Source organism: Schistocerca americana, chromosome 3, assembly GCF_021461395.2.
Source record: "Schistocerca americana isolate TAMUIC-IGC-003095 chromosome 3, iqSchAmer2.1, whole genome shotgun sequence".
Lineage (NCBI taxonomy): Eukaryota > Metazoa > Arthropoda > Insecta > Orthoptera > Acrididae > Schistocerca > Schistocerca americana.
The window spans coordinates 652,278,556-652,422,734 of record NC_060121.1 but is presented as its reverse complement, the minus strand read 5'-3'; the positions used below and the strand labels follow the sequence as shown (position 1 = coordinate 652,422,734).

General features: G+C 39.2%; 2 protein-coding genes across 2 annotated transcripts; one reads left to right on the top strand and one right to left on the bottom strand.

Annotated features, from left to right (window-relative positions):
* Positions 1-37,567: 37,567 nt before the first annotated feature.
* LOC124605299 (MAPK regulated corepressor interacting protein 2-like) lies at positions 37,568-89,077 on the bottom strand. The gene is made up of 6 exons (XM_047136879.1): positions 88,753-89,077; positions 74,153-74,323; positions 71,273-71,385; positions 71,128-71,190; positions 70,995-71,048; positions 37,568-39,312 (listed from the first exon to the last, which is right to left on the bottom strand). Exons 1-6 carry the CDS (start codon positions 88,755-88,757, stop codon positions 39,233-39,235), a joined length of 486 nt encoding a protein of 161 aa, XP_046992835.1. The 5' UTR covers positions 88,758-89,077; the 3' UTR covers positions 37,568-39,232.
* Positions 89,078-89,159: 82 nt separating this feature from the next.
* Positions 89,160-129,227, top strand: LOC124605300. Its single transcript, XM_047136880.1, has 3 exons — positions 89,160-89,309; positions 113,396-113,548; positions 129,104-129,227. The coding sequence occupies exons 1-3, from the start codon at positions 89,279-89,281 to the stop codon at positions 129,148-129,150; spliced, it is 231 nt and encodes a 76-aa protein (XP_046992836.1). The 5' UTR covers positions 89,160-89,278; the 3' UTR covers positions 129,151-129,227.
* The last annotated feature ends 14,952 nt before the right edge of the window (positions 129,228-144,179 follow it).

Below are 144,179 nucleotides of genomic sequence, written 5' to 3'. Positions count from 1 at the left end.
TTCCCTCACAGTTTTACTCGGCACGTACCTGTCTAAAACGCATTTTAGGATTGCCTTGAACTTTTTCCATAAACACTCAACATTGTCAGTGTCGGAACAGAAATTTTCGTTTTGATCTGTTAGGTAGTCTGAAATCTGCCTTCTATTACTCTTGCTAAACAGATAAACCTTCCTCCCTTTTCTTATATTCCTATTAACTTCCATATTCAGGGATGCTGCAACGGCCTTATGATCACTGATTCCCTGTTCTGCACATACAGAGTCGAAAAGTTCGGGTCTGTTTGTTATCAGTAGGTCCAAGATGTAATCTCCACAAGTCGGTTCTCTGTTTAATTGCTCGAGGTAGTTTTCGGATAGTGCACTCAGTATAATGTCACTCAATGCTCTGTCCCTACCACCCATCCTAAACATCTGAGTGTCCCAGCCTATACCTGGTAAATTGAAATCTCCACCTAAGACTATAACATGCTGAGAAAATTTATGTGAAATGTATTCCAAATTTTCTCTCAGTTGTTCTGCCACTAATGCTGCTGAGTTGGGAGGTCGGTAACAGGAGCCAATTATTAACCTAGCTCGGTTTTTGAGTGTAACCTCCACCCATAATAATTCACAGGAACTATCCACTTCTACTTCACTACAGGATAAACTACTACTAACAGCGACGAACACTCCACCACCGGTTGCATGCAATCTATCCTTTCTAAACACCGTCTGTACCTTTGTAAAAATTTTGGCGGAATTTATCTCTGGCTTCAGCCAGCTTTCTGTACCTATAACGATTTCAGCTTTGGTGCTTTCTATCAGCACTTGAAGTTCCGGCACTTTACCAACGCAGCTTCGACAGTTTACAATTACAATACCGATTGCTGCTTGGTCCCCGCATGTCATGACTTCGCCCCGCACCCGTTGAGGCTGTTGCCCTTTCTGTACTTGCCCAAGGCCATCTAACCTAAAAAACCGCCCAGCCCACGCCACACAACCCCTGCTACCCATGTAGCCGTTTGTTGCGTGTAGTGGACTCCTGACCTATCCAGCGGAACGCGAAACCCCACCACCCTATGGCGCAAGTGGAGGAATCTGCAGCCCACATGGTCGCAGAACTGCCTCAGCCTCTGATTCAGACCCTCCACTCGGCTCTGTACCAAAGGTCCGCAGTCAGTCCTGTCGACGATGCTGCAGATGGTGAGATCTGCTTTCATCCCACTAGCGAGACTGGCAGTCTTCACCAAATCAGATAGCCGCCGGAAGCCGGAGAGGATTTCCTCCGATCCATAGCGACACACATCATTGGTGCCAACATGAGCGACCACCTGCAGATGGGTGCACCTCGTACCCTTCATGGCATCCAGAAGGACCCTTTCCACATCTGGAATGACTCCCCCCGGTATGCACGTGGAGTGCACATTGGTTTTCTTCCCCTCTCTTGCTGCCATATCCCTAAGGGGCCCCATTATGTGCCTGACGTTGGAGCTCCCAACTACCAGTAAGCCCACCCTCTGCGACCGCCCGGATCTTGCAGACTGAGGGGCAACCTCTGGAACAGGACAAGCAGTCATGTCAGGCCGAATATCAGTATCAGCCTGAGACAGAGCCTGAAACCGGTTCGTCAGACAAACTGGAGAGGCCTTCCGTTCAGCCCTCCGGAATGTCTTGCGCCCCCTGCCACACCTTGAGACGACCTCCCACTCTACCACAGGTGAGGGATCAGCCTCAATGTGGGCAGTATCCCGGGCAACCACAGTCGTAGTCTGATCGGGGAATGCGTGGGACGAGCTCGCCGTCCCCGACAAACCCCCATCCGGACCCCCACAGTGATGCCCATTGGCAATAACCTCAAGCTGTGTGACCGAAGCCAACACTGCCTGAAGCTGGGAACGAAGGGATGCCAACTCAGACTGCATCCAAACACAGCAGTTGCAGTCCCTATCCATGCTCAAAACTGTTGTGCAAAGAACGTCTGAACTAATCTACAGAGAGTGCAAACAAATTGACACAAAATTTAAATGGTTATTAAAATACAGGATTGCCTAGTAAATGTAGTAATGCTGCTACTTGCACACTGTTGACACACTGCTCGGCGACGGAAGGAGACTACGCAATTTTACACTGTTCAGGTACTAAAACGCGATGCTACAACTCTCAAATACTATAATACGCCCGAAATTTCTGAATTAAACAATGCAAGTACCAAAAACACGCAAAGAAATTAAGAATTAAACTATTTAACAAATGAGTGAGCTAGGAGTATACGACTTGCTGCTGCAGCTGCTTATCCAACGGTGGCAGGGAGCACACTGACTGTGACCAACCGACACTAGCCATTCAAAACAAAAACAGAAGACAGACGACTACGCGAATTTACACTATTCAGGTACTAAAACGCGATGCTACAACTCTCAAATACTATAATATGCCCGAAATTTATGAATTAAACAATGCAAGTACCAAAAACACGCAAAGAAATTAAGAATTAAACTATGTAACAAATGAGTGAGCTAGGAGTATACGACTTGCTGCTGCAGCTGCTTATCGAATGGCGGCAGGGAGCACGCTGACTGTGACCAACCGACACTGGCCGTTCAAAACAAAAACAGAAGACAGACGACTACGCGAATTTACACTATTCAGGTACTAAAACGCGATGCTACAACTCTCAAATACTATAATACGCCTGAAATTTATGAATTAAACAATGCAAGTACCAAAAACATGCAAAGAAATTAAGAATTAAACTATGTAACAAATGAGTGAGCTAGGAGTATACGACTTGCTGCTGCAGCTGCTTATCCAACGGCGGCAGGGAGCACACTGACTGTGACCAACTGACACTGGCCGTTCAAAACAAAATCAGAAGACAGACGACTACGCGAATTTACACTATTCAAGTACTAAAACGCGATGCTACAACTCTCAAATACTATAATATGCCCGAAATTCATGAATTAAACAATGCAAGTACCAAAAACACGAAAAGAAATTAAGAATTAAACTATGTAACAAATGAGTGAGCTAGGAGTATACGACTTGCTGATGCAGCTGCTTATCCAACGGCGGCAGGGACCACATCTCTGCAATGCCGCATGAGGAACCCGTTTGGGCACTAAGGAAGACTGACGTCAGGAGGACCCAGGATAACCAACCAGTACGTTTCCACTGCGGACGACCGGGACATGTGACGTGCTATTGTCGAGAAAGTTGGTGAATATCTGATGATGCCCATGCCAGAAGACAGCAGACTGATCTTAGCCACCAACTCTGGGATGATGAAGATGAACAAGATGATGTGGGTGCAGGACAACATAGGTCACCATCGCCGTAAGCTAGCCGGTGGAGAGGATGCTCCCCCACATACCGATCAAGGTCTCCATCACCGTTTAGAAGCTCCAGCCGATCACCCAGCCACCACAACCTGGAAAACTAATGGGTTCAACCTTCCTTGGAGGTGAGCCTGCCAAAGAGAAAAATCCTCTGCCAATGATCACAACAAAGATGATAGGAAACTACGTCGATATCCTCATAGGCGGCCGACCAGCACAAGCTCTTGTGGCCTCTGGAGCATCTTATTCTGTCATTTCAGAGAAGTACCATTGCCAGTTGCAGAAAACCGTATTTGTCGACAGCAAAACATCTCTGCTGAAGGTGGCTAATGGGAAATATGTAAAACCTACAGGAAGCTGTGTCATTTGTATGGGTATAAGTGGCCATACACAGCCCTTAGAATTCATTGTCTTACAAAAGTGTAGTCATGACTTCATTCTTGGGTGGGACTTTTTGAAAGCTTCTCAATCAATTATAGACTGTGTTCACTCGAAGATTATGCCGGATGAGATGAGATACTGTGGACAGGAAGATGTGCATCTAAGTGTGTGGAGACTGTGTGTGCTGGATGAAGTTATCATTCCTGCAGTCAGCACTAGAAAGGTAGCTGTCATGTGTCATGCCATGCATCAACCCATGGATCTTGTGGTGGAATGTAAGAGAAGCATACCACTCAAGAATAATTTGGTCATCCTAGCCTGTGTCGTCTTGTCTAAGAACAGATTCAGTGAATTGTGGATAGTTAACTGTCACCAAGATGCATGTGCATAGCAAACGCTGAGCTGTTACTTGCAGAACAGCTGAGCATCATAGAAACCTCCCATGCCGAGTCTGTGGACAACATTAGTGCTATGACTATGAGACAAGATCTTCTAGCTCGACTATCACTAGATCTCACCCAGGAACAACTGAAGAAGCTACTTGCCATTCTTCAAGAGTTCTCTGAATGCTTCAATCCACAGGTGAAGAGCAAATTAGACAAATCGACGGTGAAGCACTGAATTAGCACTGGAGACCATCAACCAATAAGCCAGAGAGCATACTGTGTGTCAGCAACAGAACGTCGAATAATTCGTGACAAGGTAGAGAAAATGATAAAGAATGACATCAATCAGCCTTCACAGAGCGCATGGTCGTCACCAGTGGTTCTCATCAGGAAGAAGGATGGCAGTTGCTGCTTTTGTGTTGATTGCAGGAAGCTTAAAAAGACAACTAAAAAGGATGTTTACCCTCTTCAACAAATTGGCGATACACTACATTGTCTGAAGGGGGCTAAGTTTTTTCTCAACCATGGACATGTACTTGGGATACTGGCAAATTGAAGTAGATGAGGTTGATCATGAGAAAACTTTATTCATTACCCCTGATGGCCTGTATGAGTTTAAGATAATGCCGTTTGGTTTGTGTAATGCACCAGAAACCTTTGAATGAATGATGGATAATCTTCTAAGTCACCTGAAGTGGACAATGTGTCTTTGTTATTTAGATGACATTATAGTGTTCTCAGAGACATTTGATGAACACAGAAAAAGACTGAGGGCCATTCGTGTCTCCAAGAAGGCAGACTGAAACTTAATCCAAGAAAGTGTCTCTTTGGAGCAAAAGAAATCAAAATACTTGAACACCTTACTCTTTGTCTCAAATGAAGGTGTGCTGCCAGACACAGAAAAGGTGAGATCTATAATGGAATTTCCTATTCCTAAAAGTATTAGAGATGTGAGAAGCTTCCTCGGATTATGTTCTTATTACCATCGTTTTATCAAAGACTTTTGTATCAAAGCCAGGCCAATCCAAGAGTTGTTAAAAGCCGATGCTAAATTTATCTTTCCATGTGCTGTGAAAAGATCTGACGACTGACCCTGTACTTGGTCTGTATGATGAGAGAGCACTTACAGAAGAACACACAGATGCCAGTGGGTATCAGATCGGTGCTGTTCTGGTCCAGATTTTGGATGGAAAAGCCTATGCTTCTAGAACACTTACAAAAGCCGAGAGAAACTACTCAACTACAGAAAGAGGGTGTCTTGCTGTGATCTGGGCCAATTGCAAATTTCAACAGTATCTCTATGGAAGACCATTCACAGTTGTTACAGACCATCTTCACTTTCTTGGTTGATCCAACAGGATGACTCGCCAAGTGGGCACTACGCCTTCAAGAGTATGACAGTACCATAGTGTACAAAAGTGGAAGAAAACACCAAGATGCCAACTGTCTCTCATGAAACCCTGTGCAAGACCATCAAGACTTTGATGAAGATAGTGAATGTCTTGCTGCACTTCAGGATCTCTCTGCTGAGCAGAAGAACGATGCCAAGATATCTCAAATTATGCTTGCCTTAAATTGGTCAGAGGATGTGAAAGGACAATTTAAGGTAGTTAATGGATTACTTTGCAAGAAAAACTTTAATGCGTTTGAAAAGAGGTGGCTACCAGTGATTCCTAAACACATGTGTTTAGATGTCCTAATTCCACTACACACCTGAGGCTAAGACATACAACAGGATCCACAAGAGATTTTTCTGGCCAGGTTTATTTAGGAGTGTCCGTCACTATGTGTCACACTCTCAAGAGTGCCAGAGGAGAAAGGCAGTTCCTCAGAAACCAACCAGACAACTCATACAATTTCCACCAGCCGAAACTCCTTTCCAGTACGTTAGGATTGACCTCCTCAAATGATTTCCAACATCTGCTAGTGGCAATAGATGGATTATTATTTGCACTGTTTATCTGACACACTATGCCATTACAAAAGCCGTGAAAATAGCCGAAGTATTAAAGGTAGCCAAATTCATCATAGAAGACATTGTATTAAAACACGGTGCCCCAAGGTCATTAATTACAGATCGAGGGAAAGTTTTTCAATTGAATCTTGTGATGGAGATAAACCGTCGGTGCAACATTACTCATCACGTGACAACTGCCTACCATCTGCAAACTAACGGGCTTACTGAACACCTTAATAAGACCTTGGTTGACATGCTATCAACGTTCGTCAATGTGCAGCAGAGCAACTGGGATGAGGTGCTACCTTTCATGACGTTTGCCTACAACACCCCCAAACAAGACACCACAGGATTTACACCTTTTTTTCCTGGTGCATGGGTGTGAGGCAACGACGGCAATGGACACTGTGTTTCTGTTACATCCGGATGACGTGGATGGCGACTGCATAGGCCAGGTGTTAACCAGGGCTAAGGAAGCTCGGCAGTTAGCTCGACTCCGCACGCTGCGGGCTCAAGAAAACGATCGCCGAAGGTATGACGCGAGCCACCGCCCTCTTGTCTACCAGCCTGGTGACCTTGTCTGGATCTTCACCCTGTTCGGAAGGTTGGTCTCTCTGACAAGCTCCTCCAGCGCTACTTTGGACCTTATAAGGTTGTAAGACAGTTGTCTGATGTTACTTATGAAGTTGAAGATTTCAACCCCAACACAATACAATGAAAGATCAGAGATACGGTCCACGTCCTTGAAATGAAGCCCTATAAGGATCCTGCAACCCAGGGTAAATTTGAAGCTCCAGCAACAGGGAACAAGCGGAAAGGTGACGAAGAGTGTAGCAGTAAGGGAAGTTCTAAGAAGATCACCATCAGGGTGAACATCAACCATCAGAAGTTGGAATATGCAGGACCAATGACTCTTTCCCGAACTAGGATGACATAACACCAAGACGTTGTTCTCTTAACGAGGGAGCAATGTCGCAGAAGAAGCTGAATAGCACAGTCACTGTAGTGTAGTGGTTATGATATTAGGCTGTTGTTTGGAGGGTCGTGAGTTCAAAACTCACCTGAACTGTAAAATTTTAATTTCTATATTCAGTATGAGTACATTCTAGAAGTATCCACAAATGTCAAGAATCATTGTACTGGAATGTTCTGTAACTGTATATATACCATACATGTTCTGGCCGGAGGCAGTTTGCTCCACATTCTTGTATGTGTAAGTACTGAATAAACCTTCATTAAGTGAAGATGGTGTTCGTCATTCATCTAATAACACCTTCTTCTACATGACAATAACAAGCCACACAGCAGTCAGTTTAAGTCTAATGCCATATAGGCTGAACTGCTCTGACCCATGTTGAAACTGCATAACAGGGTATCATCACACCCAGCCACAACACCGGCCTGTGTGATACACTCCACTGCTCTCCTAGCCAGCAACAATGCACTGAGTGCTACCACCACCTCAAGGTCACAAAATTGTTGGTATCCTGTCCAGTTTGGCCATACCGCATGTGAATGCCAGCCTCCCTACAGCTACTCAAATTCAAATCGTAGACGGCAGTAGGCACACTGACTCATACCAAGATATCAAGCTGCCAACAATTACACACTGTCACTCTTTCGTATGAAGCAGCTGCACAACAATTAGAATTCATGATATCCAGTTTTATGGCACTATGTGATAAGTTTGTTGATTTGAAAAAGTGTATGGGGCCTGAAGATGGCAAAATGAATTGCCTAAACTGGTTGCTTTTAGAATAAAATAAAATATCTTAAAGTGTACTGCTGTTGGTAAAGTATATTGACATTGAAACTTAGGTACCAGCTGATGTCCCCTGGCCATAATGGACCAATGGAGATTCCCACTATTGGCTGGAAGGCTCCAGATATTTGATCAAAGCAAGCGTAAATATTTACTCACCAGTATGAGCTCAGACATCAGTACGATACTGAAGGACACAAATGCAATACTATCTGACATGACATCCTTACAGCTTCATATCACTAATTACTCCCTTATCACCATGCATGGAACCACAAACTGTACCTTGGAACTAAGTTCAGATCAACAGTTTCTATGCACCTTCTTCATTATAGACGTAAATGAACCAGTGGTAGGAATTAACTTTCTTCAGCACTTTCATCTTTCACCAGATTTGAAAACTGCTGTACTTCTACATCATGACACTGGATGACTCTCCTGGGGCTCTTTGCACCAATGCCTCCTCATCCATTGGAAATTACCTTATGCCCTGCTGTGGATCAGCACAATGATGACACATACTGTAATGGACTAAAGGAGTGCATTGTGACACTGTAGAACCTAATGACAACACACCAGCTTTATAGGCACTCTGCACCAACAACGCAGCACTACATCAATGCACACATGACACATCCACTGCACAAGTGAACACATGCAAGCAATGCAAGAGCCTTTATATTCTCTCTCTCTCTCTCTCTCTCTCTCTCTCTCTCTCTCTCTCTCTCTCTCTCTCTCTCTCTTCTTCGGTATCAAAGTGTTTTGATTTTACTGTAAGATGTGGTCAGGATTGTTTGGAAAAAGGTTAAGATATTTAACACACTGTTAGCATTGCGCATATTCTGCATGCTCATAAATACTGCTTAGATATAAGCCAATGATAATCGAAGTTGCTACACAGGCACAAATATTAGTAAAAATGGGTGCAGTTTTGCTTGTAATGGTTTAATTACGTTATCCAAACTTGTGACTGGCTCAAAGATAATCTGAAGTAGCATTAAACTATTACTGTTACTGCCCCATAAATCAATTGTTGTGAAGAGAGAGACAAATAATCACCAACATAGCATAAGGATTTGTACTCACGATAAATAATTTCATGTATCTCAAACTGGCTTCAGTTAGGTTAACCATTTACATGACAGACATAAATTTAACTGCAAACTCAAAGATATCCTGAAGCAAACCTAATCCTTGTTGCCTACTGCAGTTAAACTTATCTATGCAGTTCCATAAAAATTCTGATAAAATGAACTTTGCAGATATCAATGCTTGAAAATTATCATCAGTATTCAAAATATTTGTTATGTTAACTTGAGAGCGAAGCTCAATATTTAATATTTTAATTAAATGCCACATAATGGCCACCTGTGCACCATTATGACAAAAGAAAGCCAGATGAGCAATCTTCTACAAAACTCACTCTAAATAATTGTTTTTGCTTAAATATTTTTCCATGAAGGGAGAAGTTTTGAATAAGAACAGGAGAAATTCACTTTTTACCATATATTGTGTGTCACAACCGCTAAGCATCTTAATTCTTCAATACCAGAGACAAAAGTAGGGTTAGATCTTTGAGCCAAATCTTTTTAACATTAATGAGATAGGATTTCCACAGTTACAAAGAATGTCTTTACATTGTATAGTTATTCTTTGATACCAAAATACATATTTTATTAATATTTTAATACAAAAAATATCATATTAATGAGTTGTAGGTTTTATAATTATCTGTCATATTAGCTATGGTTTTTATCAACAGAAATACAGTCGATTTTGTATTTTCTTTACACTTCACATTTACACATCTAGTATAGGTTTGGTTTAATTTTTATAGGGATTTTAGCTTTCCAGAAGATGCCGCAATACCCCCTGGAAAGTTTAAAGCACACTTGTTTGCAAGATCTGCTTGGAACTTTCCACAAAACATTTGTGTTACACAGTATTTTGCAGATACGGTAAGTTGTTATTGTAATATTCACACTAGGGCTGAAAGCCATTTAAAATTATTGAGGGATTATTGTGTCACCACATTTGTCACTTAAGTACTGTGGCCAACACAGTCAGTCCTGATTTAAATAACGATTTGCCAGGGATAATTAACTCTCTTCCCCATTCAGTGTACTCCCAGGGAAACCACAGCTGAAAACCCAGGCAGAAGCCTTTGAACTAGCTGTGTCTGACTCGCAGTGCAACCGTTAACATTCAGTCAGATAAGAAAGAAAAAATACAGAAAAAAATATGGCATTGCATTACAAGTTTACATCAAATAAAAAATCATTTCATTAATAATGCAATAAATGTTCAAGTTACTGTGTGCTTCATGGCACATTTCTACATGGATAAACAAATCAAATGATATTCATTCAGTCATTTCTCAAAAGTTCAGTGCTCTTTAGCAAAAGAAATAAAGATGGTTCATCATTACTTCATTGCGTATTAAAATAAAGTATAGTTTGATTGAACCTGGATGCACATTGAAAGTTCAAGTTTTCAAGTCGATAGATCACTTTGTACACAAAAATGTTGGGTGCACATCGACACAAATTAATGTATAAGAGGTACCATACATATCAGTCATTTTGTAAGTTCATCATATACCGAGACCTACGAGAAAGACAGGTTGCTCGCTCACTCAACTCAGCAGGCAAACTATGTTTCTACACCTGTTAACTCGTAACTAGGTGCGTATATACAAATGAGAATGGCGTCTTTTACTCAAATTCACTATTATGGAGTCTTACTGTTATTAGTCCTACAATGATTAGAAGCCCATAGGCCTACTCATTATTTATTATGGCTCTACTGGAGTAGAATAAAGTTAAAATCATGCCAAAATGATTATCACTTGCATAAGGAACCACTCTTGTCTGAAATGACGACTGTTAAGCAGAAGAGAGTAAAGGCTGTAAACAAGCCATTATATCATTTATATCGAGTATTGATCTTAAATTAAATTTTGTTGTAGTATTGCCAATCAGTAAGACTTCATAATAGCGGATTCCAGTAGAAGATGCAATTCTTGTTAGTATGTACATGCCCCGCTGTGCGTTCACAGGTTTAAAAATGAATTTTATCTGCTGAGCTGAGCGGGCGAGCAAGTTCAGGCCTACCTTCATGACGTACACACTGCGGCCTGTCTCTCTCATGGGCCTTGCCATATACACATTTATAAACTGATAACAATTGGAATATCGACATTGTCATGTCAGTAGCAGGCAGCATGAATGACCAGAATGCGGTCATTGGTGTGTGATATTGACGACTGGTATGTGGTTGACATCGGGGGGCCACCACCAGTGATTGAGCTGTAGTCCATTGGGCAGCAAACTCACCATAGGCAGCCGATGATGACGGTGGTGACTGTGCGGGATCAGGAACGCAGCCTCCAGACTAGATGCAGGAACTTTCCACTGCTTCCTGGAGTCCTTGGCAGCAATTAGACCGGGATCATGAACATAAAAATTTTCCAAAACAGCATCAGAATTTATTCATAAGTTAATGTCCACTGAAAAGATCTCATAACTTAGTATATTGTCGCGCAGAAGATGTTTGGAACATATGCCTGTGAAGTTTTTCATGTTGTATGTTAAGTCTTTATAGAAATATTGCCAGTTTATCCAGTTCATGAAGTCTCTTACATAATCACATTAGTTCACTGATCTGAACACACTTAAATTTTATTTCGCAGTTTCCACTGTCTTGGGTAAATTAAACATATTAACACCTTATAGAGGCTGCAAGTATTTTCATAGTTTTGTTTGCCACAGAACTGTTTATTTCAATTTAAAACATTTGCATATTTATTAACAGCATGATCAAAACTGTTATTTAGCAGTTTATGGAGTGCAGCTACACTTTCAGTGTAACAGTCCTCCTCCCAGGTCTTGACTCATTCGTTGCACTGCAGTTCTCAATGCATTGTACTCAACAGGTGATTTCACTATCAATGTCATGCTGTTGATTAACATCACTGACATAGCACTGTTCGTTCACTGTTTATTGAACATACAGTTTGTCTCACATCATTTGACACATTTTCACAGTCAGTTAAGGTTTACACTATGTGCGCACATTCTTCATCTGTACGTTATTGTTTGACGAATTAATAATACAGACACATATATAGTCCTTTTTGGTTAAATCAGCTGATGTATGTACCTCTCCACTCCTTGGGTTATAATCAATGGACCATCTGGATTCTTCTTAAACAAAGCTATGGCTTGACTTTTACAAAGCAAATGCCAATGTGTTGTTCTTCATTATCTTTAAGTGCGATTATACGTAGAGAACATCAGTATGTGTCTTCCTACAATCATGGATGCAAGTTACTGGTGTCTAAATGTGAAATAATGTTGTCGAGAGGACAGCGTTACAACACAAAAACTAACTGGCAAATCTGTAATTCAGATTTGGTAAGTACAGACCCTATCTCAAGTTCAAAAGAAATTCAGACCTTGGTATACCATGGTGCATCTTGCAGTGTTAATCAAGGCACACAATGACATCTAAATTAGTCATGAATCACATTTCATGTGGTCTGAGACAATCAAACTTATGCTAAAAACTTTAAATTCTACCATTAAAAAAACATTAAAGGATTATTATGCTTATTTAAACCTTAAGAAAAATTAAACTGAATTGAAATATGGATTAATCGTCAGCAATCTTCATTTTTAAGCAAATAGCACTGAATACATTTCTGTTCCTATGTACAATACTATATAAAATACAATGAAAGGCAACAGATAATATCTGTCTGGACTAAGTACTTCTTGAGCTGCCCCGAGGAGTAATTTCTTGCCCAGAGGGGTAATTTCTATAATTTTGTAGGGACCAGCATACAAAAGTTGCCACTTATTATTCTGCCTTTTAAAGCTTCAAGACTTAGGATATGTTTGGAGAAGCAACAGTTTCTGATTTCATAGCTTCTCACATCTTTTACATTTTCGTTGTACTTTTTCTTGCATTTCTGCACTTCTCGGGTTAGCTAAATCAAAGTATGCCTAATTTTAGTTTTTTGGGTTACTTTACTTCTGACTAGCTTTGGAATAGGCATTGTCCACTCATTCTCTTCTTTAGTTGCTAGCATAACCTTTGCTGGGGTGTATCCAGTGGAAGAGTGGGGCAAATCATTTTATATTTGTTGGAATTCGCCTATATAGTCCACCCTTCATGTGTGTTGTCTCAAGCTGTAGGATCTCATAAATCTATTGAATTATTTAAAAACACATTCAACCAGACTACTTTCAGGGCAAAACCGTGATATTAACACTTGTTTAGTGACTTAGCAGTAAGGAAGTAGTTGCATTGTTGGACAGCAAGGCTATGGGCTTCCTTACATTTGGCAAATAAACACTCAGTAATTTCCTAATGATAGGAGCTGTGGTAGTTGTTCTCGTGGAATACAGTTTCAAATACTTAGAGAACACATCATATACTGCTACAAAATATTTCACTCCACCACGAGCAGTTGGGTGTAGACCACTGACATCGATTGATATAAGCTCAGGAGGTTTTATTGGTATTATGGGGTGAAGATTGGTTTTACTAGAAGCATTCATATGTTTAACCTTTTGACAGATTTTACCATTTCTTATAAGCTGGTGGACTAGTTATTTTCAGTTTGGAAAATAGTAGTAACCAGAAATCTTCCTAGTGCACTTTTTCTATGTCAAAATGACCCCATACTCAATGAGTATACCAAATTAAGTCTTCAACTGATTTGAACGAGATACAGACACACCGTTTATCTTTGTCATTTTCTTTACACCGAAAGAGAATGTCCTCTGCCAGTCAGTATTGTTGAGTGAATTTGGTCTATGGATTATTCTGCAATTCCTCTATGATGTGCCCCCACTTCTCATCTTCCCTTTGAAGATGGCTCATATTCCTACACATATGTCAGTATTGGCACACATTTAACAGAGTATTCATTAAGAGTACTTTGTATTTGGAAGCTTGTTCCACTAGTTCACAATTGCAGCAGACCCTGTGGCAGAAGTGACAACGCGTCACCTACTACCTTGACCCAGCATCTGACGTGCTTTATTTCAAGGTATTTGTAGAAATGGGGTCCATAGAGCTAATCTTGCATGTATCAACTTACATGTGAGGAGGAAGCTCAGTGACTGATGGTTACAGAAAACCATTATTCTTTTGCCATGGATGTAGTAATCAAACTTTTTGAGAGCCCATACCCCAGATAACGAATCGATTTCTGTGTCAGAATATGTCCTCTCGTACTGCAAAAGCACATGACTGGCACATCTTATTACTTTCACTTCTCTTTTCCCTTCTTTCTCCTCAACCTCGAATAGGCAAGTCCCTAACCCACAAAACATACCACCCATAACTAGACAAAATCTTTCATCATGTCAGGGAATGGATTAGAGCCTCCTTGAATTATCATATGCTGACTGGCATTGTACCATCCATATCCACAGAGTGTTTTTCTTCAAAAATTTTAGCAATGTTTCATTGTTCATAAAAAAAGCCAGGCCAAGGAATGCCTTAAATTGTTTCCTTGAACGTGTGGGAAAATTTCGTATTGCATCCAACTTCTTAGGATCCTGAACTATTCCTTCATCTGACACTACATGCCCTAAAAATTTGATGTGGGTTCTACCAAACATTGATTTTGTTAGGTTTGCAGTGACACCCACCTCCACAAATTTTACTAACACTTCTTCCACCAGTTTCAGATGTACCTCCCAGTTTTTTTATAGTGATTACAAGATCGTCTTGTACAGTGTAACATTGTCTCAGGTTTCTATGCCTAGCACAGTATCTAGTGTGTTGACAAATACCCCTGCACTAACATTAAGTCCAAAGGGTAGCACCTTAAACTGGTAACTCCTACTAGCAAACAAGAAAGCAGTGAGCAGTGTACTTTCTGATGTGCTTGACATTGCTCTCTACCAATACAATGGGAGCATGTCAATACTTGTTAAATATTTCATCCCATAGAACTTTTGGAGCTGTTCTTCTACATTTTCTGGCCTGGCAGGTACTGGTACGATTATCCTACTAATATCTCTCACATCCAGAACCAGCCTCACGCTACCATCTGCCTTTGCTATGGTCAATAGTGGACTACTATAGGGAAAATAGGATGGCTCTATTATATCCCATTTGATTATCTTCCTAATTTCCTTTGTTACTGCTTCCTCATTTGTCCAAGGCATGCAATATGTAGTGTGACAGTATGTTTCATGTGGATACGCCTTCATGTTGTATATGTAACCCTTTGCAGTTTCTGGTTTTTCATAAAATACTTCTGTATACAGTCGAAGTAAACCTATTAACTGTGTCTGTTGCAGCATATCTAGGCACTATGATTCAAGTACCTTTTGCCAAATCAGCTCTTTTGAGTCAATTATCTCATCACTTTGACTAAGGCATGAAGTAATACCCCTGTGTAGTGAGATTACTGTCTAGAAATAATATTCGAGGTCTAGCATATTCAATGTGTATACAATGGCAATAGTTTTCATGTATTTCCTCCATGGCTACCAGTGCCAACACAACTCTTTTTCCTACAGTGTCCACAGTACTGGTTCCATATGAAAGGTCGATCATTCCTCCCTCTGATGAAATCCAACCCAGGATACATAAACTTTTTAATCACAGAGAATGTGCACTTAAAGGCTCCATTTCCTGTTAAAAGGTCAATGAGTACCCGTGTTTTGACCACCTGCGACTTGGCACCACAATTTGGTATCTTGTATACCCAACATAATTCTCTGCATTAATCAGAACTCATAATGCTTGTCATCGCTCCTGTGTCCGAGATTATAGACAACGGTACACTGCCTATTTTTGTGTGCACTGCAGGTTGCACTACAGATTTACCAGTCTTGTTGCAAGTTTTTTGGCTCAGTGCATAGTTCATTGTGCACATTCTGGCCATCATTGTTACGCAACATGCTTACGGAGTTTACAGAGGTACCTTCACTGTTCTCTTTGACGACTCTACCGGAAGGCATGGGGTGGTTGACTTTAGTTTAAAGGCCAGGTTGGCTTTGTCCACAACCTCTACTATCCTAACTTGTTCGTCCTGGTGCTGCTGTATCACACGACTGCTTTGTTCCTGCACATTACTGTGCTCGGAATTACTTCTGTATTGAATGTTTCCATCAGGTGGCCCCCAATTTCGACTTGGCTGATCCGCCTGTTGTTATCCCACCTATCGGTATTAGATTAACTGTTGTGGGACTGTTGTGTCCTATGACATCTCCATGTCTCTTCCTATTATTTTCTTGCTGATTACTGACATACCCATTCCCATTTGAGTTCATGTACGCCACATCGTGTTGTGGTTGCTTGTAACCACCGATATTATGGTCACTGTTGTTATGGTAATATTTCCTTTTTCTGTTTTTATTACCATTGCCATTTCATTTATTATTATTATTATTATTATTATTATTATTATTATTATTATTATTTCCACCATTCTAAGGAGGATAACTACCATTACCCTAGATAACCTTTCTTCTATTTTTGTGGATCAAATCTAGTGAATACACAATAGCTAGAAACCTTTCAAAGTCATGTTCAAAGAAGTTAACTAACTCCTCTCTGAGTGGACAGGTAATTTCGGTTTTAATATTCTTAACACCTCTCTTGTTGTCATCTGTTCATCCCAATAATGAGTTTTACTAATATAACACTGTATGTATTTTCTCATGCTACCTAACTTTGAGTTGTACATGGTAGGATTGAACATGTCTTGTCTAAGATGTTCTTGGGTCAAAGTTCTCCAGAATTTTGCTAAGAAAGTTTTCTTGAATTTTTGGAGTGTTTGACAGCTGTCCACTGTCTATTGTCCGCAGTGCACCTTCACCTATAATATGTGAAGTCACAAACTGTATGTTTTGTATCACTCCATCCAAACCTTGTGCAGAACATATCTAAAAGTTTAATGAAAATGATCAGATGCATGGTCATTTTCTCTGCAGAAAATGTTTGAAAGAGCCTTTGTTTTATTAGGCTTTCTTGCAGTTTTGTTCATCAACTGCTACTGGTATCCTGCCTGGAGCAAGGTTGTAAACATTTTGTTCAGGGAAAGTTGTTGATTGCTGACGACTTTTGTTTCCATAAAGCCTACAATTTTGAATCATATTTCGCTTGGTATCTTGCACACTAGACTCACTACGTTCCAGCAGTGCAATTCTGTCCTTTATTTCTCTTTGCCATTGTGGAAGTTCCTCTGCTACGGTGTGCTGTATCTGGCTTAGTTTGTTTTGCAATTCATTTGCGGATTCACCACTATCTAATGCAGCTTCATTTGTGACTTCTTGTACCACATTTTGTAACTCAGTGCACATGTTCCTTAATCTCTACATCCTTTTGCTCCAACCACTGAGTTATTTCAGTTTCAATCTTTTCCAAATGAGCCTTGAAGGACTCTTTGACCTGATCAGTTAATTCTAAAGAGAGTTGGTCTAATTTGTTTGTCACTTCTGTTACTTTAGTGTCCAGGGGGCATTTTGTGCATCCCAGCACTTCTTAACATCATTAATAACCTTAGATACTGCTTCAAGTAAGCCTCTATATATTTCCCTCACAGCGGTGATTTCGGTTTTAATAGACCCTAGCTGCTCGTCTAGATTTGTTGACAGAGCTTTGTCATGCTTTGTTAAAATTTCATTTAACTGACAGGTGATGTTCTCATCCCATACTTTCTCTGTGCTTCTTGCCTCTCTTAAAGTTCTAGTCTCTCCTCCCGTTCTTTCTCTTTGAGAGCTACCTGTTCTTCATGTTATCTTTCTTTTCGAGCTAACTGTTACTCGCATTCTCTTTCGTTGGTCTCAAGTACTTCATTAAACTGTTTGAGCATACCTTTATCTCTTTCTTTCTCTTTTTCTTGTAATTTCCCAAAGAAAATTGTAAAAAAAAAATAATCACCAGGCGTTCCTGTCAGTGATAGTTTCATTACTGTAGCATTTGACCTTGCATCTGCAGAGGTCGATGTTGCCGATTTATTACCATCAACCATGATATTCACATTGGATTCACTGTGTATCAGCCACTCTGATTCTGACCCTATCATAGTTTATTATGATGGGGGTTCAGTTAACTCACTACTTTCACCTGGTAGTTCTTGTATTATATTATCCAGAGATTCAGAACTGGAGTATTCTGATTCCTTTCTCGATTGCTGTCTAGTTCTAGCACAATGGTTGGTTGGTTGGTTGGTTTGTGAGATTGAAGGGACCAGATTGCGATGATCATCGGTCCCTTTTTCCAGAACTGCAAACACCCACACTGAATAAAAATGAAGAATGGAGGTGACAACAGACGACACATGACAAGAAAGACGCAGACATAGATCAGACAAAACGAATTAAAATCACACAGAGTGTGACAGTGGTTGGCCAACCATACAGACACACACTAAAACTCAGTCTAAAATTGTAGGCCGAAGGTCAGACTAAAAAAAAACAACAACTCAGATTAAGTGATAAAAAAACCCTGTCCGAGTAAAACACAAAACTAAGCCTGCCATAGCAGTCTCATCTTTTAAAAGGACAGGGAGCATATCAGGCAGCGCAAACGTTTGCCTGAGCACAGTTAAAAGTGGACAGACCAACAAAATGAGGACCACCGTCAAAGCCGACCCGCAGCAACAGAGGCATGTCAAACACAGTCTTTTTCTTGCTAGGTATGGCTGGCAACTCAACAGCCAACTGTTGTGTCAGCTGTTATTTCAGCTGAGAGTATTACATGCTACTAAATGTAGTAAAATCTTAACTAAATCTTCACACAAATACAGCCTCTTGCTGTAATATACACAATACATATACAAAATTACCTAACTCACAATAAGAAAATGTATCATGGGGTATCAAAGTACTTTCCTGATCTATCAGCACAGAAAACCAAAGGAAGCACATTATGTAACCTTATCCAGGAATATAATTCCTTGTTGTTACAATTTTCTCTCAATGCAAGGAAGATTTTGGGATTTTAATTATTCAGTTAATCACAAGTGATCAACATGTGGAAAGAAACATTCATCAATTAATTACAAATACAATAAAAATGGAAATCAATACAATAAAATAATGGTTTCTATTAAATTTTGTATTTTGCTTAGAACTGAGCCCCTATAACAGCAGGCACTGCTTGTATTCTCTCTCTCCCTCTCTCTTCTTTGGTATTAGAGTGTTTTGATTTTAATTTCAGATGTGGTTCGGATTGTTTGGAAAAAGGTAAAAATATTTAATACACTGTTGGCGTCGCGTATATTCTGTGCGCTTGTACATGTGGCTTACATATATGCCAACAATAATCAAAGTTGCCATGCAGGCAAAAAAAATTAGTAAAACGGGTACAGTTTTGCCTGTAATGTTTTAATTACATTGTCCAAACTCATGGCTACTCCAAATATAGTCAGAAGTAGTATTAAACTATTACTGTTATTGCCCGATAAATTAATTTCTACAAAGAGAGAGATGATGTAACCGCCTACGTAGTGTAAGGATTTGTACTCATGACAAATAATTTCATTTATCTCACACTGGTTTCAGTTTGGTTAGGCATTTACTTGACAGAAATAAATTTAATTGCAAACGCACAGATATTGCAAGGCAAACCTAAGCCTTGTTGATATTGCAGTTAAATTTATCTATGCAATTCTGTAAAAATTCTGATAAAATGAGCTTTGCAAATATTAATGTTTGAACATTATCATCAATATTCAAAATATTTGTTATGTTAACTTGAGAGTGAAGCTCAATATTTAATATTTTAATTACATGCCACATAATGGCCGGCTGTGCACCATTATGACAAAAGAAAGCCAGATGAGCAATCTTCGACAAAACTCACTCTAAATAATTATTTTCGCTTAAATATTTCCGTAGGGATGGAGAGGTTTTGAATAAGAACAGGAAAAATTCACTTTTCACCATATATTGCAACAGAAAATACTTAGTGTGTCACAACAACCAAGTGACTTAATTCTTCAACAACAGAGACAAAAGTAGGGTTAGATATTTGAACAATCTTTTTAACATTAATGAGATACAAATTCAATGGTTACAAAAAATGTCTTTACATTGTATACTTATTTTTTGATACGAAAATATATATTTTATTAAAATTTTTAACAGAAAAATATCGTATTAACAAGTTGTAGGTTTTACAATGATCTGTTGTATTAGCTATGGTTTTTATTGACAGAAATACACTCAATTTTGTAATTTCTTTACAATTCACATCATTTCACTAATGTAGTTATGATAGGAAAGGAACTAGAAGCTATAGGGAGATACTCTCATGTATGTTTTTAGACAACACTGAAATCCAGTTTTAATTGTAAAATGAATGCTTTGTTGTATAAAATTGGTGAGAAATTGTAAATTGTTTACTTGATTTAATTGTCCCATTCATTACCAACATAACATGACTGTATGAGACATTCTCACATGATAATAAAAGAAATTTAATTTTTTTTCCTTGTGTATTAGTCCCCCAACTCATTTTCAACCTTCTGCTCTGTTTTTATGCTAACATGATTCACTGAAATGGATCAACTCGGCACCAGTGGATGACCAGTTTACAGTCCATCTGAGGAGAAAATAATGGGCATATTACACAGCTTCATGGAGAATGATATGTATAAATGTTTTGAGCAGTGGAAGAAATGAATGTAGACACATTTAGACTCAAAATACATCGTACTTTGTAGGTGAGCACCTCTAATCGAACATATTTGGTATGTTCACAATTTTGCAGCATAATTCTTGTTTCTTTTACATAACATTTTTCTGGCAGGACATATGACATTTCTGTAGTAAATAGCTCATTTTCTGACAGCATGCTGATCACTTTTGATGAAACTTTCCACAACACAAGGACACAGTTTAAGGCTGAAAATCATTGTCACAGCAGACAGAGCTTTAGTAATGCAAGTAGTCTTAATTCTTTTGTATGGAGGTAATACATGGTATTTGTTTATAGTATAACTTTCTCAACATAATAGTGATGAAAAATGCTGCAGCAAAACAATATGACTTACAGGTCTGATGAGCAAATATGTAGAACAAGATGGTTCTCATATTTCAAGTTTGATTTTTTTCCCATGTGCTACCTCTTTCAAGAAACCTCTTGAGTGCAAGGTCACAAAAGGCCAATGACGTTATGGAATTTGATGTCCCACGTACTGTCCATGATACAACCACAATATTGGCTGCTAATGGCAACAGGGGGCAGGACTGAAGACACCCAATAGTGAGCACAGCATGAAGCTATGGAGCATAGTTTAACTGCTTATTTGACGAGTAACTCCCAACAATGCTACAGTGCCAGTGGCGCTCATACAAAGCAGAGCAACGGCAATCATAAACGAAGCAAACATTGCAGTATATCTGTAGCAACAGTTGCCAAAGATGACATTTCGTCAGGAGAGAACCCTGCACAGTTTGCAACTCCCAAGGAGTTCATCTTCGTCTTGATGGTGTGAACCTTTGTGCTCACTGTATCATGCCATATTTTCATTCAGTGTTCATGGTACAAGCTAATGGTTTGTTTTAAACATTTCTTGACTGTCAACCATGTCCATTTTGTGAAGTGTAATATATACATCTGATAGAAGGTTGATCTCTCCACCTCCTGGACATTCATTTACTGTCACACTCCTAATGCACATGGTGAGTCATTAGCAGCTAATATTTTCCCTGTCATAATAATTAACACAACACTTTAAAATGAGCCGTATTGTAACAGTTGTGTCACTAAATGTAACACTTCTGCTACTAAATGTAACTGAGTTTTCTCTTTTTATGCTAGTCAGTTGACAGGATGAGCATTACTGCAATGGGCATTTAATTCTAAAGCATTATGTCAGGGTGAAAATCCTAAAATTACTTTTTCTCTCTTAACAACATGTAGGCAGGGTGGGTTCTTCCTTGGCTCGGGTATGAGGTAGAATGAAACAGCATTTTTACATAAGATAACTTTTATTGAAGATTTGTACAACTGTTTCCTTACTCGATGTTCTGGCTCGGAGAGCGGCAGCTGTGTCGTTTGCGAAGCCTTCTGCTGTGGCAGCGACAGCGTCTGATTACGCATGGCAGTGTGTATCTCGTGTCACCGTCTCGCCCAGCTGCTGGAGACGCGCAGCGCGAGGTGGCCCGTTTAATTATTGCGAGCGAAGTCGTGCATCGGATGGTGATACCTTAGATGTGGCGTCCCAGTGTTTCTCTTCTCTAAGTGGCCGCATGCGTTGTGCGTCGGCCAGCGGAGCGGTGCGGCGGGGGAAGGCCAGTGTCCCGGACTCGAACAATGGACTCCCGCTTGCCAGTCTTCGGCTGTCAGATCTTCATCTCAGCTCACAGGTGACTGCTGATGTGAGGCCGTCTCCTTCCCGTCCTCACGAGTCACCCAGGTGCGTAAAAATCATACTTCAAATACCTTTTAACATCTGTCTTCTGGCGCCGAGGCTGTTGCTTGCTATTCCATTACAGCAGCGGACTTGGTGCGTCTGTGTATGATGTAGTCTCTTCTTGCATGACGGTCTTCAGCACCGAAACTGACTGAAAACAACTGCTACTCTTCTCTTCTTCCTTCGTCTCTCGGGCCCACTGCATCTTGCGTATTTATTCACTTCAGTTTACTGGTGGAGGTGAACAACTTCATGGTCATTGCCTCTTCTGTCACGTTGAAAAGCTTCTCGAAGAATCTACTTAACGTCGGTCATTGGCTCTTGGAATGTAGGCGAGGGCCTTTGCTCAGATGTGACAACTAAGAAACACGTGAGCCAGTCGGGCGATGCCCTGACGGTAGAATCGACAGCGTCCGCTTATGTGGAACTTGTTGACTTCATGGTCATTGTCTCTTCTGCTCTGCTGTTCTGCCCGCTGTTTGCCAGTGTGTAATTCTAAACTAAACTAAGTTTTTCATTTATAATCTAATTTCTACTTCACTTTGATTTCACTAATTTATTTACTTAAGTACCACTCAACATTCCTCCACCCTTCGGAGAAATTCACCCTCGAATTTACCACTCAACATTCCTCCACTCTTCACATGGCAAAAGCACTAACACAAGCAATGAAAACTCTCGACTTAGACGATTACACGCGCTTCATATTAAGTATGTTGAAAATACTTTATCACTTTACTAAAGCACTGTACGCTCATGAATCACATAGTTCACACATAAATGGTTATAATAAGTGTAACAAATCTTGATGACAATGAATAAACAAAAATAGATTTTTCACTTAGAAAATTACATAGCAACACCTGTTTAACCTACCCTATATTAATGCAAGAACATCTATTCTACAGTATTGTTTATTGTAACATGAGACTGTTTAATAAGGACTGAAGTACATAAACAAAATTAATACACTATTGCTCAAAAGTAACCACTGAAGGACACCAGTTAAGAGTGTGGTATCCAGGTAACAGGGATGGCTTATTTTTTCGTCTTAAATAAAAGAAAACTGTACAAAGCAAAAACACCAACACAAAGGTTCCAGATATACCTGTTCCTAGCATTATAATTTCAGTTTTGTGTTCACGTTTTAATTTTAAGACATGTTGCATCATAACATTGGCATCAATTTTGCCTTGCTGCGAGTTTATGAACATATCTAATGACTTCAGAAGGGCACTGCCAAGGGAGTCATTGAGGTAGGATAGGTTTTGTGTAGGAAATACTTGCACGGCGTTTTCTGAAAAGAGCAAACAACATGGTTATGAACCTACCAACCTAGTAAAAACAAAAACAAAGAAAAGAAGGAATACATCGTTAACTACAAGATCTACCTGTTTCTATGTTCACTTGTTTTCTTAAAAAAATAAACCATTATCATTTACTAATTATTTACATTTGTATATTATCCACAGTCTATTAAGATTCAACTAGGACATTCGCACTCTTGGTCGAAGATTGTATGGTGCCATGTCTGTATGTTGTGCTGGCGTGGCCACTCTTTTTCCTTTTCAGGTACTTCCTCCACCCTTCGGAAAAGCAGACACTATTGTTGAAGGAATTACATCTGGAGCCCCCTTAAAAGGTTTTAAATGACTGGCATGGACAATAGTAGTTCGGGTGGGCAGTTGCAGTTTAACGTTGACTGGTGACGTGATCTCAATAATTTGATAAGGACCTCTGTAGTTTGTTACAAATTTCTTCATTTTTCCTTTTGCAATGTATGGGCTTGACAGCATCACCCACTGACCGATTTTGTAATTTGGATATTTAGCTTGGGCATTACCTTACCTTTCCTGTCATTCCAAAGCCTTTGTATTAGATTTTTGAACCTTTTTCCATACATCCTTCATCATTCGACTGAAATCTCTTACTGTTTCTCCGACTTTTCCGTTTTTCTGCCTGATTACATCAAAAGGGGGCGGCATTTTTCTCCCATAGACCACTTCGTAAGGTGACATGCCAGTTGCTTCATACGTTTTGGCGTTGTATACCAACACGATTATTGGTAAATACGTATCCCAATTAGAATGTTGTTCGTTAATATAATAACTAAGCATCTTGCCAATTGTCCGATAGACTCTTTCTGTGCGCCCGTTGCACTGAGGGTGTAACGGAGTTGTGGGTAATTTACATATTTTTAGTAAGTGGCATAGCTGTTTCATTAATTCAGACATAAAATTAGATCCCTGATCTGTGATAATAGCTTCAGGTACGCCAAATTTAAGTATCCAGTTGTTAACTAAAGCTTGGGAAACTGTATTTGCTTGCTGATCTGGGAGACTCACCATAGCTAGATAGCTTGAAAAGTGATCTATAATCGTAAGAACATACTTATTACCAGCAGGTGTTTTATGAAATTGCCCGTAGAGATCCAGTCCACAGATTTGAAATGGACATGAAGCCTCGGGGAGCCTCTGTAAGGGTATTTTTAAACGAGAAAGTTCAGCTCGTTGTGCGCACGCAATGCAATTACAAACGTACTGCACAACATCCTGCTTTCTGGTTTGCCACCAAAACCGCTCTGCTACGCGTCTTTCCGTTGTCCGCTGTCCACCGTGTCCTGCAATGATATGATCGTGGGCCTCTGCCATTATTTCTTGTCTAAGGTGTTGGGGAACAACAATTCGTGGTCCAAGTTTTGTTTTATGGCATAATACACCATCTTCAAAGCAAAATTGTTTTTGAGTTGCGTATTTTTTGCATTCTGTATCCTCATCTTGTGCCTTTCTCCAGTCCTCAGTATCTCGGCCTGTTGCTTCCAAAAGTGCCATTTTCTGACTTAGACAATCTGCATTCGTGTGTTTTTTGCCTATGGATAACTTCGAAATCCATTTCGGAAAGACATAGGGCCCAACGGGTGAGACGACTAGATGGATCCTTTAACCCAAGCAACCATTTTAAAGCTGCGTGGTCTGTAATAACCTCGAATTTTCTACCATACAAGTAGCATTTAAAGTATTTGATGCCATAAATAACACTTAACAATTCTTTCTCCGTTGTGGAATAATTTCTTTCTGACGCTGTTAGTTGTCTCGAAGCGTGAGCTATGGGGTGTTACGCGCCATTAATATTCTGACTCAAAACAACTCCTACTGAATGACCACTTGCGTCACAGGATAAAATAAATTCTTTATTATAATCTGGGTAGGCTAATACTGGACTGTGTGTTAACTTATCTTTAAGGGTTTGAAATGCTGATTCACAATCTTCAGACCAATGAAATTTTGCACCCTTTTTCAATAATTGGGTTAAGGGTCAGGCAATTTCAGCAAAATTTTGAACATATTTTCGGTAATATGATGTGAGACCAATGAAACTTGGTACCTCTTTAACGCGTTGTGGTGTTGGGAAGTCCTTAACTGCCGAAATTAATCGAGGATCTGTTTTAATTCCTTTTTCACTAATGACGTGCCCTAGGTATGTAACCTCTGTCAATGCAAAACTACATTTTTCCACATTTAATGTTAATTTAGCTTTTCTAAGTCTCTGAAAAACATTACTCAGATGCACAGCATGTTCATTAATGTCTTTGGAGAATACAATAATATCGTCTAGATATACACAACATTGCTGAGTTTTGAGTCCTCGCAATACTCTGTCGAGTAGTGTTTGAAAAGTTGCTGGTGCATTTTTCAAACCGAAAGGCATTCTTTTAAATTGCCAGTGGCCTCCAGGCGTAGAAAATGCTGTTTTATGCCTATCTTCAGGTGCAACTTCCAATTGACGATATCCGCTACGTAAATCGATTGTTGAAAAGTATTTACTGTTACCCAAACTGTCAATGATATCTGTAATGTTTGGAAAAGGATAAACATCTGAGATAGTTTGTTAAGGTGTCTGTAGTCACAACAGAATCTATATCGTTTCGTACCGTCGGGAGACTTCTTTGGAATAATTACAATATTTGAATTATAAGGCGAATCAGAATATTCTATAATTCCACCTTTTAGATGCTGTTCTAAAAATTCATCCAGTACTGGCTGTAAGTTATGTGGAACTCTATAAGGCTTCCTATAAACTGGGGGGCTATTTCCTGTTGGGATCCTATGCTGTGTGATATCTGTTGCTGGCAGTGGACCTTCTGCATTAAATAAATCTTGGAACTCAACTAAAACTGCTTCTATCATGTCCCTATCATTTCCTTTCAAATGCTCAATCTTCTGGCGTAATGCGGTTTTATAGGCATCTGATCTCTGACCATCATCAATATCTGACCAAATGAAATCTTCTTCTTCAAACGTACTGACTGTAGCTACTAATATTCCCTTATGCAACTCTTTGTCTTCCACTCCGAAGTTGTCAATATGTACTGGTACTTTTCTTTCTCCTTCAAAGTCTTGAACCCGTACAACACTTCTACATACAAAACAATGTGATACGTCTAATTCCTCATTTTCCTCTAGGGGCTCTATTAGACACACTGTATCTGTAGGTACTTCGGGGTCAACGGTCATCCAGAAAAGTTTTCCTGAGCCAAATGGTATCTTATCCCGCGAATCAACCTTCAAGGACATTGCACGCAGTGTAGTTGATTTCGCCTTCCGGTTAGGGAAATCTTGCAGCAGCGGGCCCTTTCAGCGATGTCACCTAGCTGAAACACTACTCCGCTAAGTTCTACAATTTGTTGTCTGAGGTCGATTTTAGCGTGATGTTTATTCAGGAAATCCAATCCTAGGATCGCGTCGTACCCATCAGTTACCTTTGTTACCACTACTACATCTCCTTGAAATTGTACACCATGAATATAGAAAATCAATGATGTTCATCCTAATGACTTCACTCTACCTCCTCCTACTCCACTCAAACTATACCTTGGAGGGTCATATTTCTTTTCTCCAATACATTCATTACTCGCTATTGATACGTTTGCGCCTGTATCCACCAGTATCCTTGCCTCTTTATCCTGTATGGTAGCAGATAACCAGCATTCCGCCTTCACATTCGCCTTAATGGCACGAAATTTTATTGGGAATGCCTGGCGGCGGCTCCGACATTCCCGTTTGAGTTTAACTGATTTCTATTTCCAAAAACTTTCTTAGACCTGCATTCCTCGAATGTATGACCTATTCTTTGACAATTAGTGCATCGAGGTTGTCTGCAGTTTTTTGCTATATGTCCCTGTCGATCGCACCTAAAACATCGTACTCCTGCTGAAAATACATTTCGCTTTTCCTTGTATCTGGTGGCAATGTCTATTTCTTCGAAAGCCGTCGCCACAGATACAGCATCCGCTAAATTTTTAGGAAACTCTGCCCTGACACGACGGGACTTTTCAGGAGGTAACCCACGTAAAAATGTATCCAGAGCTCTATTTTCTGCCTCTTGTAAAATAACTTGATTTGCTTCATCACTAGTTGTCAACTGATAGGTGTTAATATTAACTTTTCTAATCCTATCTACAAAACTTTCTAACAACTCGTTTTGCCTCTGAGTGATAGTGTTTAACTGTTCCCTATGAAATCTACAGCTGTTCTGTTTTTGAAAACGTTTTAAGTAATCCTTTCTTCAATTCCTCAAATGTTGTAGCATTCCGTAATTTTTCATGATATAATACGTGTGCTTTAGCCTCTCCTAGCAATCTTAACTTTGTCATTTGTAAGAGCTGTTCATCTGACCATGATCCTAACTTTGCAGCTGCTACTAAATCATCAAAAAAGGCTGTTATGTCTTCTCCAGGTTTACCTGAAAAAGGAGTTACCAAGGCTGCTGCTGAGGAATCTAGAGTGGGAGGGATTGAACTGGTTTGCCTAACCTCACTCAACTGTTTAAATAATGCATTATTATCCCTTCTAAGCAGAGCTATCTGCTTAACTAAGCTCTGAATAGCTTCCTCAGTAGAAACCGCTTGTGGTGCTGACTCTGACTTTGTACGATTTCATGTCATCAATTTACAAACTGTTAGTTACACAATCTTACTACACTGAATGAAAAAGATGTTTAAATATTTTCGACAAACTCTTAAAATCATGAGAGAAAATACACTTCTAAATAAAGAAAATATTACGACTGCTATGCAAACCTCTATCCTTTCACACATTAAACAATACTAACTGTGGACCTCTGGTGACTGTCATTCACACCTCACATTGAGCCAAGGGTTCTTTCTCTGCCACCAAATGTAACAATTCTGATACTAATTGTAACTGAGTTTTCTCTTTTTATGCTAGTCAGTTGACAGGATGAGCATTACTGCAATGGGCATTTAATTCTAAAGCATTATGTCAGGGTGAAAATCCTAAAATTACTTTTTCTCTCTTAACAACATGTGGGCAGGGTGGGTTCTTCCTTGACTCGGGTATGAGGTAGAATGAAACAGCATTTTTACATAAGATAACTTTTATTGAAGATTTGTACAACTGTTTCCTTACTCGATGTTCTGGTTCGGAGAGCGGCAGCTGTGTCGTTTGCGAAGCCTTCTGCTGCGGCAGCGGCGGCGTCTGATTACGCGTGGCAGTGTGTATCTCGTGTCACCGTCTCGCCCACCTGACTGGAGACGCGCAGCGCGAGGTGGCCCGTTTAATTATTGCGAGCGAAGTCGTGCATTGGATGGTGATACCTTAGATGTGGCGTCCCAGTGTTTCTCTTCTCTAAGTGGCCGCATGCGTTGTGCGTCGGCCAGCGGAGCGGTGCGGCGGGGGAAGGCCAGTGTCCCGGACTCGAACAATGGACTCCCGCTTGCCAGTCTTCGGCTGTCAGATCTTCATCTCAGCTCACAGGTGACTGCTGATGTGAGGCCATCTCCTTCCCATCCTCACGAGTCACGCGGATATGTAAAAATCATACTTCAAATACCTTTTAACATCTGTCTTCTGGCGCCGAGGCTGTTGCTTGCTATTCCATTACAGCGGCGGATTTGGTGCGTCTGTGTATGATGTAGTCTCTTCTTGCATGACGGTCTTCAGCACCGAAACTGACTGAAAACAACTGCTACTCTTCTCTTCTTCCTTCGTCTCTCGGGCCCACTGCATCTTGTGTATTTATTCACTTCAGTTTACTGGAGGTGAACGACTTCACGGTCATTGCCTCTTCTGTCACGTTGAAAAGCTTCTCGAAGAATCTTCTTAACGTCGGTCATTGGCTCTTGGAATGAAGCGAGGGCCTTTGCTCACATGTGACAACTAAAAAACATGTGAGCCGGTCGGGCGATGCCCTGACGGCTGAATCGACAGCGTCCACTTATGTAGAACTTGCTGACTTCATGGTCATTGTCCCTTCTGCTCTGCTGTTCTGCCCACTGTTTGCCAGTGTGTAATTCTTCTAAACTAAACTAAGTTTTTCATTTATATTCTAATTTCTATTTCACTTTGATTTCACTAATTTATTTACTTAAGTACCACTCAACAGTATTAAAGATCAAACTTAAGACTTCAAACTCTATGGATTTCTTGTTAGTTTGGTTCCACTGAACAAAAAAACTATTTGTAAGTATATTTGCTCCATGGGGAAGGGGGAGGGGCTACCCTAGGCCCTTACACTTGAAACAGAAATGAAAAATCACAGTAAAATCTTACTCAACTTTTAAAAAAAATTCTAAACCTACTGCTTAGAATTAGTTGATTACCCAGTAACTTTATGACTTTAAATTTAATAATAAAAGTTACTGTTTTAACAATACAATCAACAAAGCTACAATGTACAATATTACGAAAAGGATAGACTGCTACTCACCGTATTTTATATATGAGATGCTGAGTCACAGACAGGCGCAATGAAAAGACTTATAACATTTTTGTGTTTGGGCAAAAGGCTGGCTACCTTCACTGGTAGGTTGATTTTGGGGGAGGGGGCCGAACAGTGAGGTTATCGGTCCCATTGGATTAGGGAAGGATAGTGAAGGAAGTCGGCCATGCCCTTTTGAAGGAACCATCCCTGCATTTGCATGAGGTGATTTAGGGAAAAACACACACACACACACACACACACACACACACACACACACACACACACACACACACCTGGTCACTGTCTCTGGCCACTGTGGGCAGACAGGGCCATAACTGCACCTGATGGGAGTAGCAGTCTGGTGGTGGGGTTAAGGAGGTGGCATGGGGCAGGTAGGGGATAGCAGGGTAGCATGGGGTAAGGTTAGTGCTTCTTGTGGGAGCATGCAGTGATGTGGTGGGGACGAGGTAGGACTGCTAGGAGCTGTTGGAAGGTTTCACAGGGGCGGGGCGTAGGAGCTGAAAGAGTGAGAAGTGCAGAAGGGAAAGAGGACTAGTGGGTGCTTTGGTGGAATAGAAGGCTGTGTTGTGCAGGAGTGGGAGCAGGCAAGGAGATAGATAAGTGGAGGACAGAGACTAGTAAAGACTGAGGTGGGGGGTGGGGGTGGGAATGTAAGATATACTGCAGGGAGAGTTTCCAGCTGTGCAATTCAGAAAAACTGGTGTTAGTAGGCAGGATCCTGATGGTTCAAGTTGTGAAGCAGTCACTGCAGTGAAGCAATTGTTTTTAGTAGCAAGTTCAGCAACTGTGTGATCCAGCTGCTTCTTGGTCAGAGTTTGCCACTGCCCATTCATGAGACAAGAGAGATCGTTACCCCACGTCGAAAGCAGCTCAGTGGGCAAAGATTACTCTGTAGATCACAACTGATGTCACAGGTAGCCCTGCCTTTGAAAGAATAGGAGATGTCAGTAACTGGAATGGAGTACGTGGTGGTGGGAGGACGTATGGAACAGGTCTTGCATCTAGGTCTACTGCAGAGATACAAGTGTGAGGTTTGGGGGCATGGGTGGAGTAGGGATGAACAAGGATATTGCATGGGTTTGTTGGGTGGTGGAATACCAACATGGGAGGGTTGGGAAGAGTATTTTCTTTCTGAGTCATCAGTCTTCCCACTGGTTTGATGTGTCGACCTTTCCATCTGAGAGTAGCACAAATTACATCCTTAGTTATTTGCTGGACATATTCAAATCCCTGTTTTTATCCTCTCTTGCTTCCTCTAGTGCAGGATGTCTTAACAGATGTCCTACCATCCTGTCCCTTCTTCTTGTCAATGTATTCCATATATTCCTTTCCTCACAGAGTTCCAGAGAACCTCCTCATTCTTTACCTTGTAAGACCACCTAATTTTCAACATTCTTCTGTAGCGCCACACCTCAAATCCTTTGATTTTCTTCTTTTCTGGTTTTCCCACAGTCTGTGCTTACTATCATGTAATGTTGTGCTCCAAATATAAATTCTCAGAAATTTCTCCCTCAAATTAATGCCTATGTTTGATACTAATAGACATCTCTTGGCCAGGAATGCACTTTTTGCCAATGCTAGTCTGCTTTTTATGTCCTCCTTGCTAAATCCTTCATGGGAGTTTTTTGCTGCTTAGGTACGAAAATTCCTTAATTTTGTCTATTTCAGATCTTCAAACCTGATGTTAGGTGTGAGATCCCGCCCACTCATCTCTTATGGGCTGCCTAGGAAGCTGTTTTCTCAGACAGCTAGACAACATACACGCAAATCATATTAATGGATTTTATTATAGTAATTGAATTGACAAAACTTAACTTGTGTTTCTACAATGAAGTGTCAGAAGCAATTGTCGACATGTAATAATCAATGTCCTTTGTTATATAAAATTTCCATTCAAGCAATTAATATAAGGCACAAGTCGAAGCTAAACAGTTAGGATGATGGCTCATCTTCTAGTGCAGCTTTTCTAGTGTGCCATGGGTATGCAGCATGTCACTTTTCTTCTGTGCACGTAGGGGCCACTCCTGCTGTGGTGACGCCATAGTCAGTATGATATTGGGTGACGTCTCACGGCCCTCTCTGCTGTATCGTTCTTGATCTTCGTGCCTGCACTTGTCGTTACACTGGAACATTAGGTTTTTCACTGTTCTCATTTCTGCTACTACTCAGTACTTTCACCTTTCTTCAGTTTACTCTCAATCCATATCCTGAACTAATTAGACTGTTCATTCCACTCACCAGATCCTGTAATTCTTTCCAGTTTCACTGAGGATACCAATGCCATCAGTGAATTTATGATTGATATCCTTTCACCTTAAATTTTAATTCCATTCTTGAACCTTTCTTTTATTCTACCACTGCCTGTTCGATGTATAGATTAAACATTAGGTGCAAAAGATTACATCCCTAAAGTGCATCCTTTTTAATACAAGCACTTTTAATACAAGAACAAGCACTGTTCTTGGTCTTCCACTCACATTGCTCCCTCTTGGTTTTTGTACTTATTGTATATTACTCATCTTTCCCTAAGCTTAACACTATTTTTCTCAGAATTTTGAACATTTTGCCCCATTTCGCATTGTCGAACACTTTTTAGTCTTGCTTCCATTATCAACCACAATGTCGGAATTGCCTCTCTAGTGCCTCTACTTTTCCTAATTTCAAACTGATTATCATCTAACACGTTCCCAATTTTGTTTTCCATTCTTCTGTACATTATTCTTGACAGAAACTTGGATGCATAAACTATTAAACTGATCGTGTGATAATTCTTGCACTTGTCAGTTATTGCAAACTTCAGGCTTGTGTGAATGATGTTTTTCCAAAAGTCAGATGGTATTCTATATTCCAACATGAATAGTCATTTTGTTGCCACTTTCCCCAATGCTTTTAGAAATTCTGATGGAATGTTATCTCTCGCCGGCCAAAGTGGCCGTGCGGTTAAAGGCGCTGCAGTCTGGAACCGCAAGACCGCTGCGGTCGCTGGTTCGAATCCTGCCTCGGGCATGGATGTTTGTGATGTCCTTAGGTTAGTTAGGTTTAACTAGTTCTAAGTTCTAGGGGACTAATGACCTCAGCAGTTGAGTCCCATAGCGCTCAGAGCCATTTGAACCATTTTGTTATCTCTCTCATGTTTCTTCTTCTATAATGTCACCAGACAGGTCTCCCCATAATAGAGGCCTTCAATGTACTCTTTCCACTTATCCACTCTCACCTAAGCATTTAACAGTGGAATCCCGCTGTACTCTTAATTTCACCCAAGGTTTTTGACTTTTCTGTATACTGAGTCAGTCTTTCTCACAATAATTTCTTTTTCAGTTTCTTAACATTTTTCCTGCAGCCATTTTTCCTTAGCTTCCTTGGACTTCCTATTTATTTTATTCCTAAGTCACTTGTATTTCTATATTCCTGAATTTCCTAAGTCCTCAATATTTGTTGGCCTGTTGTCGTGCACTTTTGATTTCTGAATCCCCCCCTCCCCCCCAAAAAATTCACAAGCCAATAAATCAGGTGAACAGGATGGTCAGTGGGAAACAATATACTCTGGAACCACAACAACTTACCGATCTGACGTTATAGTGGCAGTCGGTCTTAATCATTCTCAAGAAGGTACGGCCCAATAACACTTCATGTGTCACTCCATGCAGCAACTTTTGAGCTATGATGTGGTCTTTTACACATTAGATGAGGACTGGTCAGCATCTAATACAAATTTTGTTTGTTTATATAGCCCGACAAAAGGAAATGGGCCTTGTCAGATGTCATGAAATTGTTAAGAAGATTTGGTTGACTGTTGATCATCTTCAGACACTGTATACAGAATGTGGGACATTTATTTTTATTTATCGCACACAGCTAGTTCCGCAGGGCCAAATTGAATAGCGAAACCTCCAAAGTCATGGAATATGTCAGTACATGAAATAACAACATAAAAGTAACAACAGATAAAATACAATGTTTATGAACCCAAAAAAAGACAAGCTATAAGTTTATGTAAATCCAAATCAATCAACAATATAACAGAGGAATCAGCTTAATCTTCCAAGGAACCTCTCTACAGAATAGGAGTGACCCATGAGAAAACATTAGTTTTGATATGAAAGCACATTGATTACTGCTAAGATCTTTGAATTCTTGTGGTAGCTTATTGGAAATGGATGCAGTAGTATACTGCACACCTTTCTGCATGAGAGTCAAGGAGGTGTGATCCAAATCCAGATTGGATTTTTGCCTCGTATTAAGTGAGTCAAAACTGCTAATTCTTGGGAATAAGCTGTTATTGTTAACATGGACTTTCCATGACAGCTTACTATCGATCTGAACACCTAGAAATTTGAACAGTTCAGTTTCACTAGACATATGCTCACTCTGTGAAATTAAAACATCAGGTTCTGTTGAATTGTGTGTTAAAAACTAAAAACTCAGTCTTACTGTGATTAGCATTAGTTTATTCTCTACAAGCGATGAACTTATGTCATGAACTGCACAGTTTGAAGCAGTGCCAGTGTTGCACACAACCTTTACTACCAACCTAGTATCATCAGCAAACAGAAATATTTTAGAATCACCTATAATACTAAGAGGGCCTGTCATTTATATAAGTAAGGAACAGGAGTGGCCCCAGCACTGATCCCTGGGACACCCCCCATTTGACTGTGCCCCACATCATAGCCATTTTCAACACCTTTTGCTGTCTGCTGTTAAAGTAAGATGTGAGCTACTTCCCGTATTCCATGATGGTCCAGCTTCTGGAACAATATTATGTGATCAACACTATCAAAAGTTATTGTGATCATTTCTTAGCTTTAGTTGCTGAAATAACTTGACACTAGTGCCTACGAGTTTAATTTGTACACCACAGCACTGAAGATGATCACTATGTGATAGAAAATCGATTTTGCTGTCAATAAGCCGTCAATATTACAGCCAACACTGACCTTCCTTCTAATCTACTATCAAAAGCCTTAGTTAAATAAAAAAATATGCCTAGCATTTGAAACCTTTTGTTTAATACATCCAGTACTTCACAGAGAATTTTCAGTTGTTAAACCACTTCTAAAACTGAACTGTGCATTTGACAGCAAATTATTTGAAATAAAATGACCAATTATCCTTACAGACACAGCCTTTTCAAGAACTTCAGCAAATGCTGATGGCATAGAAATAGGTGGAGGACATAAGTGTTCAACGTCCCATCAACAACAAGGTCATTAGAGACGGAGTGCAACCTTGGATTAGGGAAGGAAATCGGCCGTGCCCTTTCAAAGAAACCATCCCGGCATTAGCCTGAAGCAATTTAAGGAAACCATGGAAAACCTAAATCAGGATGGCCAGACACAGGTTTGAGCCATTGTCCTTTCAAATGCGAGTCCAGTGTGCTAACCAATGCGCCATATTGCTTGATTCTAGAAATAGGTCTACAATTGTCTGTGTTATCCCCTTCTTCCTTTTTATAAAGTCACTTTACTACTGAGTACTTTAATTGTTCAGGAAACTAACCCTTCTTAAAGGAAAAATTACAAATATGGCAAAATACAGGGATAAAATGTGCAGTGCAGTACTTTAATATTCTGCTAGGCACTCCATCATATCCATGAGTCCTTATTTCTCAGTGATTTAATTATTGACTCAATCTCTCCCTTGTCAGTATCAGAGGAGTATTTCAGACATCAATCTCGGAAAGGCATTTTCCAAGACAATTGTACGATTCCCTGTAGAAAGTAAGTTTTTATTTAATTCACCAGCAATGCTCAGAAAGTGACTGTTAAATACTGTACATACATCTGACTTATCAGTATCAAAAATGTTTTTATGACGAACTGACTTTATATTGTCGACCCTGTGCTAAGTCCCTAATGGACTTCCTTCTCAACTGACCATACAGTTTTAATTTTATCCTGTGAATTGGTTATTCTATTTGTGTACTGCATACTCTTTGCCTTCCTAACAACATCGTCAAGCACCTTAAAATACTGCTTGTAATGGACTATTGTAGCTTGATTGTGACTACTTCTAATATTTTGATATAATGCCCACTTTGTCCTACATTATATCCTTATCCCAATATCAGCCACCCAGGCTGCCTTTTAATGCTAGTGCCCTGTTTAGAATGTTCTAATCGAAAGCAACTTTCAAAATGCATGAGAAATGTGTGAAGGAAAGCATTATATTTGTCATCTGTGTTATCGGCAGCGTAAACATCCTGCCACTCGTTCCTTAACGAGATTTAAAGAACACTCTATTGCCATTGGTTTAGCTTTTCTACTTAGTCTGTAATTATATGGAACATTTGTTTGAGAAAAAAAAACTTTTACAGTTAAAATTTGTGCAGCGTGGTCTGAAAGTCCATTCACACTTTTACAAATGGAATGCCCATCTAGTAATGAAGAATGAATAAAAATATTGTCTATGGCTGTGCTACTGTTCACCTGCAACCTGACTGGAAAAAAAACACAATTTGAATCACATCATATGAATTTAGGAAATCTTCCAACATCCTGTTTCTTGCACAATCACATACAAAATTAATATTGAAGTCACCATATATAACTAATTTTTGGTACTTCCTATAAAGTGAACCAAGAACCCTCTCTAGCTTGGGGCAGAAATTCTCTAAGTCAGAGTTAGGGGACCTTTATACAACAATTAGAAGTTTAGTTTGGTTACACACAAAGTACAATTGTCTGAATATCTCTTCCTCCTAGCTGTCTTCTTACAACTGCCACTTCCCATTCCCCAGTGCCCTTCACACATCTCGACCTATCTAGTTCCTCCTTTGTCTTGTAACTGCACCTGAAGGGCGAAGATCTTACACTCTGCTCCTCTATCAACTTATTTCTGCTACAAATTCTGCATTTGCAGGAGAGGATCTCACTGGAATGCTGGAATGCCCACTGCCCCCCCCCCCCCCAATGAAAATACTTCGAACAAATCTCTCACCATTAACTTGCTACTCACAAACCTGATCTATGGGCACTGGAACTTTATAATTGTGACCTGTGTCAAAATGTTGCTGAAATAAATACCGTGTTGATACAACACTATCAACGTATTTGAAAAATGTTTCAACTGGGAAAGCACGATGTTCATTTGACCAATGACTCTTACTGACTGATGATGTTTGAACCACACTATGCACTGATACCAACATAAACTTTCTGGGAAGCCTTATTCAGCAATGGCGCACAATTTGAAACAGGCCATTGTCTCTGAAACATCCTGTACAAAAGAGTTCTTTCGAAAATGTTTTCAGACAAAACACACACACACACACACTAAAAGTGTTTGTATTTGATGCTGGTGTGTCAAAAACTAATGTTTTAACTTAGGGCTGAAAATCCCAATCAGCAAGAGTTTCTTAGCCAACTTTTGCCTTCTCTTTTCTGTGCCTAAGATTATCAATATTTAATGTGTAGCTAATTTTAATTTTCCATTTTTTTTTCAAATATATTTATGTGTAAAATTTGCATCATAAGTACCTAAATTACTGAATTGTTGAATTTCATCATATAGTCACTTTACTCTTACCTCTTCATAGCTGTCTCTGCTCACTCTGACACAGTTCAAGGGGCCTTTGATGCACAGTTAATTTACATACTCTCAAACTGTAGAAAGAAACCACTGACAGTGCTTTGACAAATAGCTGTTTAATTTCAGTCACTTCACTTACGTAACATCGAAATAAATATATTGCCTCCTGTAAACAAATTTTAGACTAAAATATTGTACATTACAACTGCTACCTTCCTTCAAAAATGAAAGTCTACAGCAGTAGACTCCACTGGGCCATAAAATGGAAAGGCATGGTTCACTCTTCCCTTCACCTACAAATTTCGGGTTAACTGATTTTTAATGTCATCCAGCCAATGAGGACACTTTCAGATAAGAACAATGAAGCAAGCAAGTAACCGACACTAAGTAATGAATCCACTTAGTGTAGAAGTGATATTTCTTGAAGTTGATGGTTATCTTTTTTTTTTTTGGATTTTCAATTTTGATGACCTAGGGGCATCCTTTCGCCTTGTCCTACAGAGCCCAAATTTCACAAGGCTCATTTTTACACAGGGTGGAATGAAACGGGCATGGAAGGAGATGGTGGTGATGGCAGTGATGGTGGTGCAGTCCAGAAAAACCGTAAAAAGTGTCTTATAAAAGCAACCCCAATGTACAAAACACCTTACATATTACTTCTGTATTATTATATAGAAGGACAAAGGCTCCAGGTATTTTGTGGTTTTCTTACACCAATTTCATCAATACACATGATGCACATTTCCAAAAAAGTGCAACTAATAACTGAAGATTTTACTATAAATTTTACTTCACTGACTGAAGCTTTTCATTTACAAATCTAAGTTCTACAAAACGATCCAATAAGATTCAACAGTTACAGTCAATACAATCATCAAGAAAACGTCATTTTTACAATATATCTGGTATAAAAATGGTGTCATTATTTTTAGTCTTGCAAGTGAAATTCTGACTCAAATAAACAAGTCTACGTCTCTTAAAAATACAGTATTGCTTTGTTTTTGTGTTGTACAAAAACTAACAAAGTCAGAAGTTCTAATTACTTATTTTACCTTATCTATAGGTATTTCCCACAAAATTAGATACACCTTAAAAAAACTATGTTGTTTCTTATTGAAGGTGTGTACATTACTTAATAATGAGAAATACCAAACTGTCTCTTCATGTGAGATAACTATTCGATATATACCTAAGAGTCCTTTTGAAGTAAATAAATAAATTATCAAAAGAAACCACTAGGCACTTGTATGAAGTTTTCTTCTATTGGGTAATGGAATCTCACATGAAAAGAAAGTGTTATACACAGGTTTACAAACAAAAATACAATGCAATTAACTATAGAAAAATGATAACATAATTTCAATAAATAAGGTATAATACATTCAACCAATAATTGGGCTGTGTCATAGTTGAAAGAAATAGGAATGTGATATTCTTTCCATGTGTCTCAACATTCTTAACAGTATTTACTTAATTCTCATGTGTACTCCTGTTCATAAGCTTTTCAGAGACATGTTACATCACAACTTTCATTAAGAACTATGAATAAAAGTGTTTGTCCTTTAACAAGTGCATATAACTCAGAATAATTTAGAATTTCTGTTGCCAGTAAACACTCGCAATGTTACATGGGAAATTTATCATGGTTTTTCACAAGTTGTGTAATCTAACCATCTTTGTTAAATAATGTAATGAAAAATTATTTGTTCTTTATTCAATGGCAGATGAAATTTTGGTTGATAATAAAAGATTCATGCTTAACTATGGTGTTGACTGTGAATGCTTGTAATTCTTAACAACACGTTGGCCCCACCAAGCCTCCAGATCAAAAGGTTCAAAATCTGAAACAATAAAAACAACTTTTATGCAAGAATGGAAAGCATCAGATTTTTTTACCTTTAAAAAAGGATCAACTAATAAAAATACATCTCAAGGTTTACTACATGATAGTTTGATCGCAATGTTGTTCACAGCAGTGAAGGTGGTGGTGATTAGTGTTTATCATCACACCGACAGCAACGTCATTAGACACAGAGCACAAGTTCAGATTAGGGAAGGACAGAGAAGGAAAGCAGTCATGCCCTTTCAAATGAACCATCCTGGAATTTGTCTTAAGCAACTGACAGAAATCATGGAAAACCTAGATCAGGATGGCCAGAAGCGGGTTTGAACTGCTGTCGTCTTGAATAAAGCAGTGAAGGAACACTGAGTATACTATGCACAAGTATTATGTAACATTACCAAGATACACTTGGAACATATTATTCAGAAATGTTTGAAACTAAAAAGAGGAGTGTGGGTTGGTGGTAGGAGGATAGAATGTATTTGATTTGCAGATAATAAGGTGTTATTTGGCAGACAGTGAAAGAACTACACTTCAATGTTAAAAGAATTAAATAAGAACTGTGAGGAATAAGAGGAATTCAGAATGAGAATTAATAAGAAAAAGACAAAAGTAGGACCAACAATAAAGTTACAACAGGAAGATACAGAACACATTAGTGCTTTAAATGGGAAGCATAATTACACAAGACATGAGATGCAATAAAGATGATGAAAATGCTTATAGTAATTGCCAAAGAGGCATTTAATAAGAGGTGGCATTTCTATGTGGGTGCATGGACAGATACCTGAGGAAGAGGCTGGCAATGTGCTTTATAAGGAGTGGGGCGTTGTACAGAGCTGAGATGTGAACAATTAGGAAAGACGACGAAAGAAGAATCGGAGATGTGAATTTGGAGGAGGATGGTAGGTATAAATAAGTAGACAAACTGAGGAAATGTGAGAAGAATGAGGGAAAGAGAGAGAGAATTTTTAAAGCAAGTCAGGAAGAGGAAACACTATTGGCTTGCACATTGGATAAGAAGAAATTGATTGCTGATGGATGCTATGGAAGGAATGGTGAATGGAAGAAGGAGGAGAGAATGCAGAAGATACCAGATGGTGGATAGTATAGGAATAGAAAACAATTATGAGAAAATGAAGAGGGCAGCAAATGAGAGGACTGCATAGAGAGCTACATGTGAAGACCTGCTCTAGGACAGAACACTGATGATAATGACCAAGATTTCACTTACTTCAAAAGGGCTGCATTCTATGTCTCCACGAGGATGGGTAGTCGAGGTCGTAACATTCTATTACATCTACTGAGCATTCCAGTGTCATACAATTCAGTGTTGAACACATTAGATACATGAAGTTATGCTCCCTAAAGTCACAAAGAGTGAAGTCAACTACACCAGAAGAGTGGTAATGGAGGATGATTGTACTGTTTACCACCAAGTATGTAACTTACACCTTTGTTTTGTAACAGGAAGCAACTATTCCACAATATAACTACAAAGTCTTCCAAGATTTGTTTTTAAAATGTCCTCGATAAACATGTTGCATCAAACTGGTACAATATTTAAAGCTATTGACAATAGCTTCCCTTGTCTTTATGAGGAAAGTAACTGGCTGTCAAAGAAATCATACGAATCTGCAGATTTAAATGATGTGCAGTAGAAATCATGATATGTCATATGTAATGTCATCTTCCCCATCACAAGGTAGCTTTCGTGACACAACTCTGAACTACTTTGGTATCAAGTTCTCACTTCAATTAACTGCTGAGTGCATGGCCCATTTCTCTATTAAAGTAGTTCGTAATGACAATATTATCAAAATGATATTTGCTAGTCACCATACAGCAGAGATGCTGAGTCACAGATAGGCCTGTTTGGCTGAAAGGTTTGCTTGACAGCCTTTCTGCTGTGCCTGTCTGTGACTCAGCATACCCACTATATGGTGAGTAGCAACTTTTCATAATATTATCACTATTCCATCCTGGATTTTCCAAAGTAGTCAGTACATATTCTAACTTCCGTGACCTGTTTGGTGGTCGAGTCATAGTAATTTGTAGTGTCACATAGAATCTGCATCTGCTCAAACAAGATCTTGTGGTTACCGACACATTCTGCCATGTTGATGTTCAGTTTAATACTGGGAAACTAAACAATGTGACCCAATACTGCTACTATCACATTCCCAAGGAATAGTAAATACATGTGAAACTTCCAAATCATCTTTATTGAGTACAGCATCTCTGATATTTTCTTAGGCATCTGAAAAATGAATGAATTTCTTGCCTGTTTAAAATTCACTCAGTTTTACTCACCATTCTTTCAAAGAATGGAAGAAATGTAATACACTGATCCTTTTCTGCTAATTAAGTGGCTGTGCATCTTCATTTTCCAAAGGATGTTGACCTGAGCATGTCTTGTGACTGTTGTCTGAATGTACCACATTAAATGGTTATTTTGGCACCAAAGCTCTATGTTGTAGGATGGAAGTGTCCTAAACTTCATGCAGTTACTTCATCCCAGATTTTCCACTGTTTGATTCTGTCCAGTTCCTTCTCTTCCATCCTACAACTCAGAGTTGCTTCCCATTACATTACTCAGTACCCACATTTCTCTCTCTCTCTCTCTCTCTCTCTCTCTCTCTCTCTCTCTCTCTCCCCCCCCCCCTTTTTTCCCTCCCCTCCTGCTCACCTTCAGAAGGCTTTCCACCTTGAGATGTGCAGTATCGTGTCATCTCACTGAGCAAACTTATTTCAGAATTAGTAAGTTTGTGGATTAAAATAATGATTAAGAGAAGGAACTGCCAAAACTACACGTAAGAGGTACCATAAACCTCTACAAGCAGCAGAATGTGTCCTGAAAGTGGGGAAAGAAATTTCTCGAGAGACATCCAGAATAACTAAAAGGCAGAAGTCTGTCTCCCACACACTACGATGTATGTGCAGAAGGAACTGGATATGTGGTGTAGAAAGTCATACGCATGGGGATTGAAGTAGGGAATCAGTGTATGTAGACACTTTCTATGCTGATGAGCAGGTCATTGCAACAAACGATGAAGATATATTTTACAAGCTTAGGAAGCTGTTTGAGGAGTATAACAAGTGGGGTTTGAAAATTAATTCCTAGAAGATGGAATATCTATGTTGCAGAGTGAAGTAACATCGACACTGATGGACATCTTATTAAAGTGTGTAAAGAGTTTAAGTATCTTGATAGTATCCTATCATGTGATGGAACATGTGAGAGGTATCCAAAACAAATCAGACAGGAAAGGGCTGCTATCTAAAAATTAAACCCTATACTTTGGTCCTCAAAAAGAGTTCAAAGGTTAAAATTCATTTATACAAATCCAGTGTGGAACCAACAACAAGCTATGGCAGTGAATGCTGAGAACGCTCAGAAAGAAATAAAAAGAGGCTTAGAGCTTTGGAAATGAACCACCCAAGAAGAGCTCATAAAATTTCCCAACTTGACCATGTAAGAAATGAGGAAATAAGAGAAAGTACACAGAGTCACTATAGTATGGATAAAAAAAAAGAAGAAAGCCATTTAAGATGGTCTGGGCCTATTGAAAGAATGGACGAAGACAGATGGCCCAAGAGAGTACTTTCATGGCAACCTCCTCAAAGGAAAAGAACAGGAAGACCATGGAATGTGTGGCTAAGTGGTGTCCAACAAGTGATGGATAGAAGAGGAATGGAAAAGAATGAGAAAGATGAGGCATTTGGTGACAGAAGTCTGGGATGCGGTGACAACTGTAGGACCACCGCAACAAGGAAGAAATGAGAAGGAAGCAGATGAAAACCTGCGTAGAATTATGTGAGTTTCTATTATAGTGAGATTGGTGAAAACCACATCATGTTTTGAGCTTCGGATCAGAAGATATTTGAATTTCAGTTGTGCCAAATTGGCATTACATGGGAACAGCTACACGAAGCCATTGTTATGCAGGAAGGAAAAGGCACACACAAAAAGCAGAAGTCATTGTGGTGGGAGTTCAGAGTGCAGCATTGGGAAGTCCAGAACGCTGGAGTAAGAATACCAACAGGGCTAAAAATTAAATATACACGATTGGACACTCCCCTCAGTTACAACCGGGTGGAACAGTCCAACACGGAAAGGAAAGGATAAATAGTTCATCATATCACTGCATGTTTTCAGAGTTAGGAGTAATTATTTCATGTATCATTCCAAGAATGACTCCTCTGGAGCCAACGAGTTAGGCCATTATATTATGAGGAGGATGAATATTCCCAAAGAGGACTGTCCGACATCACAGCGGCCGAGAAATATTAGCAGTGGGGAGGACAAGTCATCGTTCAAGGAGGAGGCACCAGGTGCTGGAAGAGCCAGCCATGCAATGAATGGCAGCTCCACCTCTATGGCACAATAAGCTTTGTTTTAGCTCATGCCAAGGTAACAACGCACAATCAAGTACAGTCATGTATACAGCAAATTTGATTGGATTGATAAAGTAAATTTTGATTTCTGACAATCTACTAAGATATAGATGACTACAGATGATGAACAAAGCTTACACCATGCTAAATGCCATCAAACCAATTCTTGTCAGTAAGTGGGACAATGTGGGCTAACACATTTTTTACAGTCTCTGTGTTGTGACTATATATTTGTTGATGACCTCTTGGTCTTGATGGCAAGTTTAGATTATTTTTGTGTCTTGGAGAATATCGTGTTTCTTATTGCCAGCAGATCCTAAACTATCCTGGCATTGTGGTCTTAGGTCCCATGTGGCAGGCAGCATAAATCATATGTCACATTGTATAGCGGTGTTGTAGCAGCTTAGACTGTAAATTCAAATGTGAGAAACTGTTGCGTTCAGGACAGTAATGTCCTGTTAGTCGGAAGTAGTTAGTAATAGTCGTGCGAGTTTCATGAATTCTGATAAATGCATTTCTAACTTGCACAACTGATGTAACAAATGTACACCTACCAAAATGGAGGATACTTGGCCTCAACAACATGCTAAAATTTTACCAGATTTCTTTGCTCTTCATTTACCAATGTACCGACTTACCCCAGGATGTTGCTGTGTTACAGTAATTCATCATCACAGTTCACCTGCTGGAATGCAGTGTGCTAGCAACTGCACTGCAAGTAAGGGCAGATAAATTTGACACATTAAGGATGTGCAGGTGCACTTTGGAGATGCAGTAGCAGTAGGTAGTTCGGCACTGCACTACACTTTTTGGTACAGGCTGGTTGTCCCACAGTGTGTTGTTGGTTAGGGTTTGGACAGTTACTTTCTCTCAATGTCAATCAAATCATTTTGTTGCAATTAGCACTAAAAATGCTAAACCCAATTAATTTATAATATGAGGGGAGTAAATGATGTCACAAAATGGTGCTCCATAGAGCCAGGAAACAGCATGGTATATTGAAATGTAATTAATAACAGTTGGTCAAATATTCTCCAGAGTAAGTTTCAGGTTTTCAAACAACACTGAACAGTACTGGCTGGATGTTGAACAGCATCCTGCTTCCAGCAGAGAGTGTGTTGTAATGGGCCCAACACTTTGGTGGACACTAATAACATTGCCCAAGTCAGTCGTAAAGTGAGTCATAAGGAGGTTCTACGGTAGCCAGCAGGAGATGGACTGGTGCCAGAAGCACACAGGGCCAAATAGAGAGATGGCCATTCACCTCAATAGCAGTGGCAGCTGGAGTAGTAACAAACAACGTGCTGCAGAATTCTTCAAAAGCCAAGTTCTCAAATTCTTTATCAGCTTTTGTAACACCAAACCAGAATGGTTGATAGTGACAAAGATCCAGACGATTCCACTTCAAGAGTGAAGAACTGGGTGCAACTGACGTGGATAGAAATGAGTGGCAACTGAGCAGTACTGAAGTTTTCAGTCCTGACACGTAATCCACGTGAGTATTGTATGGAGATTAGGATCTCCCAGTATTGTGTCAACTGAACACATGAATGCTAAACCACTGGTCATCAATATGAGCAATTCAACCACATTAGTATTGATGACACTCAAGCAATGATAGATTCACTAAACTTTACATCATTAGGGAATTTTTGTGTGTGCAGCATGCCAAAGATAAAGATTGTTGTGAGATGTCTGTATAAGTGCATAGTGCTCAGAGTATTTTGTTCTGCACCCTTTCTTTAATCGGTGATTTCTGGGGAGAAGAATGGAAAGAAATGGCTTCTACTGTTAGATTAGTTATGATTAAGTTGCATTAGAAACTCTACTTAGATAACTGACTGAAATGATGTGCATCTGCACTGAAGGGAGCATTGGCCAGTCTCGCTTAATTATAAATCTGATGTCTGTTCTTTTGGAAATGTCTGAATGAACAGACACCACAGATATAAATAAGGCGAGACTAGCCAATGACCCCTTCAGTGAAAATGCACACCACACTTGAACACTTATTGGAATCAGCGAAATGCCGCAATGGCTTAGCAGTCAGAGCATCTACTTAGTAAGCAAGAGACCCAAGTTTGAGTCTGGTCAGGCACAAATTTTCAACTTTCCCAATGATGTAAATCGATGACCACTACTCAGCTAAATGTCATTCATTCTTTTGCGTCTTGACTGGAAATAGTTGCAAGACAATGAAATGTTGTCCAGATTGTAGACTAGTCTTTGAGTTAATTACTAAAGTGATGCGTGACAGTAACAATCGTATTTCTAAGGAAATAAAAGGTCAAGGTGAGCTAAAACTTACAATGAATCTTCGCAAGATTCTTTTCATCCTTACTGAAAAGAATGCCTACCTCACAGTTCAGAAGAATTGTTTCTAAGTAGTCTGGCAACTTAAGAGCCTGCACTTGAGATCCTGGTTTGGGGAAATTCTCTTTCAATTCAAATTACAATACGATGGTTGCAGACATTAGCCATTGCCTTGTACTATGTGTGTTGTCCTTCCAAGCCATAATTACATAATGTCTGTGCACAGACGTCTGAGTTCAATATTCATACAGACTCTCAGTTTGACAGAATTATTTGACTGATTTACAAATCAAAAAATTCAGTCCTCGGAATAGCACTTTAGATATTGTATGCCGAACTTAACTCAGTATCGCAAAAGAAAGTAAAGCAACATTACATACAGTCATCTTAATCTCAATAATAATTTTAACAGTATGTAGTAATCGTAGAGAGGTTCAACAATAATAGTCAGATTACTATATAATATATAGCATTGAAATTATTACTTTTCAACTTTTTTACAGTACAGAGAGTAGAGAAACAATTTCAAGCGGTCAAGTCAAAGTGGTAAAATGTTTTACTGTTGTTGCTAATTGCAACATTAGGTAATCTCAGTTTGGAATTAACAACCTGCAACAAACCACAATCAGACAAAACTGATAGAATGAATCATATGATCCCAGTTTCATACTCGATTTCAAGTGACAAACACAATACATGAAGCTGAATTTCAATTTAAGTAAATTTCATGTTTGTTTATAAAGTTCGACAACCAAATATAACATCACAAGATGATAACCATCCTATTGACTATACATTAAAGTAGTTCAAGAACATAATTTTAAAGAACATTAACATGGCAAAAACATGTATTTAAATTTCAGTTTAATACTGTTTCATTTTCATAGAAAACCAGGTGTAATTACAAATTTCCAAATCTGCTCCATTAAGTATCCAACAATACTTTATTATTCACTACTTAACAGTTGATTACCTGGCCGTAAAAATGTGTATTAACTTCACTCAAAATTTTGTCACATGCATAAAAAATGCAGTTTTGTAAAGCATTAACAACTTTTCCAAGTCAAATATTTTGGACACTTTTGTTGTTATTCTAGTGTTATTCAAACTTTTTATCTCCAAGCTTCAAGACTTTGCAACTAAAATTCTAAGAAGCCGGCCTTGCCGAGGGATAGTGAACATTCCACCAGATATGGTGAACAGCTGTAAATACAGAATAAGCATGATGATGATGATGATGATGATGATGATGATGATTTGGGTTGAGGGGGTGCTCGACATCATGGTCATCAGCGCCCTGACAAAAAGGCAACACGAAATCTCATGGGTGGGGACGAAGACTGTCCCGACATGTTGAGCTGTTTATAATGTAGTAAAGTCTGCTGCCCTTCTCCACCAGTTTAGGGATGAGGCCTGACAGTTCACAAAATTTCACCGCTCTGTGAACACTGGTATTGGTATCTGCGAGGATGGTGGTCAGATCTCCAGCGAGACCGAGGGCTGCCTAATATCACTATACAAGACACACTTAACCACAATATACTGAACTGAAAGCATCATGCCACAAACTGCACAGAATGGTGGATCCTCCTGCCGGAGGAGGAAGCCATGTGTGAAAGGGCTACACCCAATGCGCAGTCTGGTAAGCAAAACCTCCTTCCAGCGACGAGGCTGACACGAAGTCCGCCAAGCCTGTGTGGTCGATTTGAGTGACCACAGTCTGTTGTCCGACACCTGCAACCATTTAGTCTCCCACTAACGGCCAACATGCTTCCTTGGCAGCTTTGTCAGCCATGTCGTTACCCTGTATCCCAAAGTGGCCAGGTACCCAGCAAAAGATCACTCCTTGCCGCGGCGTTGGAGTCGCTGTAAGGAGTCATGGATGAGCTCAGTCAGCGGGTCTACTGGATAAATTTGGTAAAGTGCTTGTAGTGCATAAAGAGAGTCAGAACAGACAAGAAAATTCGTACAGTGATGTCTGTGAACCCTTTCCAGTGCCATCAGAATGCCATATAACACAGCATCATAATTTGTAAATTTTTCTGCAAGACGCACTTTAAAAATCCTATCAGGGAAAACCACAGAACAACCGAGAGGTTTCTCCTGCAGGGATCCATCTGTATAAAATAACGATAAAACTATGGTACATAATTAAAATAGACAAAAACAAAGTTGTAAAAACCATATCTGGAATACAGCTTTTCGTGTACTGTGTCAAGCTTAAAATCACTTTGGGCCTCTGAAAACACCAAGGCGGCAGTGAGTTCCATCCCTGCGTGTGTATTTTGATGCCCGAGAGATTCAGATCCTTGAGACAGTCTGTAACACATATACCAAATGGCTGGGTCGCTTGGGGCCGATTCCTGAACAGTCCTTCGAAGGTGGGTTGGATCACTGAACTAAATGCCAATGACTGAGGTGACACTGAGATTTTCAGCACCTGTCGACCCAAAAGGATATGTCGTCGAATCTGGAATGGTGGCTCACCAGCCTCTGCACAGACTCTGAACTGGGCTGGTCCGAAAGGCTCCAGTCGATATCCGAATGCCCTCATGGTGGACAGCATCTAACATCTGGAGGTAGGAAGGATGAGCCAATCCATAGACAATGCTCCTATAGTCTAAGTGTGATTGAACAAATGCCCTATAAAACTACAGGAGTCAGGACCTGTCAGCTCCCCATGTTTCTCCGCCACGGCATTTCAAAGTTTTCAACGACCGGAAGCCCTCTGTTTGTATGTCTTTCAAGTGTGGAAGCCATGTTAATTTTGAGTCAAATAATAAACTCAAAAAGATCACAATGTCTTGCAACATAAAATACAGTCCCCCATTGTAAGCTCTCGTTGGTTAAAACTCCGACGAGCACGATTAAAATTGACACACATCATCATCTCAGGTGAGTACCGAAAACCAGTTGTCTGGGCCCAGGTTTCCAGCCTCCTAATGGTCAGCTGTAGCCTCGTCGTCATCGTAAAATCAGAGGAAGAGTAGAAGATTGCAAAGTCGTCCACAAACAAAGAGCATTTGACAGGGCTCCCAACTGCGGAGGAAATGCCGTTGATAGCGATGGCAAACAATGCGACACTGACGACACTGCCCTGGTGCACACCATCCTCCTGAACAAACCAATAAGACATGGCATCGCCAATGCGATAACAAAAATGCCAGTCCTCGAGAAAGGATTGGATCAGAAGCGGCAGACGTCCATGTTGTTCCCATTCAAGACGTCGGCAAAAAATATTGTACCTCCACGTAGTGTCATATGCTTTTTTGAGGTCAAAAACACACAAACTAAATGGTTTCGACATAAGAAGGACTCCTGTATTGCCCTCTCCAGTGGAATTAAGTTGTCAAGAGTGGAACGGTAGTGCCTGAATCCACACTGGGAGCGGCTCAGGTGACCTCAGGACTCGAGCAGCCAGACAAGGTGGCGGTTGACCATGCGTTCAAGAGTCTTACCTATACAACTGGTAAGGGTGACACTGATAAGCTGACTTGTCACTTCGGTATAATGGATCTCATCAGGTCCTGGAGCAGTGTCTCTGGCTGCAGATAAAGTTGATTCCAGTTCCCACATGGAGAATCGAAGGTTAAAGACTTCATCAGTATGCGAGAAGAAATTGAGCTTCCTCATCTCTGCAGTCCGACAAAATACCTGAACAGCAGGTTCATTCTGGAAACATCCCCCAGGCTGTGGCTAAGCCATGTCTCCGCAATATCCTTTCTTTCAGGAGTGCTAGTTCTGCAAGGTTCGCAGGAGAGCTTCTGTAAAGTTTGGAAAGTAGGAGGCGAGGTACTGGCAGAAGTAAAGCTGTGGGGATGGGGCGTGAGTCGTTCTTGGGTAGCTCAGTTGGTAGAGCACTTGCCCGCGAAAGCAAAGGTCCCGAGTTCAAGTCTCGGTCTGGCACACAGTTTTAATCTGCCAGCAAGTTTCATATCAGCGCACACTCCGCTGCAGAGTGAAAATCTCATTCTGGAAGCAGGACTTAGTAACAGTACAGAAGTGTTCAACTAAAACGTGAGCCATATCTTCTGGTGTGTCCACCAAGACCCCATTATTTGACAATGCCGTAAGGGGATGTGAACTACCCTAGCCTGAAATCCGTCTTATTGATTACCAAACATGCGCAGCGGAAGTGGACCAATTAATGGAAGTCGTGTGAATTCACTCCAGGAAGCCCTCTTCCATTCTTTGATCACTCGCCTTGCATGTGCTCTCGCAAAACCTGAAGACATGAAGATTGTCTGTAGTTGGACACTTTTGAAGTTCTGCAGAGCTGTCCGTCTGGCCCAGATTGCCAACTGACAGTCGTCATCCCACCAGTGTACAGGCCGTCGTCTGAGGTGGTTACTAGACCTGGGATGGACTCTGCTGCAGCCCTTTGGATCTCATGAGTGATATGGTCCACCGTCTCCTGTGCACAATCCTTTCGTTCAAAAATAGCCTGTCGACTGTACTGTAACCAATTTGCCCTTTGTATCAGCCACGTGCGTGGTCTCCTGCTGGCAGATGAATCCACACTGGAAAGTCATCACTAGAATTTATATCTAGAGCCACTTTCCACTGAACTGAGTCTGCAATAGCTGGGGAACAAAAACAAAGATCAATAGCTGAAAAAGGCCCTGCAGCTGTGGAAAAGTGAGTCATCTGACCCGTGTTCAGAAGACAGAAATTCTCAGAATGGACGAGTTGCTCAATCATCTGACCCCTGAAGCAAGTAGTAGTCAAACACCACAGCACATTGTGGGCATTGAAGTCCCCCATAAGGAGGAAAGGACGTGGGAGTGCCTGGAAGAGGTCTGCCAGTGCGTCTGCATCCAAAGCGTCATTGGCGGCCAGGTACAAAGAACACACTGTGATAGTAAAGGGTGCAAGAACTTTCACAGCAATTGCTTGCATGGTCGTGGTAAGAGGGACAGGAGAGGAGTGGCATCTGTCATCAAGGAAAATAGCCACTCCACCTTTAGCCCTGTCTCCAGCAGTATCCTCCTCCTTGTATATGTGGTAGCCCCGTAATGCAGGTGTGTCTGTGACTTCAAGATGCGTATCTTGTAAGTAGATGCAGAAAGGTTTATCCTGGACCAGCAGCTGCAATTCTTCCAAATGTGAGTGATATCCATTCAAATTCCACTGCAACACAGAAGTCCCTATGGAAGCCAGTGGTTAGCGATGGTGGTTCTTTTCTTTCTCCCTCGGAGGCGGCGATTTACCGGGGAGGTCAGGGGGAATGTTAGCCGGTTCCATGCTCTCTGGTTCCTCTGATTGGAAGTCCATGTCCTCAAGAGCAGAGTCACCATCATAAAGTGAGAGGGCTCGTCGATCTGAAGGTTTACCTACAGCATTCTTGGACTTAGAACTGCTTTTCGAAGGACGTTTTTCTTTACTGACAGAAGGCGGCGGCTGCCTGGGTTGCGGGGATGGCTTAGTTGGCTTCTGATGTTGGAGAGTGGTATGTGGCTTAGGTGGTAAGCCTACTGCTGATAGCTTCCAAATGACATCAGTTGCAAGTGGAGTGTTTCCCCCACAGGTACACTGCCAAGTGTGTGTGCTCGTACTGGAATCTGTGGTCTGAGTTTGTGTGGAGGCAACACACTTGGCTATTGGTGTCTTAAGGGCTGATGCAAAAGAAGTAGCAATGACTGGTGGTTGCATGGCTTTGTAGGCCTTTTTAGCTTCACCATATTGTATGCGTCTCTCTACTTTCAACTCTTGAATTTTCTTTTCCTTGTTGTAAACCCCACACTTTCTGCTCCACACTGGGTGATCCCCAGAGCAGTTAACACATTTCGGAGGAAGTGTACAAGAAGTCCCCGACTCGTGAGCGGAGTCTCCACAAGTGCCACACATAGCCTTCCCGTTACATCCCATAGTGGTCTTGCCAAATCTTTGACATTTATAGTATTGCATGGGGTTAGGAACAAACGGGCGAACCTTGAGGTGGATATAGCTTGGAAGGATATGTTCCAGTAGCTCAGGAGTACTAAACATTAGAATAAACGTTGCCGATTTTTCCAATTTGCCATTGACTCTCCTCATATAATTCTGCACCTCCTTGACGCCCACATTCTCCCACTCTTCTCATAACTCCGTGGGGTCCACCTTCATTATATCGGAGTAGGTAACCATGCCCTTACTATAGTTAAGGGTGTTTTGCAATTCAGCCTCAACTGGGTAGTCACCTAAGGCCTTACATCCCAGAAGCTTAGGTATTTGGTTGGAAGTAGCAGTTTCAACTAAAAGCGTTCCATTACGAAGTCGTTTCACACTTTTCAGAGACCCAGCAATACCTTCCAATGCCTTGTGAATATAGAAAGGGGATATCTTCTCACAGCTTCCCCCATTTTGCTGGATTACAATGAAATTGTTATGGCACACTAATGTCCTGTTACTATTACTCTGAGGCTCCTTTTTGGGAGGACTGACCAACCGAGCTCTCTTTGAGGAGTGAGTGTACGTGCTGCCTGACGGTACACCCATCCCGTCAGTACAAGTAGTTTCATGAGACAGTTCCACAGGGATCCCACGACACGAGACGCTAGGGAAACAACCGTGGACCCAGGCAGAGTCCTGCATGCCTGAGCAAGCCTGATACAACTGGGGGGGGGGGGGGGGGGGGGGGGGGGGGCGGCAGGTGCCCCAGAGGTTGCCCACTAAAGACTGTTTTACCTCAACAGCCGTTCACCTGCTCAGCACGTAGCACACCTTGAGGTTGAGGTTTTTTTTTTTTTATTAAGGTGTGTACCTTCGTTGTGGTCCAGGCGGTGAAGCCAAGACTCCCATTCTCTGAAACGCACAACATTCCACTGCTGCGCCGCATGGTGGTCGTTGAAGTATGACCAGAGCTTACGGTGACAAGAGGACTGATTGTGCTTACCAGTCCCCAGCTCAGAAACACCGGGATCGCCAAGCCTGTACTCAGCAAATGAATGCTGAGCCCCTAAGGGGCAGAATAAGCAATCCCGGACTAAGGTAAAATAAAACCAAATCCACTTTGCATCTGTCTTGTAGCAAGTGGCAAAGTGGCCAGTGTCTGTTCACCAGTGGTGCGGCTGAAATTTATATTCTGGAACCAACCCATCCAGTCTTAACACTCCAAATTCACTCAATGAGTAACTCAACCCCACCTGATTCCACATACAATCATCAAGGAGCATTTTGATAATCACAATATTACCCCAGGTGGTCAACCCACCGCCAGTATTACTGGCACAACTGGTCTTTCGGATTCTGGGGTGGCCAGGTTAAAATGAAGTGTGATTCAACAGAGAAAGTCTGAGTCCTCTAGCCAACTTAAAACCAAAACAAATACATTTTTTGCAACAGTCAACATACAAACACTTTTACAACCAGGTAAACTTCATAAATAGGGAGATACATTAAAACAACAGAAGATTCTAATTTTGGCGCTTCAAGAAACACAAATGATGGACAATACCACCATGGATTTCAGTAGTTATTGTCTTATTAAAAGAAAAATTGATAAATGAATACTTAACAATACACCACATCTGGGAGTTGTTTTTGCAGTCTCCAAAAATATTTAAAATTCAATAACAGAGGTAAAACAAATCAATAATAGACTAATGACAATTTCTCTTAAATGCGCAAATAAGACATACACTTTAATTAATGCTCATATGCCAGTCAAAGAGGATAACCATAAAAAAATGAGGAAGTTAATGAAGCTTGGGAAACATTAGAAAGCATCATCTTGAAAATTCCCTCGAACCTTGTTAAAATGTTAACGGATGATTTTAATGTTCAATTAGATAAAGAGAAAAAATATAAGCAAATGTTGGGTGGATTTACTGTGCATAAATGGACAAACCAAAATGGCCAGAGACTTGTTGAAACATGCAAAAATTTTAACCTTAAAATTGATGTTAACACATTTTTAAAAGAATCCTTCTAAACAAAATACTTGGTGGGCACCCAATACATTTATGGGGAATGTCAAATTGATCATGTAGCAATTTCATATCCTAACTACAAAGAAATTTTAAATGTCTACATTAGGAAAGGGGCTAATATGGATTCTGACCATTATTTAATTCAAAAATAAAAGTAAAACTTGAACCTCAAAAACTTTTCCAAACAAAAAAATGTTATCCCAAAATCTGACATTGCTAAAATAACTCCAACAAGCAAACTTGACAAAAACAATCCAACAATTGGCAAAGCCTAAAAGAAACATTCATCACAACAGCACAAAATTTAATTCTGTTTCAAAAGAAACAAAAACACCCCTGGTGGAAAGCGGATTGTGAAACAGGAATTAAGTCCACGCACGAGTCATTCAAAAACTGGAATAGTAACGAAACTGAAAATACACACAACACCTTTCTAACTGTATCAAAAGAAACATCTAAATTAATTTGACAGACTAAAAGAAACTACAAAAATGCCCAAGTTTTATAAATTGAAAAAGACTTCCAAAACAACAATACAAGATATGTTTATAAAACATTCAAAACGAAAATAACTGGTCTTTGCTTAAAAAATGACAATAGCTGCTTGGCTCTTAACAATCAGGAAAATTGTAAGGCATTTGATAATTATTTTGAAAAACTGTTAAATTGTCGAGAATCAGCAACCTAATAACACCAACCCTAACAAAAATTGAAAGAATTAAACAAATTAAGAGGCTAAAAACAATAAAGCATCTAGAGAAGCTGGTGTGATTGCAGAACTACTAAAATCAGCTGGCCCTAACTTTGTAAAAGGGATCACTCAACTAATAGGACATATCTGGCAAACTGAGAAAATACCTGAGGACTGGAAAACTGCCCTAATTCATCAATTGCATAAAAAAGGGGATAGAACTGATGTTAATAATTTACGAGGACTCTCTCTTCTCCCGGTCACATACAAAATTCTTTAACATTCAGAATGAGATTTTCACTCTGCAGCAGAGTGTGTACTGTTATGAAACTTCCTGGCAGATTAAAACTGTGTGCCATGTCTCCGCAATATCCTTTCTTCCAGGAGCGCTAGTTCTGCATGGTTCGCAGAAGAGCTCCTGTGAAGTTTGGAAGGTAGGAGACGAGGTACTGGCAGAATTGAAGCTGTGAGGACACGTCGTGAGTCGTGCTTGGGTAGCTCAGATGGTAGAGCCCTTGCTCGTGAAAGGCAAAGGTCTCAAGTTCAAGTCTCGGTCCGGCACACAGTTGGCATACAGTTTTAATCTGCCAGGGAGTTTCTCTCACATTGTTTGCTTGATCGAGCCCAAGAACAGTTAGAACCTAAAATTGGTGAATACCAAGCAGTTTTTAGACCAAATTCTTAATTTAAAACTAATCTTTAGGCACCAAAGAATTTCTGGTAACAATATTGTATGTCCATATGTGGATTTTAAAAAAGTCTACGACTCAGTTGATCGTGAATCTCTTTTCCAAATTTTAAAGGAGCAAGGGCTAGATAATAAAACTCTAACAATGATTAAGGTAACATTAACTGACACTTGCTCTAAAGTTAAATTCATGGGAGAAATTTCTGAACCATTTGAGATAAATACTGGTGTTTGACAGGGAGACGGACTCTCCCCATTACTGTTTAATTGTGTTTTGGAAAAGGTGATTACAGAATGGCAAGAGCTAAGTTGAGTCAAAATTCAGATGAATCAGTCAAGTTAGGCAGAAGTAATATTAGAGTAGATTGCCTCGCCTTTGCCGATGATCTGCAAATTTTAACTACAGATATTTCCACAGCTCAAAAACAAATTGAATTTCTTAAAGGAGTTGCAGAAAAAGTAGGACTACAATTAGCATTAAAAATAATAATAATAACATAAAAAAACAAAAAACAGAATATATTATTTGAAATGAACGAGTAGCAAAGTTTTTGAACACAAAATATGGAAAAACAAAAGATTTTCTCAGTTTAAATACTTGGGGAAAATCATATGAGAAAACATTCTGGAAAAAGGTGCAAATGAAGATCCCTGTCAAAAGATAGCAGCTGCATTCAGATTAACATAAAATAGAATGAGACTTTCACTCTGCAGTGGAGTGTGCGCTGATATGAAACTTCCTGGCAGGTTAAAACTGTGTGCCGGGCCAAGACTCGAACTCGGGACCTTTGCCTTTCGTGGGCAAGTGCTCTACCATCTGAGCTACCCAAGCATGACTCACGACCCATCCTCACAGCATCAGTTCTGCCATACCTTGGTCTGCTACCTTCCAAACTTCACAGAAGCTCTTCTGCAAAATGTTGTTTAATCTGCCAGGAAGTTTTATTTAACACAAAATATTTATTATGAACAATCACTTTCTAAATTCAGTAAACTTAGGCTTTACAGCACTGCAATCAAACCTGAATGTCTTTATGGAGCACAAACTTTAATTTTAAGTAGAAAGAGGGATACTGAGGAAATTCAAAAGAAAGAAAGATTATTAGGAAAATATTAGGCCCCAAAATTACTGATGGTGTAACTTACAGGTTAAGAAGTAATAAGGAAATAGAAGAATACACAGACACACATGGTGACATGTTGAGAAAGATAGCTGTAGAGCAGAAACTTGAGTGGACTGTAGCAGTAATGAGTGGACTGTAGCAGTAATGAGGAAGGAGGTGACATCACAGAGACATGGCGCATAGCAGTAAGTTTCAGTACCATAACTATTGTTAGACCTCAATTAAGATAATCAGATTCACTCCCCCGTTGTCTTCGCAGTCACCATCTTAACACTAGTGTGTGAAGCCATGTGGCAAAGCAGGGAGTGAAGTGTTATATAGTATGAAAGAGTATCATGAAAACAGCATGCATACCACATAAAAAGTGTGTCTTAATGTAACTTGTGTGTTAGAATTAAGTTTGTGGTTTAGATCTAGTACTGATAATTATAAGTTGATGTTATTCTTGCAATCGGTAGCATTAAATATTGATGTAACTTACCAGAAACTGGTATTGCATATAAAGGTAATGAACCAGCATGAATCAAGAGCTATGAACTACAGAAAAATTCTAAGTTAGGCGAAATCGTTTAACTAATAACAAAAAACAGTGTGTAGGATACAGTTACTCAAAACTTCTGGAAGTTTTAAATCAATGGGGCAGGGTGAGATGTGGCGATGTTACATCATCTCATTGCACACACTTCTTTCAGAGTTTATAAGTTTGTAGATTAAAATATTGATTAAGAGAAGGAAGCAGATGGAAACATATGTAGAAGGATGTGAATATTTACTGCACTGAGATGGTGAAAACCACATTGTGATTCAAGTTTGTGATAATGAGATATTTGAATTTTGCTTGAGGCTAATAGTCAGAATTGCTGGTAGCTATGTGAAGCCATTGTAGTGCAGGAGAAAGAAAATGCACACAATAAGTGTGAGTTCTCATGGTGAAAATCCAGAATGCAGCATCATTAAGTCTGGCTTAAGAATAACAGAATAATTAGGTATTATCAGAGTTGTGGGACATTATTTAATATATCATTCTGAGAGTGTCTTCCCAGGAGCCATAAAGTTAAGACTTTCAATGAGATGTTTCTCTCCTTGCAAAGAACAGTGGTTGCTGCACGATCTGAAAAGACCTGCTACACCTCATGAAATGTCCTCCTCTTTGTGATTTGTAACCACAGTGCTCTCCAGCTCTGGTGCACTATTCTCAGAGTTTATTTGGAAAAATGGTTCAAAATGGTTCAAATGGCTCTGAGCACTATGGGACTTAACATCTGTGGTCATCAGTCCCCTATAACTTAGAACCAATTAAACCTAACTAACCTAAGGACATCACACACATCCATGCCCGAGGCAGGATTTGAACCTGCAACCGTAGCAGTTGGAAAAATGGATGCATAAAATAGTTGCTTTAACTCCAATACTGACTGTGGAAAATGGCAGAGAAAATCACAAAGAAGGTTCTGGACTCATGAATGGTATGAACAGTGCATTGTTGGTAGAGGACCGCTATCAGGTGAAGAAGTATGAAACCGGAATTTCCCTGTAGATGGTACTGGCCATCAGTGTAGAGACCATGAAACACCATCTGCGGCATCATCTGCTTCCTGTAACGGCTGGTGACGAATGTCAACACACAGTAACCCACGTTCCATACATCGGTATCTGTTTCAAACCCATAAACATTTTAAGTTTTGTGCCTATGAACTATAATTTGCGGACAGCATTGGTTTTCTGTATCATTTGAAAAACACTGCTGCAGAATCGCATCAAATGCTTGTCAAAGCTTTCAGTGAACATGCTCTTGCGAAAACGCAGTGTTTTGGGTGGTTAAAAAATTCGAAAGTGATGATTTTGATGTGAGAAACGATGAGCGCGACAAACCACCGAAGAAGTTCGAAGACAACAAATTGCAGGCCTTATTGAATGAAGATAATACTCAAGCTCAACAGAAACTCGTGGAATAATTTAATGTGATGCAGAAAGCCATTTCTCTACAGTTGAAAGCTATGGGGAAGGTGCAGAAAATGGGAAAATGTGTTCTATGTGAACTGAATGAATGACAATATGCAATCTAAAGAGCACTTGTGAAATACAGCTAGCCAGATCCAAAAGAAAGTTGTTTTTCCATCAAGTAGTGGCAGGTGATGAAAAATGGACATATTTTGAGAATCCTATACATTGTAAATCATGGGTGAATCCAGGTAAACCATCAAAATCCACTGCAAGACGAAATCGCTTTGGAAAGGAGACAATGCTGTGTGTTTGGTGGTATCAGAAGGGTGACAGCTGCTGTGAGCTGCTAAAATCTGTTGTTTGAAAGTGATAAACAATAATTTGAGCCATTTTCATATGTTTTCATATGAATTAAAGCATTGTTCAGACATGTATTATTGCAACCAAATTCAGGTTTCATACTTCTACACCTGGTACATATGCTGCACAACATTCTGAAATATGTATAAGTAGATGTTATTTGTTAACTCAATTTGACACTGTCACATTTTTGGGGTTTAAAACTGAAAATGGTTTAAGTATACTGATGTCTATTGTCAGTTTCCACATGCATAATAAGCACATTATCGATGTTTTATTGACTATTACTCTGAAGTCAGGCACTTAATCAAGCTCGAGATTCATATCATAATTTCATTTAAATGGAAGAGGAGATTTTTCTGAAGCTACTAATCATCATTTCATAAGATATTTACTGGCAAGATACAAACGTGTGTCAGTCCATAAAACCTAGAGATAAGTATATACCTTCTACACAAAGTTTCATTATAGCAAAAACTTGATGTGTGTAACTTGCATTTACTTTCTGACAGACTGGCAGGCACCATAAGATTTTTGGCCACTGGGGTAACATTCTAGTAGTTGGTGTATGCAACAAGAATTGTTGCAAATACATTATCTGTAATAAATAACATTGAGTATTGCAGATGACTCTTCTATTAAATTAATGAGAAAGTCCTAGAAGCTTTCAGAAAATGTAAGTAAAGAAAAAAAAGTTGCTGGAATGAAGACGCAAATCTCCTACCCCACTCTTCATAGTTCATGGAGCTACCATTTATGCTACGGCATCACCGTGACAGCAGTATTTTTCCAAATTTCTAATGGCTGTAACCACAGATGTCATTATTTGATATTAAACTGTAACAAACTGTATAGAAAATGATGCGCTTCTGATAAATCATCAATGCGCTGTAGCACTAAAATAACTTACTGCCACAGCATGCAAGTTACGATACAAAAAACATCAAATATCAGGAACTTTAACTACCAATATGTAATTTCCGTCATTTTATTATTAAAAATTGTACCAAAAAATGCAATTTTGAGAAAGTCTCAATATGCTGTTGGTTTGAAATGATTTATATTAATACCGAATACAATACAAAAACCACCAAATATGGAATACAAAGCCATTTGACTTAATATCTTATGGTTTCTCCTAAGTTCTGCCTGTGATGTAAAACTGACGCTGCACCTCACTGACCATGTTCCTCTCCACAAGGCAGATTCTCCCTTTAACACTACACAATGTAGTGGAATGTGGAATTTTACGCTGTGACATCACCAGCTCCTTGTTCATTAACACTTTCATGTCCCGTAAGAGGACTCCTTTATGTCATTATATTATATGGACGACGAATATTGCTAAGGTGTATTTTCTGACATCACTGCTGCCCAGAAATGTTATTGTGGTGGTGGTGGTGGTGGTGGTGGTGGTGGTGGGAGGGGGGGGGGGGGGGGAATGCAAGCTATCAGACATCGTTCAGGGAGAATGTGACGGGTGTTGGAAGACATCAGACATGGGACCAATAGCAGCTCCACCTCTATGGCATAATGAGCTCCGTTTTTGCCCATGTCAAGTTAACAACATATAATCAAGTGCAGATGCACACACAGTGTCTTTCATTGCTGTCAATAAAGTAAGTTTTGATTTGTCACAATCCATACAAACTTAGATTACAGACAGTGAGCACAGCTTATGCCGTACAATACACCAACACTTCAATGCAGGTCAGAGTGGGACAATGTGGCCAACTAGTTGTGTACTGTTTCAGTGGCTTTGCTGACAACCTCTTGGGTGTGATGGCAGGTTTAAATTATTTTTGTGTCTTGGAGAATAACATGCTACTTACTGCCGACAGATCCTAAACTATCCTGACAAGGTCATACATTCCAAACAGTGACAGCATATGTCATGTGCCACATAGTATAGCAGGTTGTGGCAGCTCAAAACTGTACATACAAATGTAAGAAAATGTTTCGCGCAGGGTAGTAGTGCTGTATTGATCACAAGTAGACAGTCATAGTCACATGAGTTCCAAGAATTATGATACTCACACTAAATAACTTTTACAATTGATGTAACAAATGTACACCTACGAAACTTGAGGACACTGGGCCTCAATAATATATTAAAATTTTACTGTATTTGTTTGTGCTTCATTTACCAGTGCATCAGCTTCTTCCAGAGTGTTTTGTTAGAATAACTCATCAGAGTTCATATAATGGAGTTGCATGTAATGGCAACAGCACAGCAGGGATGTTTAATAGGCCAAGGATGTGCATATGGACTTCAGAGATGCAGCAGCAATAGTTAGGTTTGCATTGCAACCGAATTACACACCCCTATTAGGCTTCTGCTTCCTGGTGCAGGCAGTATGCCCCAGAGTGCATTATTGGTTAGGGTTTGGGCAGTTACTTTCTCTCAATGTAAGACAATGCATTTTGTTACAATTAGCACCGAGAAAGCTAAATCCAATTAATTTCCAATTCAAGAGGACTTAACAATGTTTCAACCTGCTTACCATGCACCTTGTGATGTGCCAACTTCCCTGCCACCCTTTAACAACTGTGTCACCACATACAATACACAGTAACAATAGTTTGTTAATAAATATCTGGAATTAGAAAAGGCAAGGATCATTCAATAAAAACTAACAGTGGACACTGGCAGCTGGACGTTTCTGTTCCATTTTTACTTTCTGTGCCGAAGAGAGAAGTGACACACTTTAATCATTAGCTGAAAAAAAAGGACATATGCACCAAACAACTCTTACTAGAGAGTTTTGAACAACTTTTCGCTTGTTCGAATACAGTATAGTTTCAAATCTCTCACTACTTGAACATTTTACTAAAACTGTTGATGGTGACAAATTACAGTTTCTCCTGCTGGACCTTAAAACAGTGTCATGAGTGACGAACTTTCCATTGAACGGACAAACACAATGGTGGGGGCACATATCTAAAAGTGGTGATCAGATATATGCCTCTTTCATGGTTCTGCTGCACGAAGGAAGGTGCCGATGACAGTCATGAGTAAGACAAGGAGCAGCAAAACTGCAACCTGCATTTACCCAATTGGAGATATTACGAGAAGTGAAATTGAAGTATTCACAGAACCAATATGCACACAATCGTCCTGTCCTGTCCTTTTGCCTCCATTGTTAATTAACTTGAGAACATGGTAAAACTACCAGAGAATAGAATGGCCGAGCAGTACTTACATTCCGATGGAAAAATTCCAGATACAGCCAAGACATATTAAAAAATAAATTACCTAACTTTCTGAATCATTAGTACCTTCATAAACGAGGTAAGATAGATAGATTGGGATAGGTAGGAAAAAAGTGCAAGTTAACTCAGACCCCAATTTGAGTGGTGCCTCCAACCTTTGTGAGGGCAATGAGAGAAAAGGATGAAGGATAAAACTGTTAGGATTTGTGTCACCACTTGTTGACACACTGGCTGTTGGATTTTGTCTCCAGCTCTTCAGCCAACATCTGTTTCACAATTTTTCTGACATTTTGCCAGTACCAGTGGCTGGCACTGACAAAGCTTCACCTCCATTTCACAGTGTGCCATGTGTAATGGAGGGTGCAGCTTTGACAATGCCAGCCCCTCACGCAGAATGTAGGCCGAACAATCTGAGACAAAATCCAATAGGCAATTTGTAAAGGATGAAGGAGGTAGCACTTTGGCCACAATCTACCATATAATATACAACAAGCAAAATTAGTTCTTTCTGCAGATGACACTAATATTGTAATCAATCCAACCACACACACAACGGAAGAAGTGGTACACAATGTTCTTAAAAGTATCACTGAACCCATTGATATGTGTAACAAACGGCTTGGAAATAGCAAATAGGTTGGAGACTTCAAATTTCTTACATGTCCATACTGATAAGAATTTAAAGTGGGAAAAACACATTTTGGAACTCCTAAAACAACTGAGTTCAGCTTGTTTTGCACTTAGAATCTTTGGAAATCTTAGAAGAGACAAATCAATCAGTTGATGTATTCTGCACATGTTCATTCATGAATTTTGTATGGAGTAACAGTCTGAGGTAACTCATATTTAAGAAAGAAAGTCTTTATTGTCAAAAACATGCTGTAAGAACAACATATGGTGCTCATTCACAATCATCTTGTGCACATCCGTTTCAGGAGGCAGGCATTTTGACTACAGCTCCCCATTATATTTATGCCCTCTTGAAGTTTGTTGGAAATAATCCACTGCAGTTCAATGGGAACAATGTTGTACCTAATTACAATATCAGAAGAAAAAATGGCATTCATTACTCCACATTAAGGTTGTCTTTAGCACAAAATGTGGTGCACAATACTGCAACGAAAATTTTTGATCTGTCTGACAGACAGCAACATAAAATTTGAAAAAGAAACTGAAAAAGTTCCTCCTTGACAACTCCTATTCTGTAAAAGAATTTCTATTACTGTAATCTGTAAAAGCTGGTAGTTAGGAATTACTAACTCACATCGGCACATTAAAAAAAGCTTACATATGGTCAGAATGTAGTCATTTTTACACAATAATTTGTGATGTGAATATAAAATGACGTGTTCCACATCATTACAATTTATCATGCAAATGTTCCGCAGAACATGAGACTAACAAACTAATCCAAATACAGTTTTACCTCATACACTAAGGCCTATTGGCAATACTCGGAATTTCACTTTTTGAATGTAAATACCAGCCATCCATTATGTCTCCCTGTCACATGACACCATTCTCATAAATACATTAGACTGTTCTACATCAGCCAATTTCTCATTTTGCTGTCTTTCTAGCCACACATATCTCTCAGATCTACAGACCTTCCTTAACAGTCCTTGTTGAAAAAGTCACAAATACTTTTCACCCCTCTTAATTTTATCCAGTGTTTCTTTCCAGTGCAAACTTATGACACTGTTAAAGTTACACATGTCCATGGTACGACTTTACCTCTTAATGTAGAGGATACCATTTCAACCCATAATATGTCTTAGCCTCCATGCTGAGTGACCACTCTGCATGACTGCCATGTAGAGGTCAGTTCTCAGTGTTGCCAGGGATTGGAACAGGAAGCATTCAGCATTGTGAGGCCAACTGAGGACTACTTTCCCATCTCTAAAAGAATTACCACGTAATTAACAAACTTCACAGTTTTTATTTCTGCTCACTGAACTCGATTCCCTTTCCAAATTTTTCTTTGGTGTCCTTTATGTCCACTCCATGTAAAGGTCACATAATACCTGGGATATGCTACAACTGCCCTTCAATCCCTTCTGAGCTATTGCTTCCCTTTCATGTCCTTTGACAGCTGTAACTGCAGTCTGGTTTCTGTACAAATCGCAGATAACTTTTCACTTCCTGTATTCTATCTCTTCTACCTTCAAAATTTCAAAGAGTGTATTTCAGTCAACACTGTAAAAAAGTATTTCAAAATATTCTTGTTCCATGTTTCTTTTCTTTGCTTTCTATTACCATCCATTCATCCCTATAACTAATGACTATTTCTTAATTTGTATAGGAATTGTTCATTTTCTTCAGATCTGTCTGGAGTCATTTCTCCAACAACAAATTGCATAACAAACAACAAATTTCCTGGCATTCCCCAAGATAGCCATTCAGTCTTTTTGCATATATTTTGATGATTAGGCTAGTCTTATTCACCGGTGTTGAAACTGATGACATCCACCAGATGGTGAAACTGATGACACCAAGTGTGTAGTCTGGATGTTAACAGGATCATGAAGTATTGCTGATTATGTGTTGCAGAAGCAGTCTCTTTTAATCCTTGGGTGCCTCTTCCTTCTTGGCAGTAGACCTGGCACTCTGTCCTACGTTTGTATCCCATTACCATGCTTGGCTCACAGTTCTCTGTCCAGAAAATCCACTTTTCCTATGGCCATGTTACTGCTTGTTCATTGGTTTTCTATTCTTTTATTATGGTCTATATCTTTGCTGTTTTTAATCAGACAGAGGATGCGACCTCACGCTTCATTGAGGCAGTACCCTAGGACACGATTTACAAGGATTTCAATACACTGATATTTTGTGCAACATTATTCCATGGTTCAGAATATTTTACCTTGTACGGAATCTGGTAAACTTCCAGCTTGCAGAGGAGAAAATCGTCTTTCAATTGGGCCAGAAGTGATCTAATTTTGGGAGGTGGGCAGAATATGCATTGCACTGAGACTTCTCCATAATGTGGTTGACCCTTCTTGACAGTGCACCAAGGCAGTCTTTCTCAACTTCTCTGGCTCTCCCAGGTCTTGTTCCAACAACTGAACAGGACAGAGTAGAGAATTTGCACAGCTGCTGTTCAGTATAATCACAGCTGCAGAATTCTGTTGTCAGATGTTCTAGTCCAGTTGTTAAGCTTTCAGTGACATTCACTAATGTCTTTCTTCAGGGCTCCAAAAATATGGAGATCACATGGGGAGAGATCAGGAGCATGAAAGGGCTTTCCAGCAAATCTTCTGCAGCCCATTCAAAGTAACTTTGGTAACATGTGGGCCCTTACACATACTCCATACAGTCCCAATATCTCCCCATGTGATTTCCATATTTATGCAGCAATGAAGAAAGACATTCATAACCTTTGATTTACTTTGCATGAAGAGGTGCATGTCTGGGTACAATCATAGTTCCAGATGCAACTGCAGAAATTTTTCCACAAAGGCACTGAATGTCTTGTCTCTCAGTGGGATACATGTATTGACAGTTATGGGAATTACTTTTGAAATAATAAACAGTTTAATTACCTTTTTCCTTCTGTCTAAGTTTCATTTGATTGCCCCCTTATAGGTTAGTAACAACAGAGGAGATAGTGGCTTCCCATGGCTGCCCCCCTTTTCAGTTCACAATAGTCACTACCAAACAGAAACTACATAGAGGTGGGTGTTCATTCTCTTCCATGAAGTCTGCTTCTAATAGCAATATGGTTGCATTGCCTTTGCTGAAAGGATTATGGTGTTCTAATCTTCCCTCAGATGCCACAAGGCTGACCTTCCTTTTCTTGATTTTCTATTTCTGCAGTCAGGCACATGTGATGAAACCACATGTCTCATCTGATGTCCTCAGGCACTTCAGAAAAGAAACATAGTAGCAGCTTGTTACACTGCATTTATGAAACAGCAGATGGTCATTGCATTCAATACAACGGCAAAACTGAGACCCTTTCTTAAGACTTACTGAATAGAGATCTGTCACTCTCAGGTGGCAAAGTTCAGCATTTTACTCCTGTTTCCTTAACTATATGATCTCCAGTAATCGAGTTAATGTTACTGCGGCCTCCTTATTGGTTACTCAGCTTTGAATAATGTGATGCTGTCCCATCAACTCCCACGAGATAGGACTGACTCTACTGGCCAGGTAAAGATGCATTTTGAGCAGTTCCCTGAATTTCCCTCTCTACACAATGCCAAATTCACTCCAAGCTTAATCCCCATTGCTGCTGGTGTGCTGTTTTTTCAAAGGTCACCACAACTTGTTCATTATGATAGTAACTGTGAATCACAATAGACAAAACTATTTTTGTGAAGACTTTGCCCCCTTGTATAGGGTTCACAGTGGAGCTGTGTATTTCGGTGCAAAGCATTCATATTGTGGATATGAACAGATATTAGTAAAAGGGATTTATCAGGAGAAAGAAAACTAGCATTTTATGGATCGGAGTGTGGAATGTCAGATCCCTTAATCGGGCAGGTAGGTTAGAAAATTTAAAAAGGGAGTTAGATAGGTTAAAGTTAGATATAGTGGGAATTAGTGAAGTTCGGTGGCAGGAAGAGCAAGACTTTTGGTCAGGTGAATACAGGGTTATAAATACAAAATCAAATAGGGTTAATGCAGGAGTCGGTTTAATAATGAATAAAAAAATAGGAGTGCAGGTAAGTTACTACGAACAGCATAGTGAACACATTATTGAGGCCAAGATAGACACGAAGCCCATGCCTACTTTCGTAGTACAAGTTTATACGCCAACTAGCTCTGCAGAAGATGAAGAAATTGATGAAATGTATGATGAGATAAGAGAAATTACTCAGGTAGTGAAGGGAGACGAAAATTTAATAGTCATGGGTGACTGGAATTCGAGAGTCGGAAAAGGGAGAGAAGGAAACATAGTAGGTAAATATGGATTGGGGGTAAGAAATGAAAGAGGAAGCCGTCTGGTAGAATTTTGCACAGAGAATAACTTAATCATAGCTAACACTTGGTTCAAGAATCATAAAAGAAGGCTGTATACATGGAAGAGTCCTGGAGATACTAGAAGATATTAGATAGATTATATAATGGTAAGACAGAGAGTTAGGAACCAGGTTTTAAATTGTAAGACATTTCAAGGGGCAGATGTGGACTCTGACCACAATCTATTGGTTATGAAATGTAGATTAGAACTGAAGAAACTGCAAAAAGGTGGGAATTTAAGGAGATGGGACCTGGATAAACTGACTAAACCAGAGGTTGTACAGAGTTTCAGGGAGAGCATAAGGGAACAATTGTCACAAATGGGGGAAAGAAATACAGTAGAAGAAGAATGGGTAGCTCTGAGGGATGAAGTAGTGAAGGCAGCAGAGGATCAAGTAGGTAAAAAGACGAGGGCTAGTAGAAATCCTTGGGTAACAGAAGAAATACTGAATTTAACTGACGAAAGGAGAAAATATAAAAATGCAGTAAATGAAGCAGGCAAAAAGGAATACAAATGTCTCAAAAATGAGATCAACAGGAAATCCAAAATGGCTAAGCAGTGATGGCTAGAGGACAAATGTAAAGATGTAGAGGCTTATCTCACAAGGAGTAAGATAGATACTGCCTACAGGAAAATTAAAGAGACCTTTGGAGAAAAGAGAACCACTTGTATGAATATCCAGAGCTCAGATGGAAATCCAGTTCTAAGCAAAGAAGGGAAAGCAGAAAGGTGGAAGGAGTATATAGAGGGTCTATACAAGGGTGAAGTTCTTGAGGACAGTATTACAGAAATGGAAGAGAATGAAGATTAAATAGGAGATATGACACTGCGTGAAGAGTATGACAGAGCACTGAAAGACCTAAGTCGAAACAAGGCCCCGAGAGTACACAACATTCCTTTAGAACTACTGACAACCTTGGGAGAGCTAGGCCTAACAAAACTCTACCATCTAGTGAGCACAATGTATGACACAGGCGAAATACCCTCAGACTTGAGAAGAATATAATAATTCCAATCCCAAAGAAATCAGGTGTTGACAGATGTGAAAATTACCAAACTATCAGTTTAATAAGCCATGGCTGCAAAATACTAATGCGAATTCTTACAGACGAATGGAAAAACTTGTAGAAGCCGACATAGGGGAAGATCAGTTTGGATTCCATGGAAATATTGGAACACGTGAGGCAATACTGAGTCTATGACTTATCTTAGAAGAAAGATTAAGGAAAGGCAAACCTACGTTTCTAGCATTTGTACACTTAGAGAAAGCTTTTGACAATGTTGACTGGAATACTCTCTTCCAAATTCTGAAGGTGGCAGGGGTAAAATACAGGGAGCGAAAGGCTATTTACAATTTGTATAGAAACCACATGGCAGTTAGAAGAGTTGAGGGACATGAAAGGGAAGCAGGGGTTGGGAAGGGAGTGAGACAGGGCTGTAGCCTCTCCCCAATGTTATTCAATCTGTATATTGAGCAAGCAGTAAAGGGAACAAAAGAAAAATTCAGAGTAGGTATTAAAATCCATGGAGAAGAAATAAAAACTTTGAGGTTCGCTGATGACATTGTAATTCTGTCAGAGACAGCAAAGGACTTGGAAGAGCAGTTGAATGGAATGGACAGTGTCTTGAAAGGAGGATATAAGATGAACACCAACAAAAGCAAAATGAGGATAATGGAATGTAGTCGAATTAAGTCGGGTGATGCTGAGGGAATTAGATTAGGAAATGAGACACTTAAAGTAGTAAAGGGGTTTTGCTATTTTGGGAGCAAAATAACTGATGATGGTCGAAGTAGAGAGGATATAAAATGTAGACTGGCAATGCCAAGGAGAGCGTTTCTGAAGAAGAGAAGTTTGTTAACATCGAGTATAGATTTAAGTGTCAGGAAGTCGTTTCTGAAAGTATTTGTATGGAGTGTAGCCATGTATGGAAGTGAAACATGGACGATTAACAGTTTGGACAAGATGAGAATAGAAGCTTTCAAAATGTGGTTCTACAGAAGAATGCTGAAGATTAGATGGGTAGATCACATAACTAATAAGGAGGTATTGAATAGAATTGGGGAGAAGAGGGGTTTGTGGCACAACTTGACAAGAAGAAGGGACTGGTTGGTAGGACATGTTCTGAGGCATCAAGGGATCACAAATTTAGCATTGGAGGGCAGCGTGGAGGGTAAAAATCGTAGAGGGAGACCAAGAGATGAATACACTAAGCAGATTCAGAAGGATGTAGGTTGCAGTAAGTACTGGGAGATGAAGAAGCTTGCACAGGATAGAGTAGCATGGAGAGCTGCATCAAACCAGTCTCAGGCCTAAAGACAACAACAACAACAACAGTAGAAAGGATGGGAACTGCACAATAGCATTCTCAAAATTTACTGGATTGCAACACACAAAAAAGGAACCCTTACCAAATCCAAAAAAAAATTATGAACATACATCATTAGACACCCATGAAAGTCATCTACTTATCTAGATTCAAGGACAAAATTTCTCTTGGCACCATCAAAGTAGGAGTGAGCATTGTAAAGGTGTGTGACAAAAACTAGTGTACTGGGGAGAGGTTTCTGCTGTTACAGATGTAGGTATCTGCTAACAATACGCAATGAAGCGCCAAAGAAACTGGTATACGCATGGATATTCAAATACAGAGATATGTAAACAGACAGAATACAGTTCAAACAAATTTCGGGCTTGCAGCCAGTCGTCGTTCAATACTTCACACGATATTTCAACTGGGCACCTGAAGATGACTGGCAGGTGCCCAGTTGAAATATCGTGCGAAGTATTGAACGACGACCGGCTGCAAGCCCGAAATTTGTTTGAACAGTCAATTCGCTGGGAAAATTTTAAAATTCACATCAGACAGAATACAGCACTGCAGTTGGCAACACCTATATAAGACAAGTGTCTGGTGCAGTTGTTAGATTGGTTACTGCTTCTACAATGGCAGGTTATCAAGATTTAAGTGAGTTTGAACACTGTGTTATAGTTTGCACACGAGCTATGGGACACAGCATCTCCAAGGTAGCGATGAAGTGGGGATTTTCTCATATGACCATTTCACAAATGTACTGTGAAAATCAGGAATCTGCTAAAATATCAAATTTCTGACACTGATGTGATCAAAAAAATATCCTGCAAGAACGGGACTAATGATGACTGAAGAGAATCTTTCAGTGTGACACAAGTGCAACTCTTCCACAAATTGCTGCAGATTTCAATGCTGGGCCATCAACAAGTGTCAGCATATGAACCATTCAATGAGCCCATCACCAATACATAGCCAAAGGTCCACTTGTGTACCATTGATGACTGCATAACGACAAAGCTTTATGCCTCACCTGGGCTCGCCAACACCGACATTGGACTGCTGAGGACTGGAAACATGTTACATGGTCGGACGAGTCTCATTTCAAATTGTATCGAACAGACAGACAAGTACGGGTATGGAGATAACCTCATGAATCCATGGACCCTGCATATCAGCAGGGGACTTTTCAAGCTTATGGAGACCGTGTGAAGGTGTGGGAGGGGGGAGGGGGGTGCAGTTGGAGTGATATGTGACCCTGATATGTCTAGATACAACTCTGACAGGTGACAAGTACATAAGCATCCATTCATGTCCATTGTGCATTCCGATAGACTTGGGCAATTCCAGCAAGACACTGCAAAACCCCACGTGTCCAGAATTGCTACAGAGTGACTCCAGGAACATTCTCCCGAGTTTAAACACTTCCGTTGGCCACCAAACTTCCCAGACATGAACATCATTGAGCATATCTGGGATGCTTTGCAACATGCTGTTCAGAAGAAATCTCCACCCCCCTCATACTCTAACAGATTTAGGACAGCCCTGCAGGATTCATAGTGTCAATTCCCTCCAGCACTACTTCACACATTAGGTGAGTCCATGCCACGTCATGTTACGGAACTTCTGCATGGTCAGGGTATACCAGTTTCTTTGGCTCTTCAGTGTATGTTTGTAAAAAATTAATCTGTAACAGAAGATACATAACAGGTTTCTTCAAAGCTGTAGTTTTCCTTTTTATTTATTAGCTACATTTATCATACCTTTCAACTGAGGATTTGTATCTTGTTCTGCATAATAAAGAACACAAGGACCTCCTAAAACATAAAACATCAAAAGCTGTAAGAAAAGTAGCTCTCACACAGTTATGTAAACACCAATTCAGAATTCAGTTACCTTTCCCATTTTCAGATCCATTTTGACTAAAGTTTTCTAGTTCTCTTGTGACTTTGTTCCACGCTACAACAGAAATGTAAAATCGGGTGAAACTGACATGATGTACAATAAACTATAAGTAATACTGAATCATAAACAGACTTACAGTCACATATGTATTTAATTAAATCATCGTGTTGTGGAGTAGTTATATCTGGCTGCATTCGCTGACTATTTGGTCTCTTCCCATTCAGTGACTGCATCTGAGGTCTTGGTAAACTGGAAAGCAGTTTTATATTACTTAATACTATGTACAGAAAGCATTACAGCAAAGAACAATAAATAAATGTGAGTCAGTGAGGGTGGGGGAGATATCACACACTATAATCTGTGTCTACTGAAAGAGGCAATTTCATAAGCTCAAAAAGCTCAGAAGTAGCATTTGACTTCGGATTAAACAGTATGTATACTTCATTTCTTCAATAAGATAACTACTTCTGTTTTCTCGTACCACTGTTTGTATTTCATTAGGATTTTACTTAATCATATTAATAAACATTTACTTTACCTATTCTAATATTCTGCATGACCTGCATAACCAGAAAAGTTTCAGGAAGAAGAAGATTCTAATGTTCATAAAAAGTCTACCAATCCGGACACACTGAGGCACAAAAAGTTATCCTATATCCCACTAACGACTCACAGTATTACAAAAATAACTTTGATCGGAGAAATGCAGAGCGTTGAGATGTAAATTGTCTGGAACAGCTATGCATATCTATAATAACTATAGGCCTAAAACTAGACAACACGAGGTACTAAAGGTTACAAATGATGTTAAAAGACTCTCTAAATTAGAAATCAGCTATCACGACACTAGCTACAGTGACCACATGCCTTTACGATTCATTTTCATTTCCTGTACTATAATGATTTAAGAATGCTAGGAGAAGAACATGTGACTATCTTCTCATACTATAAGGCAAACCAATACGTAAGATTACGATTTTAATCAAAACATGATTAAAAACAGTTATTTCTTGAAAACACACAAATCATCATAAAAGGCACTGAGAATGGCAAAACTGATTGTGTATCTTTCCTATGTGCCTTTTTGTTTTGTTTTGTAATATTTTTGAAATTTGTTTACTTTCCAACAATTTGTGGTAAAACATTATTCCTTTCAATTCAGTGAAATATTTTTGAAATTTGTTTACCTTCTATCACCTTGTTATAAAATATGAGTGTGTTCGGTTCAATAAAATGTTACCAAAATCGCTTAGTTTAAATCACTGTTCAGCTGTTTCATTTGCAAAACTGACACCAGTCATAAAAAAACAGAGTTTGACAACAGTGAATACAAATAAATAGCAAATTACAGTAAATGGCTCTAAAATACTTCGAGAACTCCAGTACACAATGGAAAGACTGAGTCATAAAAAATTTTCATTCAAGTTTGAAAATATGAGGTTTAGAATTCAGATTTTTCAGGTCTGCTAGAAGTCTACTGAAAATTAAACCTGCAGGATAGTGTACACATTCCCGTTCAGTTGTTAAAGTAGTGCTGTCGATAATAGTTCCCTGCTGAGTGTGTACAGAGTGAGTATTGCAGTTCCTCCTTAATGAATTCATATTATTAACCATAAATACCTAATGGGTATATGTGTACAGGAATGGCTGAGTTAGCATTTCGAGGCACTTCAAAATCAATTTGCATGAACTTCACAAACTGACACCAAGAATCATTTGGGTATAATAGAGTGAAAGTAAATAATATAAACAAGCTTCTACATTTCTGTGAAAGTGGAGACTATTTCTTTAGTGAAAATATCAACATTACGCTTCTGTACCAGATGCTGAATGTGATACTTTCAGGAATTCCATCTGTCCTCGGTCATACAAATTTAAACATTTGGCTTTAGTGGTTATTTGATTACTGGCATTGTACAGGGTGTACATAAAGTCCAGGAACACTTTCAATTATTTATTGCACAAGAACTAAACATTGTACAGATGTCAAACATATAGCATTTTGAAGAGAAACTCTGAAAGCTTTGCATGGCTTTGTCAACTGTGGCAGTCTCTTCCCGTATTCTCCCCATGAGCTCTGCCACAATGCGTGGTAGAGGTGGTACATACACCAGATCTTTAATGTGTCCCCACAGAAAAAAGTCACACAGAGTGAGATCTGATGATGGGGGACGCCATTTCATGAAATAGCTGTCCCCTTCTGTAGCACCATCGGTGAGACAGCTCTGTGTTCAGGTACCCATGAACTTCACGTTGTAAATGGGGTGGAGCCCAATCCTGCTGAAAGATGAATGGTGAGTCCCATTGCATTTGAGGCATCAGCCATTGCTGCAACATGTCCAAGTAGGAACATCCAGTGACTGAGCTCTCGGCGAAGAAGAATGGCCCACACAGTTTTCGACATGACAAGGCACAAAAAACATTCACCTTTTGGGATCACACTCATATTAAATGCATTCGTGTGGATGCTTTGTACCTCATATTCGACAATTATGCCTGTTCACTTTCCCATTAGTGTGAAAAGTGGCTTTGTTGCTAAAAATTAAGTGATCAACAATGCCATCCCCATTCTCATTCAATTGTTGCAACTGCGAACAAAACTCAAAATGCCTGTCTTTGTCATCATGTTGCCAGTGCTAAATGGCCTTCCTTGTTGGTAGCTTCTTACTGTACTTGGTTCTAAACATCCGTTGAACAGCTGTAGTACACTTGTTTTTGCCGAACTCCAACACATAGAAAGCTCGCTCCGCACCTGAACTTGCCATGTTTGCGACTAGTACTGACTATTGACAAATTATCAAATTACAATGTGGCAGTATACATGAAAAAAAAATTTTTTTTAAATAAATAAATAAACCATTTCAGGGTTTCTCTTCAAATGACTTATGTATGATATCTGTACAATGTTTGGTTCTTGTACAATAAATAATTGAAAGTGTTCCCAGACTTTATGTACACCCGTATTCACCAGTGAATTGGGTGTGAACAATGCATCTTTTAGTTTGATGTGACTTACTTGAAGTTAACAAGGGTTCTTTGGTTTCTCTTCTTCTTTGTATAGGTTGTCTTTCTAGTAAGATGTCCTGTGCTAAGAACTAAAACATCCAACTTGTCTTTCCGTTTCAATACTCCAACATCTACACTGCTTTCTTCCGTCACATCCTTCTGAAGTTTCTTGTTCAGCACACTGGAGGGATTTAACTTTAATTTAGCTCACAATGTTTCATTTAAGAGAGAGAGAGAGAGAGAGAGAGAGAGAGAGAGGGGGGGGGGGGGGAGGGGGGAGGGGGGGAGGGAAAGGGGGGAGCGTGTGTGTGTGTGTGTGTGTGTGTGTGTGTGTGTGTGTGTGTGTAGAGGGAGAGATATTTTTCTTAGCTGAAGTAAATACACTCCTGGAAATTGAAATAAGAACACCGTGAATTCATTGTCCCAGGAAGGGGAAACTTTATTGACACATTCCTGGGGTCAGATACATCACATGATCACACTGACAGAACCACAGGCACATAGACACAGGCAACAGAGCATGCACAATGTCGGCACTAGTACAGTGTATATCCACCTTTCGCAGCAATGCAGGCTCCTATTCTCCCATGGAGACGATCGTAGAGATGCTGGATGTAGTCCTGTGGAACGGCTTGCCATGCCATTTTCACCTGGCGCCTCAGTTGGACCAGCGTTCGTGCTGGACGTGCAGACCGCGTGAGACGACGCTTCATCCAGTCCCAAACATGCTCAATGGGGGACAGATCCAGAGATCTTGCTGGCCAGTGTAGTTGACTTACACCTTCTAGAGCACGTTGGGTGGCACGGGATACATGCGGACGTGCATTGTCCTGTTGGAACAGCAAGTTCCCTTGCCGGTCTAGGAATGGTAGAACGATGGGTTCGATGACGGTTTGGATGTACCGTGCACTATTCAGTGTCCCCTCGACGATCACCAGTGGTGTACGGCCAGTGTAGGAGATCGCTCCCCACACCATGATGCCGGGTGTTGGCCCGTGTGCCTCGGTCGTATGCAGTCCTGATTGTGGCGCTCACCTGCACGGCGCCAAACACGCATACGACCATCATTGGCACCAAGGCAGAAGCGACTCTCATCGCTGAAGACGACACGTCTCCATTCGTCCCTCCATTCACGCCTGTCGCGACACCACTGGAGGCGGGCTGCACGATGTTGGGGCGTGAGCGGAAGACGGCCTAACGGTGTGCGGGACCGTAGCCCAGCTTCATGGAGACGGTTGCGAATGGTCCTCGCCGATACCCCAGGAGCAACAGTGTCCCTAATTTGCTGGGAAGTGGCGGTGCGGTCCCCTACGGCACTGCGTAGGATCCTACGGTCTTGGCGTGCATCCGTGCGTCGCTGCGGTCCGGTCCCAGGTCGACGGGCACGTGCACCTTCCGCCGACCACTGGCGACAACATCGATGTACTGTGGAGACCTCACGCCCCACGTGTTGAGCAATTCGGCGGTACGTCCACGCGGCCTCCCGCATGCCCACTATACGCCCTCGCTCAAAGTCCGTCAACTGCACATACGGTTCACGTCCACGCTGTCGCGGCATGCTACCAGTGTTAAAGACTGCGATGGAGCTCCGTATGCCACGGCAAACTGGCTGACACTGACGGCGGCGGTGCACAAATGCTGCGCAGCTAGCGCCATTCAACGGCCAACACCGCGGTTCCTGGTGTGTCCGCTGTGCCGTGCGTGTGATCATTGCTTGTACAGCCCTCTCGCAGTGTCTGGAGCAAGTATGGTGGGTCTGACACACCGGTGTCAATGTGTTCTTTTTTCCATTTCCAGGAGTGTATGTAAAATTTGTGTGTATTCCTCAAGATCACAAAATTACACGATTTCACTCTCAAAGCTGTGACACTTGGTCAAAATATTGTCTGGTCCATCTTTTCTAGAGCACAATAGTTTCACCAATATTTTTTTCACTATTCTTTATTATAAATGAAGTGCATAGTTTGGGGAAAAAAGAATTGTCACGTCCCTGTCATTTTTAAGAGGGAAAATTGGTTTAGTTAGTAACATGATTCAGTCAAATTAAACTGAATTCCTGGTAAATCTTCTGAGTGTACTGGCCCTTCCAAATGTATTCATCTCTTCGTAACTTATATTGAATTGACATATCACCTCTTTAATTATTTTTTCAATTATTTCTGATTAAATACCTGTATGTGCACCAAAATCAAACATACAACATACACATTCGTCACAACTCTTAATACCCACAGGCTCCATAAGATAGCTTATGGTAACATCCAATTTAAAGCAGATCAATCACCAAATTCAGTAACAGTTTTTGGTAGTTATGTGGTGCTGTCATAGTTTTACAATATCCATCATAAGGATCAAGTTCAAAATCACGGGCCAAAACTCTTCTACTGGGCTGTCATTGTACTTCACTGAAATGTGAAAATTTAATTTCCTTTGCTTATTAAAATTTGAAATGACATATCTATATAAATTTTTAATTGGTCAGTTCATCCTATGGTAACTCTCCTAAGAATCGTTTTCCTTCCCATGCACTGTAATCTCCAACATCTTATCAATGTTTTCTTCTTTGCTGACTTATACCTCATATATGCACCTGAAATTACTTGAAATCTGCTCCCCAGATCACTAACACTGATTAAAACAGTGATTAAAATCATTAGTCACTTACTTCATACCACCCTCTTAATTCTTCTTTTACAATGAGCACATCATGTGACAAGAGAAAAGTGTACAGAGGCATGACTTTCACTACAAAAGGAACACAGTTCACTTGCGGTGGCACAAAGATCTCACAATGCATATGTAGATAAAGAGGAGTTACCTATACCAGTTTTATGTAGCTACATCTATACTCTGAAAACAACTATGATGAGCATGGCAGAGTAAATATCCTGGTGTATCCTGCAATGGTTTTAAGGTTATTGCTGTACAGCCCTCCAAAAAGTAGTTGCATGTGTTCAGATCTGGAGAAAATGGGAGCCAATCAAGGGCCATTTGAATGGCCTCTGGGTGCCCCAGAGGCAGAATGCAGTCCACAAAGTGCTCCTCCTGGAAATCAAACATTCTCCCGCTTCAATGGGATCGAGCTTCATCTTGCATGAACCACATCTTGTCGAAATCAGTCACTTTGGATAATGGGGATGAAATCATCTTCCAAAACCTTCATGTACCATTTGATAGTCACCATGCCATCAAGGAATGTCACACTGACTATTCCATGACTGGACACTGCACAGCACACAGTCACTCATTGAGGGTGAAGATTTCAATAGCAAAATGCGGATTCTCAGTCCACCAAATGCACCAATTTTGCTAATTGATGAATCCGTCCGAATGAAAGAGGGCTTCGTCACTAAACCAAAAAATCATATTCACATCAAAGTCATGGTCAATTCAGTGGACAACAGTGTTGAGTGAAACATAACCACTGTTCCATGGCCCCATAACCACTGTTCCATGGCCCTGGGGCTTAATGGCTGATGGGTTTGAATTTTGTATGGGAAGAGATGCAGGTCTTCAACAACAGGGACTCCTGGTTGATTTCCACCTGCTGTGCAGCTTGTCTGATTCATTTCCTGGGGCTGGTTTGAAACCTAACTCGTCTTCGATGTTTTCAGGTGTTTTCATCCTTTTTGGACAATCAACATTGCCATCACTGTCATCATCAACACTATCCGTTCTCTCAAACTTTAAAATCAAATTCTTGATTGTTAGCACACTTGGACCGGTTGTCTTCAGCTTGAACTCAGATGCAAACTTCCTTTGAGCCACAGTTGGGCTGTTATGGCTCACATAGTAGGCCTTCACAAGCGTTGTACACTCAGGCACACTGTACTGTGACCTTTCAGATGCAAATGGTTGACAACAACAAGATGCGTGCACACACGCATAATAATTCCTATCACACCCCACGGCCAACCATACAGTTTGAACGTCCTAACTCAAACTGTTCAGAAGTTATGATGATTTTATTTAATAGGGTTCAATAATTGCCACCTTGTATGAAGAGCAAGGATCCCAATGCATTTCTATGGTGTTTTTCTGCAGCTGTCAATAAGTCTCCATCGAAGATAATATGAGTAGTTTTCTCTACATTTAATTCCTCGATCCAGTCAAAAATTTTGATATCCTTTATGGTTGTACTTTCATTAATAAGCACTGATTTCTTGGACCGGTGGCTCTGAGGATGTCATGTGAGAAGAGCGCAAGTTGGGTTTTGCACAGCGATTTATTCAGTTATTTTTACTGATGAGTAATACTTTGGATTTGATGTCCTTATCATAACAGTTGCAGGATATTACGCCTGTTGTAAAGAATGGCACACAAAGAATTATATAACTTCAATAAAGTATCTGATACCAAAGATGATGCCTTTCCACTTCTGCCTACAGTGCTCAAAACAAGAGAGTATGTTTTTTAACCAGGGAATAGGTCAAATTCAACCAAAGCAACAATAATTACTGTTCATTAATTTGTAGTGTGGCCAACTTTAACAGTCAACAAATGTTTAAACCAGTCTGGCATGAAATAAGAAACCCACCGTTTATTGCAACAACAAGTGAACTGCGTATTATTGTTATGTTGGCCAGGTCGATAAGTAGCCAGGCACGGGGCCTGTTTCAGCATAGTCTTCAATTTCTGGAAAGCCGCATCACATGACGCGGACCAGTGAAAAGGCATGTTTTTATGCAACAGGCGATGCAACGTCTGAGCCACCGAAGCAGCAAACGGTAAAAACTTGTGATAGTATGCTATTTTCCCCAAGAAGGCCTGCAGTTCCTTAACAGATGTAGGGCAAGGAAGGGAATTGATCGCAGTGATCGGACGAATACTATCTCGAGAGAGTTGAAACCCCAAGTATGTGATAGATGCCTGAAAAAATTTTGATTTCTGAAGATTACACTTAAGACTGGCAGTCTGTAAGACACGAAAAAGTGTGTGGAGATTTTGAAGATGTTCGTCAGTGGTGGAGCCAGTGACAACGTCATCCTGGTAATTTATACACCCAGGGACAGTGAGCAAATAATTGTTCCAAGAAGCGCTGAAAGAGAGCAGGGGCGCTGGCAACCTCGAATGGCAATCGTTGGTATTGATAGAGGCCGAAAGGCATGTTAAGGACCAGAAACTGTCGGGAAGCAGCGTCGAGAGGAAGTTGATGATAAGCTTCTGACAGGTCAAGTTTAGAAAAATACTGGCCTCCAGCAAGTTTAGTGAACAATTCTTCAGGTCGAGGCATAGGGTAAATGTCGATAAGGCATTGAGCATTTAAAGTGGCTTTGAAATCGCCACAGAGACGAATATCACCATTTGGCTTAGCAATGACGACAACAGGACAGGACCACTCACTGGAAGTGACAGGAAGCAAGACCCCTGAAGCAGTGAGACAATCCAGCTCCCGTTTGACCTGATCACGAAGGGCCACAGGAATGGGCTGAGTACGAAAAAACTTAGGCCGAGCAGTGGGTTTGAGCGTGATATGAGCTTCAAAGTCATTTGCACGGCCTAACCCAGGAGAAAAAAAGGGACAAAAATGTCATCGACAAGGAATCCAATTGAGCATAAGGAAGAGCATCAGAGACGATATTGACAGAGTCATCTATGGAGAACCCAAAAATGTGAAAGGCATCGAAACCAAAAAGATTCTCCACGTTACTATGGTCGACCACAAATATGGGAACAGTGCAAACGACAGATTTGTAAGATACCTCAGCATCAAATTGTCCCAAGAGAGAAATCTTCTGAACCAGTATCCACCTGCATGCGAACATCTCGACCAAGTATTTGGACAGTGAGGAATAACTTCCCTGAAAGGGAAGAAGTACAATTGACAGACAACACAGAATCAGAATCAGAATCAGCGTAATGTTCATGAACATCATGTATGCAGTCGGATTTGCAAACAGATGACACATGACCCTTTTTTTTTGCATTTGTGACACACGGCCCAATGTTGTGGACAATCTTCTCGTGAATGTTTCGTAAAACACCGCGGACATGAAGGAAGTTGCCGTGGGTTTTGCTGCAGTTTCTTAGAGGTTTGTTTACGGTTAGGCTGAGGCTGCGCTTGAGAGCATACTGCAGCCACGTCGGCCAGTGGGGACATGCCACACGCTTCGTCAACATTGCACAGAGGTTGTATTTCCCCGACGTCGCCCCATGCCTCTATTTGCGCTCCAGCGGCGCGACAAATTTCAAAAGACTAAGCAATGGATAGGACTTCATCTAGAGTCGGATTTGCCAACTGAAGGGCACGTTGCCTAACTTCTTTGTTGGGCGCCAATCGGATAATAGCATCCTGTACCATGGAATCGGCGTAGGATTCTCTGTGAACTTCAGTAACAAATTGACACTTTCTACTGAGGCCATGAAGTTCAGCAGCCCAAGTGCGATGGGATTGATTCGGTTGTTTTTGACAACGATAAAAGGCAACACGAGAGGCTACCACATGCGTTTGCTTTTGAAAATAGATGGACAGAAGTGAGCACATTTCAGCAAAGGACAAAGACGCAGGATCTTTCAAAGGAGCCAATTGCGACAACAACCGATACATTTGAGGTGAAATCCATGAAAGGAACAAAGACATACATGTTTGTTCGTCCGCAACATGAAATGCCCAAAAGAGCTGTCGAAGACGTTTTTCGTAATCAGACCAGCCTTCCGCCGTCTCGTCGTAAGGAGGAAAAGGAGGTAGAGACAACGACGAGAGACGCCCTGCATTTGACACTGCGACGAAATCACGAATTGCATTTGTGAGAAGCATTTGCTGTTTGATGAGACCTTGCAGTAGTTGTTCTAAAGTAGCCATGGAAACGTGGGTCAACGATGGAAAAGAAAAATCACTACCTCGTCACCAATTGTTATAACTTCAAGTTGAATAAATATATTTCAAGGAAGACGCAATACATGAAAGTCACAGATCAAGTAAACAGAGTAAGACGTGTGTACACTTTAACAGTCAAATCATAACTGAGTCCAAGTCTAGCAGCCGCTGGCTGGCTGGCCGCTTAGGTGGCACTGCTGCTGCATGGCTGGCAGACAGCACCGCATGTAGAGGACGCGTGTAACTGTGTGGCGGCACTTTGAAAGATCGACGAGTCACAACACTTATATCACTGCTAATGTAGCAGAAAAAAGGAGTACAAACGCAGTGAATACGTTAATGAAGCTATGTGTCAGTGTTGATTTCATTTCATGATGGAATATGTGGAACTCAGTACTGCAAAAACTTGTTATTAAAGCTGTTTTGTACATTAAATGTAGGGCTGTTTATCATTGTTACACAAAAGCTTACAAATAATCTGACTTTCTCGAAAATGTAAACGAGTAGTAGGCCAAACATGTAACAATAAATATGGAGTTATCTCGACATTACTAGGTGAGATTTAACTTCTGGAACATGAATATGATGTGTTCTTGGGAATAAGTGAACCTGCAATATGTGACACAAATAGTCTTCATTCCAATTTAAAACAAAGTGGAATAACCAGCAGACCTACTGGGTACAATTTGAAACCAGCAATTGTTAGTGCCAATATTCTGTCAAACAATAATACTGCTGCCTCCCCCCCCCCCCCCCCCCTCTCTCTCTCTCTCTCTCTCTCTCTCTCTCTCTCTTTGCCACACAGGAGAAAAGACTGGAAAAATCTTCAGCTGCACAAAAATGGTTAGTGAAATTGATCTGATGAAATTACGTTTTCTTGGAAACATACAAGTCTCAACTTTATCTTCGATAAGAATAGAAGCTGAAGCAGGGGATTATAATTTGTGTCACAGCTGGGACTTGAACCTGGGTCTCCTGCTTACTAGGAACATGTGCTAACCACAACACCAATGCAGCACTGTGGCTACCGTAGCTCTACAGACTACACTTGTTTAATGCCCTCCCTAATACAAACTTCAACTCACACCTTCAGCCCATTTTCCCTTTTTTTAGATCATTAGTAATGCCAAGGCTCTCTGACATTGGAAGAGCACCCCAGTTTTGTATGCAATATGTTATTATCTGACATTCATGAGCATGGAAGTGCATCATTCTTAAAAGCTACATCTGCTAACTACAGCACATCAGCAGGAGTTAAACCAACTGTATGGTTTGAGAATTTTATCAGGGAAATAATTGAACTCTCCAGGGACTTGACTTTGAATGACTTAATGGTAGTTATTGCAGGTTTCAATGACATAACAGAAACAAAACATATTTCAAAATGAGTGTACAGGGATTAATTTCAAGAATGAGTCATATGAGTGTTAGAGTGTACAATACCTTACAGACATGACAAGTCAGGAACAAACTACATGATTCCAGAATGAGATTTTCACTCTGCAGCGGAGTGTGCGCTGATATGAAACTTGCTGGCAGATTAAAACTGTTCGAGTCTCGGTCGGGCACACAGTTTTAATCTGCCAGCAAGTTTCAAACTACATGATATTTAGGCTTAATTATATCATAATCGATCTAGTCCATGCATGGGCGAATATCACTGTAAGTAACATGAACCACCATTAACAAAGAGAAGACTTCACAAAAGATCGGATGCACCTTAACATAAGAGGAAAACAGAAAACATACAGAAGTATTGCTACTTCTGCAAGGTGCACATGACAAGGCGTATACTGGTAAAGACAGCTACCTCCCCAGTAAATTGCGAACATATGATGAAAACAGTTTTGGGGCATGCTGTTCAGATGATAACGAGAAGTGAAACCATTACCAAATCCACTTCACCACAGCAAAATAGAAAGACATCAAAAACAGCCCTTCACATATAAATTGTAAGTTGGCATCTACAGCCCATGTTCATCTGTTAAAAGTAAGTACCCAGTAAGTGAGTAAAAACAGCCAAGCTGTAAAGGCACGAAAAGCAAGTGCTCAGTCGGTGTATGAAAACCATCAAACTGTAAAATTAAAAAGAACAAGCACCCAGTGCACGTGTGAAGGCAAACAAGCTGCTGTACATGTGCCTCCAAAAAAAAAAAGGAGAAGTTCCAGAGTGGAGCAATGGTTTTTATGGCTGGCACCATGGAAATCACTTTGTCATCACCATCTGCATCCAACATGATCAACAAACTAGCCATACATGTAAGAACACAATCTGCAGGTAACAGAAGACTACTGGCAAAGTGACCAAATAGATGTGCTACTGTGCACAAATCCAGACCTACCACTTTGTGATGACAACTTACTATTTACAATGACAAACATCAGGTCTTTAAAAAATAAAACTGATGATGTCAGTGTTCTGTTAGGGATGAGCAAGCATATTACTTTATTTATTAATGAACACTTGTTACGTACTGCCAGGTTTTCACTTAGTACTGGATTATTGTAGATGAACACAGAACTATGGGAGCAGGAGGGAGGGGTGGGGATGCTCAATATATGTTAGTAGTGGGATAGACATTCATTACAGTGCCCTTTAGTGTCAATAATTACTGTATAGGTAATGCACTGGAGATGGCAGCAATGTTACTGCCCATGTTAAACTTGTACTTGTGCCAGTATACTGCACACCAGATAGTGATATTTAAGAATTTGCACAGGCTTTAAAGAAACCGATTGCACACTTTGAGAAATTTCAATTTTTGGTGACATTCAGTACATATTTCTGTACAGCGAAGGAGACCCTCCTAAACAACTTACAGTGGAAGGCCATGATTTTGGGATCATGGATTTACTTCAAACTTTGTACACCTTTGGTAGGCCATTAAAACAACATAATCTGCAAGTTGTAAGGTGCACTACTCTGGCAGTTCCAAGAAAATCACAAGAGAAGTTTTAGGTATCTATTATGAAATGAATGCATCTGTGCGTAGGTGACCGGACATTGGAGTTCATGGTGGTCAAGTGCTTAGCTTTTGAGCTTTATAACGCAAACGTACATGAGGTACAATTCGACTCCTGCTCAACCTTAACTTTTAATCCATTTTTTTTTTCTGTCAGTGGTCATATTATTTAATTTATATGACATTTGAGAGGTAATATGATTAAAGAAAACCATGTGTATTTGCATGAAGTTTTAGTGAAGTTCATGTTATTTGACTATTTACTATTTTTAATTAAGTTTAATTATTAGAACTAAGATATTTATAACTATTGACAAGTAAATGAAGAAATGTAAAGAGTTTTCCTGAGCATGTAAGCCTGTCATGATTTGCAAAATCCCTTACAAATGCAATCTGATAAGGTATCCAGAACTACTTTGCACTTCGATGCTTTGAGCTCCAAACACAGAGACTTGTAGTGATCAGATGTTGTTGCTCATGTAGCATGAATGAATAGTGTAGGGGCAATTTTTTTTTAATACGACAAAATTTACACTCATGCTACAAAAATGAAGGTTTGAACAGGATTTGAACCGTTGCCTCATATACTTTCTTCTTCTGACGCTCAAACACTAACCGGCTGGCTACCATGAACTCCAACGTCCAGCACCTATGTACAGATACATAAACCACATGATGAATGCATAAAACTTCTCTTCCAATTTTCTTAGAATTGCCAGAGTAGTGCACCTTACTACTTGCACATTACATTGTTTTAATGGCCTACTATGCGTGAACAAAGTTTGAAGTAAATCCATGACCCCAACATCATGGCCCCCCTTGTTAGTCTGCTTAATATACTACAGTCACATGATCTGTGCTCTATTAAGGATATCGCAAAAAGACAATCTACAGGCCCTGATAACGTAACTGCTAATTCTGAGACAAATCAAAACAAGAGGACCACCCTGTAGCTGACCACACTGCCCAACACGACTTCCTCCATTTCAATCACTGCTTCACAGCTTGTGCCACATGGATCCTTCCCACCAACACCAGCTTTTCTGAACTGCACATGTGGGAACACTCCCTGCAATATATCCTACGTTCCTGTAACTGTCCTGGCCTCAACCTCCGTTAGTCATTTTTCTCGTCCATTCTACCGTTTCCCTGTTCCCATTCCAGGACTAAACAGCCCTCATTCCACCAATGCACCCAGTCGTTTTACTTCTCTCCTTCTCCACTCCCCCCCCCCCCCCCCCACCTCTCCCCTGCCCTCTGTCTCACCTCCCGACTGCACCAAACTACCCAATCCTCTCTCCACCTTGTACTTGCTTGCTCCCCAGCAGCACTTCACCCACCCCCTAACCTGTTATCCCTCCTCCTCCCAGCCTCCTCCTTACCTCCACCCAGTTGCCCATCATGCACTGCTGCTGTTGCTCGCAGTGTGGCTTCAGCTGCCAGAGGCTGCAGTCGTGCGCGCGCGTGTGTGTGGTTTTTTTTTTTTTTTTTTGTGTCTATTTTCATTGTTGGCCGAAAGCTTATACTGTGACAGTATTTTCATTGCACCTAGCTGCTACTCAGCATCTCCATTGTATGGTGAGTAGAACTTTCCTTTTCATAACAGTGTTATCCATAGAATTCTGCTAGAAAAACACTACTGCTACAGTTGTAGAGGTTTACAGCTATTTTGATCAGATACTACCTGAGTGATAGAATACAAATTGTAAAGTTCAATAATATGTCATCAAATGTCTTGGATATAATGAGGGCATGCCACAGGGTTCTGCGTCTGGACCTTTACTCTTGATAATACATGTAAATGATTTCCCCACCACTGTGCTGTGTAAATCTACACTCTATGCTGATAATACCACTTCTGTTACAGCTGGGGAAAGACTTAGGAGCACTAAAGCAGGAAAGTACGGATCATCTTGGAGCAGCCAGTAAGTGGTTCCAAATCAATGAAATGCCTATTAATCATGAAAAGTGTTGGAAATACGGAAGCGTCCGATCTCGCCCATCTGCTTTGACCCATGACGTCACAAATATGGTGGAAACGACCATAAACCACAATTCCAGTATGGCGCATATAAAGTCGGTACGTACACATTATGAGGACGAAAATACATCGAAAAACAAACACACACACTTTCTACAAAAAGTCAAATGACAATAACAAGACAAGCGCGGGAAATTGGGTGTTTTTGGGTGGGGGCAAACTAAATATAAACAAATTTGGATACCCACCCCCATACAAAACCACAGAAAACGACGAAAAAAACCGACATCACAAAACTCCCCAAATACCACTAAACACAATATCATCTGGAATCGGACACTTCCCGTCACCTATATAGCTCAACAGCAGCTCACAATCCCATTAATTAGGATCAAACACTTCCCTTGGCCTATATAGCTCAAAAAAATCTCCCGATACCAATATCAACATACACAGCCACACACTGAGATCGAACACTTCCCGTGACCTGCGCACTGTTAATTTTATCCGTCATATCCATTCATGAACAAAACCAACAACCGATTAATGTCACTAAAATTACCACACGACGTGCAGCGAACAACACTAAATTAACCTTCACACAGAATCGTTAACTCACTGAAACGAACTCCACTACAAACACAGCCGACATTCGAACAATTCTGGATAATGAGCAAAAGCAAACTGAGCCCATTACACCACACAAACGAAAAACCTGACCATACCACCTGAGAGCACAACAAACCACAACATGACAACATCTACAAACACGCCACACTTGCAAACCAAACTCTGTGCCGTCATGACATCAAACACAACGTCAAAGCTGACACGTGGGATCGGACACTTCTGTCGACCCAAAGTGTTCGCTTCAGCTTATGTATTAAAGATAATGGCAATGACTATACTTCAGCTAAACTTCTTGGGATCCATCTTGACTCAAAGTTAACATGGAAGAGTCATACCGATTATACCTGTACTACGTTAGCATGTGTTACATGTTCGTTAGGTAAAATAAAGTCTGATGTTAGTGATAAGCTATTGCTCAATGCATACTACACCATTTTCCACATCCACTTGACATGTGCCATTTTGTTATATGGGAATACCACTGGAGTGAAAAAAGTTCTCATCTGGCAACAGAAGGCAATTATGTGCATCCACGGAGTCAGGAACAATGAGCCTTGTAGACTGTATTTCATAAAACAAAGTGTCAACAGTTATGTCTCTCTTTATACAAATTGTCTAATACAAACAAAAGAGAACAAACACAGTCACAAGCTGCGACCATCTTCCCATCAACTTAACACATGTCTAAAACAGCAGATTGATGTCACAATCGCTTGACATTAGAAAATTCAAGATAGTTACACATAATGGGGTTGCAACTATTTAACATGTTGCCAGTACAGGCACACTTTGTGTCACTGAGTTTGTTAAAAATACCTCACAGAAATGGCTTGCACAAAAGCATTTACACAATAGGAGAGTTTAAAATGTGCTCTAAAGATGACCTTAATTACTAATATAGGCTAGTTTCACTTGATTATATAAGTGAATATGTTTAATATATCATGTACTTTATAATGGACAATTTTGTTAATTGATAACCAAAATGAACTAAAATATCTTTTACACCGCGTATGTGTACTCCACAAAATAGAAAATTGATTGCATTTTTAATGCTTCACGATGAATAATAAATGAATAAAAATTTCCGATATATTTCTGAACAACATTCTGCACTCCTCAAGAACAGTAATCTCCATCTTTGTTAACAACAACTGGGGTGGAAGTGAGGATTGGGGAGGGAGCCAAGATGCAACACATGAACATATTGCTTAACAAAACCAAACATTACTTAGATTATTATTTAATTTGCTCCATTTACTATTTTACTAATACTCTCTAAAATAATACTTCATGGAGTTTTTACAAGACTTGCTATTTTTACTGTGTACACCATTGCTTCAACTATATTGATCCATTAGTGTCATAAAATACCAAATAATCTTCTGCACTCTACAACTCCGACACATTTGTAATGCACAACAATTATGTTACTCTGATGAGTGCATAAAATCTGTTACAGTCAATAGGCTGCATTATGAAAAAAGAATAAATATGTAAGTAAACTAGGTACTACCACACAGATGAAAGAATCTGTTGGTTATCATTTTATAAATATGAAATTTTTAACTAGTATAGTTCTGTGGTAAGTGAGCAAAAAGTAGATAGTTAATTACACAGCACAGGGAAACGAACTCTTCGACTCCTTGAACATCAAAAGACAATTATTACTGCAACTTCTAGATCACCCTTATTTAGAGATACTTAGCAGTTTGTCAAGAACTGGTTATTTTATGTAATCCAAGCATTTATAAAAATACCTTAAAATCTCGTGGCAATGAAGATGGGCACTAGTATGATATTTTGAAATTAAATTAGGGTAACATCAAAATGTGGCAGTATATTACTGCTTGGTCACACAGCAATGTAAAAGTAAAATTTCCGCATCAGATCATTTGACAAATACATCTATATCACGTGGAACTAAATCCCTGTTTGAGATTGCATGTGGGCTAGGAAACCCATTTATTTACAGTTTGAAACAAAGTTCAGAAATTAAGGAGACCGCGGCACCTCATGCATTTCGCTTTCTTTCAACGTTATGGAAATAAAAAACTAGAACACTTAAATGCAGTGACCTAATTCGATGTAACTATCTACTTCTTCGAAGAACGTGTTATATTAAAATTAAAATCCACTCAAAACATCACACTCGATCCTAATATTTCAGTAGGTGTATAGAAAAAAAGAAAGAAATGAAGGGCTGAAGACAGATTTACCTCATGTCTGAAAAGGATAATGAATTATTTTTTATCCATCTGTGTCTAGACGCTTTGGTAGAAATCACGTTGCAGAGCAACAAATCACCACGCTTCCTCTGTTTCCTTTAGGCACAAAACAATGGCACTTTCTTGAACTGCGAGGCTTTGTTTATATTTACGAAGCTAGTTTGACATGAACATCTACCCCTCCCACTCCTTCATCCTTCCTCTGTCACTCCCGCTCTGACTCAGTCACTACTATTCACACGCTGCCAAGAGGGCGGGAAGAAACATATTTAACTCTTCGAATGTTCTTGTTGGGGAAATTGAATTTCAAGTAATAAATTACATCTTAATAAATCGAAAATAAGCATACAAGTTTTTTAGTGTTTTTGCAACAGCGATAAATAATGAGTGCATTCGCATTATAAAATATTTATCTCTGATGCTACCTTAAGTCATCCTTGGTTATTCGCAATAAACCTAACATCTTTTTCTGTAGCCAAAAGTGACCGGTTGCGGGGGTGAAGAATTGAGTTTGAGGATGGCTGCAGCGGTGCAGAGTAGTAGGGGAGGTATAAACACTATCATATGTTTCGTGAATTTTGCATTTTTTTTTTAATTATTCCAAATTTAATGGTATTGAAGAAGTCAGTGTTAACAAGTGCGAAATATTATTAGAGCCCTTCTACTAATTTTGTCTCATGCAACTGCGTAATACCTTCTTATCAGCAACAAAAATCCGCTGTTTGTTGATTTGTAGCAGGCTTTTGGGAAATGAGGTGTCAATATTACTTGAAGAATACGTACAATTGCCGTTGTAACTCGAAAACTCACATCTACTGTTACCCCCACCTTCTTTGCGTGCCAGCTGCCGACTTCCAGGTTTAGTTGCGGTTCATATAGAGACTAACAACGTTAATTAGCACTGACTTGTCAGCGTTGATGTAATTTACCCCAACCCAAAAAACATGATGTTTTTTTAATAAATATTTAAAAACATGAAACTCTATGATATTTAACTATGGAGATAATAGAGCCATCATATTTGTTGATGGCAACCATTTAGTGTCTCAAAAATCTATATCATAATTACTGGGTTCTAACGTTCCTTGCACTCTAAGAAACACTACTAAATAACATTTGCACTTCCAGAGAAAAACTTTAAATTGATGTAGTTGCAATGAACGTAAAGTACAATTTACTACTCTTCTGAAGCATACAGAAACGTATAGATCTTCATTAAATTCTTGGGCTCTTTTCTCTCTCAAATTATTTCTTAATGTTGACCAAACAAATCCAAAGGTGAAGATTCGAATGCAGTGCTGGCAGGAGAAGAAAAGAGGCCCGCAGATATTCGAGGAATGGGTTAGTGTTTTGAATAAATTAATCATAGTAATATAAACTGAAGTATTAAATTCTCGATATGAAAAAACTCACAAAACCAAGTTTACTCACTATTTGGGATTTTTAAAAAAATATCCAGGTTTTTCTCAACTCTGATATTTAAAAACAGGATTACCCTTATGGCAGTAAATTTAAATTTTTCTCATCTGTTTCTGTGGGAAGGACCGCATGGGGGGAGAGATATTTAATTGTGAAACAACTGGTTAGAGAAAACCATGCAATATTGAAGGTTGTATCTGTTTATGTGCAGAAGTCATAATTTGCTTCCTGCGTTTGGAATCAAGGAACTTAAGACCTCTAGAATAAATATTTATTCTGCAGTGGAGTGTATGTGATTGAAACTTCCTGGATGATTAGAGCTGTATGCAGGTGACCATCTGAAGGTATTTGGGGATAGTTGTAGCAAAAATTTTGGATTGAAAGGATTTTCCTTCATTCTGATAATGAGTTGTCTGCTAGAGATGTTCCCACAGCTTGTTGCTCAGTACAGGCCCATATTTCTGATCTGGCAAAGTTCTAATAGTGGAGGACTTCTGACAGACGCCTAGAAAATGTTCTCTCACATCCCTCGACCAGTGGAAGTGTGGAAGGAAGATCACATGATGCCTTTGTAGATGGGAGCAGAGTACTGTGCCCAGGCAAGCTCGATCTCTCTGCAACAGGATCCCAAACTACCAGTAGGGCCTACATATTTTCCTGCAGCCTCTTGGTCCTTTATTATCTGACCATAATGCTCAATTCAAACAGTTTGTGTCTTCCCTAGGTGCATCCTATGTACTTCCAATCATTCAATAAAAGCATATCGCTGTTGAACAGAATTTTTCTGCTCTTTTTACTTAAGAACTTACTTCCACTGGGTGTCCTCCCCCCCCCCCCCCCCCTCCAAACCCTCTTTCCAGTACAACCGTGTGCCAGACCAGGACACGAACCCAGGACCTTTGCCTCTTGTGGGCAAGTGCTCTACTGACTGAGCCATCCAAGCATGATAACTATCACCCTCCCTCAGAGAAGAGGTAGCTGTGAATGCGAGTCTAGAGTTGTGCGTGGATAACTCAGTTGGTAGAGCACTTCCTACATAAAAGAAGGGTCTGTGTGAGGGTTGCATTAGAGAGAGAGTCACCTTTTTTTGAGGAAGGCCATACTGGCCGAAGCTTATTTATGACAGTCTCTTTGCTTTGTCGATCTGTGACTTAGCATCTCTGCCATATGGTGAGTAGCAACTTTCCTTTTCACTATACTGTTACAGTGGAGTAATTTCAGACCACTTATACCAGTAATCCACAAGTCACTTTTGGTGTATTGTTGTGGGTAACCAGATGTATCCATCCACCTGCTGCAGTCTGTATCCTCCAGTGAAATTTTTTCTGGAAAAAAAAAATGGCTTTTGCTTTTGTTTGTGTCTTAATCTTCGCTCAGTGTATAGACTACAGTAATAGATTTATTGAATCGTGTTAATATCAAATAGTTCCATGCTCAATCAAATAAATGATTAAAAAAAATAGCAGCAGCACTTCTGTTAACTTACATTTCTTTAACCATAAACTGTGATGTAGATTCCGTCAGACTACGCATGTCTTGTAAATTGCTTATTTTGTACTTCTTTATTGCTAACACTATGCCCAAGCATTGGTGAGAAATTTTGTCTGATTGCTGCATTTCACTAGCATTTGTATGCAGTCCACTATAAGTTGTGAATATAATTTCTCCATATAGATCCATATTCTGTTCTTATCATGCATTTTGATAATCAAGAAACACAACAACAACAACAGCTTGATCATCATTCCCTATTGTCATACTGTTCCCACAAAAGAAATGTATTTTCACCCCTTTGGATTTCCATGCAGAGTTTACAGGATAGTCAACATTTTTGTGATGCTCTCAAGTTGAACGTATGTCACTGTTACCCTTCTTGTATTGCTTGCAGCTCTCCTCTCAGTCAAATCTCATGTGCGTCCCACACACTCAAGTTGTATTCAGATATGTTATGAAAGTATTTGTAGACAGTGTATAAACAAGTGAATTCACTATTTTTTTTCCACTGGACGCACTTCACTCATGATTGAACCACATTTGTTCTCATCTCCTTGCATTTTTATTACAAACAGTAAAAGTTTCTTTAGTGCTGTTGTATCTCATTTTTACAATCTTATTGAGACTGATTTCGGTAGTTGTTTTGATAAGCTTTCTTATTTCATAAATATCAGAACTATATTGAAATGTTTCTTTCTGCTTACTTGCACTGTTTTGTTAGGCCTAGTATTCTTTGAAATAGTGCCAGTCAAGATATTCCTAAGCAGAAACGTGTTTTTGTTCAATTGTACTCCTATGTGAATGACACATGGTCATAACATGGCATAACATGTCTCCCTTTATTATTATTATTATTATTATTATTATTATTATTATTAGGCCTATTATTATTATCGTAATAATGGAATACTAAGCTATGAAAGTCCAGCATGAACATGTGCCTCAGGTGAAGTTTTCAGCCCACTCAGTGACATACGACAACATTTCTCAGTATTCCTGGGACAAGAAAAGTAAATATAACTGAAATAAACATAATACCAATGGCTTTGTGTATGACAATACACTAATGATTAGGGTTAGAGAATTGTGTGTGATCTCACTTAAAAATCTGCATCATGTGAAGCCCCGATGTGCTGTAATCAGAACCTCTAATATCCTGGTATGGTAGCAAAGAGCGTTATATTGTCTATGTGCATGTCCAAAGAGCATCAACTTTGGTTTCTGGAGAACTGAAACAGAACTGAATACAAACCAATTCAGTCATGTCTGACAGGTGGCATGACAGGTAAGTTTGCAGACAGCAAAAGCATGAGGAATTCATCACTTTAAGCCAAGCAGTATGTTGTTGAAATGCGTCATTGGCAGTTGTCAGAAAGAAAAGCTCTATCTGTGGCTCTAAAGTTTCCCTGATGTAGGTGTTACTGTTCGTATTATCTTCAATATAAAAAAAGTCCATAATGTGTGTTGTAACCACTGGTGTACCAAACATCAGATTTGGTATTTGCCCAGTGTAATTCATGCTATGAGATAAATCACCACAATAGCATCTAACATTTAAGTAGGAACAAATGTCAGTACAATCCAGAAACATTAGATTTCATCACTCAGCATTCTAGTGATGCTGTTCAAACGTCTTTTGCATTGTGATGTGTCCATTGATTCATTAGCTTTCAGTTATATAGTGGAGGAACTCCACTTCTTCCATAGACATTGTGGCCATATGCCTTTGGCCATATGCCAACAGCGAGTCTGTTCAGTCAAAACCCCTTGTTGCTTTTTCTAAGTGTTTAGTCCATATTCAGCTAACCAGTTCTGGTTTATTTTTAGGCTTTGATTCCAAGATTTATGATTTTTTAAATATATGATGACCACAGTTATAAATACTGCAAAATACTAACAGCTTTTGACCATTCCAGTTTTTTTTTTTCTCTCTAAGTGTATGAAATTGTCCATTTTAAAATAAACAGACTTAAGTGCAACTGCAAAATGCTTGGAGCTACATAATTGTGCTTTTATTTGATTTGCAAGAGAACACGACTGCGAGATTACTTTAATCTCCCCAAAAATATTATTTTCAAATTTTTTCTTTTAAAAATACACATTTCTTACATATTTGTTTGCAAAAAATGGAAAATTCATGATGAAATAACAATAATATTAAGATATATTGCTACTCCCCACTTACAGGAGGCACTGAACAGCAGACAGGCACATTAATAGTAGACAGTTAGGTTTTAGCTATTGGACAAAGTGGTTAAAGAAGACAGAGAAAGCACACGCTCACACTCTATGATCTTCCCCCAATCTCGTGATGTCGCTAAATTGGTCACTACTTGGATATCTCATGACTTTGACCACTTTCTAGTAATCCTGCTGCTGCCTTCCACCATGAGATAGACCAACTACCACACTGAGTGCTTCAAATAGTCAGCTGGCAGTTGTGTGCCTCTGTGGATACCTTTTCCCCACTTTCTCAGATTGGATCGATAAGGCTGTGCTAGACTTGCCAAATGCATTACTGATACTACTGGAACTGCTGTTCCTCGTGCTAAAGGTCTTGTCCATTGCCAGCCAGTGCATGGTGAGCCAGAGACGTTGCAATAGTTGTTCAGGATCACCAAGGAGCTTCGTAACATTTAAGCGACACCCTTCACAGGCCAACCTTATTACTTTTAAGTGACTTTGTGCTAAAACTAGCTATTAACATTAAGGTTGTCTTTAGCACAGAAAGGGGACACACAATGCTGCAACAAAAAAATTTTGACCACTTACAGTGATATAAAATGTCTAACAGACAGCAAGGTAAAATTTGAAAATAAATTGACAACTCCTTCTATTCTGTAGAAGAATTCCTATGTTTGTAATGTGTACAAAGTGGTTGGTAGGAACTGCTAACTCAATCTGTATATCTTGTTTTCATTTCGGGGGAAAAATAATATGGTGATGTTTAAAGTACAAATAGATGTACAAATTAATTTGCAATATGAATGTAAAAGACTTGTTCCACATCATGACGCTTTATTGTGCAAAATGATCCATGGAACATGAAAGTAACCAACTATAACTAAACACTGTAAGAAGGAAAGCTGGGAATGCTTCGCCTCAACCCAGGGAACATATATCCCAGAGATAGGCTAAGCTCTTTAGTCTGCTGAGCTGCAAAGATCCACAATCGTAATGAGTATCTTTGTTAAGGATGACCTCTATATTGACAAATTTGCCTACTTTACAATGGCATTGGTCTCCTCTTTTTCCACAGCTGCCTCTTGGACATGTTAGTGACGAACTTAAGTCACCTCCACTCCTTTGCCTCTTGTCCTTCTGAATTACATAATAAATTGTTTTCCCCACTCCCCATCTCCCCCCTATCCCCCTCCTCCCTCCTTTTGATGTTATTAAATGGTCAGAAACATTCTCCTACTACAAATATTCTTTCATATCCAATCCTTCTGCTATTTCCATCATTTCTACTGTCCAAAGCTTCCCTTTTATAATAGTAATTATTTAATACTATTTCATGTTTGTCTTTAAAAATCAGAACCACAATAAAGGCACATGGAGCTTTCTTTATATATATCACATTCACGCTTCTTGTCACAGTCGGACGTTACACCATAATACAGAATAAAGTTATCTAACCCTGACTTCAATCTTTTCATCAACATTTCTTCAACATTATTAGGAACATCTCTTCAACATCTCTCAAAGATTACTTTGATATGTATCATATCAACATTTTCTTGAAACTATCAACTTCATATAATAGATAATTCTGTACACTCTGTATTCGCAGTTAAACTACAGTCAGTTTCAGTATACATAGGCTCCAACTATTCTTTCAGATAATGTTACTGTTTCTATCAAGGTTCTTCTCACTTTTGTATTCTGGAAATAAGTTTCTTTGCTTACATAGCATTTATTACATGATGTCATTAGGATAATAATTTCAGAATTGTTTTCATACATGGAATTTCATCGAAAAGCTTTACTTCATTATAAGATTATGGGTCTTCAATCATAATGCAGTTACTGAGTGAATGACAGTGTACAAAGTCTGACCCATCTCTTTAAATTGCTGTAAAATATTTCCAGTGTTATCACACATGAGTTTAATTATCTAGATATGTTTAACAAAATAGGATAAAATATATTTAGCTATTGCATTTTGTTAAATGGTGGATTTGACATCACTCATAAAATATAGTTTTACTTTCAAAGAAAATATCGACTATCTCTAAGTAATCACATAACTTTACAATGAATTAAATAGAAGAAACATAACACCCACTGGCAAAGGAAATTGGAGATAAGTATAGTTTAGACAGTGCAACAAGGAAAATATGATCCCTCAAAATATGTGAATGGAAAGAAAGACAGAAGTTTAGTTGAAATTATCATTCATCAGTGCAAGAAGAAAGAAAAGATAGCAACAGTGATAAGGCAGTAGGGTAAGAATACGAAAGTGGAGGGCTCAAGAACTCAGCTGAGTCGCATCCAATGACAACCACCCACAAATATTGAATCACAAAACAGATTGGCAGAATTAATGATTGTGGTTATTTCCCAAATAAAGCATAAGAAACCTTATCACTGAAAAATTTGTCAAAAACTGTAATGAACGTTGAAGCAATATGCAACATGTTGCAAACACTTGAATTACTGATAATAAAATACTTTGCAAGACAAAAACTGTAGATACTTGTATCAAAATCATTGTTCATTCAAATGGAAGAGAGGTAGTGTAGCTAGAGATAGAATAATTTTTAGATACGAAATGGTAACTGGGGAAAAAAAAATTCTGTAAAGGAAACTTATGTTTAAGTGGCGTGTTCCACTTTATTACGAAATGTCATATTCGTGACACATGGAACAAGTATTTAGGTACGTATGTATCTATGTGTGCATTGATAGATTTAAAAGCTAGAGAAGGAAGATGTAGCCCAGGAAGAGATGAGAAAACAGTGCTGCAACAACTGGAGGCCCTATGTGTGCTAAGCTCATAATATGCAAATAAGTGTACATTCCTCTGGAGGAATTATTTGTACCATAATGCAAAGATAACATATGGCAAACAAAATAATGAAAATGGTAGTAGTAATTACATATATAGAGTAATTCTGAATTCCTAGTCCAGGCTTCTACGGGTTCTAGAGGGGACTTAGTAGATGAAGTTTTGATAGGGAATCAATGTCCAGAAATATACCGTTTGGATATAAAATGTGTCTGAAAATGCTGTCACTCCACAGTACACACATAAGCTGAGAAGAGGGCACCATCATCAGTCCCCGTTGTGCATATAAGATAATCCTTGCAGATTAAAACTGTGTATTGGACTGAGACTCGAACTTGGGACCTTGCCTTTCGCAGGCAAGCGCACTACCGACTGAGCACAATTTTAATCTGTCAGGAAGTTCCATATCAGTACACACTCTACTGCAGAGTGAAAATTTAATTCCAGATCACATGACATCTCCATCAGACTACAACAACGGTTATGAGAAATTGATACGTTCAAAACTAGTAAAGCTGGCTGTGATGCTCCACTGACATGCTGCATTCTTGTCTTTGAACGGGACATGCTTCGTCACATAGATGAAAACCCTAGGACAAGTACTGGAAACATTGCCCATGCCATGTGCTCCTGCAGCACACAGGTTAGAGCTCATGGTCTCTGCTGTATTCGTACTGTGAATTGGGAGATTTGAAAGTGATCCGATCACATGCTCTTATCTCCAAAATCATTTAATGTCATTAGTGTTTTTCTCTTAGTTACCAGATGCACAGTAAGTACATTCTAAACCTTCAGGTTATTCCCTGGTGTAGAGGCATACTTAATTTCTACAACTGACAGTACTACACTATTAACTTTAATTTCATCTTCCCGCGTCATACATTCCTTATCACTTCCATTACATTATCTCTACTTCAGCATAATCATTTAATTTCTTAAAATATCTTCTAACAATAGTCTCCTCCATAATGCAAAATAAAAATATTCTGACCATAGCAAATGTATTATTCAAAATATAATCATTTGGTACCTGTTCATAGCTTTCCTGACTTCCATCTTATTACATTTATCACATTGTATCTATGCGGTCTGAAAAACAGTCCTTTCTCTCAAAACAACTTTCTCCTCAAAAACATGACTGGCATGGGATAAAAAGTTACTTAATGTGAGCTCAGGTTAACATACCACGTACTTAATGTTACATAAACTTCGTTGATTTACTTTTTCGTAACCATTCTGTTCAAGCATTGACGGCAAATAGTAAGAGAATAAGTACAATGTCTGACGTTTGCAAAATAAAACTTTACCTAAATCTGTTACAACAATCCCAAATGTATCTGAAAGTATGACAAACATCTCTGTGAAATCAAAAAGCAAAGAAACTGAACTGACATTAAATGGTATTACTTCCCAAAAATATTTTCAATATAGATACTGTAATAATGTTCCAAATAAGCCTAGATTTTGTCTATTGGTATTTTTCTTTCACAAAAAACATGACAGTTTAGAGAACGTCTAATGGAAAATTCTCCAGTAATATTTCCCATCAAAACAGTAAATAGCATATTCTAGTGTATGATCAGCACAGTACTGCTTTTAAGTAATGGCAGATGTTTATCCTTCAAAGCTTTCTACAATACAAACTGAATAAAAAGACAGAGCACAATGTGACTAATTACTTCATACAAATAATAAAAATCATGGAATGTTTCCAGAACAAAAAATTAGATTCTTTACTCCAGATTAAGGTTGTCTTTAGCACAAAAAGGAATGCACAATGCTGCAACAAAAACATTCGATAACTTACCTAGTGATATAAAATGTGAGATACAGCAAAGTGAAATTTGAAAACAAACTAAACTAACCCTCAACATCTGTATATTCTTTCTTTTTGGAAAAAAGTCTAGAAATTTTCAGGATGTAACCATATGTACAAATTAATTTGCGATGTGAATGTAAAATGGGTTATTCCACTTCATTACGCTGTATTGTGCAAAATTATCCATAGAACATGTAACTAACTCATTTTGTAATATTAATTGTCCTACAACATAGTTCAACTCATAAACAATAAGCATAACAAGGGCAAAAGCATCAGATAATCACCATAAAATACCAATCCTACCATCATATGGGTTCCAGTATTAAATGTTCTTTTGAACCATTACTTCATTCGTAAAATATAGCGTGACATGACAAGAAAATGTTCATAACCAAAAACATAAGTCTTTTGCATTATCCGTGATAGACAAATTTTATTATTATTATTATGTTTTTCATTTTTTTTATATTTACTTCGATGTTGCTTCTTTGAAGTATGACTACCGGAGGGCTTCTTGGGCTTTTTAATTAACACAAACTGTAGTACTTTAATTTTTTGCACTACTAGTAACCTCTTTATATTTGTTCTTACACAGACGCCACATAACTTTTGAGTATATATTGGTACAGGTCTACTATCAACTATTGCAGTTATTCTTTTCCCATTACAATTTTCTGTTCAAATTTATGATCATTTTGGTCAGAATCAGTCAAGCATTAAATTAGTTACATCATTAGTTATACTACATTGTTGCTCAGAATTATTACTGCATAATATTTAATTGCACAATGAAATTTGCGAGTTGGAGTTATAAATTAGGGCTGGCTTTTTTTACTATTACATTGTCTGCCTTACTACTACCAATTTTTGGACTACTGTTTGCAAACTGACAGCAAAGATAAATTGTGCACCAATTAAGCTGCAAGAAGTTGAAAAATTTTGATAGCTTTTTGGAAAAAGATAAATTTTTGGATACTTAAGACACTTCTGTCCACACAGGTTGTTTGCAAATGATAAGAGTCCAAATAATCTTTAGCAGCTAAGTTTGAAACTGCACCATTGTAAAGTTCAGTGAGAGTTTCATCTTTAATGTTGGCACACGTTTCATTTCATCATCAGTGTGTTTTACTTAACCCACTAAATCAGGTTGTAATCAAGTTACATCGTTATTTTTCAACGTGCACACTCTCGTTGTTAATTTTATCATCTGTTCCAAATATTTCCATTATTTCTGTAGTCTTACTGTGTTCTGCTTTTCTTGAATTGATTCACATGTGAAACTTTTGTGTCAAGATGTGTTACAGCTTCTAAATTTCCTTCACTTTTGACCTTAATCAATTGTTCCAAATCTTCAATTTTAACCTTAATTGATTGTTCCAAATCTAAACTATTGGTTTTGAGCATTAGTTATCTTTATTTTATTTATTATTTTATTTTATTTATCCATCCGTTGACAATAAATATTGTATGGATGTTGTCAAGGGTACACGTAAGCCATTTCAAAGAAATGGGACACACACAATATATACGTAAAAAAATACAAAACAAAATAATACAATGAAGTTAATAATAATACAATGCAATTAATATAGCCTATATACATCCCTGCGTGTTATTTTAAATGCAAGGTCTGTTTTTCATAAGGCTTTAGTTTTGTCCTCCCTAAACGGCAAGTCCTTATATACACAACACTGCTTAAGTATATATTTACATCACACAACAGCTGTCCTTTAAGTATGTAAATGTAATGAATGATTAGCTACAGATAGAGTATTTTCCATTTTGCCTTTATAAATATCATCAGAAAAATTTATTGACCTACATAGTCATTTACAGAACAAAAACATTGTTCTACTAGAAATTTTTTATATGCTGTTTTAAATTTATCATCTTCTAACTGCCTGATGTTGACTGGCAGTGCGTTGTACAGTTTTGAACCGATATGGCTCACATGCCTTTGTGTATTCGTTCTTTTTGTTCTCTGAGTATGGAGTGCTGCGCTATTACGGGCATGGAGGGGGGCAGTGCACAAATGGTTTAATTCATACTTAACTGGAAGAATGCAGAAAGTTGAAATAAGTGGTTCATGTAATGTTAAAACAACAGCTGATTCCTCAAACTGGGGGGCTATCAGGTACGGGGTCCCGCAGGGTTCGGTCGTAGGTCCTTTACCGTTCTTGATATACATTAATGACTTACCATTCCACATTGATGAAGATGCAAAGTTAGTTCTTTTTGCTGATGATACAAGTCTAGCAATAACATCCAAAAACCAAGAACTAAGTGATGTAATTGTAAATGATGTTTTTCACAAAATTATTAAGTGGTTCTCAGCAAACGGACTCTCTTTAAATTTTGATAAAACACAGTATATACAGTTCCGTACAGTAAATGGCACAACTCCAGTAATAAATATAGACTTTGAACAGAAGTCTGTAGCTAAGGTAGAATTTTCAAAACTTTTAGGTGTGTCCATTGATGAGAGGTTAAACTGGAAGCAACACATTGATGGTCTGCTGAAACGTCCGAGTTCAGCTACGTATGCAATTAGGGTTATCGCAAATTTTAGTGATACGAATCTCAGTAAATTAGCTTATCATGCCTATTTTCATTCACTGCTTTCGTATGGCATCATATTCTGGGGTAATTCAACGTTGAGTAGAAAAGTATTCATTGCTGAAAAACGTGTAATCAGAATAATTGCTGGTGCCCACCCACGGTCATCCTTCAGACATCTATTTAAGGATCTAGGGATCCTCACAGTAACCTCACAGTGTATATATTCACTTATGAAATTTGTTGTTAATAATCCAACCCAGTTCAAAAGTAATAGCAGTGTGCATAGCTATAACATCAGGAGAAAGGATGATCTTCACTATGCAGGGTTATATCTGACTTTGGCACAGAAAGGGGTAAATTATGCTGCCACAGAAGTCTTTGGTCACCTACCAAACAGCATCAAAAGCCTGACAGATAGCCAACCAACATTTAAAAATAAATTAAAAGAATTTCTAGATGACAACTCCTTCTACTCATTGGCTGAATTTTTAGATATAAATTAAGGGAGGGGAAAAAAAACCAACTTAAACATTAGTGTCATGCAATATTTTTTGTAATTTAATATCTTGTACAGACATCTTTTATTAACCTGACACATTCCACATCATTACGAAGTGTCGTATTCATGATCTATGGAACAAGTATTAATCTAAGCTGATTTAATCTAAAGTCGGCATTTGTCTGAAAATCTGCAGTGTGGGTCCTGACATACAATACACATTTGTATATGTATAATGATGGTATAGTAAGTATTCTAAGCTTTTTGAATATGGGTTTGCAGTGAGTCTGTGGATGACTGAGTTATTATTCGGATGGCCCTCTTCTGCAACAGAAAAATTTGTTTTAGGCGCCCTGTTGTGGAACCCCAAATATTATTCCGCATGTGGCAAGAGATTGAAAATAGCCGAAATATGCCATTCTGGCACCCTCTGAGGTACAAACATTTGCAATAATTCTGAGGGCAAAACAGGCTGAATTAAGTTTCTGTGCAAGTTTTATTACATGGTCATTAAAATTTAAGTGTTCATCCACACGAATCCCCAGCAATTTTGTGGATGTCACTCTGTCTAAGGCTTTGTCACCCCACACCAGAACGAGATTTACATTTTGACATCTTTTCCCAAACTGCATATAATTTGTTTTATTTACATTCAATGTCAACCTGTTTGCATTGAGCCAAGAGTGGATGTAATTTAGTACTTTATCAGCAGTTGTTGGTAGCAATTGCTTTGGTGCACTTATCACACTAGTATCATCTGCAAATATTATTGCTTTGGCTGCATCATCTGAGGTGTGAAAATCATTTATATAGACATGAAACAATATGGGCCCTAGGATGTTGCCTTGTGGTACTCCTATTTCTACATTTTTTGCCTCTGATACTGAATTTATTTTGTGGTTGGAGTAAGTTGATGTCAGTCCTACAACCTGTGTTCTGTTTTTTAGGTATGATTCAAACCATTTTTTTACTATCCCATGTATACCCAACGCTTCCAATTTTTCTAAAAGAATGTCCTGGTTCACAGTGTCAAAAGCTTTGGAGAGGTCTAGATTTACTCCTACTACAGTATAATCTTTTTCTAGATTTTTGATTATTTGTTCAGTGTAGCACATTACTGCTGTTTCGGTATTTTTACGTGCTTGGAAGCCATACTGATTTCTGTTAAGTAAATTATGGTCATTTAGATATTTGTTGATTCGGTGCTTCATCAGTTTTTCTAATATTTTTTGAAAATGCTGGGAGGAGAGATATTGGGCGATAGTTTTCTACCTTATACTTGTCGCCGTTTTTAAATAATGGCTTCACTTTTGAAATTTTCAGCCTTTCTGGAAAAGCTCCTTCACTGAATGATAAATTGGCTATGTGTGCAAAGGGCTTTGCGATTTGTGGTGCGCTGTCCTTGTTATGATTGACACAGGCACCTCATCTATGCCAGCCGACATTTTGGGTTTCAAGCTTTGTATCACTTTCAACACTTCACCCTCATTTGTTGGCTCTACCCTCATCCTACAAGCTGTTTTTGGATATTCAGGTTTTTCTTCGTTTGTAAATTTTAAGCTTAAGGAAGTTGTTGCATTTATGAGATAATTGTTAATATAATTTGGCAAATCTTGTTTATTAATATTGACATTTTTTAAATTTTTGAGGCTAATGTCCTGGTTTTCACAACTCTTCCCCGTTTCAGTCTTCACAATACCCCATATGGCTTTTGATTTGTTTTCAGACTGTCTTATAAAACTATCATTACTCATGAATTTTGCTTTAGCAATTACTTTTCTGTATACCCTCTTGTAATTCCTGACATATTCTATGAATTGTGGGTCTGTGGATGTTTTCATTTTAGAAATTAGTCTCTCTAGAGTTCCACAGGAAGTTTTGATGCCAGCTGTGATCCAAGAACTTAGCTTTGTATTGCCATGTGACCTGATTTTTGACAGCTTTTTTGGAAAACATATTTCAAAAATCCCATGAAAATGGAAGAAAATGTGTTATATGCATCATTTGTATTTGTTAGGGATAGTACTTCTACCCAAGCCTCATTAGTTAGCATATTTATGAATTCTACACAGTTCTCTGTAGAAAAATTTCTTTTATGCATGAAGTGTGTTTTTTTCTCTTTCAGTGGCCTTGAAGGAATTTTGAGGAAAAGAGCATTGTGGTCTGATAATCCCAAATCAGTATTTGTTACTTCAACTTCTGTGCATCCTACATTTGAAAATATATTATCAATAGGACTGACTGTATTATTTGTTATTCTTGTGGGTGTGTATGTGTGGAAGCAGGTTGAAACTACATAACAGATTTAGGAACTGGTCTTTTAGCCTACTTTCACTCATAAGATTAATACTGAAGTCACCACACACAACTACAATGGCTCTATCGGCGAACAGTGTGTTAAGAAATATTTCTAATTGGTTAAAGAATATGTGTGCATCACTAGTAGGTGGTCCATATATTGGGTCCATATATTGCTATGACTATGACTTCTCCCTGTATTTCATTCAACTGCACAACTGCTGCTTCAAAATGATTTTCCACACTCAATGATTCAGCTTCACACCTTCTTTTATAGCTGATACTTGGTTTGGTAAATATACATACACCTCCACTTTTGGTATTTTTTCTGCAATATTCGCTTGCCAACTTAAACGGATGAACATTAATGCTACTTAGTTCAAAACTTCTGCACCAATGCTCCACAATGCACATGCAGTCAATATTTGCACTGTTCATAGCTACCTCAAGTTCTAATGATTTATTTCTAAGACACTGAATGTTTAAGCTTAGAATCTGCAGGTGATGAGGATGAGAACTGGTTACATTTGTATTTACATTTTGTGGTGTCATGCTCCGTTCCTTGCCCTGGCGAGGTACCAAAAATCCTCCTGAAGGACAGGTTTTCTGCACCTTGGTCGTTCACTGGGATATGGTGAGTTGCTTGCTGCTGCTGCTGCTGCTGCTGCTCCCGGTGTCATTGATGCTGTCATTTCTGTTGTTGTTGTTGTTGATGATGATGATGATGATGATGATGATGATGATGATGATGTAGCTGTTTCTGATACTTCAGGTGTTGGTTCTTTTGTTATTGATATGCTTCCTTGTGAACTGCTAGCACTTGGGGTGTTTTCTCTTTGATCCAACATTAGTATAAATCTTTTTAATTCTGAATATCTGTGTTCCTTAGTCATTTTTGATGACCTTAATCACACTCACATCACCACTTAACTTCAGCTGCTGTTGTTGGTTAGATCACTTCCTGTCATAATTACACTGCAAAACAGTGAAAATGTAAATTGAATGAAAATGGCCAATTTGTATCAGTTCTAATGTGCTGATCGCGAATATCATAAATACAATTCAAAATTAGCTCTAGTTTTCATTTTACACTGTCTTATTACAGTGACATAATTATATACAGATTTTTGTGTTAAGTTTAAAATCAAATATTATAATGCTTTGTCAAAATCATAATAACTAGTAACAATGGATTATATTATTGTCCCTGGTCTTACTTGTGTGCAGTATTTTGGATATAAACATTTTTATGCCAATTTTAGTGATCTTTTTGTCTCCCTCCTCTTCAACTTCAGTGACTTTATTAATGCATGTAATAATTTTTGCACATTTGTTTTCGGATTAACTACCAATTGTTCAAGTTGACTGCTGTTGAAGTGAACAAAAATGCCATGAGTTTGTGTTAACAGTGCTGACTCATTTTGCTATGTGTGTGGAGAAGTGACATTTGTCACAAAAACAAAAAATAACTCCATTGATTAAAAAAGCTTACAGTCGTTACTTGCACTGCTATTAGGTATGCAGTTAGGGTATACTAAATATTGCTGCTGTCTCTGTGAATGGTATCCAAGCTTGTAAATCTCATTACAGTAAACACCAGAAAATCTCTTCAACCAGGTATAAAGAACATTAAGAGTGAACCTGTAGTAGATGCTAAAGATTCTGCTACCACCCTTTCACATCAAGTTGCGTCTCATGAAAAGCTTTGTTAAGTGAATGAACAAAGATGGTGACGCGTTTAAGTACTTAAGGCAAAAATTCCCTTACTTAAGCGACGCCAAAGTAAAGGAGGGCATCTTTGTAGGCCCACAGATTAGAGCGCATTTTGGAAACCACAGTTTTGATGGAATCAATACAAGGTGATGAGAAGCATGCATGGGAATGGCTTAAGACAGTCTGTTTAGAGTTCTTAGGGAACAAATGAGCAATAAATTAGGAGGAGATTGTAGGTAACATGTTGTCATCTTATGAAAAACTTGGTTGCTACATGTCATTGAAAATGCATTTCTTGCATAGTGATCTTGACTTCTTCCCCAAAGATTGTGGTGCAGTAAGTGATGAACATAGGGAGTGATTTCATCAAGATATTGCCCTTATTTGAGAAGAGGTATGCCAGAAAGTGGAGCCCTACTATTTTAGCAGATTACTGCTGGACTGTCATAGGGATGTTCCCGAATATGTGTATAAAGGTCAAGCCAAGCAAAAACAGTCATCTTCTGAGTTTATCTCTGAACAAAATATGTAATTGTGTATACTGTTCACATGGACATTGAACATTTGTAACCCTTTATATACATTTGTGACCAGTTAATGTATATATTTTCTATTGTACTTTACATAGTTCTGGTACAAAGTAGACTTACAAATTATATTCATTCATGTAATATTATCTTCATTTTTTCTTAATATTTTACTTTTGTACTTTCAGAATGGCACTGAAATTTATCGATGCACAACACATAACATAACTCAAGTTATTATTCACTTAAAATTTGTTATGCTGAATCTTGGAACTTGAATGCATATTTAGTTAGTGAGTTATTTATACAAAAATGTAGATCACTTAAAAAAAAAACTAGAGCTGAATGTTTATGAAGATGATGATTTTGTATCATTTTATACTGAAATAAACGTAACTAACTCAAAATCATGCAGTTTACACACTTGCACTTCAAATATGTTGTTCAGTGTTATCGTCCTTTGGAAAAAGAACTTACTCTTTACTTCAGTTAATAGTGTATCTATTTGCCTGGATTTTCTGCAACATACATATTATTTCAGTACACATCTATGTATATATGTATCCCAGGTGTAGACAGCCCAAATTCTAAACTGCCCATATACCACAAGAATCCAATAATTGTAGTATTAAGGAAATCGACAAACTTGGTAAACTACTGATTGCATTATAAATACATATTGGTGTGAGTAAGTGCATGTAGAAGACTCAAAGTATATTCTTTCTATGTAACTTTGTGCTAGTTGATGTTTAAATTGTTGTTTGGCTGTTTATCTAGATCAGGCTGTTCCAACCGAGCTCCAGGGAGCCGGAGCGCTCACTGCGGCAGCTCGGAGCCCGCGTGGAGGGGGAAAGCGAACTCACTGCCCCCTGGCCGCATGCAGCCGTAATAATCCGTGCTTAATGACAGCTATGACTAGCCGCGGGAGCTCTGTACCTCTAATGGAGTATACCTTTCTATTCATTGAGAGGGATGGTCGACCGCAGTGTTTTGTATGTCATAAAGTATTTAATTCTGCGAAGAGGTACAATATACAGAATTAAATACAGTCAGGTAGAAGGCGTTGCACGCAGAGAACTGGCAGCCAGGCTTAAGAACGACATACCAGTAGACGTATGTTTAAAAACGGATTCGTAATACGGAGGGTATCAAAACGTGCAACATAGTTCGTGTTCTGTAATGCACCAAGAGGCACAGTGTGCTGAAACAGTAGAGCTAGGTGGCGTAATGAAAGATGTCGTGAAGTGTGTGAATTTTGTGCGTCTTCAAAGGATTCCTGAAAGATGTGGAAGCGGAGTATGGGGATATATCTTACCACAGTACAGTTCGTTGGCTGAGTCGGGGAAAAGTTCTTGATGTTTTCTTTGCCGTTAGTGAGGAAATACCCATTTCGAAATGAAAGGGGGAGAAATGCGTTGTCTGAAAGATATAAAATGGATATCAGACCTGGCGTTCCTAGCTGACATAACTATGCATCTGAATAATTTAAATCTGTCATTGCAGGGCAAAGGGCAGCTAATCGTTGACATGCACGCGACCAGATCAAAACGTTCATGGAAAAGTTACGTTTATTTGAGAGACAGATGAGTAATGGACATCTAACGTTCTTCAATCATCTTGCTTCTTTAAAACTACCTGAAGGTACTACTTTTGGCAATTACCAAGCAAACTTAAAGCAGCTCATCACGTCGTTTGAAACACGATTCCGCGACCTCACTAGTTTGGAAATGGAACTTAAGGTGTTCAGCACTCCTTTTTCAGTTTCCACCGATGACTTGTCATCGTCACTTCAATTGGAGATTACTGATTTGCAAAATTCAACTTTGTTGAACGAGAGGTACTACAACACGTTGTATTTGTCACGATGGTAGTGTTCATTACAGAAAAAACATTTCCCAAACTTCACAACAATGCCGCTCAGATCATGTGCATGTTTGGATCTACGTTTTGATGTGAGCAGCTTTTCTGAGCAATGAAAACAGTTATAAAGTAAGGAACGATCGCTTCTTCAGGATGCAACAATGAAGGCCATCCTCCGCATTAACGCTGCGAACACTTTGACGCCTGATATTTCCGATCTTGCAATGAAAAGAAAATTTCAAACTACAGAGGCCCAATAAATTTAGTATGCAATTTCTTGTAAAACATTTGTTTCTTATTTATTTCCTGAAGATCGTATTTCCTGGTGTAGCACGTCACCACGTCTTAGCAGCTAAGAGTGTGAGATTGTCGATCTTGTAAGACGCAGCTGGCAGATCAAAACCCTTGCCTTGCCGCCTGCCTCAGCCAGCCGTGCCACGTGCCGACATGCCGGCCCACTTGACTGGTCACAGCAAGCGACGCGGCTCCCTGGAGCAGGGAGTGCTCCACGGCTCACAACGGAGCCCACGAGCTGGAACAGCCTGATCTAGATGGTAGATTCTCCTTCCTGCAACATATAGTTGTGTTCTTACTTAGAAAAATGTACGTTAAAATATAATATTATGATACAGATTATTTGCTTCTCATCAGCTGTTTAATGAATGTTAAATTAGTTTTAACACAAGGTAACACACACCGTAGTTTTACATCTCAGTTTACAGATTAAATGTTCTAACTCCGTAGAGCAACCATGACAGGCAGACACAGTATTACATGTTATTCCATAGCTGCATGAGAGACAAAATCTAATTACTTGCTGACAAATACAAAGATGTATGTAAAGTGGATATAATTGAGGTTTCTTATCCAAAGAGATATAGTCAGTTAATGTTTCATAAATAAAAGCATTTTTCTATCAATTTTAAATTTTTGCACAATGGAAATCATTAAATACAATTATAATACTGAATTTAAATATTCATGATTTAAACTACAGTGTATCAGTTACTTTGATACTGCACGTAAAAGAGGTGTGTTGAGCAGGTTCATTACATGAGAAGGTCCCAAGTGGCAAGGGCTGTGAACAGCCATTGAAGTCAAGCACACAGAGTTGTGTAGCATGCTCAGCAACTGCGTTGGTCTAGCTGTCTCTTTACCACAGTTCGGTAGTGGCCTTCCATGCCAACAGATGCTTGGTAGTCATCTTGTCTGTGTAGAATGCTGTAAAGTGATTGCATCTAGTTGCCATATTATGTGGCTGCTTCTGCAGGTACCATTGCCTCTGAGGAGGACGGAAACGCTCGTAACAGGACTGGAGTAGGTGGTATAGGGAGGACGTATGGGACATTAGGGATGGACAAGAATATTGTGTAGGTTGGGATGGGCAGTAGATTAACAGTGTGTGAGGGATGGGGGAAGATTTTTGTCATTCTAGGAGATGACAAGAGGAAGTTCAAATCATGGTAGAGAATATGATTCAGTTCTTCCAGTCCTAGTGCAGGTGTTCCTTTGTGGCAACTCAGTAGCTATGTGATGGGTGGTAGCCATTGCGGGCTGTTACTGAAGGTACAAGCATATGAAATAAGCTCGCAGATATGCAAGTGGCTAAAAAACTTCTTCAATAATAGAAACTAGTATGTTGTCCTCGATGGCGAGTGTTAATCAGATACAAGAGTGTCATCAGGAGTGCCCCAGGGAAGTGATAGGACTGCTGCTGTTCTCTATATACGTAAATGATTTGGCTGACAGGATGGGCAGCAGTCTGCATTTGTTGGCTGATGATGCCGTGGTGTACAGTAAGGTGTTGGAAGTTGAGTGACTGGAGGAAGATAAAAGACGACTTGCACAAAATTTCCAGTTGGTTTGATGAATGGCAGCTAGATCTAAATGTGGAAAAATGTATGTTAATATGGATGCATAGGAATATCAGACCTGTAATATTCAGATACAGTATTACCAGTGTCCTGCTTGACACAGTCAAGTCTTTTAAATATCTGGGCATAACATATTAAAATGATAAGAGGTGGAATGAGCATGTGAGAACTGTGGTAAGGAAGGTGAATGGTTGACTTTGGTTTATTGGGAGAATTTTAGGAAAGAATAGTTCACCTATAAGGGAAACCGCTGGTGCGGCCTATTCTTGAATACTGCTCCATACAAAGTCGGAGTGAAGGAAGATATTGGAGCAATTCAGAGGTGGGCTGCTAGATTTGTTACCAGTGGGTTTGAACAATGCATAAGTGTTGCAGAGAAACTTAGGGAACTCTAATGTGAATCCCTGGAGGGAAAGCAATGTTCTTTTCAAGAAACACTATTGAGAAAGTTAGAGAATTTACATTTGTAGCTGACTGACGGAACAATTCTATTGCCGCCAACATACGTTGCACATCAGGGCCGTGAAGGTAACATACAGAAATAAAGGCTCATACGGAGGCATACAGACAGTCATTTTTGCCTCACTCTATTTGCAAGTGGAATAGGAAAGGAAATGAGGAGTAGTGGTACGGGGTACCCTCCGCCATGCACCGTACAGTGGTTTGCTGAGTATCTGTGAAGATGTAGACAGGGGAGAGAACGTGTGGGGTACCTGTTACTGAACAAAATGTGGCGGATAATTTGCTTGAAAAATCGTCAGCACATTACTCAGTGTATTTGTGGAGACAGATTGCTCGTCACTGCAGATGTGACAGTCGTGGATGACTTGGCTGTTTAGAAGTGGCTTCTTGGTGTGGAACAAGTGACAGCTGTCAAAAGAAGAGTATTGTTGGTGGTTGGTGGGTTTGCTGTGGATGGAGGTACTGTGATGAGGCCTTTTGTGAAGTGGCAGTTGATACCAAGGAATTCGGCTTGTTGGGCTGAGGAAAACCAGGTGAAGTAAATGGAGGTTGTGTTTAGTTTCTGGAGGAATGTGAACAGGACATTCTCACTCTTGGTCTAGATCGTGATGATAGGAATCTATATATAGGGTGTCCTCACTCTTGGACCAGATCATAAAGACTTCATCAGTGCATCTGAACCAAGTCAGACACTTGCAATTATGAGCAGCTGGGAAGTATTTCTCTAGATAGCCCATCAATAGGTTAGTATATGATGATGTCATGGCAGTACTGCAGATTTGTTAGTAGGTGACGCCCCTTCAAAGGAGTAGTAATTTTGGATAAGGGTATTACTGGTCATGATGACAAGGAAGGAGGTTTAGAGACAGTCTGGCATTGGGAAAGGTAATTTTCAATGGCAGCAGGTTGTGGACATTGAGGATGTTGTAGAGGGAGGTAGCATTGACAGTGATGAGCAGGATGCTGGGTGGTAAAACGACTGTGGAGTTTCGGTAGAGTGAATGATTAGTGTCTTTTATGTAGGTAGGTAGAAAATGGGCAGTAGGTTGGAGGTCTGGTTCAACAAGGGCAGAGATGCTCTCTCTGGGAGCACATTATCCAGCCACAGTTAGGCATTCAAGGTGCTTGGGTTAATGTATTTTAGGAAACATGCAGAAGATGGCAGTCTATAGGCAGGGAGATACTCATGGGAGCAGCTCTGGGATGGAGCTACAGATTTGAGAGGAGGGAATTGAAATCTCCTGAACTTCTGTCATGGCTCATGGTGGCAGGACTTATTGGTGGATGTATCCGATTGCTGGCAGAGGGGCTCTCAGCCAGGTTATTCCTGGCAACTTTGTTAATAGATGAGATTTTGAGGCTGGGATCACTATTAGGTTGTGGATTGTGGTTCTTTGTGTGAACATGAGGGTAGTTTACATGTTGAGGGATTTTATGATGAAATTGAAACAATTTTTTAGGTTAGGAAATTCTGTAAAGTTGTCAGGTGATGATTAGGAGAGGGGGGGGGGGGTTTGGGAGACAATGGTTGGATGGAGGAGTAAATTGAGGGAGGTAGGGTTCAGTGTTGGTTTTTGGTTGAGTCTCATTTTTAGGGTTGATAACTAAAAATGATACCAATGTAGAGACTGAGAGGTCTTTAATAGGCCTAAATTGATAGAATTTTGGGAGTGGACAAAAGGTGAGACCTTTGGAAAGGACTGATAATTCTGCAGTACTGGGCTTTTGGAGGACAGGTTCAAAACTGTGTGGTGGATGTGTTTAGGCATTTGGCTGTGTACCGTTTGGAAGGTTGTGGTAGCTGTAGTATGTATGCAAGGTGGGGTTTGACAATGGTAATGGCATATGGAGATGGTTTGAAAATAAAACACATAAAAATCATAAATATTCATAAAAGATTAAACAAGTAAGGAGAAAAGAGTTAAAATGAAATAAGATCAATGTAAAAATGGGATGAGATCAAAGTTCACCCCAACCTCAACAAAGTTCTCCAGATACTACGTCTAGCAGCCCACCATCCTGTACAGTTAACACCATTGATTGCATAAGCATTGAAAATTTTGTTTCAAAGAAGAGTGAACATGTTAAGTGTTTGGTAGGAATGAACAAAATTAAGCAACATGGAAGTTTGGTGATTGTTGTACATAGTTGGAGGCATAGATGACAACAGTTAAGTTTTTATGCTTGTGCTGTGCACCTGACATCACACATTCTCAAACTGTCAGTGATTGTTCTGAAATGTTCAGAGCACTCTGCTGAGACAACATAGCCAGTGTGAACATCAAACGTGATTGTAGGGTGTTACTTACTGAATCTTTAGCAAGTAAGCAAAAATATTTTACATAAGCAAGCAAGATGCTTTATTTGCAGGATACGTGCTTTCTCCAATTGCAGAGCCCCTGTATGCGCATTTCACATCGGTTGCTTGGACCAACAACACTGCAATCTGAATCATACTTTCATCTGTGTGGACCACCATCATTTGTTAACCAGAAGATATTGTAAATACTTACATAAGTAGCTGCATTTTGCTTAAAAGAAAAGATACGCCAGTGACAATGTGTAACATTCTCAGAGAGAACCCTCTACAGGTCATTATGAACCAAAAGAATTATTTTTTTCAAGTAAGCTTCCAACAAATTACATCCCACCAGATCAGTGAGTATATGTTCTGGAGTTAAGTTGAATGTGTGCAGACAAGAAATAAAAGTGCTAATTTCTTACCAGTGATAGGCACAATGTTTCTCCAAATCACTGATTTCAGAACCAAATGTTCATTTCTCCTCTTGCACGCTCCCATTTCTTGATGGTTGACAGAGTCCTGAGTTACCTTTTTAATTAACTCTTCATCTTGGTCCATTCTATTTTGCCAGACAAAGGAAGCACCAATTCAGAAAACTAACTAATTTCATACTGCATGCTTTTGTTTTTTTCAGCTCCTGAATGTGTGTTGAAACATTTCAGTTGTTTCATTTTGTTGACCGTTTTCCATGTAGGTAGACAGGTTAAAGTGTCACCTGGAACTCAAAATGTGCAATGAAGCTCTATGGATAACACAGTATGAGAGTTTTTACTCACAACAGCCTTTCTTTTCAGTGGTCGCATTGTTTAAGAGGGGATGGAATGAGATACCAGAAGTAATAGGATCTTCGTTTATGGCATTGATTGGATTTGGATTAGCAGGTGTTGGCTTATACAATTACTATTCTCATGATGGCAACAATCGTAGGTACAAGGAGTTGTACACAGGTAACAAAAGCTGCTTTTATTTAGTAATAAATATTTGAATTAGTTAACACCAAATTAAGTTATGTAGTTTGGTAACCCATCTGTAATTACTAAAATGACATGTAAAAGTAATGCAGAGTTAAGCAGAAAGAGAATTTTGGGCTTCTGGAATAAAGTGACTCCTTCCTATGGTAAGGAAAAAGGATGAACAGTAAAAATCTACGAAGAAGTTCTAAAGTCCAAATACTGTCATTCGCAATGCTATGTATGGGAGTTATGCTGTATGTTGATCCATCACATACCCCTTGTTCTCTTCATTATGACTGCAGTTACAGGAGGAAAACTCTTTGACTGTCAAAGATTAAAATTTGCTTTCATGTTCTCCTACATCTTGAATTTATTAAAATGAGAGGCCATTGCTGTAACCAGTGCACTTCATTATATTATTGCTGAAATTTCCATTTAGTATGTGTTTGTAACTTGTGTGATGACCAACATCAGCAGTCTGAACAGCATGATCTTTTTTTTGCTAGTCAATGACTGCTTATCAGAGGCAGCCCCTGACCAGTGCCAAGTTTCCCGACAGAGACTAATGCTTAAAGTGTATAAAGTAGTTAAGGAAACACAAAATTAAACTGCCAAATTCAACATAACACACTGCAATGATTAACCAGCACACATACTGCAGTAGCTGGCAACCTAAGCTTGAGCAACCCACCATGGTTTCAATAGACACTAATCTCCATATTGAATCTTACTTCAAGGCATAAATCTACCTCACTTTCTAATATGATAAAATCAAACAATGGAAAATCCAAGAAGGAACAGTGACAGTATTATGAAAAGGATAGACTCATTGGGTAGTGGAGATGTTGAGCCAGGCTGGCCTCGCAGCCAGAGACAGTGAGCATGTGGGTGCGAGTTGCATTTGTGTGTGTGTGTGTGTGTGTGTGTGTGTGTGTGTGTGTGTGTGTGTGTGTGTGTGTGTGTGTTTGTTTGTTTTCATGTCTTCTTCAAAAGAAGGCCTTTTGGTCGAAAGCGTACTTGTTTAGCTGTCTTTTTGTTGTGCCTGTCTGAGACTCAGCATCTCAACACTATGGTGATTAGCAATCTATCCTTTTCATAATTTTATAACATGATAAATTCTCCTTCTTTTGGAAAGCAGAACAGCTCAAGAAAACTGTTTAGTACAAGCCAACACTGAAAGTATGCTGCCTGATAACATCATGACAGTAAGGAAACCATTGTAAGATGCAAATCGACTGACACAAGCTGTAAAGTGCTACAATCAACCCATCCAATGAAATCTATTGTAACTGAAGATGCTGACTTCCAGCTGTGTGAATGCACCCTATAAAGTTTGTGTATCATAATATAATTAATTTTAAGTTTTAATGCCTCTCAAGTGATGTACATATATTACAAAGATTCTGATAAGATTAACCAGAAAAAAATATGTCTGTTGCTGTTACACAAGAATCATACTGCCTTATCTGGCATACAGTCTGGAACCGGGCGACCGCTACGGTCGCAGGTTCGAATCCTGCCTCGGGCATGGATGTGTGTGATGTCCTTAGGTTAGTTAGGTTTAATTAGTTCTAAGTTCTAGGCGACCAATGACCTCAGAAGTCAAGTCCCATAGTGCTCAGAGCCATTTGAACCTTATCTGGCCCCTAATCTGCCAGATGGAAATAGTCACACGGATCTAGTCATCCGTATTTTGGTTTTCTGTAGTTTCACTAAATGTCACAAGGCAAATGCTAGAATGGTTCCCCTGAAAAGAACAGGGCCGATTCTTCTCCTACCATCCTCAATCTGTTATCTTCTGCTTTGTCTGTGACAACACCATGGGCATGATGCCTGGCCTACTTCATTTTCTCATGCTCATGTCTCGTGAAACGAGCTCAGTATTTAAAGTACCACTGTTCCTTCCCCAGTTCCATGCTACAATCATGAAATAGTGCACAATAAGGACGATCGGTGGTAAACTTTAGTTGGAGGCCTGTCTAATTTCACCTTCATGATGTTTTTGAGAGATGTATGTGGGTGGGAAGAAGTACGTTAGTTGATCCTTGTTGAAACACAAATTCTCAAAATTTTAACAGCAAACCATCAGATTTATGGCAGGAGGTACAGACACACAAAGTACTTTTGAACACAGTTTTCTAAAAACTTTCTTGAGCAGCTAGTTCGGCAGTCCGCTTGCTTTGAAAATGTTTCAGACTATGTAGCAGAAACACCTTATCAACATCATTGTAGAGATGGGGCTATAACAGCAGATAAGTAGTTGCTAGCATTTCACTTAGACAGGGAATTGACAGCGTTTAGTTCCAATATGATGGACCCAAAGAAATTACGGACAAAAGTTTGAACAGATTGTAAATGATGCTGTGGGGAAGTATGTGCCTAGTCAGTGAAATAAGGATAGTAAAGACCCACCATGGTTCAACAGTAACATTTGGAAAATGCCAAGGAAGCAAAGACAGTTGCATTCTCAGTTCAAAAGAGAGAGCACAAATGAAGACAGGCAAAGAATAGTAGAAAAAATCTGTGTGTGAAGTGTACAACTGCCACTACTGTCATTCCCTAGTAAAAGATCTGGCCAAGAACCTGAGAAAATTTTGGTCCTGTGTAAAATCACTAAGCAGCTCTAAACCTTCCTTCAAATCACTCAACCAGTCAGGTGTGGTAGTGGAAGATAGCGAAATGAAAGCCGAAGTTTTAAATTTTGTGTTTGAGAAATCATTCACACAGGAGAATTGTACAAACATACCATCATTTGACTGTCGCAGTGAGTCCCGTATGTGTGACACAATAACAAACACTCCTGGTGTAGAGAAACAACTAAAAGAGTTAGAAACAAGTAAGTTGCCAGATCCAGATGGAATCTCTTTTCAGTTTTACAGAGTGTTCTATACCATTGGCTCCTTACTTAGTTTGCATTTATCGTGAATCTCTCATTTATTGTGAAGCAGAGTTCTTGAACACATTCTGAGTTTGAATATCATAAATTTCCTTGAGATTGTAAAACTTATGTCCTTGACCCAGTGTGCTTTTAGAAAGCACCACTCATGCAAAACTCAACTTGCCCTTTCCTCCCATGGTACTTTGTGAACCATGGATGAAGAGCAACAGGCAGATTTCTGAAGAGCCTTTGACATGGTGCCACACTGCAGACTGTTAATGAAGGTGCAAGCATATAGAATAGAGTCCCAGATATATGAGTGGCTTAGAGGTAGAACCCAGTATGTTGTCCTCGACAGTGAGTGTTCATCAGAGGAAAGGGAAGTTTAATAGGGTTGCTGCTGTTTTCTATGCACGTAAAGGATCTTGCAGACAGGGTGAGCAGCAGTTAGTGTCTGTAGGCATAAACAAGGTGATTAAATCCTTTATTCGGATACAGCATTAGTAATGTCCTGCTTGACTCACCTACATTATTTGAATATCTGAACATAACATTCCAAAGTGATAAATGGAACAAGCATGTGCCAGTTGTGGTAAGGAAGGCAAATGATAAACTTCAGTTTATTTGGAGAATTTTGGGAAAGTGTGGTTCATCTGTAATGGAGACCACATATAGGAATTTAGTGTGACCTATTCTTGAGAACTGCTAGAGTGTTTGGGGTCCGCACCAGGTCAGATTAAAGGAAGACATCGAAGCAATTCAGAGGGAGGCTGCTAGATTTATTACCTGTAGGTTGGAACAACCTGCAAGTATTACAGAGATGTCTTGGGAACACACATGGGAATCTCTGGAGGGAAGGCGGCTTTCTTTTCGAGGAACACTACTTAGAAAGTTTACAGAACCCACATTTGAAATTCTACTGCCACCAACATAATTTCGTGTATGGGACAGTCGTGGAAAGGAAGTGTCTAGAAGTTGTTTAGGGTACAGTCGGCCAAGAAACGTACAATGACTTGCAGAGTATGTATGTTGATGTAGATTAGGTGTATAATGCCTCTCTTGTAGCACTGGACACTGAAATTGGATGAGTTGCACCTTCTCATTTCCCAAATATGCCCGTGACAAAACATACTGCTCTTCTCTATTTCCTGTGCCAATCCTACCTGGTAAGGGTCACAGACTGTGGAATAATACTGATACATCAGTTGAACAAGTTTCGTAAGTTAGCTGCTTCTTAGGTGGACTGTATTATCTGACGATTCTTTCAATGAATCTTATCTTGCAACAGCCTTTCCTATAATCAGTTTTATGTGATTGTTCTATGCTTAATAGCTCCATATCTGTGCTTTTAAGATATTTAATTTCTGTGAGTGCTTCCATTGACTATTCACTGATAATGTAACAAAACAATTACCTACTTGGTCGTTTCCCATATTTATGCACATCTGTTTACATTGAGGTAAAATACCAATTCGTGTGTCAGAGTTGACCATCTGCAGATGCTCCACATTTACTACAATTTTGTATCCACACAAAAGTGTACCATCTATGAACAGCCTTAAAAAGCTTTGGATGTTGTGCACCATGTTGCTTATGTAGATTGTAAATGTTATTCAACTCCATTAACCACATTATAAACCTAAAGTCACACTAAAACTGCATGAATTTCAAATCACACGAGGAAAAACCTGAGAGGTGTTGTTATTCTGAGATGACAATAAAATTTATAAAATAACATTGTAATCCCCAAAACAGAGAAAAGCCATTTGGTCTCTCATTCATCACTACCTAGTGTCAGCCGTGCGTGTCAAATCTTTTGGCAGTGACTCCTCTCATTATAAAGGTGTATGACATGGATGTCTAAAAGTCTGCCAGAGAATGTGTAATACTTTACTTTTATCTGTGCACCCTTTGGGATTTCCTGCCCACATTGTAGAAACTAGAGATAACGAAAACTCTGGTGAGGGATATATCATGGAGTATTAGGGGAAGGCTATCAGAAGGAATTGTTGGGTTCTGGGAGGCAGCCATGAGGCTGCACAATCGAACAAACTGTAAGAAGCGTCTTGGCTACGAACACAGTAAACAATGGACACAGCCCAAAATATGCAGTTAGTTATTCAATGTCTGGAGGCTTCTAGCTCACATAATGCAGGAATACAGCAAATATTCATTCATAAAGGATGCTTTTATTTCACTTCAGCAGTTTCAGGTGAACTGCATCTTTTTATTGACTTGTCCACTTCATTTACACGTTTAGCAAGTAGAAAACTTGGCATAATGGTTGGGAGTAGAGTATTTGTGTAGTGAGATATACAGCTTGAAGGCATGTGCTTAAGATGATTCTTTCCTGGAATGGACATTAAACATTAGGCAACATTCAAACCATTAAACAACATTGTTTATGTTGCGTCCTGCCCACTCGTCTCATATAGGGTGCCTAAGGGACGCTACATACCCAGAATGCTATACAACAACTCAAGCAAATAACATTAGTAGTTTTGTTTCTATATAGCAGATTAACAATATTTAACTTAAATGTACAAAGGTGTCGCAAGCGATGGGCGACATGCAACATAAATCTGACAAACAATGGAGATGGATCAGTACAATCTGATATGGTAGCACTCTCTGCCAGGCCGTGGTAATAGTCCGCGAATCCTGTCCACTAATGTCCAGCCGAGGCTGGCAGGAGCAATGCTTATATTCACTTCTTGCAGAGGTCGCTCCTATCATGGCGCAGTCCTTGTCGGTGAGCTATTGGCTGACGTCGCCTTACCACCTTCTGTGGTCTCACATTCCTCCTCTTCATTCTGGGGCTGGGGTCTATGCCAGAACAGTTTACATGCCTTTGAAGAGCATGTATATTTGGTCCTCAATCATGTAAAGGAGAAGCTATTGTAAAACCAAAGGCCACTGTCTTCTTAAAGTCTTTGAATTTACTTGACATTCAGTTGTAGGACCACCTATACCGTATTTACTCGAATCTAAGCCGCACCTGAAAAATGTGACTCGAAATAAAGAAAAAAAAAATTCCCGAATCTAAGCTGCACCCAAAATTTGAGACTCGAAATTCAAGGGGAGAGAAAAGTTTTAGGCTGCACCTCCAAATCGAATCAAAGTTGGCCCATTGTAATATGAGACACAATTTAGGTTGAATGAATGACGATACGGCTGTAGTAGTTTGGTTCGAGTCGTAAGCTTAGCAGTTAAGCTTTACCAGGTAGCCATTGCTATGCATCAGGCGCTCCGTCCGTATTTATACGGGTACCCTTCCTTTTTCACGTGCTTCATCTGGTTTGAATCTATTGCTTATTTTGCTTCGATCTGATAAGTGCCGTTTTCTTTGTTATAGGTGTTTACGTCACTCTAAGCTGAAAATGCATTACTGTACTGTGTCATGCATTGTTTGTCGCATTCTGATAGTGCGTGTTTACGGTCTGTTGCCGCTCGCGGCATGGCTTGCTTTTGTGCGCGCTACTGCCGCTAACAATAAAAAAATAGAGAGGAATTGTCTCATTAGCGAAACAATGGCACGAGACTGCTATTTGTTGTTACTTACACTGCTGCTTTCTTTGATAATGATCAACAAGAACCAAATAATAGACTGCGTATGATAGAACATGTTCTGAACGAGAGTTAGGCGAAAATTTTTCTCCGTTTGAAAATCTTTGCGGCCGCTTCTTTAGTACATCAAATTCTGCACATAAATTAGAGTCATCTTAGATTTGAAAATCTAGTCAGCTGCCGTGCTTCACTTCTGACTGTATCACTTAATACGAATATAAACATGACACGATACGTATATTCTTCCGCGTTTGCTGTTGTCTCACTCTAGTTTCGTAGTTTATTAGGCAGGCAGGATTTAAATGAGATAGCAGCAAACACGAAAGAAAACATGGCAAAATGTTTATATTCGTCTTATTCTTATGGTGAAGAGAATACTGCATGTGATTCACAATTCATACAAGTTCCTATTAGCAACCATCTCTTGTCACAGGTAGGAAAAATTTCAGAACGTAGAGTTGGCCATATTGACAAACATCCCAAACAGTCTTGCCAGTCGGATTTTCGTAGTACATTGAAATTCTGCTACATTCGAAGATGAACAATACGGAGTTGTATTTACTTCGTTGGATAATGTGTGAAAATGCAGTTGTCGAAACTCTGGGCAGAGAAAAAAAGCTCGTCTTCCACCTTTTTTATTTATTTTTTTTAATTTATTTACTGACGCAGAGGTTTTGGTGCCAGTATTTATCTTTGTGCCTACAAACCACGCCTGTGTAGCGCTACACATATTCGACGGCAGTTCGTTGTGGCGGCACCTACCAACATTTTTCAGAACTTCCGCTTGCTTTGCACCCGATTCTAAGCTGCAGGCGGTTTTTTGGATTACAAAAACCGGAAAAAAAGTGCAGCTTAGATTCGAGTAAATACGGTAGTTTAATTTGTGCATTAAACATTTTCCTCCGGCATGTGTGCAAACAAATTGTGATACTATGGCTCAATTTCATGTTTGTAGCAACTGCTGTGGTTGTTTTTTTAACATCAGTGGGTGGGATAGAAAATTCCAGCTGGTAAGATCAACAAACACGTGAAGATGTTCACCAATACAGAGCAAGCTTTGAAGAGATATAACTCATTGAGACTCCCACAGAAACGATTTTGAAGCTAGAAACCTTTGACACAGTAGTGCAAGACATTCAAATCAAACATTGACTGGTTAAGTAATAGTCAGTGTCAATAAAATTCACCAACAGCCATGTAACTTAAGATGTTATTTTATTTTATTTTATTTTGAAGGCTACCAGTTACAGCATTTCATTATGCCATCTTCAGGCCCCATATGCACCTCTCCAAATGAACAAAAATGTGATATACAGCCTTAAATCACTGAATGTTGTGAATTCTGTCATTACACCAGGGCTTCATTCTAAGACTTGGTAGCAAGGTGCGGAGCTGGTAAATAACACGTAAAATACTGAGGTCTCAATTTCAGCTATTCGTTTAATTGAAGGAAGTCAACTAGAGAGGGAATCTGCTTAGCAGATTATTGAATGGCTCTTGTAAGATGTACATAGTTCAGAATAAGTTGTGCAGTACGCATACTAAATACTAAAATACTGCATATGGATTGCAAGCCAAACTAATTACGAAGAACCAGGATAAGAAGTACACTGTATGGGAGGAGATATCGTTAAAATCTGATAACTACCTCAGTCTACAATATTCTTCAACCCAACTGTTGCATCTTTAAATATGAACTTTTATTGCATTCATTGACTAGCAAAAGCCTCAAGTAGAAAATTAGTTTTGTATAAACTAAGGCAAGAGAAGACATAGCAATTATAATTATGACTGGCAGTCCATGAAGATGGCAATAAGATCAGAGGAGTCACAGGAAATGTAAGGAATGTAAAAAAGATGGAATGACTTACCAGTCACTTTTCAGCCTATCAGTTCGCTAGAGTCTATAGGCAAGAACAGAGGCACCCAGTACAATAGTGAGAGTGAAATCCACAGTAGATATTGATTTGGAAGTCTGAGAAGTTATAAATGGTAGTTCACGGAAAACTAGGTAAAGAATAAACTAAGAAAAGGAGTGAAGGATAAAGAAAGGTGATAAACTACAACCAGATTCTAGTAAGTAAAGAGAAATGTCATTGGTTACACCTAGTGCTAGAAGTAGTTATCACAATGTGGAAATATCTGTATATTTTGATATATTATGTGATAAATCACATTTAGTTATTTTAACATGATATTATGATCAGTTGATTGCCTACAATTCCATTAATTGTTGTTCATTTAATCAACTACATATAAACTAATGGTTTCAATGATACAGCTTATTCAATACAACTACAGTGAAACCCTTATTGTATGTTTTCATGTGGTTCAGACTTAAAAAAACGCAAAACTGAGGAAAATGTTAAAACCCCCAAAATATGAGCAAAAACACATGCAATTGGCATGTACTTTGAAGCGCCAAAGAAACTGGTATAGGCATGCGTGTTCAAATACAGAGATATGTAAACAGGCAGAATATTGCACTGTGGTCAGCAAAGCCAACAAGTACCTGGTGCAGTTGTCAGATCAGTTACTGCTGCTACAATGGCAGATTATCAAAATTTAAGTGTGTCTGAACTTGGTGTTATAGTCAGCACACGAGCAATGGGACACAGCATCTCTGAGGTAGTGATGAAATGGGGATTTTCCCCTATGACCATTTCACAAGTGTAACATGAATATCAGGCACATGTTGAAACATCAAATCTCCATCATCACTGCGGTTGGAAAAGGATCCTGCAAGAACAGGACCAACAATGACTGAAGAGAATCTTTCAACATGCCAGAAGTGCAACCCTTCTATAAATTGCCACAGATTTCGTTTCTGAGCCATAATTTGTGGCAGTGGTGTATTTGGAAATGGCTCAATGACCTCTATCATTAGCAGAAGTGATAGTCTTTCCAATTACATACCCAACAGTATTAATAGTGGCAAAACCCACTTTTTTCTAATAAGTCTGTTGTATGACATAAAATTCTGAAATTTCTTTTTTATTTATTTATTTACGCTTCAAGTTCCGTAGGACCAAATTGAGGAGCAAATCTCCAAGGTCATGGAGCATGTCAGTACCTGAAATTACAACATAAAAGTAATAACAGATAAAAATAAATGTTCATGAACCTGAAAAAAGTCAGTCCAAAAGTTTAAGTAAACGCTGTCAGCAATAGAATAAGAATCAGCTTAATTTTCCAAGGAACTCCTCGACAGCATAGGAGTGACCCATGAGGAAACTCTTCAGCTTTGATTGGAAAGCGCATGGATTACTGCTAAGATTTTTGAATTCGAGTGGCAGCTTATTGAAAATGGATGCAGCAGTATACTGCACACCTTTTTGCACAGGAGTTAAGGAAGTCCGATTCAAATGCAGGTTTGATTTCTGCCGCATATTAACTGAGTGAAAGCTGCTTATTCTTGGGAATAAACTAATATTGGTAACAAGAAACAACAATAAGGAATATACATATTGAGAGGCCAATGTTAAAATACCCAGATTCGTGAACAGAGGTTGACAAGAGGTTCGTGAACTCACACCACTTACTGCCCAAACCACCCGTTTCTGAGCCAAAAATGCCCTTGTAGAATGGGAAGAGTTACCCCAAAATATAATACCATACGACATAAGTGAATGAAAATAAGCAAAGTAGACTAATTTTTGTGTCGAAGTATCATTCACTTTTGATATCATTCGAATAGTTAAACTGGCAGTATCAAGTCTTTGAACAAGATCCTGAACATGGGCTTTCCACGACAGCTTACTATCTATCTGAACACCTAGAAATTTGAACTGTTCAATTTCACTAATCATATGCCCATTCTGTGAAATTAAAATGTCAGGTTTTGTTGAATTGTGTGTTAGAAACTGTAAAAACTGAGTCTTACTGTGATTTAATGTTAGTTAAAGCCATGAACTGAGATCATGTGCTGCACTATTTGAAACCGAGTCAATGTTGCACACAACATCCTTTAGTACCAAGATAGTATCATCAGAAAACAGAAATATTTTAGAGTTAACCGTAATACTAGAGGGCATATCATTTATATAAATAAGGAACAGGAATGGCCCCAACACTAATCCCTGGGGTACCCCCCACTTGGCAGTACCCCACTCAGATCCCACGTCACAGCCGTTATCAACATTGTGAATAATGACCTTTTGCTGTCTGTTGCTAAAGTAAGAGGTGAACCAATTGTGAGCTACTCCCCATATTCCATAATGGTCCATCTTCTGGAACAATATTTTGTGATCAACACAATCAAATGCCTTAGTTCAATAAAAAAATGTGCCAAGCGTTCGAAACTTTTTGCTTAGCCCATCCAGTACCTCACAGAGAAAAGAGAATATAGCATTTTCAGTTGTTAAACGACTTCTAAAGCCGAACTGTACATTTGATAGCAAATTGAATGATATAAAATGATCAATTATCCTTACATACACAGCCTTTTCAGTAACTTTTGAAAACACTGATGGCATAGAAACAGATCTAAAGTTATCTACATTATCCCTTTCTCCCTTTTTATGAAGCAGCTTTACTACTGAGTACTTTAATCGCTCAGGGAATTGGCCGTTCCTGAAGGAAAAATTACAAATATGGCTAAATACAGGGCTTACATGTGCAGCACAGTACTTTAATATTCTGCTAGACACTCCATCATAACCATGAGAGTCCTTAGTCTTCAGTGATTTAATTATTGACTCAATCTCCCTCTTGTCTGTATCGCAGAGGAGTATTTCAGACGTCAATCTCGAAAGGCATCTGCCAAGAAAGGTATGATTTCCTTTAGGAACTAAATTTTTATTTAATTCACCAGCAATGCTCAGAAAATGATTGTTAAATACTGTACATATATCTGATTTATCAGTAACAGAAATATTTTTACTTCAAACTGACTTATCACCGACCTTGTGCTGCTGACCAGACACTTCCTTCACAACTGACCATATGGTTTTAATTTTATCCTGTGAATTAGCTATTCTATTTGCATACCACATACTCTTTGCTTTCCTAATAACATTTTAAGCACCTTACAATTTTGTTTGTAATGGGCTACTGTAGTTTGATTGTGACTACTTCTAACATTTTGATATAATTCCCACTTTGTTTTACATGATATCCTTATCTCACTATTCAGCCACCCGGGCTGTCCATTACTGCTAATACCCCATTTAGAATGTTCTAATGGAAAGCAGCTCTCAAAGAGCATGAGAAATGTGTTACGGAAAGCATTGTATTTATCATCTCTATTATCAGCACTATAAACATCCTGCCACTCTTGTTCCTTGACAAGTTTTAAGAAACTTTCTATTGCTGTTGGATTAACTTTCCTACATAGTTTATAATTAAATTTGACATTGGTTTGAGTACAAAAGCCTTTTAGGGTTAAAATTTGTGCATCATGGTCTGAAAGGCCATTCACACTTTCACTAACAGAATGCCCATCTAGTAATGAAGAATGAATAAAAATATTGTCTATGACTGTGCTACTGTTCCCCTGCACCCTAGTTTGAAAAAAACACAGTTTGCATCAGATCATGTGAATTTAGGAGATCTACCAACATCCTTTTTCTTGCACAATCATATACAAAATTAATATTGAAGTCACCACATATAACTACTTTCTGGCACTTCCTACAAAGTGAATCAAGAACCCTCTCTAGCTTGAGCAAAAATACTCTGAAGTCCGAGTTAGGGGACCTATAAACAACAACAATTAGAAGTTTAGTATCACTAAATTCAACTAACGCTGCACAGATTTCAAATATATGTTCAGTGCAGTGTCGTGATAAGTCTATTGACTCAAATGGAATACTGTTTTCTACGTGCAGAGCCACTCCCCCACCCTGCAAGGAACTCCTTGAGAAACAGCTAGCTAATCTGTAGCCTGGTAAAGGAAGCCTCTAAATTGTTTGTTTATCGATTTGCGATTTGGTTGTGTCATTTGACTTTGAGTGTCAGTAAAATTTCTACCTGGGAGGAGAAGAATGAGACTCTCGCACTGACTTTGATTTATAGCTTCTGTGGCTGTTTATACTTTATAATCCTGTGCTTAAGGAATTTCTAATGTTTTGTTGGCTAAGGTCTGTAAACTTAGTACATAGTGAGCTAAACTAAGTGGTGAGCTCATTGTACATGTGTTATAGCTCATTTTACATGTGTTATTTGGTGTGGTAGCTGGGCTGGCTGTTGGGTGACGTAACAAGTTGCCTGGCAATAAGAGCTCACTACCCAGAAATGACAGACATTGCCTTGATTCTGACCAAGCATATTCTTCAAGACTCAGTATTTCAGTTGAAAAGGTTGATGGATATTCTTGCTGAATACAGTATATCAGATATACATACAAAAACACAAGACTTAATTTAAGTGGCACACGAAAAGGTGACTGCTTGGCCCCTTCATCAGATATTGACTCGGTCCAGAACACTTCACGTCAACTGTCACATTTTTCCATTGCTGCCGCAACCTAGCAGTAGTTGTATCAAAATTGCACGGTGTAGCTAAACGTTGCAAGTTGTGTTGGCAGTGCCGATTGTGGATTATGTCAGTATTTCCTCTTTCACATCTCCCCTCTCCGCAACAGTCTAAAACATCCTCTTAACTCCACCACCTCTCATTACTTTTTTACTCACGTCAAATGGTACAAAGTCGAGTGAGGCACTGAGTAAGAATGTAGAATTGAGGCAAGCCTTACTAGAAAGAAATGTAAAATCGGGGAACTTTTAGCATTGATGTTATGGGTTTTTCACAGGGGCTATGAGTTTATTGTGTAGTATCATGAGAAGTATAAAATCAGAGTGTAAAATCAAAGTTCCACTCTTATCACTAACTTCGTATGTACAGCCATGTTCTATTTAAAATTTTTAGTGAAGTACATTGTATTACGTAATTCATGTAATGCCCTTAAATCTTCTGGTGTGGTTGTCTTTCCTTATTGGCAAAAGCCTTTATCACATTATTTCTGGACTTTGTAACATACCTATAGTGCCCATGATAAAGTTTCCACTCTGCTACGGAGTGTGTGTTCATACAAAACTTACTGTCAGATTGAATCTGTGTGCCAAACCAAGACTCAAACTCAGGACCTTTGCCTTTTGCAGGCAAGTGGTCAGCCAACTGGTTGAGCACTTTCTCACAACAGACAAAGGTACTGAGTTTCATACCTACAGGGACTGATCACTCCACATCCGAGTTTCATACTTGTCACAGAGAAGTCTGTGAAAAGGGCAGAATATATTGGCAATCTTCAGTTCCATTAATCACAAGAACAAGATGAAGAGTTTATGCCAAGTCATAAAGATTGCATGGGCAGCAATAAAAAGTTGTTCAGTATCATAAAGTATCAGGCTAATCTGCTGATTAGTTTTGTTTGTGTGGGTTTTTTAAGTAGTCATGTTGCATTATTTCATTCAGACAAACAAATTGGTATTCTACCTATGATAAAATTCTTTGTTTTGAATGATTTATCATCAATAAAAATTTGTCAAAAACTGAAAAAGTCTCTTCCTCCATTTCAAACAGTTGAAGATAGGTAGCCGAGTTCAAAGATAGCTCTCACTCCCTTAAAGTTGATCCTTTTGAAGAACTACACCCACATATGAAAACATAAAAAAATACAGAGCATGTCATTTATGCAGTTAATTTCTCATCAGTGTTTGGATGTTTGTAGAAAGATTCCATATTATTATATGTGCTGCGTTTTTACTGTGGGTAAGGTTATGATCTTCACTCAGGAAATGAAGCAGCAGTCCAACTAATGACTCAGTTGCTGTAAAAGTTTTTACTGAATTATAAATGGGACAGATAATTTTGCAATTGGTAAAACCATGCAGTCTACTTGATTAAGAAGATGAAAAGCTATTGGAGAAGAGATGAGGATAGAAAAAGAAGGAAAAAATCCTTATTTTGCAGTACAAAGTGCTTGCCCACAAAGATGCTTCTGCGATAAGAAAAAATTTAAAAATTCTAGTGTGATTTCTGGATACATGTAAAGAAAGTTCTGGCTAGAAAATCTTGTGTGTGCAGTGAAGAGATCTGGCTGGCCTGGCAGTTATTATCAAGTCTTTTCGAACCACCAAATCTATTCACTACAAAAATGTTAGACATGGAGCAGCTAACCTAGTATCCTTGTAGTTTGAAAATCTATTTAACTATGTTATTGTTTGTAGAAACTGTTACTGTTACTGAGTAGCAGAACTTCTGAAATTTTAGCAGTTTCCGATGTCATTTAATAATATAATTAACCTGTTAGTGCTTCAAGGAACATTTATTGTTGCTGAGGTAGCAGAAACCAATTCTATTTATTTTAGTCAGAGAAAAAATTAACATTTTTTATCTTTGTGTTAGCATCTGCAGAAAACTGCTTTCCTGCCCTGTTTATGCCGCGGAACTCTGTATTAAGGCAAACATAAATTGTTGAAATTCCCTGACTTCTGAGCTCTGTAACGTCGTCAGAAAATACTAAAGGAAATGTTAAGATGTAGTATTGCTTTTAATTTTGAATTTCTGTGTGAGGGTTAGTAATGAAGTTTGTTTTTATATTAAAAAAGTAGCCATGTTATTTGTTTCTAGACAAGAAAGAAAAAGTGTGTATTAACAGTTCAATTTTCAAAAAGTTCTCAGTATTTTCCACACCACTGGTAAGGAAATAGTTCGTTCATGTGTTGTTAACCATTATTGATATTTCAGTGTAAATTAGGTTTTTATTGCAGATCTAATGCACTACACACATGGTTGCTATGTTCTGACAACTACAGATTTGGCATTTGAGATAGTAATACATAATAATCTTATTGGGGAAGTAATTTATTTCTGCTCTGTCTTCACACCATACTACAATGTACCAGAAGGCTGTATCTTTAAAGTTGCTAATGGTTGCCTCAATGTGCTTCCTCCACATGGCTATTTAGTATCTAATCAAATAGCTAATAACTTCAAAATTCAAGCCTTGTTTGATTCTGGACCTTCATGTGACTGTTTGTTGTAATATTTTGGCTGTGGTGTGTGCTCATGACATAGCTATTTGTAAGAATTGTCTATGGTAGTAAATTTGTGGAAATTTATTTGAGAGTTTGAAGTCTAACATTCACTTTCTACTTTTTCAGTATACAGATCCGATGACCCAAGAGCAGCCAGAATCCGGAAGGACTAGTTCATATACTGAGGCTCCTCAGATTCAGTGTAGATAAAGTTTCTAATGATTAAATCGGATATACAAATTTTTTGTTACTCAATGTGTTTTCTTTTGTAAATGATTTCCTCTCTGTGGAACAACTTAGCTCCAAATAATATTTAACAACAGATAACTGTAATGACATTAACACTGTTATAGCACAAAAAGCAACAACCTTTTCTGTAAATAGTAATATTTAGGCTACAGTTTTGCAGCAGTTTATTGGAGACTTCCCCACGAATGTTGTTTATTGAAGAAAATATTATTCCACTGCTAATAAAACCATGTAAAAAAATAGATGTAGTTCTGGAATTTACCTACCATTAAAAATTTAAGTTAAGAATTATAGCATTCCACACATATTTTACTATTTAAAATTCTATCACAACTTTGGTAAACAAGTAACAGCAAAGGAAAGCAACAATTTTCCATTCCAGCATTTGAATTTGTAACACCTCCGTTTTTATCCCGACTTGATCTGATCGAATAGCAGCCCAATATTTATTATTAACATGACCGTGAACCTAATGGGGCTGGTAATTGGAATTGACTGCTACGTAAGTTGTTACTTTCCAGTTCGTCCTGTTCAATACAATAATATTGAATGTATGGTAATAAGGAACACAAACACAGTTTTACTAATTACGAACTTACATTCTTCTCAAAACACAAAAAGGAGACAGCCACTGCCTTCGTCATACATATTTAATTACGGCTTATCTCAGCACAGGCTTTCTTCATTTGCCATTATCGTCACATGGTAATCCATCACTGCATCCAACACTGCAATCCACGGTTAGGCTGGCGCGGTAGAAGCGAAACTAAATATCGGCACTAGTAATGTCACTGATCACTTTTATAAAGATACTTCATCACTTTCCCGGTATTTATTTATTATTTAGGGGTCTAACCATGGCAATGGTGACACCCTTCTCGGTTTAAAAACCTGTATTCCAATAATGGCCTCCACACACACACACACACACACACAGACACACACACACACACACACCATTCCCGCCAACCACTCTGGCGCATCTCGACACTCGCTCTCGCAACACGTCACAATCGATTGTTCGCCCTATCGACCTGTGCCGAGTGCAAAGTTATAGTATGGGCCTACGGACCCCTTACAGTTGAAAATGTTTTTCTGAGAAGCAGTTAGATTTGGTTGGATATTGGTGTATGTTATTTGATGGTAAGATTGTCTTTTAAATCTTTAAACTTGTCTGTTTAGCATGAAGACTGTGAAGATTTGTTTTAACTGATGTTGCCATTATTTCAATGTCAAAATTTGTGTCCTGGAATGTTTTCAACAGAAGGAAAGGGAGCTGTACAGTAGGTCTCTTGAAGAATGGTTTTTAAATTTGTAACTGTAAAGCAAAAGTGACTTGCACACACAGCTGTGTAACTTCATAAAGGCATACAGTGTTTGGGACCATTGGGTAGCAAGCATATCGTTAACGTAAATTACACTTCAGGACTACTACAAATCTCCCAGATTATTGGTGTGCTAAATTGTTGTTTGTTTTATGAGATATATTTCTGGTCTTTGTAAGAGTTAAATCTACAAGTTAGAAATCAAGTACACAATATACTGTTTCATTTTAGTATATATGAAACATGAACTGAGTTTGACGTGCAGTTGCATATAAATCTGAGCAACATAAAATTCACTGTTGTTGTTGTTGTGGTCTTCAGTCCTGAGACTGGTTTGATGCAGCTCTCCATACTTCTCTATCCTGTGCAAGCTTCATGATCTCCCAGTACCTACTGCAGCCTACATCCCTCTGAATCTGCTTAGTGTATTCATCTCTCGGTCTCCCTCTACAATTTTTGCCTTCCACACTGCCCTCCAATAATAAGTTTGTGATCCCTTGATGCCTCAGTACATGTCCTACCAACCGATCCCTTCTTCTAGTCAAGTTGTCCCACAAACTCCTCTTCTCCCCAGAACTATTCAATACCTCCTCATTAGTTATGTGATCTACCCATCTAATCTTCAGCATTCTTTTGTAGCACCACATCTTGAAAGCTTCTATTATCTTCTTGTCCAAACTATTTATCGTCCATGTTTCACTTCCATACATGGCTACGATACATCCAAATACTTTCAGAAATGACTTCCTGACACTAAAATCTATACTCGATGTTAACAAATTTATCTTCTTTAGAAACGCTTTCCTTGCCATTGCCGGTCTACATTTTATATCCTCTCTACTTCGACCATCATCAGTTATTTTGCGCCCCACATAGCAAAACTCCTTTACTAGTTTAAGTGTCTCATTTCCTAATCTAATTCCCCCAGCATCATCCGACTTAATTTGACAACATTCCGTTATCCTCGTTTTGCTTTTGTTGATGTTCATGTTAATCTTATATCCTCCTTTCAAGACAGTATCCATTCCGTTCAACTGCTCTTCCAAGTCCTTTGCTGTCTTACAGAATTACAATGTCATCGGCGAACCTCAAAGTTTTTATTTCTTCTCCATGGATTTTAATACCTACTCCGAATTTTTCTTTTGTTTCCTTCACTGCTTGCTCAATATACAGATTGAATAACATAGGGGATAGGCTACAACCCTGTCTCACTCCCTTCCCAACCACTACTTCCCTTTCATGTCACTCGACTCTTACAACTACAATCTGATTTCTATACAAATCGTAAATAGCCTTTCGCTCCCTGTATTTTACCCCTGTCACCTTCAGAATTTGAAAGAGAGTATTCCAGTCAACATTGTCAAAAGCTTTCTCTACGTCTACAAATGCTAGAAACATAGGTGCCTTTCCTTAATCTAGCTTCTAAGATAAGTCGTAGGGTCAGTATTGCCTTACGTGTTCCAATATTTCTACGGAATCCAAACTGATCTTCCCCGAGGTCGGCTTCTACTAGTTTTTCCATTCGTCTGTAAAGAATTCACATTAGTATTTTGCAGCTGTGACTTATTAAACTGATAGTTTGGTAATTTTCACATCTGTCAAGACCCGATTTCTTTGGGATTGGAATTATTATATTCTTTTTGATGTCTGAGGGTATTTCGCCTGGCTCATACATCTTGCTCACCAGATGGTAGAGTTTTGTCAGGACTTGCTCTCCCAAGGCTGTCAGTATTTCTAATGTAATGTTGTCTACTCCCGGGGCCTTGTTTCGACTCAGATCTTTCAGTGCTCTGTCAAACTCTTCACGCAGTATCCTATCTCCCATTTCATCTTCATCGAGATCCTCTTCCATTTCCATAACATTGCCCTCAAGTACATCGCTCTTGTATAGACCCTATTACTGTATCTCGGAATATTTAATTCTTCAACTAGTAGTAAGATTTCAAATTGTTTCTACATAAAGCAATGGACACTGGTCAGGTTCTGCAGTTGCCATACCTTTTCTGTACTTTGAAAATACTATTATAAAAGTAAGACCACCCTCCATTAATTAATTATTTATTTATGTAGTGGATATTTTACAGTGATGGTGCTGTGGGAAAGCAGTGCAGTGTTATGGGGAATTTCCGTCTAGCTTACCACATAGTATTGCCAGTGAGAGGAGTGCGATGGGTCTTTACGGTTTCTTGCAGTACCCCAGTAAAAGTTGCGAGTGACTGACAGTAGCTGGAAGATTTAATTTTTTCATATAATTGAAGGGGAAATATTTTCTTAAATTAGCAGATCTGCATATTGGTGTAAATTGTTGTAATGCAAACCTCTTTTGCCACAGAAGTTTGGAAGATATGTGTTTCACTTTGCAGTTGCAGCATTGCTCTAATACTATTAAATTAGAGATTATCATATGCTACAGACACATTACTTCACTGGAGGTTCTCGGCATGTATTAAGAATATTTCTTGATTGCTCAGATATTAAAAGCAACTTGCATTTTTGTTCATTGGAGGTCAGATCCATATAATCTTGTTGACTGGGAGGGGGAGCTGTGTTCTGAATTATCTGGAAGGTAATTTGCCTAGGATTGTGGTCACTGTGAATCTGATGCTCATTGTCAGTTGTTGGCAGATAGATATCACAACATGTCTGTGTTTAGAAACAGTTCTAGTTCTATGGCTTTAGCTGTTAAAAAGATGATGTATTCATATGAATGACAAGTTTCCTTCCCAAGAAGAACATGACATCCTCTTGTTCCTTATTGATGCCAACAATCAAACTGTAGTCTAATGGATGCAATAGTGGTCACCATAAAAAAGTATTAGTTACTGGTTTTCTGTAACTAAATGAAAAACTGAATATACCATCATAATCATAGTAAGTAAATAAGGACACCTTGGGATGGAATTGCTTTAATCCAGGTCACATCAGTACCGAAAGTTCTTGGCCTATTAATACTGCAAGTCAGACTGGGATTTGATACTGGAAACAGCCCCTTGGGGTTATGGCTGAGTCATTTTTTAAAGGAACACATCACTATTTGACTATTTAATGTTTATTTCAGTACAACACAGGTTTCTGCCTTTTTCAGGTATTTGCTGAAAGTAAAAATTGTGTACAGTAAGACCAGGTAACATTTCAAAATATATAAAATGTCCTAAGCAATGAATGTAAATTGGTGTGTACTTAAGTTATGCTTCTTTAACATAATTGGAGGACATTTAACATGTTGTCAGGCTCAAAGTTATCCTTAAATTAAGAAAAATGTTGGCTCCCCATGAAACACCAGGTTTAAAATCACCATATTGGAACAGATCAGTAAATAATCCTGGGAGTAAGTAATATTTAGTAAAAACCAACTTATGCTGGTAAATAAAAGATGAGTTCACATCTCCTTAAAAAATAACGATAGTGAAATCAAAAAGTATGAATAATAGAACAACTGAATATTTAAATCACAAAGTGTCACAGATATATGACTAATATGTCCAGACTATATATAATGATCTTCTGGGTGGCACTGTGCACCATCGTCTTTGCAATAAACATGTATACATCAGATCATAAACAACTGTAAGCGAATCTACATCAAACTGGATCAGGAACTAAAGTCTAAAAGGAACAAAATGAAATATAGTTCAAAGACAGTGAATCACATATAGGAATATGGTACGTACCATTGATAATACAAACGGTGAAAGTTAACAATAGGAGTTAAAAAGGGGGGAGAGTAGAATGCGGACTGAAGAGGGATGGGAGAGATACAGGAATGCACATTTTTAAATCAAGACTTCATTTTATAAGTGTGTTAACAGGGTGGTGTGTGTGTGTGTGTGTGTGTGTGTGTGTGTGTGTGTGTGTTAGAGAGAGAGAGAGAGAGAGAGAGAGAGAGAGAGAGAGAGGGAGATGTGTTCGGAACCAAATTGGGGGGGGGGGGGGGGCAAGAGACTTAAACATTAAACAGACTCACTCATAGGCGAGTGGCTGGAGGCTCAAAGTTGAGAAGAGGGGGGAGGGGGGGGTTGGTGACAAGGGGCAACAACTGACTGTGATATATAATGGCAAACAAAGCATTGAGGAAGGAGGGAGAGGGGAGACGGCTGTGTGCGGAAGGATAGTAATCCATTGGGTTAGGTTGGTATAGTAGTGCTGGCAGGGGATGAGAGAATGGGGGAGAGACAAGAAGACCCGGGGGGGGGGGGGGGGGGGGGGGGGGGTGTCCAAGATGGATAGAAAACTGCAGTCACAGTGCAATATTTATAAAATACAATAAAAGTGGGAAAATATATGTCTGCTTGTGTCTGTATATGTGTGGATGGATGTGTGTGTGTGTGTGTGTGTGTGTGTGTGTGTGTGTGTGTGTGTGTGTGCGCGCGCGCGCGCGCGAGTGTATACCCGCCCTTTTTTCCCCCTAAGGTAAGTCTTTCCGCTCCCGGGATTGGAAGGACTCACCCTTTCCTTTAAAACCCACATCCTTTCGTCTTTCCCTCTCCTTCCCTCTTTCCTGACGAAGCAACCGTTGGTTGCGAAAGCTAGAATTTTGTGTGTATATTTGTGTTTGTTTGTGTGTCTATCGACGTGCCAGCGCTTTCGTTTGGTAAGTCACATCATCTTTGTTTTTAGATATAAAATATATAGTAATCGTAATACGCTTATAGAAATGTAAAAAATGGATTACACTTCTGTAAAACAGTGTAGTTGCACCTTAGTAGGAAAATGCACCCAATGAAAGCCACTTCGGTGTTACATAGCATAAACAGATTAGTGTATGTGTACAACTTGTCTTAATCACAGTAGATACAGGTCTTATTTATTACAGGAATGTTACCTAAGCACAGGGAGATGGTAGAAATTCCAGCATATTCAGTTAACCTTGACATGACTTAGAGGCTATTTATATAAAACTTTTTGCATGTTTTGGTTGTGGACGTAAGAATAATAGTGAGCTGGAGAGGTAGGAAGCATAGTACTAGAAGTAGTTATTTGGGGGGGGGGGGGGGAGATAGGGGGTTGGAAAAAAAAAAAAGAATAGGTGCGGAGCAGGAAAGGCAGGGAGCAAAGAGGGTGCTGGTAGAGGGGGGGGGGGATAAATGGGACTAGAGAATAAGGGACTACAACTGCACCACAACAGTGCAGCATCCAAGCATACATAAGTAACACAGTACATGAAAAAAAGTATGTAACAGCTGGGATATGCCCACAAAAATTTAACAATATCTTATAAATTCCATAGTCTAGAATAATTAGTAGGTAGTATACTAAGTAGGTGTATATCTGTTGTTGTTGTTGTTGTTGTTGTTTTGGTGGTGGTCTTCAGTCCAGAGACTGTTTTGATGCAGCTCTCCGTGTTACTCTATCCTGTGCAAGCTTCTTCATCTCCCAGTACCTACTGCAACCTACATCCTTCTGAATCTGTTTAGTGTATTAATCTCTTGGTCTCCCTCTAAAATTTTCACCCTCCACACTGCCCTCCAGTACTAAATTGGTGATCCCTTAATGCCTCAGAATATGCCCCACCAACCAATCCCTTCTTCAAGTCAAGTTGGTGCCACAAATTTCTCCTCTCTCCAATTCTGTTCAATACCTCCTCATTAATTATGTGATCTACCCATTTAATCTTAAGCAATCTTCTGTAGCACCACATTTCGAAAGCTTCTATTCTCTTCTTGTCCAAACTATTTATTGTCCACGTTGCACTTCCATACATGGCTACACTCCATACAAATACTTTCAGAAACGACTTCCTGACACTTAAATCTATACTCGATGTTAACAAACTTTTCTTCAGAAACGCTTTCCTTGCCATCGCCAGTCTACATTTTATATCCTCTCTACTTCGACCATCATCAGTTATTTTGCTCCCCAAATAGCAAAACTCCTTTACTACTTTAAGTGTCTCATTTCCTAATCTAATTCCCACAGCATCACCCGATTTAATTCGACTACATTCCATTACCCTCGTTTTGCTTTTGTTGATGTTCAAATATTTCTACGCAATCCAAACTGATCTTCCCCGAGGTCGTCTTCTACCAGTTTTTCCATTTGTCTGTAAAGAATTCGTATTAGTATTTTGCAGCCATGGCTTATTAAACTGATAATTTGGTAATTTTCACATCTCTCAACACCTGATTTCTTTGGGATTGGAATTATTATATTCTTCTCAAGTCTGAGGGTATTTCGCCTGTGTCATACATTGTGCTCACTAGATGGTAGAGTTTTGTTAGGCCTAGCTCTCCCAAGGCTGTCACTAGTTCTAATGGAATGTTGTCTACTCTCAGGGCCTTGGTTCGACTTAGGTCTTTCAGTGCTCTGTCATACTCTTCACGCAGGGTCATATCTCCTATTTCATCTTCATTCTCTTCCATTTCTATAATACTGTCCTCAAGAACTTCGCCCTTGTATAGACCCCCTATATACTCCTTCCACCTTTCTGCTTTCCCTTCTTTGCTTAGAACTGGGTTTCCATCTGAGCTCTTGATATTCATACAAGTGGTTCTCTTTTCTCCACAGGTCTCTTTAATTTTCCTGTAGGCAGTACCTATCTTACTCCTAGTGAGATAAGCCTCTACAGCCTTACATTTGTCGTCTAGCCATCCCTGCTTAGCCATTTTGCACTTCCTGTCGATCTCATTTTTGAGACATTTGTACTCCTTTTTGCCTGCTTCATTTACTGCATTTTTATATTTTCTCCTTTCATCAATTAAATTCAATATTTCTTCTGTTACCCAAGGATTTCTACTAGCCGTCGTCTTTTTACCTACTTGATACTCTGCTGCCTTCACTACTTCATCCCTCAGAGCTATCCATTCTTCTTCTACTGTATTTCTTTCCCCCATTTGTGACAATTGTTCCCTTATGCTCTCCCTGAAACTCTGTACGATCTCTGGTTTAGTCAGTTTATCCAGGTCCCATCTCCTTAAATTCCCACATTTTTGCAGTTTCTTCAGTTTTAATCTACAGTTCATAACTAATAGATTGTGGTCAGAGTCCACATCTGCCTTGGAAATGTCTTACAATTTAAAACCTGGTTCCTAAATCTCTGTCTTACCATTATATAATCTGTCTGAGACCTTCTAGTATCTCCAGGCTTCTTCCATGTATACAGCCTTCTTTTATGATTCTTGAACCAATTGTTAGCTATGATTAAGTTATGCTCTGTGCAAAATTCTGCCAGGCAGCTTCGTCTTTCATTCCTTACCCCCATTCCATATTCACCTACTATGTTTCCTTCTCTTCGTTTTCCTACTGTCGAGTTCCAGTCACCTATGACTATTAAATTTTCATCTGCCTTCACACTCTGAATAATCTCATCATACATTTCATCAATCTCTTCGTCATCTGCGGAGTTAGTTGACATATAAACTTGTACTGCTGTGGTAAGCATGGGCTTCGTATCTATCTTGGCCACAGTAATGCGTTCACTATGCTGTTTGTAGTAGCTTACCCGCATTCCTATTTTCCTATTCATTATTAAACCTACTCCTGCATTACCCCTATTTAAGTTTGTATTTATAACCCTGTATTCACCTGACCAGAAGTATTGTTCCTCCTGCCACCGAACTTCACTAATTCCCACTATATCTAACTTTAACCTATCCATTTCCCTTTTTAAATTTTCTGACCTAACTGCCTGATTAAAGGATCTGACATTCCACGCTCCGATCTGTAGAATGCCAGTTTTCTTCCTCCTGATAACAACGTCCTCCTGAGTAGTTCCCGTGCAGAGATCCGAATGGGGGACGATTTTACCTCTGATATATTTTACCCAAGAGGATGCCATCATCATTTAACCATACAGGAAAGCTGCATGCCCTCGGTAAAAATTACGGCCATAGTTTCCCCTTGTTTTCAGCCGTTCACAGTACCAGCACACCAAGGCCGTTTCGGTTATTGTTACGAGGCCAGATCAGTCAATCATCCAGACTGTTGCCCTGCAATTACTGAAAAGGCTGCTGCCCCCTCTTCAGGAACCACACGTTTGTCTGGCCTCTCAACAGATACCCCTCCATTGTGGTTGCACCTACTGCTGTCTGTATCGCTGAGGCACGCAAGCCTCTCTACCAATGGCAAGGTCCACGGTTCATGGTGTGTGTGTGTGTGTGTGTGTGTGTGTGTGTGTGTGTGTGTGTGTGTGTGTGTGTGTGTATAGCCATTAATATACATAGACAAATGTCTTTGTTGGGGCTTTACATGTGATGTTTGTTCTGTGCGCTGGTGAAGTTTTGAGCCATTCTGGCTGATGGCAGAGCCGTAGTACAGTGTCAAAATGGCGTCTACTCACGACTCATGATACAAGCAGTGTTCTGTTATTGAATTCTTGTGTGCAGAAAAAGAAACCATGCTGAACATCCATAAACGTTTGTGTGCAGTGTATGGCGATGCTGCTGTTGATAACAGTACAGTTGGGGAATGGGCAAAGAAATTTACATCCTCAGGAAATGCAGAAACAGAACTCCACGATCAGTCATGCTCGAGATGTGCCTCAGGAAATGCAGAAACAGAGCTCCATGATCAGTCATGCTCGGTATGTCCTGTCTCAGCCACTGCTCCAGACATGCTGAATCGTGTGGATGCCATTATTCATGCCTACCGGGGCATCACAACTCGACAATTAGCTGTACAGTTGTCGGTCAGCATTGGAACTGCATCTGCAGTGATAGAGACACTCGGATATTCAAAGAGGTACTCACGATAGGTTCCACGAATGCTCACAGTGGACCACAAGATTCAAGGAAAGGCCATTTCATCTGAATTGTTGGAGCTTAAAGATTGTCTACGGGGAACAGACTGTGAAGATGATGAGTGTGTCAGTCGTGCAGTGAAAACATGGCTACGCTTACAGGACAAGAGCTTTTACCAGCAGGGAATACATACTCTTCCACAATGTTGACATACAGCCATAGAATGTGTTGGAGACTACATAGAAAAATAGGATATGGACAAGACATGTTGATGTATATTGTCACCAAATTCTGACTCTTTTAACAGTAAATATGTTCTGAGGAAAAAAAATGTGGCACATTACTTATTGAACGACCATCTTAATTCTGGTTTGACTAAGTAGTAAAACATCAGTATGCATATACATTGTATCATGTTAGTGATGAACATAAAAGCATTAAACTTTGTAGATGTTATGTGACTTAAAGATGATTTAATGTTCATGTTGCTGTTCTTAATACTTTCGTCACACCTACCAATTTGGGGAAACTATGGGCAACATAGGATTAAAATGCCTCATACTGTTTCTTATTGTAACAAATAGCATAACAGTTAAATATTATGGGTATGGTGCAAGTCAACAGGCACAGTATATTAGAAACATATCACACTCCAACATTTGCTGTGAGTAAAAGAATTATTTGTATTTGGGATTTTGAGATGAAGAATTTTAGTAGAACATTTCTTTCTTTTTTATACCGCATGCATTCACATCAATATGTTACAATGTAGCCACGATGTGAGCACCTGAGATAAATTTCAAAAATAGGGTATGTATGGTAACTGTTATATTCATGCTGAAACATATATATGCATTGTAACTATATGACATGGGCTAATAGAGCCTTAATGGCAAACCCCTATGAAAGTACTGTACTTTAACACAACAGTATATACCAGTAAATAATGTTCATCATAGCTTATTAACAATAGACGTGCACAGGAGTAACACAAAGAAGTTTGCTAGATGATGAAAAATGCCAGAACCTCTACTGGATACAATCAAGATTAACAGCAATTATATAATTAAATTGTGTAAAGCAGTTCCAGTATCTCCCCCCCCCCCCCCTCCTCCTCCTCCTCCTCCTCCTCCTCCTCCTCCTCCTCAATGTACTGTACATAGAATATTCATTTGAAGGCGTTGCCAAAAAGGTGGGGGAAAAAAGGAAAGCCAGCAGTAATTTAATTACTAGCAATAATTTAATTACTAGCAGTAAGAGTCAAACTTACATTAACAACTAAAATACATAATACAGAGAATTAGAGAATATTTTATTTTATAGAAGCATTCACCAAATACATTAGGGTAAAAAGCCTTACCTACACATACTTGTGCTAAGAATGCACAATATGAAGTATTAGTAACATCAGGATTTTATATATAACACATACAGAGTGGTCGGAAATTCCCATTACAAACTTCTGGGACATGTAGAGGGCAGTGACTAGAAAACATTTTGAATAGGGACCCATGTCCGGCATCGTATCGTTTCCATTCTACAACAGTTTCCATTCAGATGTGTACTTTGTCAACGTCTGCTTAGGGCAAGAGAAACGTATCAGAGTTCCCTCTCCTGGTATGCAACAGGGTAGACTTAATGACGTGTACTGCGTCAAACAAACCCCAGATGTCACTTATTGTCCGCTTTGCTGTGTGACCGAGTCAATACCTGTGCATCACCAATAGAGAAAACATGATGCAGTACATGTTTGTGGAATACACAGACATGCTCGTTGTGTATGGCGAAGATGGAGGTAATGGTAGAGCTGCTAGTCAGCTGTATCACACACGTTTTTCACATCGTCACACTCCATCACAGAAACTGTTTGCCCAAGTTACACAACGCCTATGAGAAACGAGTACCCTCAGCATGAGGAGGCAGCACTGTGGTGCTCCACAGCGATGCCGCACTCCTGAATTTGAAGAAGGTGTACTGTGTCACATTGAAGATAGCACGTCAACGAGTTCGTGAACAATTGCACCTGCAATGGCTGTTAGTCGCAGTTTCTTCTCGGACATCCTGCATGAGCAACAATTACATCCGTACCGCTTACAAAGGATACATGCTATGGGTCCAGCACTTTCCACAATGCATTGCCTTCTGCACATGGTTCCTTCACTGTTGTATCAACGCGCCCCTGTTTCCACATAGAGTTCTCTTCACAGATGAACGTAGCTTCACAAGGGATTGTTTTCTGAATGCTCAAAATAGCCATCTCTGGGCGGACGAAAACCTTCATGCCATGCATGTTCAGGGATTTCAAGACAGGTTTGGAATTAATGTGTGGGCATGTATTCTGGACGGTCATGTGATTGGACCATATCTCCTTCCATCCAAGCTCACGGGTTCCGCAAACTTAGTCTTCCTACGACATGTTATGGACCTGTTCTTGGAAGCTGTGCCATTGAATGTCCATCAGGAAATGTAGTTTCAGCATGATGGAGCACCACCTCACTTTTCACTGGCTATCCGGAGATATCTCAACAGACGGTATGGTGAAAGATGGATAGGCCATGGTGGTCCAACCGCATGGCAGCCACGATCACCAGATTTAACCCCTATGGACTACTACTTGTGGGGTTGTATGAAGAGCCTAATTTATGAGACACCTGTAAAGACAGAGGAAGATCTGCTGGCACGAGTTCTGGCCACTGTACAAGACATTGAAGAGACACCAGGTGGGATGGAGAGAGTGTACCAGAACATGCTTTGGAGGTACAATGTGTGTAACAACGTTGCTGGTCGCCACATCGAGCCGCTGTTGTAATGCATTGGTATGGAAATGGCAAAGTGCGGTGGCAGAAAAAACAAGACTTTGGTCAGGTCTGTACTGGGTTATTGACAAAGAACTGGAGAAATGCAGGGGTTGAATAAAAAAACATAAATGCAAATAAACTACTATGAACAGCATAGTGAATGTATTATTACAGCCAAAAATAGAAACAAAGCCAACACCCACGACAGTAGTACATCTTTACATGCCAACTGGCTCCTCAGACAATGAAGTGAGACAAAGATGTATGATGGGATAAAGTAATTATTCAGGTATGTAAGAGAAATGAAAATTCAACTGTGGTGGGAAACTGGAATTCAATAATAGGTAAAAATAAGAAAGGGAGAAGAAGGGGGGGGGGGGGGGGTGGGGCTATGAACGGAGAAGCACAGAACTAATATTTAATCTCAGAATCAGAAGATTTTGTATGTGGAAGAGATCTGGAAATGTCAGAGGGCCTCCTTTTCATTATGCAAAGATTTCAAAACCAGATTTTAAACTGCAAAACATTTTCAGGGGAAGATATGGATTCTAACAATAGTTTCTGAACTACAGATTAAAACTTTAAGGAATTGCATACAGGTACGAAGTAAGGAGATAAGTTAAAGTAACCAGAAATTGTTAAAGAGTGTCAAAGGGAGTGTTAGACAATGATTGATTGAAACAGTTAAGCACACAGGGGCAGAGAAACAGGAAGCCTTCAGGAGTGAAATAATGAAGCCAGGATCAAAAACGTAAAGCAAAGTAGAAATCCTTTGCTGACAAATTAAATATTGTATTCAATCTAAATGATGGAAGGAAAAATATAAAAAATTCAGTATACAAACTAGCAAGTGGGAATACAGGTAGATGTGTAAGAACTGAGATTGGCAGAAAATGCAAAAGGGTCAGAAGACAAATCTAAGGCTGTAGAAACATTTATGACTAGGGAAAGAAAAATGCTACCTATAAGAAAATTGAAGGGGCTTTCAAAGGAAACTGAAGCAACTATATTATATATAGTAGGCCAACACAAGGGAAACAAACTTCAAAATATTATAGAATTAGAAAAGAAAGTAAATGAAGTTGAAATGGAAGATATGATACTGTGAGAAAAATTTGACAGAAGTTGGCTTAGACAACATTGCCTCAGAAGTACTGAGATCCTTGGAAGAGTCAGCCATGACAAAACTAATCCATTTACTTACAAGGGAACCCCCCCCCCCCCCCCATCGCACCCCCCTCAGATTTAGTTATAAGTTGGCACAGTGGATAGGCCTTGAAAAACTGAACACAGATCAATCGAAAAAACAGGAAGTAGTTGTGTGGAACTATGAAAAAAATAAGCAAAATATACAAACTGAGTAGTCCATGCGCAAGATATGAAACATCAAGGATAGTGTGAGCTCAGTAGCGCCGTGGTCCCATGGTTGGCGTGAGCAGCTGTGGAATGAGAGGTCCTCGGTTCAAGTCTTCGCTCGAGTGAAAAGTTTATCTTCTTTATTTTCACAAAGATATGATCTGTCCATTCATTCATTGACGTCTCTGTTCACTGTACCGCAAAACCGTGCGATTAGTAGACGAAAGGACGTGCCTCTCCAATGTGAACCAAAAACATTTTATTGCAAGGTCATAGGTCAACTGATTCCTCCACAGGAAAACCTGTCTGATATATTCTATATGACACTGGTGACGGCATGTGCATCACATGACAGGAATATATTGTTGACCCACCTAACTTGTACACTTGGCGAATGGGTAAAAAGAATCTTCTACCTTGCCTGATTTAGGTTTTCTTGTCGATGTGATAATCACTCCCAAAAAATTGATGAAAACATAAGAGTTTGTCACATAAACTGCAACAAATGAATGCAACAGTTTCACAGTCGCACAGTTTTCCCTGTGCTCTGTCAAAACATATGTTTTCAACGTTTTCAAATTTTTCCGTGTGTACACCGTCAAATCCTGCATATGTCCAAGAAAATCTGAACATGTCCTGGAATTTTGGAGAGCGAAGTTGATTATGTGTGAGTGCCTGAACTTTGATAATTGACACACGATCACGTAATCAATACTACTCTGTGTACCTGTGCAGCTTCGCAAAATCATAGAATCTTTTCACAAAGTATTTCACTTGCCAAAAACCACACACATCTAAC

What these genes read in the sequence shown, in the direction of transcription:
- LOC124605299 (XM_047136879.1), bottom strand. An exon ending in AGAACCCTTGTTAACTTCAA is followed by an intron (nt 71,386 to 74,152) that starts GTAAGTCACATC and finishes ACTGCTTTCCAG; the next exon opens with TTTACCAAGACCTCAGATGC. An exon ending in TGGATCTGAAAATGGGAAAG is followed by an intron (nt 71,049 to 71,127) that starts GTAACTGAATTC and finishes TTTATGTTTTAG; the next exon opens with GAGGTCCTTGTGTTCTTTAT.
- LOC124605300 (XM_047136880.1), top strand. Translation starts at nt 89,279, where the DNA reads ATGGCTGCAGCGGTGCAGAGTAGTAGGGGAG. An exon ending in GGTGCAGAGTAGTAGGGGAG is followed by an intron (nt 89,310 to 113,395) that starts GTATAAACACTA and finishes CTTTCTTTTCAG; the next exon opens with TGGTCGCATTGTTTAAGAGG. An exon ending in GTACAAGGAGTTGTACACAG is followed by an intron (nt 113,549 to 129,103) that starts GTAACAAAAGCT and finishes CTACTTTTTCAG; the next exon opens with TATACAGATCCGATGACCCA.